Source organism: Malaclemys terrapin, chromosome 5, assembly GCF_027887155.1.
Source record: "Malaclemys terrapin pileata isolate rMalTer1 chromosome 5, rMalTer1.hap1, whole genome shotgun sequence".
In the NCBI taxonomy this organism is placed as follows: domain Eukaryota; kingdom Metazoa; phylum Chordata; order Testudines; family Emydidae; genus Malaclemys; species Malaclemys terrapin.
Window position 1 is genome coordinate 46,331,390 of NC_071509.1, and position 115,080 is coordinate 46,446,469.

Sequence of the window (115,080 nt, forward strand, 5' to 3'; positions counted from 1 at the left end):
TACACAAAGGACTTTAATTTGCAGTTCTGTGACCTTGGCTTCAGAATGAAATTTTGAACGCACACTCTGACATGACATAATACCAGAAAGTGGGTCTGGAATGTATTTTGCTCTACTTCTACATTCAAGTTCACTTCTAGAGAATAAAGATGCCAGGCAGTAGTAATCTGTCTCAAGTATTAGGAACAAGAGAGCTTTGTGGAATTTAGTTTATGCCACTTACACCTGTTACATTTCAGTATCTGTTGTAAAGGTTGATCATAAAAAGTTGTTGTGACAGTGCACTAGATATCTTCCCAAATTCATTCCATTGACTCATCTCGGGAAGGAAAATGTAAACTCCATTTGCTGACTTTGGTTGATAACTTTTTTTCTATTACTGTAGTGCCTCAAAGTCTCAGCTGAGAGCAGAATCGCATTATACTAGACAAAGTTTACGATCTAGATAGACAAGAAAGGGTGAAAAAATGGAAGGATTATTACTCCCACTTTGCACATGGAGAGCCAAGGTATGAGGCGATTAAGTGACTTGCCCAAAATCCTTGATGGAAACAAAACAAATCAAGAAATGTTTGGGTCACCAGTAATACAGCTGTGTGTGATGTCTGTCTCACAGTTACACCTAGTTCTGCTAAGTCTTTTCAGAACATCACAAAAGAGGCTGCTAGCGGATTATGCACCCCTCCTCTTTTTAATATTATTTTTTCAAAAGGAAACATAGCTACAGAGAGAACTGTTATATACATATCTCTGAGCCCTGTACAACTGTCACTGATTTTGAAAACTTCTTGCTAAGGATAATGCTATACTTCATGCAATAACAACTGTATTATATAGATATGCGGCCATGATATTCATCGTACAGAATAAATGTATTAAAATACTTTCTGGCCTATAATTTTCCTTATTCCTTGCTTCAGTGAGTATTTTCCCAGTTCTGCTGTTCTCATTGCTTCATGCTGCCACATATACAAAGAAGGTTATTGATGTAAGTATGGTGCAATATATTGCTCAGTTCTCTTTGGTGTAAAATGGCTTGTATCTAGGGGTTGTAAACACATTTCAAAGGGTTGCGATTATCCTCTCTTTCTTTATGGCTAGCTGGGAGAGTGGTTTTGACACGCTTTTGTGTTCCAATGTGGGGTCACAATATGGTAAAGTTGAGAACCAATCAATTTAATTTTTGCATAATAAATATAGTTGGATGGTCTAACCTCCTGACACACAGACACAATGTTTGTAGACAAGCCACTTCTTAGTTTGAGATGCTCATCTTGCTAGCCAGCTTGTTGATTCAATGCCAGTACTTTAGAATGTTAATCCTATTTAAGCTTTGTGCTCTCTCTTTTTCTCTCCAGTTACTATCCATATGGAAGCAAATGACTTCCACATTTGCCTGCTATGCAGAAATACTTGAGATATCTGACTGCATTGCAACAGATTATGGTGGGTTGCATCTGGACCCCCTTCTAGCTGCACTTAGACAAGTGCTGTTTCAGTAGGTGAAACAGCAAAGTGCTTAAAATGAAGTTGGAAAACAAAACAATATTTAAAGAAGTTGCTTCTCAGCCCCAAATCCTCACTATGTTGTTTTATTTATATAATACACACACTGTCCTTTGGAATCTTTTTTTTCTTTTAAATTAAATTTTCCATATGCTACGGGTACATATTTCGTTCTAGTGATCAGAATAAAGCTATTGGCCATTGCTATGGCATCTGTAACTGAAGTGAACAAAATCACATATTTTCTCCATCTGTCTTGTGGATAATGCTGGAAAGTGGAAGATGCTTACTTGCCTTTCATAGAAAGTGTTAGGATTAACTGTTTGGGAAGTATGTAAATTTGGGGTATTTTTCTGCAATGCTTCTCTTTTCTACAAAAACCCTGTATTTGAAGTATCCTTTAGAGGATCCCAGAATCTTATTAGTTTTTAAGTAACTAGGTGGGTCTCAAAAGTTGCTGAAATTAGGGTGGCTGACAGTCATTTGAATGTTTGAGTTAAAACTAGAGCAAGAACAGAACTGGACAATCTAACTGACTCTAACTATTATTTTCCCTTTCTAAAGGCAAGAGGTTTGAATAGTCTGCCTTTCCTGAGAAGTCTTTTAGAGAAACTAAATGCTAATCAACAAAATATTCTAAAATTCATTGCTTGCAATGAAATTTTCCTGATGCCAGCTACAGTTTTTATGCTTCTTAGGTAAGAATTACAGAAACATTTTCTAATCTATTGACTTCCATACTTGAACATTTCCTACCCAAGGCCTCAATCTTGCAGTTAGTTCTACGTGGGTAGAGGTGTGAAGCTCATTGCAGGATCTGTCCCTGACCTTGTTCATAGAGACAGATGCATTTAATTTCTTCTAGATAAAAATCTGACGGATTACTTAATTTCATTCTGCTAAATCAAAGTGAATTTTTGCCATTTTATCAGTGATCACAGAAATAGACTTGAAATGCCTGGTGTGTGTCTGTTTTTATGTGTGTTTTGTCTGAGTAACAGCAACTGAGATTTGACCGTACACTAATTTATTGGGTAGAGTTGAATAACTTTTTGGTCAGTGTAATGGAACACATGCCAGTGGTAAGGTAGCTGGGATTTTAGCTTTTAAAAACAAACAACTGGTGCTTTTATTTAAGTAGAGCACTCAAAAGTCTAAATAGGATCGGGACCTCACTGTGCTAGGAAATGTGACCAGAAGCAGTCATGGCCCCAGTCTGAAGAATTTAGGATTGAAAGTCTTGATGATTTATGATTGAAGGCCTATCTCCATGTGGTCCTGATCCTTCAGTGATCTCCCTGCATCTCTGTAGAGCCCCATTAACTTCAGTATAGAGACTACAAGCCTATCCATTAAAGTTGACTTCAGTGAGGCTCCATGCAGGCATAGAGGTCTATCCACACACTGGTCGTTCTGAGACTAGAGCCCTAGGCTGTCCCTTAACCTCTTTTTGTAGCAGGGACTATCGTTTATTCCTCGTTCGTGTAGTTCCTAACACAATGTGTGGCCTGAAGGTACTACTGTAATACAAATAGTAATGATCTGTGTTGTTTTGGCTTTGGAGCTCATAGCATGCAATTCATTTTAATGGGGACATTATTGGTGATAAACTGTGATACCTTTGTGATGGGTTTGATCACAGAAACCCCCCTTGGGACTGTTACCTGATGTGCTGAGATTACCTCTGAGCCCGTTTTTTCTGCCAGCTTGGGCCTCCAGAACCCTGCCTTGTCGAGCCAGACACATCAGTCTGCTCCAACACAGACCTAGGGTTTGAACCGCGTGCCCCAAAGCTGCAGACTTAACTGAAAACAGCTTAAGAAGTGCTCCTGTCTCTAGCACCCAGACACCCAGCTCCCAGTGGGATTCAAACCCCAAATAAATCAGTTTTACTCTATATAACGTTTATACAGGGTAAACTCCTAAATTGTCCGCCCTCTATAACACTGATAGCGAGATATGCACAGCTGTCTGCTCCCTTCAGGTATTAATTACATACTCTGGGTTAATTAATAAGCAAAAAGTGATTTTATTAAGTATAAAAAGTAGGATTTAAGTGGTTCCAAGTAATAACAGACAGAACAAAGTAAGTTACCAAACAAAATACGCAAGTCTAAGCCTAATACATTAAGAAACTGATTACAGATGAAATCTCACCCTCAGAGATGTTCCAATAAACTTCTTTCACAGACGGGACTCCTTCCTAGTCTGGGCCCAATCCTTTCCCCTGGTACAGTCCTTGTTCCAGCTCAGGTCGTAGCTAGGGGATTTCTCATGACTGGAACCTCCTTTGTTCTATTCCACCCCCTTATATAGCTTTGGCACAAGGCAGGAATCTTTTGTCTCTCTGGGTCCCCTCCCCTCCTCCTAAATGGAAAAGCCCCAGGTTTTAGATGGATTCCAGTACCAGGTGACATGTTCACATGTCCTGTGAGACCCCTGGCCTGACTCTTAGGAAGGCTTGCAAGTAAACCGAGCCATTTACAACCAATTGTCCTAGTTGATGGGAGCCATCAACATTTCAAACCACCATTAATGGCCCAGACTTTGCATAATTACAATAGGACCTCAGAGTTCTATTTCATACTGTAATTCTAGTTTCAGATACAAGAATGATACATTCATACAAATAGGATGAACACACTCAGTAGATTATAAGCTTTGTAATGATACCTTACAAGAGACCTTTTGCATGAAGCATATTCCAGTTACATTATATTCACATTCATTAGCATATTTTTATAAAATCATATGGAGTGCAACGTCACAACCTTAATCAGTTCATAGCATGTGCGTGCACAATGACTTGTAACAAATGACTAAATCAAGAGTCCAATAAATTCTTCAGTCAGCAAATTTAAAGTTGTCTCAAGATACAAGGCAGATGCACTAAGATCAAGTAAATCTTTGTTTGTATTTTTTAAACAAAACCCAAAGTCAAAACCAGTGATCCCACAGTGTAAACAATCTGTGCATAGTTTCATGATCTTTGGGATGTGAAATATTTGTAGGAGTGTTTAGCTAAGCAGGTAGAAGTTAAAAGCTAGCACTTCAGCATCCATTCCATGCCTCTCCTATTTTACTATCGGAGGGAAACAGTCTCTGAGCAACCATATACATTTTTTTTTAAATTTTGGCAGCATGCTTAGCTTTGGTGAAATATGACTAAATTTGTCATAGATATCAAATCAAGGACTCCCCCTCAGCCTGTACACAGAAAATGCATTTTCCATTCATCACCAGGTTCTAGCAGAAAAGGGGGGCTGGGGGGAATCTTCATGGACGTATATATTTCCTAGTCCACAGGTGGAAAATCTGGAAGGATTTCTTCCAACTCATTCTTCATGTATATATAACTTAGATTTTTGTTGTTCCTCTGGCTACATCAACCCTCCAGTTTGAGGAATTACCTCTTAAAGATGAGATTTAATTCTTTAGGAAGGGCATATTGGACTTTCTGAGATGTCCTCTGAAGAATTGTATCTATCAAATCTCATTCCTCAGTGTGGCAGGCTGAGGACACTTATGAAGTCAAATGAGAACTCATGACTACCTTTAGTGTTGCAAATGGTCTGTGTAGATCCTTTTCCATTGTGTGTTCCTTGAGGCTTTGTGAGCCAAAGAATGACCTATTAAAGAACTCTGTTCTATAAAATGTACAGGAAAATAAACTGTGCTATTATTATTTTATTTTATTATTATTTTTTAAGGATAGCTGCCTCTGAAAATTGCTGTTACTCAAAATATTATGCTGTAGTTGTAGAAAGTTAGACTTAAATTCAAGAGGGGAATGTGGCTTTTGCTGGAGAAGATGTATCTTAGGCAAGCTGGTCTTGGTGTAGAACATGATGAGCCTATCTAACTCTTAAGCAAAAAGGAAGGGAATGTGCTTAATATAGCTTGTCTTGGACATGGTACAGAGATAAGCAGTTGCTGTCTTTAGTCACAGTCATACAACATAGTGTTTGTCTAACTGATTAGGAAATCCTATTTTCAGATGCTGAAATTATTTTAAAAATAATTTGAGATCTGGTCTAAAAGTAACATTTAAAAACTTCTCATCTCCTTTTGGACCTCTTAAAATCAGTATAAAGCGTGCGCGCACACACACGCACAACCCCCCCCTTTTTTTAATGCATTTTTTTCCCCACTGTAGCTCAATTTATTTTACACTTCACATTTCCATAGTCCATGGGATAAAGATGCCTTTTAAATGTTTGAAGAAATCCAGTTTACTGAAAAATAGTCTTGCCTATAGTTCGCTATTTTCAGAGCTCTTAATGTAACAATATATGAGCGAGCTTTTCACAAATCAGACTGCATTGATATTGAGCTACACGTGGGGCAGATTATATTTTCCATCCAATGAAATTAAATCAGAATGCTCCTTTTCTTACCACTACATAAAACCCAGGGGGTATGACTACACAGCAATAAAACCCCCATGGCTGGCCTGGGCCTGTAAACTTGCTGTGTGGATGTCTGGGCTTGGATATCTACACAGCAAGTTTGCAGCCTGAGCCCCACAAGCCCAAGTCCACTGATGTGGGCCAGCCTTGAGTGTTTTATTGCAGTGTAAACATGTAGCATGTCTTGTATGAAATACTGTAGCAAAGAAATTAGTGCTGAACAAGTTGATGCAAAGTTTGTAAAATGTAGTAAACTTGTGTTGTCCCAGAACAGCCACTGCCAAACCCCATTAAGTATATATAGTATCTTGTATACAGTATTGACTTTTAAGCCTTAATATGCATTTTGACAGCATGCAGGGGTATTGTGAAGAATAGCATTCTGTGGAAAGGATTCAAAATGCCATGCTTAGTGTCTCAAGCAATTACTATAATTGAACATACAAATCAAGTATTTATGCATGTACCTCGCCAGTTGAATACCAGTTTGCAAGCACATACATGGAATTTCCTGTTCAAACTACACAGGCATTTGCATCCACTTCTGTGTTTGTCACATCTTGAAAATTGGGCACATAAAGCACTTTATAAATGGTAATTTTAATATGAGAGCAGTAATACTGCGTTTCTTTCGTTGTGTTTTTAAAATTTCAATTATGGTGTAGCATGTAGTTGTTGCTTTTTATTTTCTAACTTTCAGCCTTAGTGGATATGAATATGCTGGTGTTTCTAGATATCTTATTGCTTTTTTGTTTGTCAACTCTGGATTCTCAAACAAATGTGATCATCTGACTATCCTCAACATATAAAATATATGTAGTTGCCTTATTTCTAATTGCAAAACTTATTGAGTTTGTGATGACAAAACTCGGAACAATCTTTTTCCTTTCCTTTCAGTGGCCAGGGAAGTTTGCTTCAGCCTTTCATTTACTATAGATTTCTTACATTGCGTTATTCCTCCCGTAGAAATCCATATTGCCGGTAAGCATTACATTGATTTGAGAATTAATAATGTATTAAAACTTATGCACAATAGTATGCTAAAATGTTACATGCTAGAAATGTAATTCATATGTAACTGGGCTTAAAAAAAAAAAAACCCTAATTCAAAATTACATTTTCCAAACAGCACCATAAATGGGAGGTTGCTCTTCTCCCTCACTAAATTGTAGTTGGGAGCTTTTTGTGAAGTGAAGCTCCTCAGTTCCAGGACAGGTTTTGTTGCCACAGACTAGTTTGAGATCCAAAGCCTCAAAAGTACAGTATACTACAAGAAATCAATCATTCCATTTTACTATTCATGTCTTTCAACAGAAATCCAGGAAAGCATTTTAATCCTTGACATCTTAAAAAACCCTTTAAAGCAGTGCAGCATTATATTTGATTCATTTACTTAATTATATGTGCCCTGAAGAGATGAACTGGGATTTCGCTGGAACTTATAGGATATTCTGAATTGTTTCTGTTGTGAGAGTGTTGCCATGCAATCTTTTTTCCTGGAGGAGGGGAAGGGGTTCTAGAACATGGGTTCTCTCTTCCTTTCTTGGTGTCTCTTTGCTCTGTTGCTTGCACCTTCTACACCACCACCTCTCTCCCCTTGTAAAAACTATCATCTTTCTTTCATGGTGCTCCCTTTTTCTCTGAGGCTGCCTTTTAAGTTTGAAGTAGCTTGCAAAAGTGATTAAAAACCTGAAGAATTTCAGGAACAAGAATTCTCAGGTCCACACTGAACATTTATCTCTCACATAAAAGTATTACACTAAGTTGTTCTCGGATGCTTTCTAGCTACTTTGGGGATCTAAGGATACGTCTATACTTACTTCCTGGTACGGATGTAAGCGATCGATCTTCTGGGATCGATCCCAGAAGTGCTTGCCGTCGACGCCGGTACTCCAGCTCAGCGAGAGGAGTACGCGGCATTGACGGGGGAGCCTGCCTGCCGCGTCTGGACCCGCGGTAAGTTCGGACTAAGGTACTTCAAATTCAGCTACGTTAATAACGTAGCTGAATTTGCGTACCTTAGTCCGAAGTGGGGGGTTAGTGTGGACCAGGCCTAATATGAGATTCTTGAATAATTGAATTGAAGACTGTTTTGAGGTGTAATAACTGCTGATCAACACAGCTGTGATGTAAATATATTTCTGATTTTTTTTTTTATTATTATTCAGGACTCTTTTCACAGAGCTGAGGATTGTTGTTGAACACCTAATAATGAAGCCTTCATGCCCTCTTTTTGTAAGAAGACTGTGCCTCAATAGCATTTCCTTTATAAGCAGACTAGCACCAACAGTTGCATAATTAACTTTCAGAAATGTGTGTATGTATATATTGTGAACATTATGAGCAGCTGGCATTTCTGCTAATGGTTATAAATTCCAGTTTTTACACTGATCTCACTCTAGTTTGTATAAAATTGTCTATACATTTCCCTCTGAGATATTCAGTGCATTGTCTCACAAAGTTTCTAAGTTGTCCTAAGTTTCCAAGAAAATATTACTATGCTGTATTGCTAATTGGTGAAAGTATCTGTTTGCGTCTTAGCCAAAATTATTTTAAGGAAAAAATACCCAGTCATACAGAATGTTAAACAAGCAAAAAACCAAATGGTTAACAGAGAATTGTACCTGTTTTCCCCCCCATAAAATAGACCTACTGAAAGCAGATGTATATTTAAGAATTTTAGTCAATCCTAGCTGTATGCATAGCTACTATAAGATGTTACCACAGAATAACTTGTAGTCTGTTACAGATAGCAATTGGCATACGGACATATGCAGTACATTTTGGACAGTATTCTTTTCTGCACTCCAAATATACCCAGTACACCTAATTTGTTTAAATTCACGTAGTCAGTTCATGATTGCAAACATGGCCCATTTAGGAGGTAATCAAATGGATTAAAAAATCTCATGAACTGTGGTGGTTGATGTGACAGTTTTCTGGGGGCGAGTCTGTTTTTTAATGTCATTTAAAAGTGAACATGCCAATAAATCACCTAATGCCCTCATACTTTCACATCCTACATTTGGGAGAATTCTTAAAGATCTGCCCATATCAAACTCTCTGAACAGTGAGCTTGTGTTTCTATATGATGAATGTCTCTTTGTCACTATAGTGAAGTCACTGACCAGTAGGCTTCTGTATAAAACGAAGGTGCAGTGTTTTAACTTCTACCCACCCTCAAGTCATTGTGTAATGTAATAGTGCAAAAAATTATTATTGCAAATACAAGTGCTTTTGTGCCTAAATAAGGTGAGACTGCAACAATTCAGGCATGGCTACTTTTTAGAAAATATAGGTTAATCTGTAGCTAGTCCTAGACTAATTCTTTTCCCAGTTTCTAAGAACCCCACTGAGATGGAGAATTTACATAAAGGATTGCACCTGGTCAGACATCTATTGAAACAAATTACTGTAGAGAAAATTTGGCGTAAGTCAATCTGTTCCTATAATAACACTACTAAATATCTCGACTTCAGAAATGCATGTGAAATTGAGTGCTGATTACACATTCACCCAGCATACCTCATTATTGTAAAGGTATTATTTTTTCCAGGAATTACATTTGTCTGAATTTACCCAAATTTTAAGGAAACAGGCTAAGATGTTTGGGCGCGTAGGCATAGTATACAATTGATACTTTAGTTGCATAGAAGTTTAAATTTTATTCATTGAGCTTCTCCTTTATAATTCAGTGTCCTTTACTGCATGATCAGATCAGACCTTATACTAAATATTTGGAAAACTCTTGCTCCTTAAGTCAAAATATTTCCTTGTAATTATCTAGTTTCCTTACATATGTTGCTGATGTAATTTAGACTTGTCTGTCAGGAGCCATGCATTGTACATTTTTGCTCAACCTCCAGGTACTGATAAAAATGATGTTGTGAATAATTTTACTTGATTGCTCTGACCTTGGCTTTTTGAGCATAATTAGCTATTTATGGAACTATTACACACTGTGCAGAAGCAACTGCATGCTATACTCTGGTTCAGCTGCTCAGACTTGCAATCAGCCTCAATATCTGTGTCCTGTGATCTGAGTGTTTTTATAAAAACTAAAATTTCTACAGCAATAAAATGAATGTTAAAAAATAGTTTGCTAGTAGATGGCTTTTCAAGTTTATTTCCTCTGTGTAAAGTAACTGCAATATTCTGAGACGAGTCCTGAAGTTGAGCAGAGAGTGCAATTTGTGTGTGTGTGTGCTTTTCTCTACCTAGTCCCATTGCCACACTTGAATCTAACCTAAATGTTACACAGATCAGAGCCCTGACACCTCCTTACATCCACCTTTATTTTGGAACCACTTTTTTACTTATTCTAAGAAAGCAAGTTTTTAAGCTTTAGCACTGGTGTTCACAACCCTGGAGGGCAGCTTTCAAGAAAAATGTCAGTTTTTCTTTTAAATTTAAATTGCAGTGCATCTTTTGGACCCAAAAACTTGTAACCAGAAGAACAGAAATGTAAATCTGCTCTTGAGCCTAGCTATCTTTGTATGGCAGCATGCTGTGTCTAGGACACTGTTGAAAAGTTAACACGTTTATCATTCTTAAATGCCATGCACGTATGTGAGGCATGATTTGTCTCATTTACACCACTGACTTAAGAGGAATAACTCCTGATGTACACTTGAGTAAGTGAAAGGTGAATAAAGTCCTTCGCAGGGGTGGTGTAGCTGCGTTGGTCCCAGACTACAGGAGACGCAAGGTAATATCTTTTATGGGACCATCTTCTATTGGTGGAATCATAGAATATCAGGGTTGGAAGGGACCTCAGGTCATCTAGTCCAACTCCCCTGCTCAAAGCAAGACCAGTCCCCAGACAGATTTTTGCCCCAGATCCCTAAATGGTCCCCTCAAGGATTGAACTCACAACCCTGGGTTTAGCAGGCCAAGGCTCAAACCACTGAGCTATCCCTCCTCTGAGGTGTAAGCGTTTTCAGATCTTTGGTATTTAATTTGCATAAGTTCATTGAAACCTTCATCTCACATTGTTTTCTGTTGTCAGATTCTGAACCGGCTAGGGGCCCATATGCTAGTGACATTGTGCGTGATTCACCACTTTTTTACATGGGTGTGACTCACTTGATTTCAATGGAGTTATGCTGGTGTAAAACTGGAGTAAAACAGTGGATAACAGCACCTGTACCATATTCTGAACATGTGGGAGAATAGCTGGGTGAGTAAGTCTGCTATGAATAGTGAATTTGAAGCAGATGAAATGGCTAGAAAGAGCAGAACTAGCAGGCCTGAGGAAGGTATGATTCTTTCAAGATTTAACTGGGTTGGTTTGGTTCTACTTAATTTTTTTTTTTTTTTTGTGAGTAAACTATTAGAAATTGATTATAAAACTTTCCATATCTAGGATTTAGTTTGACTAATACCCCATGCTTTGTGGGAGGTTTCCTTATTACTCTGTCACAATATTACCCAGATTTAGCATAGAGCACAGAGATATGGCGGGACAAAACTGCAGTTCTGCCCTTTGCTTGAACAACCTAGTTAGTCAATGCTTTACAGTACTCACAGGACAGCTAAGTAGTGGGAATAGTTTTGACTCCTTATTTTGCTTGCAATCTACAAGCCAACACTTTCCAGCAAGCGTTCTTGATCCTTTGTCAATCCTCATAATACCTATTATCTGACAAACAGTGTTTTCCTACCATCACAAAAATAAGGTTACAAATTTTTGTTGAAAGTAATAAATTCATATGGCTGCATACAGAGGAGAGAACTGGTTGGGGAACATCAGATTACCTTTCTTTCAGTCCTCTTTAGATAAACCTAAACTAAAACTACATGACCAATTTGGAGAAGTCTCTGACATACAGTTGGGAAATGAGCAATGTCAGATTTTTTTAAAAAACAAAATAATAGGTGTCACACACACACACACACACACACACCCACCCACCCACCCTGTCTTCTTCCTCATCTCTATCCAGATTTCTTCTACTTGTATTCCTCTTTGTACTTTCAGCTGTATATGTATTGTCACTTCATTAGAAATGAAAAAATACCCTGCTGTTTATAAAGGGGAGTACTATACATTAAGATACTTTAAATTCTGTTCTTTAAGAATATTCTATTTTCAGTCACAATGTATTTTTCAATTTCTGTCCTAAACCTGTACTTCATATTGTTTTTGAGATGCTAAAGGTATTTTGTGATAACATGCATATGTGTATATATAATTGCTTATTAGTACTTATATTGTCCCCATTACTTAGTATCTGAATGTCTCACAATCTTTAATGCACAACACCCTATGAAGTAGGGAAGTACTATTCCCCTCTTACAGATGGGCAGCTGAGGAAGAGAGAGATTAAGTGACTTGCTCAAGGTCCCATAGGAAATCTGTGATGGAACAGGGAATTGAAGCCAGGTCTCCTGAGTCCCAGGCTTGTGGCCCAATAAGTGGAGCATACTTCCGTTCAGTAACAGAAATGATAGTTCTGTTCCTGTTCCAAAAAATACATTAAGGCTTGGATCCACAAGGTGGATCACCCCCAGCCCCTATGTTGGGGAGTGCTGGGCAGGTGGTGTGGTCTCAATGCCCCCAGGGCGGACGAACAGGCAGCATGGCACAGCCCCAGCCTCAGTCTTGTGCTCACCAGTCCCAACCTGCCTGCCCCTGCCAGCCTCTTGGCCACACCAGGAAGGGAGGGAACTGGAAGCAGGCAGGAGGGGACCTGGGGATGGAGCATGGGCGAGGCTATGCCAGGCTGTTTTCGGGAGGCACAGTCTTCCCCTGCCTATGGTACCCACCGCCCATGTGAGAGATGCTGAACCTCTGTTAAAATCTTGCTCCCTCTCAGGCAGACAGGGGAATTGAACCTGTGTGTCCCACATCCCAAGTGAGTGCTCTTGGACTAAAAGCAATGGACTAAAAGTTAGATGATAGGCACCCCCACACCATCTATATTTTGAATGGGACCCAATCTGGTAGGCAGCCTTTGAGCATGCTTACTGACTGGATTGTGCTCTGCATGTGAATTAGACATTCATCTGCTGCCTACAGTATTTCCCCTTGATTTGTGGATTGCTCTGGGGCATAGGCGGGAGATAGGCATCCAAATGCCCAGAGTGAGGGAGCAGTGTGTGTGCTCAGAAGCAGAAACATAGGCGCCTAGGGAACTTTTATCCTAAAAATGCATGTGCCGAGTGAGTAGTGCACCTACAGTGTTTGGCAGGAGTTTTGTGGATCACAGTGGAGCCTAAAAATGAGATTTAGGGCTTGCCTGTGCACTTCTCCAGTTTGGACTACAGGGGTGTGATTGGCAGCACTCACTGGCATGCTGTGCTGAAACCACCTTTCCAGCCCGTGTAGACACTGCTGGTGTGAACTAAAGGACGCCTAGTTCACATTATCTTGATCCTGTTTGAAAGTAGCACAAAAGGAAGCAGAAACTCCAATTCCTCAGCAGTCAGTGAGCAAGTGTAGCCAGCTCCTATGACTACTCCAATGCCCACAGAGCTGATGTAGAAAGTAAGGGAGAAGTGGCCATAGCATAGAGTGACTTTGAGACCATCTGCAAATTGGTGGAATTTAGAGCAGCTTGTTCTAAATTCCCCTGGGGCTATGGCTGGCACAGAGCTGGCTGGAAAAATGGAATCATAACTGCCTCCCTGACATCTCTCCCTCTTTGCTATTTCCAGTAGAATCAAAGTGCATCAGAGAATCTGATTCCATGAATACTGGTATGTGAGAGTATGAGACCATGCTGTTTTACTGTAATCACCTATACTGGCTCATTTTGAACAAAGGGGTGTACAGTATTTGTGGAGAGAGTACAACTATTGTGGAAATATTATATTGCAATAGTATCCTAACTGCTAGACATTTCCCAAAAACACAGGCAGAGACAGTCCCTATCCCGAAAAGCTTACAATCTAAAAAGTTTTCTTTTTAAGAACAGGACCTTGAACAATCATTTGCTATTTCATAAATACAATATCAATGTAATGAAATAAAGCTTCAAAAGCTTCTTTTATAGCGCATGCCAGCATTCCTTAGTAACTTTTCTGCAAAAGCTGGATCCATTTTTAATTGCAAATATTGTACAGGTAAGAGAGTTTCATTGCTCCCACCATCTATGCTATCCACTCTGTATACATTTCTAAAATAAATTGAAAAATTCATTGTTTTCCTGTATTCAAGGACTGAGGCACACAAATGCTAATGTAGGGCTCAGAGGGGAAATAACATTCTCCTGCATATTTGAGAAAATCTGAAGCTCTTTCAAGAAAATCTAATAAACATAATAATCACAGCCTGCTGACACTAAGGAAAAAAGACCTCATTCGCTCTTTCTTTTATGCAGCGATTTACTGGTCCCTACTGATTTCCAAATTGGATCACCGTAGTAAATTATCCATGCCAGTACCTGTGAAAGTAAGCACTGGGATCCATATTTGTTTTGTGTTCTGCTTAAATCAGCAAGAATGATAAATTTGATGGTATGAAATTGGAAATATCAAGGGCTTTCTTCAATGAATGAGCAAAATATCTCCACTTGTAATTTATTGTGACCCTCTTTCACTGTATGTGCTTTGTATGTCTAGTATTTATTTCAACACAAATTAAATTGCTCTCTCCTTCTATATTGTCACATCTGTGGTATTATTTGATGTAAAAATCAAATCGTGTAATAATTTTTTTCCTAGATTCAAAGCAATCTTACAATGTTTTGTTGCAAAGGAACACTTAGTACTAGAACTCAGGTTTCTTTTGAGTGTAGTTGAGTTACTAGTTGGAAACTTTACATATAAAATGTCCTCTTGTTTACCAAACAGTGCAAGATACATTACATCAGTTTCCAGTGTTGTTTTATTTAATGGTGGAAACGAAGAACTAAGTTCAAAATCTCAAATGTCAATAAAGACTTAAGGCTGGATCATCACCTTGAAGCTATGCTGATTTATCTCAGCTAAAGATTTAGGCTCCAATCCTGCACACACTTATGCACATGCTTAACCTTACTATCGTGAGTAGTCCTATTGATTTCAAGTTAAGTTTGCAGGATCAAGGTTCTGTTCTGTAAGTCTGTAAAGAGGTTGCTTTTTGGTGATTATTGCACAGTAATGAAATAAGGCCAAATACTGATAACTGTTTCCATGGGTTTAAATCTGGGGTAACACTGCTGAAATTAGTAAAGTTGCTTTGAATTTACACCAATATAACTGAGATCAAAATCTGCCCCATAACAAATATATCAACCAAATCTGATGTTAAATAATGTGACTGTGGACCAGATCCTGCTTATTTTATTCATGTGATAGATCTAGGCCCTGTTTTGGGACAAGAGCCAGCCTTAGCAGATTTACGGTGGGCTGCCAAACGATTTTTGGCTGCCACTCAATCTCTGCCCCCGGGCAAGTTGATTCTTTTCTATTGTAACATGTGACATATGATCACATTGCTAGCGTGCAGTACCGATCAAAGGATCTGGGGAACAGATAGCAAGATAATTCTTTGGGATAAAACCCAAACACAACTCACTTCATGTTTATATACAACCTGAGAGTGAGTGAGATAATTAGTTATCTTGTGAAGGGTTTGGGGACAGCATTATTAAAGAAAACTTCAGCAAAGGTCTATTTTGAAATAAACAGGGGTTAACTAGTGCCCCGCCACTGGAGAATGTTGTGTTCATTCTGGTAAATCTCAGCACATTGCTTCTGTATGCAACACATTCTACATAAAAGTGGATAGGCAAAGCTCTCACCAGCAGATTGTGAGATCACTCCACTGAGTAATTAAGTTAAAAATCATAAATGATAATAAAGACATAGGACCAGATCATTAACTAGTATAAATTGGCATTGACTTCTGGCCATCAGGAAGTTTAGACTTGAAATTAAACGAAGGTTTCTAACCATCAGAGGAGTGAAGTTCTGGAACAGCCTTCCAAGGGGAGTAGTGGGGGCAAAAGACATATCTGGCTTCAAGACTAAGCTTGATAAGTTTATGGAGGGGATGGTATAATGGGATAGCCTAATTTTGGCAATTAATTGATCTCTGACTACTAGCGGTAAATATGCCTAATGACCTGTGATGGGATGTTAGATGGGGTGTGATCTGAGTTACTACAGAGAATTCTTTCCTGGGTGTCTGGCTGGTGAGTCTTGCCCACATGCTCAGGGTTTAGCTGATTGCCATATTTGGGGTTGGGAAGGAATTTTCCTCCAGGGCAGATTGGCAGAGGCCCTGGGGTTTTTTCGCCTTCCACTGCAGCACAGGGCACAGGTCACTTGCTGGAGGATTCTCTGCACCTTGAAGTCTTTAAACCATGATTTGAGGACTTCAGTGGCTCAGACATAGGTTAGGGGTTTGTTGCGGGAGTGGGTGGGTGAGATTCTGTGGCCTGCGTTGTGCAGGAGGTCAGACTAGACTATTGGTCTCTTCTGACCTTAAAGTCTATGACTCTATGACTTCAGTTGCTCCAACTGCATTGCAATTAAAGCAATCTAGCAGTTTGCAAAAAGGGGAAGAGAAAGTTGAAAGAAGGAATAGGACACAAAGGAGGAATGAAGGAGGGGGAAGAGCAAGAAGGAAAAGGCAGAAAGACAAACAGCAACTTAAAAAAAAGTCTATATAATGTTAATAATAAGAGCTAAGGAGCTCCTTGGGCTTTCTGTGATTACACAACCCAAGCAAACTCCGCTCTTGTTTATGACATTACCTGAATCCTCTGGATAGCCTTAAAGTCTTTTAGCTGAAAATTACTTATAATTTATTCTATATTAAAGTGCCATTGGAGTAATATTTTTGGTGACTTTCACTTTGTACAAAACTGAGAGAGATTGATCTTGATCTGTTTAAAATGAAAACAGATTGTGGCCGTGGGGGGTTACTTGGCCCAGCCTACCATGGTGGAGGATGCTGCAGTGTGTGAGGACAGAGTTCTAGCTCATCCGCCATTGCTGCTGCTTGGCTGAGCCACTTGACTGGCTTTTGAAGTTTTTACCTTCCCTGTTTCTATCTGTTACTTTTGTATATTAGCAATTTAGGGAAAATACCATATTTGGATTTGTGCATGGGTGTTTCTTGCTGGTATTAAATTTTATACTACCTATAACCAAGCAGTTTAACAGTCTTGGGTTTGTATTTAATTTTTTTTCTGTCTTGAAAATCTTTTTACTTTATTCTGTTATTATCTTAATAAGGGGCACACTCCTCATTCTTGTAATTCTCATAATGCCTCCAAAGCAGAGAGAGAGGATGAAATCTATTGTGGCATCTAGGACTTTGATAGATAGCATAAGGAAAACATCCATTGTACTACACTCCCTGCCACGATCCCCTCTCGCTGTTATGGTCAAAGAGGCAGTTCAATTAAGGTCTAATTTGACACCCATTGAAATCAAGAAAAGTCTTTCCACTGACTCCAATGTATTTGGATCAGGCCCTTAGTGGACAAGATTTCTGTAACTACAGATCTTTGGCCCAGAGCTACAAAGCTGTTTAAACCCCAGACATCCCTGGTGAATGCTCTGACCACCGGACTAAAAGTTATAAGATGGACATCATCAAGTCTTTTTGTGGCCATTTTGTGTGGAGTGAGGGAGGCACCTAACTTATTCTTGCAAGAAACTACCTAGGTGCGTAAGCCGCCTGACTCCAGGAGATGGGTTCCCTATTAACGGATCACTATGCAGAGAAAGGTGCCTCCCTACAGCCCAGACTTTGGCACCTGATTCCATAAGGGGGCAGGGCTTAGCATACACCACTGTTGTCAACATCTCCCATTGGCTAGTCCCACCTAACATGTTGGCTTTTATTGACTGCATTTTAAGGCACCTATCTCTCCACATTCATTGTATAGGGATCTTAGATTCCTAATTCAGGTTTTGTGAATAGTAGTGTTGTTCCTGTAATTTTCTAGGCATCTAAAAGTTAGGCCCTGCGACACTCTATGTTGCAATACTTAAATTCCTTTGTGGATCTGGTCCTTGGTTTTCCGTTTTAACATGGAATCAAGCCCTGCTATCCTTGGCGGTCCTTTCTCAAGCATAATTCGCAATGTAATAGAAACTTCTGTATTCCTTAATATGCAACCCAGATTTTTAACATCTTACACAAACGGTAGTTTGAAGTAATGGCCTAGAACATTGTAATGCTTTAGTAGCATCAAAGAACTGAAGACCTCTGATGGTGGTGTAATGGGTCCAACTTTCACTTTCTCATCTCATATTGGAGAAGACATTTGCAATGATCTTTTACAATAATCAGTTTGCTCTCTGGTCAAGGTATGACTTGAACACAAAATTTTTAGTATCTAAAACTGACTTCATATCCCGAGATACAAGCTTAAAATAACTATTCAAGAACTATTATTTATGTTGAGCATCATGGTTGAAATCCTGGCCCTATTAAATGAAATGAGAATTTTGCCACTGACTTCAGTGGGATCAGGATTTCACCCTAGGACTATAGCTATATCTATGCAGAGCTCACACGGGAATTGCAGCAGCAGAGCATCAATATGAGAATTCCTCTCAGCATGGAGAAGTGTGCAGCCATCACCATGTGGAAGCTCATGAGTGGCTAGCCAGTTTGGTGTTGGTAAATAAAAGCTGTTGTCATGGAGACATGAGTGGCTATTGAGAGGGTACTGTCATAAAGCTTGGCAATGCGCAGGAGGTTACTGACAGCTTCGAACACCTGGCGTTTCCACATTGTATAGGGGCCACTGATGAGATCCTATTATCTATCCCACCACCACGCTTCAGAGTTCATCAGCAGAAAGGAATATTTTTCCATGAGCATGCAAAACCTGATTGAACTCCATTCTTGCAATAGCCACCAACTTGTCTGTGATGGTCCATCTTTTTTTGTTTCCTTCCTGCACCAAAATTATGAGTTCAAATATAGAAGAAGCAGAGACAGTAGGAAAATGAGAGTGGACTGTCCAGAGGTAACTTTTGCATTGCAGGAATGGCACATCAGAAAAAAATGTTTTAAAAACTGCCTCCTTCTCCTTTGGAATTTGAGTGAGACCCATCAGAGATTTCAAATGTTTGAATAATTCCTAGCCAGTCACATTCTTTCAGATATCTTTACACATAGGAGAATGCTTTCCCACAATCTAGGGAACTTTTTCTTGTCAACCTTGTTTTCCCCTTTTAAATTTTTATTACTGGACCCCCTGCCAACATAGTAATAAGTCATCTGAACATGAACGCACCAGTTTACACTCTAAATTATAGTGGAGAAAACCTATTCCACCTTTACTCTTCGTAGTTTACTCTAGTTTACAGCTAATTTAATGTTTAACTCCATTGCAGTACATCTGGTACTTAATGATACAGCATCTGTTGCAGTACTACGGATACCTTGGTATAGCAGTGATTGGGCTATTGGGAAGATGGGTGTTAATATCATTATTTCATCTAAGTATCTTAGTTCAGTCTGCCTTCATCATGCTTACAGGAATACTTAAATTGGCAACACCACTTGCAGGCAGTGAAAGAAGTTATGTGCCAGTGAAAATGCCCTTATTCAAAATCAAATTGGATATGCATAGTAATTCTCTTAAGTGTTCAACTGTGTTGTGGATTATCAGATACATTAATTATCCAACTCCATTGCCAAGTTTATTTTCTGATTAGAAGAACAGGAGTACTTGTGGCACCTTAGAGACTAACAAATTAGTTAAGGTGCCACAAGTACTCCTGTTCTTCTTTTTGCGGATACAGACTAACACGGCTGTTACTCTGAAACTTTTCTGATTAGATTCATGAGCATGGTCCCCACAGTGATGCAGACCAAGAGAAGTAAACCAAAGAATATTTGGCACAGTTATATAAATGAAAATCTAAGACATTTTGGAACTTCCTCAAAGTTGTCAAAAGGCTTGCATGAAAACATATAATCTGATTTCAGTGGGATTACTTAAATGCTTAAATTAAGTACATGTGTTTGCAGGAATGGGGCCTATTTTAAAATAAGACCAACAGAAGCAGGAGAGGGAACTCAGAGAGGGAAAAGGGTATGATGAGGGTGAGAACAATGTGATTATGCAATCAGTGGGGAGATTAGTGCATGCATCCTGAAAGTGAATTTTGTTTATATTCATTTGTTCATTTTATTAAAGCCATAGCTGTAACCTTAAAACAGTAAGTTTTGAGAGAGACTTCAAGCAGGAGAAGGTGGAGCTGTGGCAGAAAAGATCAATAAAACTTCTATGTACTTATTTTCAGTATTTAGTATGATAATTTAAGCAGATTTCAAACATTACAAAATTGATTAATTAATTGTTGCTGTTGGTTGTTGTTATTATTATTTGCAGCAGCATAGTCTGGCAGACAAAGATTGATCTAAGTAACAGGAACTCCTGACTTTGAATTCACTCTCTGGCACTGATTTGCTCTGTGGCAGTAGGCATGTGATATAAACTTGCTGCTTCAGGTTCCTGGACTATAAAATGGTAATATTATACTTACCTGCCATTCAGAAGATTAATTATTTAAGGTTGTGCATATCTCTGAATTATACTAAGTGTTACTGTTTGAATATTAAAATATGAAAAACCTACATTACATTAACATTGACAAAAACAAACGTGTCAGCCCTATTGTAACTAGTGACTGTAATACACCAGGATATAGCAGAGGACAATGCAATAAAAAAGCAATGCTATACCACTGAAAAAAGTGTTAGGGTATAAGCCTGGGTAACTTTAATTGTGAGAAAAGCGTAGTCACCTTATTGTCTTAATAGTTATAGAACTGAATTTATAATGAAAATGAGGGAAGCAGCCACTCCAGCTGCGTATTAGCGATTAATGACAGGGGCTCTGAGCCTGATCACACACGCATTTCTTTAAGTTTATGCACCTGATTAGTTCCATTGACATCAGTGGGGCAGCCCCCTTGGGAAATGTTATGCGCCTGGCAGATCCACGACCCCGTTATCGATGACAGACACACGAAAGAGCAGCCAGGCTGTGAACTGTTACTGGGCCTTTCCAAACCCTAACAAATTAAGCTTTTTTGGGGGGGCAAAGGGGTATGAGAGTATATTAGAGCAGGGTAAATTTCTACCCTCCGAACAAAACCCCTCGCGTTCGTCAATTAATTTTACGGTGCTGCGCGTAGTAGGTGGTCCCGGTGCCTTTCCCACGACCGAACAGCGAAGATTACCCAGCCCGGATTAGAACCTGGCACCTCCTCCTTCCCTAGGCAGCTGCGCTAATCAATGCGCCACCCAGTCAACCGGCCAAACAGCCTCTTCTTGGCATTCGAGGCGAGCGCGCCCCTCTTAGCGCTTGCGCGTTCACGAGGAAGGCGGCGTGCGTCTGTCCGGGGTCCGGCACCGTTTTACATCCGGGTCCCGCAACTCCTCCCTCTCCCGCCGCCGCTCTGGACGCTTCGGGGGCCACCCCCCCGCCGGCTGGCCGGCGCCGGGCGCTCCAATGAGAGCGGCTGCCTCTCCCTGCCTCGCGGAGCCAGGCGGCGCCGGCCGGAGCCCGAGTCCCGGCCCTGCGTGCGCGAGTCCGGCCAGCAGGCGAGGATGATGCCGGCTCTGGCCGCCCAGAGGCGGGGATGGCGCTGCCTCTACCGGCTGTACCTGCGGTGCCAGGCGGCGCAGCTCAGCCGGGTCTGCCACGGTGAGTGGGGGCTGGCGGGGAAGCAGGGCCCTCCAGCCCCCTTTCCCCGGCCGCTGCCCACCCTGCCCGGACCCACTGATGACACGGCTCTCCTAGGGCGCCTCCCCCCCCACCTTACCCCTCCCACACGGCCACGCTGCCAGACCCTCAGTGTAGCCTCCCCCTGTGATCTGGGCTCCCCGCAGTCCCCCCCCCCATACAGTGCCGCCCCAAAACCCCCCATATCTTATCCCATAGTCTATTTCCAAAATCCCCTTAAAACCTTCTGTCTCTCCCACTCCATGATCCATCATATTCCTACAATTTGCCAAAACCTGGTGCTCTTCAATTACACTCCCATATTCCCGTTTGTTCCTTATCCTCACCACTTCAATGCTCCTCTTACCAGCTCGGCGTCTCTCCAAGGTCCCATCATAATTCATATTTCATAGCCCTTAGCCTGTCTCACTTTTTGTCTGTCCACTGTGCTAAAGGGAGCACCCCCAATGTTTTCTCATCTTGACCTCTGTCATTTAAAAATTGCCTGTTTGCTGTGTTGCAAATAGCCTCTCCCACCTATTCCCTGTTGAAATTGACTGAAGTAATCAGTATGGGATGAGGCAAAAAGTGGACAATAAAAGTACTGGATAATAAACTGGAGGAAACAGTCCTGCACTGAATGTTACGGGGGATAAACTAATGTGACTTAAGAGGTCTTTTTTGTATCTGAACTTCTATGAAAAGGAAGTAGTTGAGTAAATTTCATGACGACTTCCTGTAGATCAGGTTCTTAATCATTGTGATGTCTAGGGCCACATTGGCAACTTGCGGAAACCCAATATTTTTAATAAAAATTCATTTATATATTTTCTTGTATGATGGGCAGAAGTTTCAGAAATTGCTTGTCCTTTGAGTTCACTAGCAATAAAAACCTGCAGCTGGTCAGTTTTATGATCATGTGGTAGTGGGAGAAGAGCTTGCTTGGGTATGCCTACATAGCATTTTAGGGCGATACTCCCAACCCTGGTCAATAGCGCTAATAGCCCTAGCTCTAAATATAGCACTTTGAACTAGTTAGTTTCTTGCTTTTGTAGAATCCATATAATTCTTTTCATATAGCTGTTTTCTCCAAAACACATGCTGTACTGCTGTTTTATATAAAAGCTGCCTAGGACTCTTGAGTAAACTTTCCAGTGTATATCACAGACCGTTTCTGAAAATAAACACAATAGTTTGAAGCAAGAATGTAATGGCTGAATTATTTTAGTCCATTATCAAGAGGTTTCCTCTTTGAATGTGAAATGTAGATACATTCAAAATACAGTTGGGTTTAAAAGCATGCATTTGTCAAGTACCATAAAGTGTTGTTTCTGTAATTTCTTAATTTATTAGACATGTGTTTAGCAGAGCATATTGAACTTTGGCATGGTATTTAAAGGGCTTTTGTTATCTGAATCACTTTGACATTAATGTAACTTGCATATATTTTGTGTACAGTACCTTTATATTCAGATGTGTCTGTTCTAGCTGTAGTGGAACATAATGTATGTAAAAGGCTGTAAGGAATTTTTATGGAGCGCATGCTTTTATCAAACAATCTCTATGATTGTGTTGTGAGATGACTTGTGTAATAATAATGTAGTCCTCTGTTTAATGTCCAGTTATATGCAATGCAAGTAAGATAAGCAGTACTTGATTTTATAAGTATTTCCCAAAGACACCACACCAGCTTTTTTTTTAAAGTAGGTGGTTGCATTTCAATGGTGGATGAAGTTATGTTTGCAGAGAAGATATATGCATTTTATGTGTCGATGCTTTGCTTGCTTATGTTGCTTAACAGAAGTTGGCTGCTAATGCTGATGGACCAGAACTGTGTTCAGTAAATTTGGTATACTGTGGGACAGTCTTTTAACACTAGCAATTGCCTGGTAAAAGTGGTGTCTCTGCAAACACAGAGAAAATGTTTGTGTGTAATATTTATGTATCACACTGTAAATCACACTTTAATTGTGGCTTATATGTTGTGGGTTGAGATATTACACCTGAATTGCAGACATCTATTACATATTTAGTCCATTAAAATATTTGTTTTTGGGTGTAGGGAGTGGAATTAAAGGACAAAACTGTTAGGATTATCTTGCTAATAGTTTTGCAGTGTATGCCATTGTCATTCTACTGTAATATCCTCTCTGACTGCCAAGTATTTTGGTCATTATAAAGATGGTTTTGTGCAGAGGGTGATTAAAATAGGGTTTATTCGAGCAGTAAGACAATCTTAAAGTAGCTTTCTGTTAGATAACTAAGAGACTCTCATGCAGTGTTTCAAAGGACTAGGATATGTGAGAAATTTAGCAAAACATATGAAAGTATATTTGTGTGTTAAAATGCTTGAGGAGAAGACAGGAGAAGCTTGGGAAATTGGTGAAAGGACTAGTTTTAGCTGTGTAGAGTTTATGAAATTCGAGCACACAGGTAAAATGGGCAAAAATATTTATTAAAAGCTAATTTCCATAACTAATCTTGGCAACTCCTATTGAAACACACTTTCTCTTTTCTTCTCAAACTGATATGTGTAAAACTTTTTTCTTCTCAGGGTGGCCAGGCTCAATGAAATGTGGAAGTCTCTCTCACATACTGCCATGCAGTCATCTACCAGTCCAATCACTGAGTCAAGTGAGAGTTTACACCTCTGATGGTCAGAAAAAAGGCCCTGTACCAGGTCCTGAAGGAGCTGTGCACAGACCTGGAACAGGTCTGTGTGCTTTACATTTGTTTCGTGAATGTATGGGATGTGGTTCTTACCTGTTTTATATTTAAAAGGAGCAGATATACTAGAGCATTTATTCAGCAAATGATTCTGTTAGTTTGCCTTGTGCAATTAAAAACAAATCACAGTGTAGAACTGCATGTATTATTATGCTACAGCTGCAGAATTTGGAAATAGTCAAACCTCCCTCCGTATATCAAGACTTCCAGTGAATGAGCATGGGTAAAAACTGAGATAGATTTCCTTTTTGTAAATATATGTTAAATGATAAATGTTGGGGAGAGACAGGATGGCTCAAGGGATAGATAATGGGATGCCTCTACAGTTTAGCAATCTGCCCCTGTTTAGTTACTTGTATACAATGAGTTGGTGCTAAAGATTGAATTGGCATAAAAATTGAACATGCTGATTAGTAGTAATTCCTTCCCCTCATGCTTGAGGCAAAATGGTGAGAAAGCTTAACCTGCTGTTTAAGCTGTAGATGTTCTGAGTATAGAGGATTTCACCCTGTAGAACTGTTAATCCGGCAATGTCCACAAGTACAAAATTATGTAACATTTAATATTGTGGAGAAGCCCACAGGCAACTTTTACTGTTGTGGAACTGGATGGCCCTGGAATTCCTACTGGAGAACTCTTCCCTACAGTTGCTTGAAGGTCTTATTTTTTTTCAGTCTTAAGCCAGATGTCTCATATTCCTGGTAGGACAGGAGCACTACCAATTCTGAGTACTTCTGTTCAAGCTGGTGACGGCACCAAAGCGCTTCACGAAAGTCGTCTCTGTGGGGGCGACCCAGATGAGGCACAATGGCCGCACCATCTTCCTGTATCTAGATGATTGGCTACTAATGAGTAGATCATGTCAGGAGGTCCAGTTGGTGATCCTTGTCTTATTGCACCTTCTGACATCACTGGGGGTCTGTGTAAACAGAGAAAATTCCACTTTGACTCCTACAAGGACTATAGATTTTTATCGGAGTGACCTAGAGTCATCCTCAGGAAAAGCCTACCTTCTTATAGGCTGATTTCAGGCTATTCATAGCCTGATAAATCAAGTCACCCTCAAATCTTGCACCACAATCAGGGTCTGCCTTTTCCTACTAGGCCATATGGCTGCGTGTACATACAAAACACTCAAGTATCAGAGGGGTAGCCGAGTTAGTCTGAATCTGTAAAAAGCAACAGAGGGTCCTGTGGCACCTTTAAGACTAACAGAAGTATTGGGAGCATAAGCTTTCGTGGGTAAGAACCTCACTTCTTCAGATACAAAACACTGTTTGCCAGACTCTGCATTTGCTACCTGTAGGCCTGGCTTCAGTTTGTTTATTCAACAGACAAGGACAACATGAATACCAGTGTAACAATCCCACCAAAAGTCAGAGCCTCTCTCGTTTGGTGGATGAAACTAGACCAGGTACAAGTGCGAGTTTCCTTTCTTCCACCCATCCCTGACACAATCCTAATCACGGATGCATCATTCATAATATGGGGACCACATATGGACAATCACACTACACATGCATGGTACGTGTTCCCCATGGGAGGCCAGATTGCATATAAATCTTCGGGAGATGAGGGCAGTTTTTCTAGCCTGCAACATATTTTACTCCCTCATAACCTCTCCCCACATCCAAATAATGTCGGTGACTGGGCTTTTTATGTAAACAAACAGGGTGGAGAAAAATCTCTTCCTCTGAGTATAAAGGAAGTGATTTACCTACCAGATGTGCAGAATACTCTGGCGGATTATCTCAGTAGGTACTTCTCCATAGACCATGAGTGGGAAATACACAATTCCCTCTTGACTGAAATCTTCACTGAGTGGATAACACCATCTTGGGACCTATTCTCCTCACAATCAAGCAAGAAATTCAACCTCTATTATTCCAGAGCATCATTAGGTTGAGACTCCAGGGATGATGCCCTTGTGTTATTCTGGATGGACCATCTGAGGCAGGGGTCGGCAACCTACGGCACGCGTGCCAAACACGGCACGCGAGCTGATTTTGAGTGGCACGCTGCCTGCCCGGTGAGAGGAGGAGGAGGAGGGGCAGAGGGGCCGGAAAGCACCACGCTGGCGGAAGAAGCGGAGGGGGAGGGAAGCTTGGCTGCTGCAGGACCAAGCTTCTGCCTCCTGCCCCGGCAGGGAGGAGTGGGGGGAGGGGGATCTTTTAACTCAGGACAAAGGATCTTTTAACTCAAGACAAAGGCAGGATCAGACATCCCAACCCAGACCTTAATCTCATGGCCTGGTAGTTGGATGGTCCTCAGATTTGGAATGTTCATGGTCTGAGGCCATCCACACTATCCTTAATAACAGCAGAAAAATGTCCACTAGAAAATGCTGTTTATCTAAATGGAGGTGTTTCTATACCTGGCCACAACGGAATCAGTTATCACCAGAATCAGCAGGTGTCCTTGTCATTTTAGATTATCTTCTATCCTTCAAAATGTCAGAGCTTTTTTTTAGTTTGCTGCCAGGTGGACTTTCAGCTGTCAATGCCTTTCATCCTCCAGTGGAAGGCCACTCTATCTTACTCACCCAATCACAATTCAATTCTTGAAAGGTCTCATTAGGACCTTCCTGTTGGTGATGAAACCCACACCACCATGGGACTTCAGCTTGGTGCTGTCAGTTCTTACCAGATCACCTTTTGAATCAATGGCCACATGCTCCATGTCACAGCTCTCCATGAAGGTTGCCATCACATTGGCTATGTGGGTGAGCAAACTGGGAGCACTCGTTTTAAACCTACAGTATGCCATATTTCATAGAGAAAAGATCTCCCTTCATCTCCGCCTGAAATTGATCCCCAAAGTTATTTTAGAGTTTCACATGAACCAGCCTCTTCGCTTACTGATATTCTGCCCAAAGCCGCCTCTTTCCAGCAAGAAAAAGAGGCTGCACTTCCTCCATTGCAAACGGATCTTGGCCTCTTCTCCGCAAAGAACAAAAGCAGTTAGGAAAACACGAAGACCATTTGTCACAATAGCGGAGCAATGGTGAGGGCATGTTATCAGCACAGAAACTCTCTAAGTGGATCTCTGGATACATATTTCTGTGTAATCAGTTGGCATGTATTTTCCCCCTGAATGGGGTGAGGGCCCACTCTGTGAGCACACAAAGAACCTCAATGGCATCTCTTTGAGAAGTACCAAGTACTTGATATTTGTAAGACCTCTACCTGGAGGTCCATCCATGTCTTTATGAAGCATTATGCTCTGGTCTAGGCTTCCTCAGCATCTGCAGCTGTGGGGACAGCAGTGTTAGACATCCATACCAACTGCATCCTCGTACCCTCCACTTATTTCAGTACTGCTTACCAATCAACCATGTGTGCAATATACATAGGGACCAGTGCTTGACGAAATGGAGGTTACTTACCTGTAATTGAGGTTCTTCGAGATGTGTAGTTCTTATTTATATTCCACTACCTGCCCTCCTTCCCTTCTGCTTCATATCCTGTCTGATTCACGGTAAGAAGGAACTGAGAGGCATCGGTCCACTCTGCCCTTTATGCCTTTAATTGCGAGAACGGGGAGAGCAACTGCTTATGTGCGGATCAACAGACGCTACTTGCTACAAATCTCCTGTCTCAGGCATGTGGAGCACATGTGTATTCACATGTGGAATACAGATAGGGACCACACATCTCCAAGAACCTCTAGTTACAAGTAAGTAATCTCAGTTTTTAGTGATTATGTCCTTAGGTAAGTCTGTCAACCTTTTTGAGCCTCCATTTCCCTATAAGTAAAAAATGGGATATTTTCCTACCTGACTGGGCATTCTGAAGATTAATTTATTAATGTTTAAAGGGCATCTCAACCTCTGTCCATCCAAAGATCAGCAGTTCTGAATTCTAATACTCCATTCTTTTCTTATTGGCTCATTGTGTTTTTTGTCAAGTCTCCAGAGCAGGGTAATATATTTTAAAAGGGTACTTAATGCTGTCTGAACAGTCAAATATAAATCTTGACATTTGATGTGTAATAATTTTTTTCCTATGAAAGTTTATGGCATAACCTTTCATTAAATAATGTCACTGAGCTACGTTTTTGAACAAGAAAAAAATTATCTGTACAATAGAAGGTGACTTCTGGCAAACTGGAAGTAAATATGCCAGACAATCTTGTCTGTGTATATGAAGAACGATAGTTTGTCAATGCCCATTCTTTTTAAGTATGATGAGAAATGAACAGCAAAGAGTATCTTATTTATTTTGAACCTTTTTTTTTTTAACATTGGTGTTCTTCAGGCTATCCAGAGAGCAGGTAACACTTTTCAACAGGAAGAAAAGGGCTGAGTTATTTTTAGGCTTTTCCAAACTCACTTGCTGCAAGATTAGTGCAAATACATTAGAAACTGTTTTGTGTGTTTTTTTTTTTTTTTTTTTTTTTTCTTACTGTTACCTCGGTCTTTCCAAAATAATATACTCAGACCATGTTAGACCTTCTTGGTAGTTCCTGTAATATCTAATGGCTACGTGCTTGACTTAAGAGTAGTTGTGTAGCCTTAGCTTCAAGAATATTTGACTTTTGAATAATTCAAATCAGATGTTAAGTCAGGAGCCTCTCATTAAGCAACATAGACCTACTTGAAGAATCCTTAAGGTCTTCTGAGTACTCCAAATTGCTTCAGTTTCAATAAAATTAGTTTTAATTTTGCTAATGACAGCAGATGTGTGGCAAACATCCAGTGCTAGAGTACTAACACAGCATTAGATCTGTTATTGGAATCATAAGGATTTTATTCTGATGATAGTGAGTTTAGATGATGATTTTCAAAATAAATATTCAGACATGCATTTGAACTATCTGATAGCTTGCATTTGGAATTTGAAATGTTAATATACTTCTGTTGTCCAGTTTCAACAGAAATTCATGACACAAGAAAATCTATGGATTTTGATTTTTCACAAGCTACTGTGTTCTTCAAAATCTTAGCTCTTTTGTTTAAAATGTTTCCAGGTCTTCAGGTGGTTTTTAATCTGTAAACCAAAGCATTTGTGATATTTTCTGCAGACAGAAAATATACAGTTTTAGACTTCATTATCTTACTAATGGGGTAGTAACTGCAAACCTCAATTCTTACTGCTTACAGGTAAAATTTTGCATCAAGTTTGTCCAGAACTATAAAGATGCAGCTGAAAACATTTTGATTCATGACCATTTTCGAATAGCTTACAATACAGTGAAAACCCTAACAACTTTGTTGAATATCAAATTTCAACTTTCAGTGTTTAAATTAATGTGTATTAATATTTATACATTATCTAATTCACATTATATGAGAGTATTCACAAATACAGTACAATGAGCTAAAAGTGGTCAATTTTTAATTCACATGATAGTAATATAACTTTATGCAATTTTCTGCTGGCCTGCTAACAATAGTCTTTTATTTTATTTAATTATAATTGTTTACATGTATCAGCAGTGAGGGTTTTTTTATTTTTTTACAGCACGGGATACCACCAGTGCAGGCCAAAAACCACTTTTATTGCAAGAGCCAATCCAAGTAAAAGGTAAACATGTATGTTATGTTGCAATGGTACAGTTGTTAGGCTGTGGTGTTTCCTTTTAAGGTATCTTTCCGACTTTAGAAGTTATGAGACTTGGAGGAAATCATCTTTGAACATTAGGAGGCCCATGAGTAAGTAGGAAGTGTGTAAGATAGTTTGTGTCTTGGGCTTACTTACATACACATTTGTGGAAAAACACTCACATATCAACTTTCCATTTGGTGTCTGTTTCTTTTAGAGAATGTCTTCTGAAAATAGTACTACTCAGAGATGGAGTGAATAATTAGAAATAGTGTTGCTGCCAAAAGTGTGGCTTTAACTACCACTTTAAGCTGATAAATCTATATATCAGCTGATGAACTATGATTTGTCTCCCTTCATCCAGTCTAGTATCTCAGCCTGTCTTTCATCTGTTCATGGATGTCCAGTCAACATCTTAAACTCAGCGTGGCCAAAACTGAGATTTTTGATCTCTTCCCCCACTCCTAGCCTCAAGCCCTCCTTTCTCCCCTTTCTCTTATCATGATGAAAAACATTTAAGAATGCTGCAGCTAAAACACCTTGGCTTGTCATTCTGACCGTGTCAGCCCCTTTCTTCCAGGGGTTCCCTTTTCACACTTGCTTCCTTGTCTTTAAGACCTGCCATAAGTTAACTTCAGCCTACCTAGCTAATATAACTTATTGTCATGTTGACTGCTGCCTTATCTCCACCAGTACTCCTAGTCATTGCTACTTACTGGTCATCTTCTTCCTTAACCACCTCTGTGCTTTTAACTACTCAGTACTTTATGCATGGGGAAAAACTCCCTGATAAAATCTGAATTGTTGTACTTTATATTCCTTTAAATCCTTTAAGACTTGCCTCTGCTCCAATACCTACAAAACTCAGGCTGCTGATCCTGGCTAGACAGGTGACACTCTGCCTGTTCCTCCTCTCTCCTCTTCTACTTCCTTACTCTAAGCCCAATTAACACTCACTTCTCCCCTCTTCCCCCATCTACAGTACATGTAATTAACAAAGCGGTTCATTTGCTTGTATGTTCTGTTCATATCCTCGAACCTTCATCAGTTTGGGCCTATTGTTGCTAAGGAAAGGTGTGTTTTGTATAAAGAGATAGCTAATTTACTGTAAAGCAAACAAACCCACAACTTTTTCCTAGTGAAAAAGGGTGAGGATTCCCTCTTTTGTATTTGTATGATGCTCAGCTCAATGGGGCTGTATAGGCCTTTAGGCACAATTGTATCCTAAATATTTACTATTACAAATAGTAATGAAATAACAAAGCGCTGAAAACGCTTAAAGGTTATATTTTAAAGAATTAAAAAAAATGTTTTTTATTACATTACTGTGGAAACTTAAAATTGACATTATTTTTCAAATTTGTCTTTTATTTTGAAATATTGAGTGGATACTTTGTGACCTTTTGCTAATCTATAACCCAAGATATTAAAGTTAATAAACTTTTTCAAGGGTTAGTTTAAAGAAAAAAAATTAAAGCATGCAAGAGCCATTTTCTCTATTTGACAATTGTTCTCTTCCATTGCACTGCCCAAGCAACTCTTTGGTAGTGTCCATTAGATCCAAAGAGATCGTGATGCAGCACATACTACTAGATGCTGAAATTTACTTTAAAACAGTGTTGTAGATTAAAAAACCCACTGGATGCCATAAATACACCAGAATTTTTGTAAATAAATGCTGAAATTTGTAATGCCTGTGGGTTACTTGGTGTCAGCTGAAACTTTTTGCTTCAAAGCTTCCAGAATTCAGACCAGAAAGAAGGCACACATGTTAACATTGAGGATAGTTAACCATTGGAACAAGTTAGCAAGAAATGTGGATTTTTAATCGCTTGAAGACTTTAAATCAGGACTAGATATCTTTCTAAAAGATATGCTGTAGCTCCAACAAAAGTTGTTGGCTTGATGCAGGAATTACAGGGTGAAGACTAAAGGCCTCTGTTATGGAGGAGGTCAGACTAGAATCCTAGAGGTCTCTTCTGGCCTTAATCTGTGAATTGTAAATTTTCAAAGATCTCTGTTCTCCTTTAATACACCTAATATCCTTATCAACTGTAACTATTCTTTAATGGCAACCTGCCTAACATATTAACAAAAGTAAACTGAATAGTGATTTTAAAATTAAAAATCACTGTAAGGATGTTGTACTTGGGTGACAAGCAGCCAAGAATGGCATAACTGAAAGTAAGATACATTTGCATTTAAAATTGTATATGTTCTCATGGTCTCCTGCTTGTGCATCAAATTCTAAAAAGATTATAGTAGAATCTCCTAGGTAGATGCTACATATAAACAAGGAATGTGTACTTTTAATTGTTCTACAGTCCACAAAGCAGAGTATGGCAATTTGGAGAGAGAGAACTCTGGAAAGTACTAGGTGGAGTATTTAAAAAATAAAAAAGCGGAGGGTACGGTCTGTTTCAGTTCTGGTTTAGTTCTGAAAAGATCAGTAGCAATAGCAAAATAATTAACTACTGAGATTAGAAAATAATTTGCTAAGTCTTTGGCCACCAGTGACTGAGTAGAATATGTTCATATCTGCTTTTTTTGTTGCCAGAATAGCAATTTTTATTATATTAAATGACAAAATTAAGTTAAATTACTCTGTTCTTAACAATGTTTATTTCCATTCTGTCCAGAAAATTAATTTTTCTATCAGAGTACCTTCCTCTTTTACTTCTCTTGTTAAACCTCTTTATCCCAGAATCCCTGGCAGGAAGGAAGAATTTACATGTCTCCATTTAAATGGGGTAAATTCACTATTTCCCATGATTTCACGGAGGGCTAAATTGTCTTTCAGAGCCTATACTATAGCATGCTCAATATGACTTTTAATTGCACTTAATAATACTTTTTTTTTTTTTTTTTTTTTTTTTTTAGTTAAAGCAGTTCTTAAAAAGAGAGAGTATGGACCAAAATACACACAAAATAATTTCATCACTGGTGTCAGAGCAATAAATGAGTTCTGTCTTAAATCCAGGTACAGTAGTTTAAGTGAGTTAAAGTATAATTGTCTATATATTTTTGACTTGTTTGTATGTGTTTCAGAAGTGAAGAATGGCTTAGCACTGTGGGACACTAATCCTGATTGAAATGTCTAGGCGCCACTCCAATGTACACAGTAAATTGTAGACTGACTGAGCTGACGCTTCATTTGAAAATGACTAAGCTTCAAGCTAATTGCAATCATGGTGGCTGATGGATTCAAACTCTTTCAAAGGGGCATTGTAATAGTTTAAAAAATATATATATATATATATATATATATATATATACATAAAAACAAAATTAACTTCATTTAAGTTCTCTTTCCAACACCGCTATCCTTCCTCTTCTCTAAAGTGCTGACTCTGCATGCCAAGAAGTGCAGATCCTATTAGTCACTGAAGAGACAATGCTGTCTCTAGAACAGCCAGCTTTTCATAGGGGGCACAGGCAACCTTGTAACAGTAGTTAAAAACCTTGCAAATCTCTAAAATATGAAAGCCCACTTAGAAGCCATAGGAAGCTTCATGTTAAACTTTACTTGAGAATTATATCTGTTTACATGTGCTTATTATTATATTATATAATATAATATAATTTATTATATAAATTAATCTATAGGCAGATTAATTTGAAAATATATTTGTTGGCTTTTACATAGAAAGTTCTGGACAGAAATAATAGGACCATAGGTTAGTTATTGTGATCAAACCAAATGATTTCCTATTTTTTATATATAAACATCTTCTGTAATCGAGTGTCTTGATTCAGATGGTGGAGGAAGTAACTAGGGGGACAGCCATCTTAAACTAGATTCTGACTAACAGGAAGGAATTAGTTGTGAATCTGAAGGTGGAAGGCAATTTGGGTGAAAGTGATCATGAACTAGAGTTCATGTCTCTAAGGAAAGGAAGGAGTGAGAGCAGCAGAATAAGGACAATGGACTTTTAAAATGCAGGCTTTAACAAACTCAGAGAACTAATAAGTAAGGTCCTATAGTAAGAAAATGTAAGGGGAATAAGCAGTTCAGAAAAGCTGGCAGTTTCTAGAAAAGACAATATTAAAGTACAAAGAAAACTATCGCAAAGCGAAGGAAAGATAGGAAGAATAGTAAGAGGCCAATTTGGTGGTATGAGGAGCTCTTTAATGACCTGAAAATCAAAAAGGAATATATAGAAAGTGGAATCATGGACCAATTCTTAACTGTGAGTACAAAAGTATAGCACAAGCATGTAGAAATCAGAGCAAAATCAGGCTAAGAAACAAAATGAGTTACAGCTAGCAAGGGGCACAAAAGGCATAAGGAGAGGTTCTATAAATACATTAGGAGCAAGAGAGAGACAAAGGAAAGCATAGGTCTACTACTTAAGTGAAGAAAGAGATCTGCTAATGGACTGCACCAAGAAGGCCGTGGTGTTGAATGCCTATTTTGCTTCGGTCTTCTCTAAAAAAGTTAATTGTGACCAGAATCTTAACATAGTTTATATTAACAAAAAGGGGGAAGGGAACACAAGCCAGAATAGGGAAAGAACAGGTTAGTTAATATTGGGTAAGTTAGATATATTCAGGTTGTCAGGGCTGGATGAAATGTATCTCCGGGTACTTCAGGAACTACCTGAAGCAATCTCAGAACTGTTAGCAATTATCTTTGAGAACTCATAGAGGACGTATGAGGTCCCAGAGGACTAGAGAAGGGAAAATGTAGTACCTACCCTTAAATAGGGGGAACAAAGAGGACCTGGGGAATTATAGACGAGTCAGCCTAACTTTAGTACCTGGAAAGATGCTGGAACAAATGATTACATAATCTGTTTTTATAAGCACCTAGAGGAGAATAGGTTGATAAGTAGTTCCAAATTTAGAAGCAAAGGAAGATTCCCAGTGTTGTCATTATCACAGAGATAAAGCGACTGCCATTTGCAGATGCAGGCAACCTCTCTCAGGTTTCAGTGCCAGGTGTCTGGAGAATGAAAATATGCTGAATGCAATCATCACTACATGAGTGTCATGGACACTCAACCTAAGCTTAATGCAATGGCAAACAGAGCAGCAGGTAAAGAGTATGAAAATGAAGACAACTATGCTAACATTAGATTCCGGTTTGTTGGAATTGAAAACATTCCTGTAATGAGATCCAGCCTGCAGAAACTTTTAGAAGTCAGTGGTACAAAAGCTCTGTCTATCAACAATTTCTTGTCTGGTTTGGAGAACTCTAGCTGGCTGTGTCATATCAAAGCTGTGTTGGATGCTGCTATCTTCTTAGCCAAAGCAATAGCAGTTGAAAATACAACTATGCTAGTTCATTGCTCTGATGGCTGGGACATGACTTCCCAAGTTTGTTCCCTTGGCTCGCTTGTTGGATTTGTTTTATAGAACAATATAAGGTGTCATGGTTTTGATAGAGATGGACTGGCTCTCTTTTGGACACATTTTCTGACAGGTGTGATCAATTGGATGGTGACCCAAAGGAAATCTCTCCAGTTTTCACTCAGTTTTTAGAAGGTGTGTGGCATCTCACAGAGCAGTTTCCACGAGCCTTTGAATACAATGAAGCTTTTCTCCTTTAGAGCCATGAACATGTCCATTCATGTCAGTTTGGAAACTTCCTTGGAAACTGCCAAAAAGAGCTAGAAGAACTAAAATTAAGAGAAAACTTATTCCTTATGGCCATTCCTTCTGGACGAACAGAAGAAGTATCTAAATTATCTATACAATCCAGATTTTTCCCAGAAACTTGCCCTCTTGGAGCCTAACACAGTGTCCTTCAATTTTAAGTTATGGAGAAATATGTATCATCAGTTTGACTGAACTATGAACTCCAGGCAATCTGTATTTAATTTCATCATGACCATGAATGAACAAAATAAACAACTGGAGAAAGACTTTAAAGAACTGGAAGCTAAAATGAAACTGAGAAACAGGCAACCAGAAGAACTCCTCACTAAGGAACCATTGCAGTCTGTCCATCCTGCTTCACCAGCACTTAACACTTCTTTGTGCTTTAAGAAGGAGCAGCCTCTGTTAACTGTGAATGACTCCATTCGAACTATAGAGGGCAGCAACACAGCAGACAATTGCTGCAGTGAATAAAAAGTAGTAGCCAATATGAATATGTCAAGAACAAATCATGCCAGAACCTAATTTCTTCCTTTGACAGGGTTACTGGCCTTGTGGATAGCAGTCAATATGATATCTTGATTTTTAGTAATGTTTTTGACATTGGCCCACATGACATTCTCATAAGCAAACTGAATTACTATAAAGTGCATAACTTGTTGAAAAGCCATACTCCAAGAGCAGTTATCAATGGTTTGCTGTCAAACTGTGAGAATGTATCTATTGGGGGTCCTGCAGGGCTCTCTTGGGTCAGGCACTATTCAGCATTTTTGTTCATGACTTGAATAATGGAGTGGACAGTATGCTTATAATATTTATGGAAGACTCCAAGCTGAGAGGAGTTGCAAGCACTTTGGTGGACAGGAGATTAGAATTCAAAAGGACCTTGACAAATTGGTCTGAAATTAAAAAGACAAAATTAAATAAAGATAGATGCAAAATACTACACGTTGGAAGGAAAAATCAAATGCAAAATGAGGAATAATTGGCTATGTAGTAGTACTGCAGAAAATAATTTGGAGTTATAGTGGATCACAAATAGTATATAATCCAGCAGTGTGATGCAATTATAAAAAAGGCAAATATCATTCTGGGATGTATTTAACAGGGGTCTCATATGTAAGGCACAGGAGGTAATTTGTTCTGATCTACTTGGCACTAGTGAGGCCTCAGCTGGAGTATTGTCCAGCTTTGGGTATCACACTTTAAGAATGATGTGGACAAATTGGAGAGAGCCCAGAGGAGAACAACAAAAATGATAAAATGTTTAGAAAACCTGACCTCTGAGGGAAGATTAAAAAAACTGGGCATCTGTTGTCTTGACAAAAGACAGCGGAGGGGACACCTGAGAAGTGTTCAGATATGTGAAGAAATGTTATAAAGAGCAGGGCCGGCTTTAGGGTGATTCAGCCGATTCCCTGGAATTGGGCCCCGAAACATCCCGAAGGAGCTGCCGCCAAAGTCCCGTCACTGTCTTCGGCGGCAGCTCAATCGCTGCCGCGGAGGAAGGACCCTCTGCCGAAGTGCTGCCGGAGGCACTGGCAGCCAATTGAGCTGCCACCGAAGTCCCAGCACTGTCGTCATCGGCAGCTCAATCGTTGCCACTGTCTTTGGCATTTCAGTGGAGGGTCCTTCCTCTGCGGCAGCGATTGAGCTGCCGCTTAAGACGGTGGCGGGACTTTGGCGGCAGCTCCTTCTAATTGGGCCCCGCAGTGCCTAGAGCCGGCCCTGATAAAGAGGATGGTGATCAGTTATTCTCCGGGTCCACTGAATGTAGGACAAGTAGTATTGGGTTTAATCTGCAGCAAGGGAGATTTAGATTAGCTATTAGGAAAAACTTTAAGGGTAGTTAAGTACTGGACTAGATTAGCAAGGGAGGTTGTGGAATCTCTGTCATTGGAGGCTTTTAAGAACAGGTTATCTGTCAGGGATGGTCTAGATATACTTGGTTTTCCTCAGTGTTGAGTACTGGATTTATATGATCTCTTGAGGTCCTTTCCAGCTCTACATTTCTGATTCTATAAAGTGTATTACAGTGGGGGGAGGGGGGGGAGAAAAAAAAATTGATAGCCAAACATAGCAAATACTTGCTCAGCCACAGTTTTTACATAGCTTTAGACCTGTGTTACTGAAAGAGGGGGAAATAGCCTGGGTATTGCGCATAATCCTTTAGGCTTTCTTAAAGTGATCCATGACCTGTAATTTTCATGTAGGTAGCCACCAGAGAGGAATAAGAGGGAGTATGGGTTAATTTATCATCCAAAGAATTTCCTCCTTTCAGTTGCTAAGGTATAACATTCCCATGTGTTAATATGGGCCCACAGTTTGGAGTTTGAGCCCAGGCAAATGCCATATGAGCGTCAAGAGCAATTTAAAGAACACTTTATACGGCTTGTATTGCCACTGGACTGTGTTTAAGTAAAAACCCTCAGCTTCCTGTCAATTTCTTTAAACTTGCCAAGTTAAGAAAAAATTTAGGGTAGATTTTTAAACATAATGATATAATCCTTTTAAGGATCAGTACATTTGATCTTTATATTGACTCCTTTATGTATAGTATGAACATGTTTTTTGTTGCAATAAACTGTTTCCATCCTTCAACAGTGATCTAGAACAGCTGAGGAAAATCAGACGACGAAGTCCCCATGATGATACTGAGGCTTTCACTGTATTTTTGAGATCAGATGTAGAGGCAAAGTAAGCTAATTAGTTTAAAAGGAAATTAGTTGGCAATTTAAGTAATTTAACTTTGGTTATATGAGAGAATGGTATAAGATATAATTTAAAAGGTTAATTTTATAATGGAAGGGGCAGTAATATTTTCCTTCTCTGTCTAAATGCATTTATATGTGCCCATTGTTGTAGTAACTCGGTACAGTATACAAAATTGAAGGGTCACATTGTATATATCCAAATTGAAATCTAACTCTCCCCCTACACTGTTTTATCATGTGAGATTAGTCTGGATGGATTTCTTCCAGAAGAAATATTGATAAGACATTATGCTACTCTGGTGTTAATGAAGGCTTGGGTTATGTCATCAAAAACTTGAAATTCAAAGCATTTTGTTTTGTAACATATAGTGTGTGGAAATCAAAAAGATTTCCAAATTATTTGTATTTTGTGCAGATCTCTAGAAGTTTGGGGAAGCCCAGAGGCTCTTGCTAGAGAGAGAAAACGGCGTAAAGAAGCAGAGATAGAATACAGAGAAAGTAAGTGTAGAGGGTTGTGTATTTTTTTTTTTTTTCTCAAATGTCTCCAAAATGCCTTATCAATCACTGTTAACTTCAACTTCATACTTCCCCGTGGGAGAATAACACATCATTCACTTCACCCTTGTATGGGTGTCCAACATATACATATGTTTTTGTTAAGGTTTTGTGGTATAGTGTGGCCATGAGAAATGTGTGTATTGTTAATGTACACATAGGGGGTATATGTGATGTGTTTAAATGAGTTAATCTTAACTGAATGTATCCTTGCTTTTATGGATTAATTTGTAGATATTGTTAAACAACCTGAATGGGTTTTGAGCAAAGCTTTTTTCTTTGTGAGAATTTACAAAAATATCAAAACCAGTTCAGGCTTTGCCTTTTATTTGTTTTATGCTATTTTAACTACTGATTCATGATACCTTATCTTTTGTAATTTTAGTCTAATGCTTTTAAAAGTATGTATTCTGATGATCCACTCTTTCCTTTAAATCAAAATTGTAGATTTTATTCATAATGTTACAACAAAACTCAATCATTTCAATATTTACAATAGATTCAATTTTTCTCTTGTTGGAAGCACTGGCCAATTAAAATTCTTGCAGAAGCAATATTAGTTGAGGTGATTGTTCCAGTTACGCAATTTTAAAATTAGAGGTCTGTTGTAGTTCATAAAAATAAGTTTACCATTGAAAAAACTGAAAGTAAAACAGGGCCTGATCCTGCAAACATATAGCACCTTTGTAACTTAATACATGTGTAGTCCCAATGGAAGGGAGGGGTACATGTCTGCAACTATTTGTAAAGATTGTAAGAATTGAAACTGTTTTTAAGGATTTGAGCCAAATATTGCAAAGTGGGAGCCTGAAAGATTAACAACTAGCAGAAGTTTCCAGATCTTAATGTGAAAGCAAAATTGAATAAAATAGCAGTGGTACCATGCTGTTATATGGGTGTACATTTACTGTATTAGAGCACTGTCCTTTTGAAGTGGGAATTGCCTATCAGGCTGACCAATATTGTCTCATTATTTCCTTGTATTCCCATCTGCACCAGTTTCTTCTCTCTTGTCTTGTACTTGGATCGTAAACTCTTTGGGACAGGAACCTCTTTTTGCTCCTTTTGTGTGCCTAGTGGAATGGGGTTCTGATCCATGACTAGGGCTCTTAGGTGCTATGGTAATGCAAATAATAATATTTGTGACAGAGCAGCAGTGTAGGAAAAAGGGTTCTGAAGTTGAGGGGGCTGAGGAAAGAATCTGGGGTGAGATCCTCACATAGGCTCTGACCCCTTTACTCCAGGTAAAAGGGCCAGAGCTGCATAAAGGGTCTCTAGAAGCCTAGATCTGGCTAGGGGATGAATCCTTCAGCACAGCAACTGTGGAAGACAGCTGTAAGGCTACCTTCCAAAGACCCTCTTGCAAACTCTGGCAAATGAGATGTCCGTAGTCAGGAGAGGTGTGTCGGGGCAGAGTCATAGCACAAAGAGCTGTGGAGATTGTGGGCAGCACTGGGACAGACTGTTGTTTAGACACATCCTCCCCAGGGCTCTCTGTGTTATGCCAGGAGCTATGGAATATCCCAGAGTTGGGAGGCTGAAAAGCTGGTTTAGAGCCACCATAGTTCCCTTCTCCCTGGCCTGTAGATTGTGTATGGCACCTCTTAGAGATGACCTACAGAATCTCACCCCTAAACTTAAATTATTTTTCAAGATGTTATGAGTCAATTTAGACACCTGTCAGTTTTTTGGTAAAGAAGATACTTTTCAGTTTCAATTCCAATGCTAAGTATTTACAATGTTATGCCTGGGTTCTGTTAAGAAACAGAGATCCTTTAAGAAATCTAAGTTTGACCAGATCTGCTTGTTTAATATAAATACATTTGTATGCAGTAGCAAACTTACCTGAGTTGTGTAAAGAAAAAAAATCTTGAAATCCTGAAATTATTTTCAGCTGCTAAGTGCAGCATGTAACTAGAGTTGTCTTATTGCAGATCTGTTTAGAAACCAAAAACTGTTAAAGGAATACAAAGATTTTCTTGGGGATACTAAGGTAAGAGATCATTTAAATTCCTTTGGTAAAATCATCATTAAGGTGTGTGTGATTGCTTACAGCATGTTTCTGAGAAAAAGAATGTGGGAAAAAATGTATAGGCAGCCTTACAAGATTTTGTTGAAAGTTATAAATGACCTGTAACACATCTGTTTTATATCATTCTGATTGTAATAGAATCTTAAATTTTTAAAATACTATTTAAATGGATTCTGATCTGTTCGTAGTATGGCCCATTTGCAAGAACTGGTTTGTGGATCTCCTCCTCTCCCAGATTTCTAATGACAATCTCATTGTGATTCCACCCCAGACTTGTGGCAACTTGCTGAATGTGTACAATACACAAAGTTAATTACATAAAGTCATATTGGTTGTTTTTTTCTATTTCATTTTCCCTCCATCTGTTTGAACAAATCTCCTCAGCCTGTTTTGGCTTTCTTGCTTCCCTCTCCCTAAGCAACCTAGTTGAGAGAGCTCCTAACTCCAATCCTGCTGGGTGATACCTAACACTTCTTTCTGTTGGACTCTGGTTCCTCTCCTCACTCTGTTTGTGGTTGCAGTGGCCCCTGGTGGAGGCTGCAGTGCTTGCTTAACCTCCTTTACAGCTATTCCTGCACTGTCTATTGAGCTGAAAAGGGAATTGTCAGTATCATGTGAATAATCAAGAGCTCCACAGACCACAGTTTGAGAACTTCTGCACGAAAACTAGGTATCTTAGTTATGCATGAGACCAAACTGTAAATCTAGTGAGCTGTCCATGATAAATTACTGGATTATGCAGAGCAATACTTCAACTGTTAACAGGAATTCTCGTACTACATGATATTGTAGGTGTTGTATGTGGTGTACAGTAGACTACTGATAGTCCCTTCATAAACCCAGGATTTAGCTATATTACTACTTCATTGTTCAGTTTAGCAATTTATTTTAGCATTCTCTCATTTCTGTATTTAGCCACGCTCCAGCACAGCCGGTATGTTGCTCAAAGGACCAGGAAAGGTGGTGATGGTTGCTATTTGCATGTAAGTTTGGAAAAGTAAATGTTTTGTAAATGCAAGAGTAAAAAATTATATATCCTAGAAATGGAAATAGTCTGTATTTTTGAGTTACAGATCCTAGTGTTCTCTGCAATTCTGCAGCTATGAAATTTGCTGAAGAGCCCACCATTGCCGCAGCAATGTGACCCAGAAAACAATCTTTATTTAAAAGAAATTATGGGCAAAATTTTTTAAAATGGGTGCCTAAAATTAGGTTCCAAGTCCATATTTAGGCATTTAGTTAAATAATAGGCATAACTTTCCAAAGTGCTGAGAATCCAGCAGCTCTCATTGAAGGTACTTATAACCTAATAATAAAGCAAACCTGAAAAGCAGCTAAAACATTAGTTTCACTCCCCTTTCTCTGTAATATAATAAAACAAACTACAGCAGTTAGGTTTCATTAAGATTTAATTACCTTTAGGAGATGCTACAGTACAGCTTTAGTGTTCTGTGGAGTATTATAAATGTAAAAAAAACCCGCTTATCGAAGTAAGTGCAGTATCCTTTGTTTTTAAAAACATTACTTTCCACTGTACATAATCTGTAATGGATCACCCTGTCGATAGTAAGAATTAGCAACATTCTTCTCTCTAGTTTAGTCTGTAGACTCAGATCTTAGTTGAAATTAATAGATTTATTTGCATGTCTTGAAAACATAGGTTAGGCTCCTTTTAGGAGTACATTTCTCTATATTTAGACATCAGAAAAACTTGTTCCTTCTTTGATCAAAGAAAGGCTAGTCTTTCAAAGCTGGTCAGCTAGACAATTAATAGTTAAAACTGCAACCAAAATTCTTGAAGGTGAATGGCATAGGCAAACACTTTTTATAGCTCGTGCCCTTTCCTGCTCTTATATGATGTATAAAGAGAGCTTCATGTATTTTCAAACAAGATTTTGTTTTTTGTAAACTTTAAAAATGTCAAAAGTTTGACTTTTCTGCTTTTGCTGGAGAGATTTCTTAAGGACCCCATCAGTAGAAGGGGAGGAGTGTTGAATTTTTCACAAAGATGATTTCTTCCTCAAGTATTTGTCAGGAGTTTGAGTTAAGTGAAACAAACAAAAACCCTACCTTTAAATAAACCTGATTTGAAAACTATCACTAGTTTTTCACTGAGTTTACCCACAAGAAAAGGAAGTGAAGACTGAATAAAACTTTTTAGAGGAGCACAGTGAATCTTTTAAATAGATTCACTTCATTTTTCTAAAAAGTATGGCTATTTCCTGAGATCCAATGGAAGGTAATAAATGAGCAAAATAGCAGGAACTATTAAGAAAATAGTAATTTATAACCCCAAAAGAAAAAGCTGCAACTTGATGGGAAATATCCCTGAATTTGTTTACAGCTCCTTCTGCTTTTTGTTGAGGAAAAAAAGGATCAGGAAAGTAACTTCACTGAAAATTGCCCTTTCCATTATTCAAGAGATTCTATTATTAATCACTGAGTCTCGAGTTTGCTCTGTTAAATAAATGTACAATAACCATGACTGTATGTGTATACGGGGGGGAAAGAGCGGCCTATATTCTGCTCCCTTCCTTTTTCTTTCCTGTACCAGAGATTCCTTTACAAATTTGGCCCTCCTCCTTGGAATTGAGCACAGCCATGATCATGGCACTGTTTCTTCCCTGCACTCATGACCTCAAAAGGACCCCTCTGCAGATTAGAGGTCTGCAGTAGGGTGGAAGGGATGGATACCTGCCAGGCAGGGGCAGTTGATAGGGCTACATGCATCCTTCCTTCTCCAGCCCTGCAGAGAATCTCTGAGAAGATAATTGAGTAACAGGCTCTTATCTCTTATGTGGTGCTCTTTCAGGGCAATATGAGAGCTGGGAGCTGAGGAGCCGCTTCAATCTGGGGCACCAGTAGGAGAGGAGGGAACACTGCAGCTGCCTGTTCCATGGCACCAGCCAGAGCAGCAGCTGCCCTGCACTGCCCGGCTCCCGCTTCCCGCTTCCTGCCTCTGACCTGGGCAGGGAGAGAAGATGAGAAGGAGGTGTGGAGCTGCCTTGCTGTTTTGCTGCAGTTTTGGGGGGAGGGCAATGCCCTCCATGTCCCCAACTCTGCCCATGGGCTCAGGGCTTCTGCCCCACAGGGAGCACCAGGGCTTGGGATCGGGGCTTCAGCCCTGCGCCTCCTGGCTTCAGCCCCGTGGGGGGCACCAGGGGGCCACAGACCCCTGGTTGAGAACCACTGGTTTAGATTTAGAAAAGTAAAACAAATTTATTCTATCAAAAGAGATGTTTTAAATGAGTTCAAGTATAAGAGATAGATAGAAAAGGTTACAAACAAAAGTTAAATCACTTTCTACTGGCTAAGACATAACTTAATAAGCTACAGTCTTTGTTTAAGGTAGTTTCCTCACCAGTCTTCCTTTTCCAGCAATGGCTGGCTGGCTCTTAGTCAGGATCCCCACAGAGCCCAAGATGCTGGTTTTTCTTAACTCCTCAGGTGAAGGATAACTTAAGGGTTCTCTGCTGCTGTCTGTATAGTCCAGTAAACCTTTAAAAGTCTCTCTCTCAAAGTTCATTGACCCTGTCTCAAAAGGTAGGAAGATTTCCTAGGGGTGCAGTCTTCCTCCTCCCTCCACCCCCTTGAGATTGTTAAATGATTACAGCCCTGCAAATCTGCAGCTATCCGCAGACCATGTTTGCAGATTGGATGCGGTTACAAATTTTGTATGTGTGCAGGGCTCTATAAATGATTACTTTTCCCCCACTTGCCCTCCCGGTGGCTTTGTTTGCCTGGCATGCAAATGTTCTTTTCTTTGTCTTTGGTCACATCTTTCTCAGTTTACATGGGAGACGCATTCAGACAGCTGGAACCACATTCCTTTGGAAAAACCCTGTTGATCAGATCCCTCTGACATGCATGGTTTAAATATTCTTGCATGATGTATGTATGATAAATGAGTTATTAGTTTTCCAGTGACATATTACATGACATCTAGGGATGTAAATACCGTTTAAAAAGTTAACTGTTTAAATTATTAAAAATATTTTGTTTAAATGATTAACCGATTAAGCGTCCGGGGCTGCTCTCGCCGGCCGGCACAGCTGTTAATGGTTAAGGTGGGTTAACCAGTAAGACTTATGCTTACCGGTTAACATTTTACATCCCTAATGGCATCTTTGAAATACAGATTATAACAATGATGAGTTGGGGTACACTGAATTGGTCAGGTCAGCTGAAACTCACTGTTAGAGACCAAGGAGCGCCTTTCCTTCTGGCATAAGGATGCTCTTGGGGTTACAATGGCTCCTTAGTCTACTTGTGCTTTGTCATGCAGTTCTTTAATTAATAGCTCTCTGAATCTCCCTCCTCCATGTTTTCTGTTTCTAACCCAGACGGCACAATAATACCTAGATCTTATGTAGGTCTTTTGACAAGTGGATCTCAAAGCATTTTGCATTTGAGGAAAAGGTTTAGCCATTCTGTTGGGTTCTGACATCTCAAATTTGGATGCAGATTTTTGCACAGTCCTCAAGTGTATTGTGTTCCCACAGACAACGCAAATCTGGAATTTGGAGGAGTGCAGTAAAATGTCATTAATCCTGGTGGGACTCTCCTGTGTATTCTTAGAAGGCAGGAATCCCACAGCTTTATTACATCTTCAGATAAACCAATTGTCTCCTTTTTTCTTTAAGTGCAAAAAATTACATTGTTACAAGAAGTCAGGAAAATGTGGTCATGATTCCTACAGCAATTTGTTTGCACTGCTCATTAGTGCTAAAACTGTGTTGCACTATGGATAGGAAGAACAGCTTTGTAAGTAAACAAAGGACTGGGAGCCAGGAGAACTTAATTATTTTCACTGTTGCTACAGGTTTCCTCTGTGACTCTGGGTTATTTATTAATCTGTTTTCCCATCTGTAAAATGTGGAATAATACTTCCTTAATCTGTGGGCTGTTGAGACTAAATTAATGTTTGTAAAACATATTGAAATCCTTGAATGAAAAGCACTATACAAGAAAATTTATTTAGCATTTAAATAACAAGATTATAGGCACCTTAGGAATTCCTTAGATAAGGCCTTAAAATTATCATTATATTCAGTAATATGCACAATTCTGTATGTGTCCAAGAGGCAGATTTATGGATGTAGAAGGAAATATAATATTCAATGTCTTGGTTTTTGTTTGTTAAAAAAGCACAACTATAGCATTCCATTAACTTTTTTGTTTATAAAGGATTAAAAAGCCCACATGGCAGTGTCCTTTTGAGAGTTCCAATTTTGAACATTTTTCATTACCAGTGATTTAAGAAGTTGTAACGCTAGAAGGGACTATTATAACCCTCTAGTCTGATTGACTGTATAACACGCAGCATAGAATTTCACCCAGTGTCTCCAATAGCTAGTGGGTGAACTAAATAATATGTTTTAGAAAGAAACTTATATTTTAGAAATACACTTGCCAATGATTATACTACTATTTATTATTAAGAGCTGCACTCTGGTCCATAGAAGACACAAATATCAACATGGTGCATGCCCTAGAGAGTTTGTAATCTAGAAAACATGTTTAGAAAGACATAGCACAGTGGGACACTCAAAGGGGAGGCGTTCATTTAATTTTTTTCTTCCTAATGTAATGATTGTTTCTCCTCCAACCACCCCTTTGTATCTTGGAAGGAACTTAAGTGAAACGAGACTGGGAGGTTACAGCTGGCACACTGCAATTGAAGGGGGGCTTTATACAAGAAGGCACAAAAATCTAAGTGGGAGAAAGAAAGAGAGATTGCTGAGGCGTGTGCCATTGTGCCAAGGATGGATTAAAACAGTGGTTTTCAAACTGTGGGTTGCGACTCAGTACTGGGTCGCGGAACGTAAGGCACCGGGTCGCGGCAGCTCTGGTCAGCACTGCCGACCTGGCCATTAAAAGTCCCGTTGGTGCTGCTGCTCGGCTAAGGCAGGCTAGTTCCTACCTGTTTTGACACCATGCTGTGCCCTGGAAGCGGCCAGCAGCAGGTCTGGCTCCTAAGCAGGGGGGCCACAGGGCTCTGTGTGCTGATCCTGCCCCGAGCACCGGCTCCCGGCCAGTGGGAGCGGAGGGTGGTGGTGCCTGTGGGCAAGAGCTGAGTGGAGCTGCTTGCACGCCTCTACCTAAAAGCTGGACCTGCTGCTGGCTGCTTCCGGGGTGCAGCATGATCCGCGGTGCCAGGACAGGCAGGAAGCCTGCCTTATCACCCCCGCTGCGCCGTTGACTGGGAGCCGCCCGAGGTAAGCCCGAGCCCCAATCCCCTGTCCCAGCCCTGAGCTCCCCCTAAACCCAGAGCCCCCCTGCACCCCAAACCCCTAATCCCTGGTCCCACCCCGCAGCCCTCACTCCTGCACCCCAACCCTCTGCCCCAGCCCTGAGCCCCTCCCAAACCCCTCATCCCCAGCTCAGTTGGGTCACGGGCATCAACAGTTTTCTTCAACTGGGTTGCCAGAAAAAAAGTTTGAAAACCACTGGACTAAAAGGTCTGACATGTTTACAAATTGGGAAGGAGTTGTGCAGTGTCTTGAAGGTGAGGGCAAAAAGATTGCAACTTTCAAAAGAATAGCTTATGATATGCAATTACTTTAAAAAAAAAATCCTGTTTTCCAAAAATCCTAACTGTATATCCCTATATACTCCACTTAATTGAAATTTTTTTTAATCTAGTAAATATTGCAGAAGACGTACACATTCACTGTATGTACTAATCACTGATAAATTGACTTTTGGTGAAATTTAGTTTCCTTAGTTGCTGATGGCCACATATGGTTGAACAAAATATCTGTGATTTCACTGTGATGATTTAAAATACTGAATGTTAATTTTCATATAATAATGCTAATTCAGCTTTCTTCTCTCCCCAATCTTAGAAATGGGTTGAATTTTTTCTTTAAACTACTCGCGTGGGTTTACACGGGTTCTGCAAGCATGTTTTCAGAAGCTATACATTCTTTAGCAGACACTTGCAACCAGGTGAGTAGTGCTTCCGTTGCCCCTGTTTAAGTTAAAGTGATTGTAGTTAGCTTCCAAGGAGGAACGCAGACCCTTGAAACAGTTGTGTTGGTAGCAGATAGGAAGATTGCTCTCAATTTAGAAATCAAGTGGCTGTCTCCTGGTGATGATTGATTAGGGTGAAAAACTACAGGGCACATGACAAGTAGAAGCAAAGTAGCACATTGTGTTTAGTTTTGTGAGGCGAGTTGGAATGTCAGAATACTGCTCTGAGAAGCTTTCTTGGAGCATGTTTTGTAAAATAACGCTACAAAGTTGGGGAGAGAGAGAGAGAGAGAGAGGCTGGAGACCAAAAATTGAGCCTTCAAGTTCTCTCTGGCTTTTAGTTTACATTGATGATGTTAATTTGTCATTTCCATTTTTAGAATTAGCATAGCCACAGACTGGCTCTAAGCTGTTGCATATTGCAGTGGTTTTGCCTCTTTTTTAACATTTTAGTGGATGTTTTTGTATTCATTTCTGTGGTTTGCATGCTTTTCATTTGAAAGTAAAATAGCAGGTAACACTTCAGTAAGAATAGCTTTGGATTTCAACAAGTTCAGCAGCCATTTTAACAGTGCCAAGGCTGATCAGTTTAAGAATTTACTTACCTAGACTGTTGTCACATCTGGGAGAACATGCCTTCAAGTGTCAGTTAACTTATTACTAAATAATTCCTGCCTTGCAAAGCAAGGCATTCATATTAGAGACGGTAACATGCTGTTATGACTAATCCATGATAAGGGCACATTTGTTTATAGTATGGGCATGCGATTTTTGTAGTACGTGAATATATGTTTTAGATGCAATATAAATGTGAATTCATTTAAAGAAGAAAGGATAACTAAATAGTTTCTGTCAAGCTGCATGGTGATTTAGGCATAACCTTGTCAGAGAATGATGGGGGCATATAGCAAGCTGCCCTGGTTTGGTGATCCTTCCAGGAACAATGTGAGTTCTGAGTACAACATTATCATTACTTTACTTCGCACTTTTACTCAGAACCTAAGGGTCTCTCCTTATATTGCTGTAGCCAACTTGTCTCTTAATATTATCCTGTTTTGATGTACATAATTTGGTACACAATTAATAGCAGAATTATTATTTAACAAATTCATACTGACACTCTAGCCTAAAACCTTGGAAATGGAAAGAAACTGGAGATTCTGTAGCTATCTTGTTTCTGATTAGTGAAGTTTGGACTAATACTTCTGCTGGTGTTTCAGGTTTTGTTTATATTTCAGATATGTAGAAGTATTACTCTTCCTTTCTAAATTAATAATTTCCCATACCATTGACCACGTATCCGGAAAGGTGGTATGGTTCAGTGGAGAAGATACAGGGTAGGACTCAGGAGACCTGGGTTCTATTCCTGGCTCTGCCACTGACCTGCTGGGTGGCCACGGGCAAGTTGCTTCTCTTCTCTGTTCCTCTATCTGTACAGGTGAGGCTCCTCAGCTGTGACAGACAGTCCACCTAGGACAGTGGTTCTCAACCTGGGGGTAGGCAGAGGTCTTCAGGGGGCACATCAACTCCTCTAAATATTTGCCTAGTTTTACAACAGGCTTCATAAAAAGCATGAGCAAAGTCAATACAAACTAAAATTTCATACCGATGATGACTTGTTTATACTGCTCTATATACACTGAAATATAAGTACAATATTTATATTCCAATTGATTTATTTTAGGATGATACTTTTAAAAATTGCTTTCTTTCTCATTTTTATCATAATAGTGTGCTGTGACACTCTTTTTTGTATTTTTGTGTCTGATTTTTGTAAGCAAGTAGTTTTTAACTTAGGTGACATTGAGGGTATGCAAGACAAATCAGACTCCTGAAAGAGGTACATAACAGTAGTCTGGAAAGGTTTAGAGCCACTGACCTAGGAAAAGGAAAACTCCGATTTCAAACCGAAGTAGTCAGGCCTGGCCAGCTAGTTTGTAAAAGTGTTTTACTAATCACACATGCTTAGGGCCATATCAAATTCATGGTCCATTTTGGTCAGTTTCAAGGCTGAGGTTTTAAAATTAGTCAGTTTCATGTTTTCAGATGTTTAAATCTGAAATTTCGTGGTGTTGTAGCCATGATGGTCCTGATCCAAAAGGTGGTCAGGGTTAGGGGGTCACAAAGCTATTGTAGGGGAGTCTGGGATTGCCACCCTTAATTCTCCCCTGCTGCTGGCAGGGGTGCTGTCTTCAGAGCTGGACAGCCAGCGAGGAAGGCTACTGGCTGGGTCCCAGCTCTAAAGTTAGCGCCATGTCAGCAGCAGCATGGAAGTGAGGGTTGCAGGGTATTGAGGGGGTGGGTTATACCATATATCCGGTTTTCCTGGCAATCTGTTGCCCAAGTGTGGGACTGACAGCTGGAGCTGCAGCTGCTGCGCGAGCGGGTGGGGTGACAGCTGGAGCTGTGGAGCTTCCTGCAGCCAAGGAAGGTTCCTGGAGGTGGGTCTGACCCACCCAGGGAGCAGCCCCTGCAGGGGGAGAGGAAGTCTCATCCCTTCCGATCCCCAGTTCGGACTAGCAGCTGGAGCCCTGCACAGAGTAGAAGCCCCTGGCTGGGCGCCAGATTTCACAGGGGAGATCAGATTTCACAGTCTGACACATTTTTCACAGCCATGAATTTGGTAGAACCTATAGAGAATGCTCTATAGGTCAGCTTGCTGACCCTGACTAATGGGGAAAGGCAAAGAAGTTTCCTCCTTATACCTTAGCCTGTTTTTTTCCCCTTTGGTCTAAGTCACATCACATTTCACTTCTTGACTCCTTTTCCCATTTACATGGGGTTAGAGGTGCCCACAGTTCTTTGCCACTCCTTGTGGCATGGGTTTGTAGGTCTTGGAGTTCAAGTTCTTTTCTCTTCTCTTCATACTTCTCTGTTAAGAGAAGTATGAAGAGAAAAGATAGTCAGTCTTCCATGTCCTTTGTTGCTATCGTTGTCTTCCCATGCTTTTTTGCTGGTCATTCTTTTCCCATTTTTATCACATGTCCAGCCTACCTCAAACTTGTGCTCTTCAGCCTATCTTCCCCCTAGTTGTCTAAGTAATAAAGTAAAATTACATTTTAAAAAAAAGTTAAAAGAATGTTAAGGATGAAACATTAAGCACTCAAAAGTTAGGAAATACTAGAATTAAGGATGCTGATAATTTGGCCACTTTGTGTTATAAAAGTCTTGTCCGGCATCACATAGGAAGATCCAGGAATAGAATCCGGTTCTCTAGTGGCTGAGTTTAATGCCTTAAACACGAGAGGCAACCTTCTGCCTCACTCATTGTCCATCTTGCACAATGAATATTAGTAGAACAAAGGATGTGATAATGTAATTGAAGGCTGTATCATAATGCATACATATTAAGGGGGGCCAAATCAAGGATACCTGGGTAACCATAGTTCTGGTATTTTCCATCTTTTAATTGTCTGACTTTGGAACATTAATGCTTTTCAATGTAATATTTCAAATGTAGTTTGCTAGGTTTTTTTAAAAGCAAGCAGAAATAAAGGAATTGTATCATATGGAACAATACTGACCTCCTTCATGGATCATCAGCAGGATTTATGAATTCAGGATGCTCAGATCCGCATCATAGATCTCTACGACTCTTGCTAAAAGAATAACTGATAGCAGTAGAAGGCTGTTATCCGCAATGTGGATCAGTCACCAGATGGGTGTATGACAAATTTGCCTTTCTTACCCAGCTAGTTGCTAGATAGCAGAGGAGTGTTAGGAATCGGGTGTCTTGGATTCTATTACTGGATCTGGATGGGAGAGTGGCTAGTACAGGGGTGGGCAAACTATGGCCTGCGGGGCTTTGGATCCGGGCTGCGGGATTACCCGCCATGGGGCCCCTCGCTGCTCTGCAGAAGCGGCCGGCACCACTTCCCTGCGGCCCCTGGGTGGGGCGGCAGAGGGCTCTGTGTGTTCTCCAGGCACTGCCCTCCCCCCCCCCCAGCTCCCATTGGCCGGGAACAAGGAACCGTGGCCAATAGGAGCTTCTGGGGAGGTACCTGGTGGCGTGGCAAGGGCAGCGCTTGCGGAGCCCTCCGCATCTCCTCCCCCCCCCAGGGGGCCGCAGCACTTCCTGGAGTGGTGCTTGGCCTGTGATAGGTCTGCTGCCACCCCGGAGCCGCTTTAGATAAGCGGTGCTGGGCCAGAGCCCGAACCCCTCCTGCACCCCACCCCCCAACTCCCTGCCCTAAGCCTGCACACCCCCACATACCCCAGATTAATCGTCCTTTTATGCTGCTACTCTGATGTGCAGGGGCCGGAAAAGGGGCAGAGTAGCTCCAGGGAGAATTCTTCCAGTGTAGAAGCAGTATAGAACTGGTGTGTATGCCTCCTCTACATTGTGCCCCTTGCAGCCCCACTTGTAGGGACATTTCAGAGACTTGTGTTAATTATGGGAGAAGTGACCGGAACCCTCTGACAATTCTGGTCTATACTGCAGAGAAGTCTGTGGGTAACCTATGATGTGAGGTTGCCATAAATTATTAGAGCAGCCTAGAGAGTCTTCTCTAACTGACTCTGAAGGCCACACAGGCTCTGAGACTAGCCAAAAATTAGTGATGCAAAAAGTGTCTTAAAATAATCTTTGCTACTGATCTGCTCAGGTTGTGCCTTGTGTGTGGCATTTCTGTGGAGAGGTGCAGCATAGAATCTTCCCCCTCGGCTGTATTTCCAGTTCTGCCAGAAGTGACCTTGTGCAGCCTTTCATGTACTCCATCTGTAAAATGGGAATGATACTACCAGTTCTGCTTCTTAATATTTAAAGACATGTATGGAAATAGCCTTAAAGACGACTTTACAGTCAAAGTAGATCCATTTTAAGGCCAAACAAATTTGACAGTTTGCCTTTAATGGTATTGTTTACCAATGTATATGCAGGAGAGCATTTCTAATTTTAATTGGGAAATTATCAAGAAAAGTTAAATATTTATCCCATTGGAGAGGAGTCTTTTTTGTTCAAGTATTTATATGTGAGTTGTATATATGGATAAAGCATACTGTGGTTCAAATCCAGCAAAGATATAGCATGTGCTTAAACACCCATTAATGTGATTAAGGGCATGTCTACACTTACTGGGGATTGACGCTGCAGCGATCGATGCACCGGGGGTTGATGTAGTGGGTCTAGTGAAGACCTGCTAAATCAACTGCAGATCGCTCTCCTGTCGACTCCAGTCCTCCATCGGAACGAGAAACGTAAGGTAAGTCGACAGGAGTGTGTCTCATGCAACCCAGCGTAGCGTAGACATTGCGGTACGTCAACCTAAGCTATTCACGTAGCTGGAGTTTCGTAACTTATCCCCATAATGTAGACAAGGCCTAAGATTACTCATGTGCTTAAGGTTAAGCACATACCTAAATCTTTGCAGTAGCAGGGCCTGGAGTTATAAAAGACTGCGCCATCTGATTGAATCCATTCTAAACTAACTATCAGAAAAGTATCAACTCAGACAATCAGTTTTTTCAAGATGTAGGCACACACAGTATATTTTTATTTTTTACAATTTGGTGACTTGTTGCAACTAAATGTATACTTAAGAAGTTGAAATGTAAATGTAGGCTATTTTAATTTTAGTTTGCCTTAAACTTAATGGAGATGAGTATACTAATTGCTATAGTTTATGCATAAACTTCTGTTTGGACAGTTTTTTTTTTTTTTTTTTTTAAATTAAACAGCCTTTGTTTCCTGATTATACCCAAGTGGAGAATGCTACAAAAATATTTATACTATTATATTAAACATGTTCTTAACTTCTGTTTAAATTGTTGCTTTTAAACTTCTTGCAGCTAGAACTAACCAGATTTAGGGGAGTTAGTTTTGGATAACATTGTCCTGTCTGGGAGTGGATGTTTTGTGTGAAGTTACTATAATTTGAGCTAATGTGTTTTTGTTTCTAATGCTACATGAAAGAAAACAGCAAGTTGGATCTAATTTTATTTAATCATATTCTTTCAAGTTAGAACTAGTCTTAATGTTTTTAAAACTTCCTACAGATGTGTTTTTCCTTTGTGTTATGCAGGCTTTGCTAGCATTGGGCATCAGTCAGTCTGCAAGGACACCAGACCCTAGTCATCCGTAAGGCCATTGTCTTTATTGAATTTATCTTGTGGAATAAATAATTGCGTTTCAATAATTATATATGGGCTTAAAATCTTTTATTTCTTGTGTGCAACCCTGTTTTTATTTAAAGGATCTGTTGTTTCTGAATAGGAGATGAACCATAGTTTTTCTTTTTTGTTCCACCATATTAATCCAGACAACTTGAATTATTTTAAGTAAAATGGTGGTACTCGTATGTATATCCAATGTTTTCATTTTTTCTAAACTAAAATGAATAACTTCCAGTTTTACAGTAGAAATAATAAGAAAAATGTGGGTTCCTACCAAATTTCAAGAGTTCTAAATGGTCATAAGTTGGCATGTTTTGACATTGTAAGCTACGAAACTTGTATTTCATTTTCATTGCTATTAGGAAGATACATTTTTATGGGCCCTACCACCTTTTCCACTAGATAGCTGTACAGTATGCTCGGGAGCCAAAAAATCTTACCGCGTTATAGGTGAAACCGTGTTACATTGAACTTGCTTTGACTGCCAGAGTGTGCAGCCCCGCCTCCCTGGAGCACTACTTTACCGCGTTATAGCTGAATTCGTGTTATATCGGGTCGCATTATATCAGGGTAGAGGTGTACTTCTGATTTTTTCCTGCATGGATGGCAGGATTTGGGCAATAGTAATGAGACTGCCTTTCCCTCTTCCCAAAAGACACTATTTTTAGGAAGGAAACCCTTTGTTGAGATGGTAACAAGAAGTTCTTGCTATAAACACACTAGTTTTAATTTTTATACTAATAAGGGATTTAAGGTTATGTTCTTACTGCTTTGTAAATTTTAAAGTAGTCTTACTGATATACTGTGGTTCCAACCTAAATTTCAGGGTTTTTTCACCTCTGAGGGCCATCTAGTTACCCTCCTGGATAGTAGTTAAAATGTTCTGTCTTGTTTGGGTTCACGAAGTCAGGCAAGCTTTTCTTCTATTAAAAATCTGAGGTAGCTTCAACTAAGGGCATGGCTACACTTGCTAGCTAGAGCGCATTAAAGCAGCCCTGGGCGCCCTAGTTCACTACCCATCCACACTGGCAAGGCATGTAGAGCGCTCTGACTCCAGGGCTAGAGCGCTCCTGGTACTCCACCTCAGCGAGAAGATTAACACTTGGTGCACCTTGGCTGAAACACCTGGGCGTCAGTGTGAATGAGGTGTTGCATTACTGCACTCTAATCAGCCTCTGGAAACGTTCCATAATCCCCTTAAGTCAAGTGGCCACTCTTGTTATTGTTTTGGAATCGCTGCAGGAATGTGGATATGTCCTTTGAAAGCTCAGTTTCTGACAGCAGCCGTTACTGTGGAATGGTGTGTGAGAGAGAGAGAGAGAGAGAGAGGCGGGGGGGGGGGGGAGGGAGGGGTCTGCTGCTGTCTGAATTTACAAGACAGCATGCTGACATGCTCTCAGCCCCCCAAAAACCCACTCTCTCTCCCCCCAACATACACACAACACACTCCCTGTCACACTCCACCCCACAGCACAATTTGAAAAGCACGTTGCAGCCACTTGCATGCTGGGATAGCTACCACAATGCACTGCTCTCTGTGGCCGTTGCAAGAGCTGCTAATGTGGCCACGCCTGTGCGCTTGCAGCTGTCAGTGTGGACAGATTGCAGCACTTTCCCTACTGCGCTTACGAAGGCTGTTTTAACTCAAAGCGGTCTACATCTGCAAGTGTAGCCATGCCCTAAGGCTTCCGATTTATGTTTGTTTACCAGATTCAGCCTTCTCAGAATAGGATCTTTTTTTTATCAGGGTCTCCTTCCCTTCTCAGTCTTCCCCTTTCCCTCAAATTATGCCTTTCACCTGCACCATCATCTCTTTTTTGCAATGCTGCTAATCAGGAGTGGCATTTAACACACTGATGTATTATTAAGATGCCATTTTAATTTTACCAAAAATATTTAAACCTGCAAACATTGGGGATTTGCAGTCAGCTGAACTATTAAGTTTTATGCTATTAATTTAAAGGAAATGAAATTTGTAGACTGACTGCACATGAAGATTTCAATTAGAAGCAGCATTGCAAGGCAGTGTATATATTAGCCCATTCATTAAACACCTGAATGAATAAAAAAAATTCATTTCATTAATATAGCCATGGTACATAATATTAAAGTAATACAACTAAATCTAAATAGCCTGTGTGGAGAAGGGATTAGAAAAAATCTAAATTAAATACATCTATGTTGTTTTATATATATTTTTAAGAAACTGGATGTCCTTTTCCATCAGTATTTTCTTGGATTAGATTTGATTTTAGCAACTATATTTTAATTAGCTATCAGGAGCTCTAGTTTATCATTTATCATCAAGCATCTGAATATATTTTTAAAGCAGGCATTTTTTTCCTAAACCACTTTTTGTTTTTACACAGGTATGGCTTCACAAATATGCGCTATATTGCCTCCCTAATTAGTGGGGTCGGCATTTTCATGATGGGTGCAGGACTTTCCTGGTATCATGGAATCATAGGTTTACTTCATCCTCAGCCCATGGAATCTCTTCTTTGGGTAAGTCCAATCTTTTTCTATTTGGTTTTTAAACTATGGGTGGTGGGGATGGTTTAATGTAATGAAACCTCAGTATCTGAAATACCTAGACACCCTGAAACAAAAAAGTTTGAATCCTAGTAGGGTTAACCAAGCCGTCTGAGGTAGTATGTAGGGTGGAACTCCGTGTATCTGCGTGAGGTTATTTAAACCAATTTTCTCTCTGCTTTGCGTTGACACTGATACTTTAGTCCGTTTTTTAAGAATATGGGGTTGTCCTGGTGTCCTTAGCCAAAAATTTCCCTCTCTCTCCTTATACTGGGTAGTGCATTATAATTTGGTTGGTGGTTCAGTCTTCTGTCTGCCACCTAGAGATGGCTGCATTGCAGTTGTAGGTAAAGTGATTCTTGTATGTAAAGTTCTTATGGAGGTTCTATATAAATGTGAAACTGTATACATTCAAAATAAAATACTAGTTTTTTTATACTTACAGGCTTATTGTATCTTAGCAGGATCGCTGGTGTCTGAAGGAGGTATGCAGTATCATGAAATATTTGTGTTGCTTTATTCTTAAGCTGATAATGCAGGCTCAGCAATCTGTGGTGATAGTTTATTAAGCTTTTGCTTACAGAACTGCAAAGTTTTGAGCTCTGTTATTCGCAATTGCATTGATGTTTGATATCCAGGAAAACTTTTTCATTGCTTTTAATTTACTTGTGTGTTCTATTTAATCTTCTGCTTCAGGCAAAGGAAGGAAACTAATATTAGACTAAAAGGTGTAAAAAACTAGGGTGATGTCATGCTAGGAGTCTACTACAGGCCACCTAACCAAGCGGAAGAGGTGGATGAGGCTTTTTTTAAACAACTAACAAAATCATCCAAAGCCCAAGATTTGGTGGTTATGGGGGACTTCAACTATCCAGATATATGTTGGGAAAATAACACAGTGGGGCACAGACTATCCAATAAGTTCTTGGACTGCATTGCAGACAACTTTTTATTTCAGAAGGTTGAAAAAGCTACTGGGGGGAAGCTGTTCTAGATTTGATTTTAACAAATAGGGAGGAATTCGTTGAGAATTTGAAAGTGGAAGGCAGCTTGGGTGAAAGTGATCATGAAATCATAGAGTTCACAATTCTAAGGGAGGGTAGAAGGGAGTACAGCAAAATAGAGACAATGGATTTCAGGAAGGTGGATTTTAGTAAGCTCAGAGAGCTGATAGGTAAGGTCCCATGGGAATCAAGACTGAGGGGTCAAGTATCAGAGGGGTAGCCGTGTTAGTCTGAATCTGTAAAAAGCAACAGAGGGTCCTGTGGCACCTTTGAGACTAACAGAAGTACTGGGAGCATAAGCTTTCGTTACCCACGAAAGCTTATGCTCCCAGTACTTCTGTTAGTCTCAAAGGTGCCACAAGACTGAGGGGAAAAACAACTGAGGAAAGTTGGCAATTTTTCAAAGGGACACTATTAAGGGCCCAAAAGCAAGCTATTCTGCTGGGTAGGAAAGATAGAAAATGTGGCAAAAGACCACCTTGGCTTAACCACGAGATCTTGCATGATCTAAAAAATAAAAAGGAGCCATATAAAAAATGGAAACTAGGACAAATTACAAAGGATGAATATAGGCAAACAACACAGGAATGCAGGGGCAAGATTAGAAAGGCAAAGGCACAAAATGAGCTCAAACTAGTTATAGGAATAAAGGGAAACAAGAAGACTTTTTATCAATACATTAGAAGCAAGAGGAAGACCAAGGACAGGGTAGGCCCACTGCTCAGTGAGGAGGAAGAAACAGTAACAGGAAACTTGGAAATGGCAGAGATGCTTAATGACTTCTTTGTTTCCGTCTTCACCGAGAAGTCTGAAGGAATGCCTAACATAGTGAATACTAATGGGAAGGGGGTAGGTTTAGAAGCTAAAATAAAAAAAAGAACAAGTTAAAAATCACTTAGAAAAGTTAGATGCCTGCAAGTCACCAGGTAAAGAACAAATCATGTCAAACCAATCTGATAGCTTTCTTTGATAGGATAAGGAGTATTGTGGGTGAGGGAGAAGCGGTGGATGTGGTATACCTAGACTTTAGTAAGGCATTTGATACGGTCTTGCATGATATTCTTATCAATAAACTAGGCAAATACAACTTAGCTGGGGCTACTATAAGGTGGGTGCATAACTGGCTGGATAACCGTACTCAGAGGGTAGTTATTAATGGTTCCCAATCCTGCTAGAAAGGTATAACAAGTGGGGTTCCGCAGGGGTCTGTTTTGGTACCGGCTCTGTTCAATATCTTCATCAGTGACTTAGATATTGGCATAGAAAGTACACTTATTAAGTTTGCAGATGATACCAAACTGGGAGGGATTGCAACTGCTTTGGAGGATAGGGTCATAATTCAAAATGATCTGGACAAATTGGAGAAATGGTCTGAGGTAAACAGGATGAAGTTTAATAAAGACAAATGCAAAGTGCTCCACTTAGGAAGGAACAATCAGTTTCACACATACAGAATGGGAAGAGACTGTCTAGGAAAGAGTACGGCAGAAAGGGATCTAGGGGTTATAGTGGACCACAAGCTAAATAGGAGTCGACAGTGTTGCAAAAAAAGCAAACATGATACTGGGATGCATTAACAGGGGTGTTGTGAGCGAGACACGAGAAGTCATTCTTCCGCTCTGCTCTGCTCTGGTTAGGCCTCACCTGGAGTATTGTATCCAGTTCTGGGCACCGCATTTCAAGAAAGATGTGGAGAAATTGGAGAGGGTCCAGAGAAGAGCAACAAGAATGATTAAAGGTCTAGAGAACATGATCTATGAAGGAAGGCTGAAAGAATTGGGTTTGTTTAGTTTGGAAAAGAGAAGACTGAGAGGGGACATGATAGCAGTTTTCAGGTATCTAAAAGGGTGTCATAAGGAGAAGGGAGTAAACTTGTTCATCTTAGCCTCTAAGGATAGAACAAGAAGCAGTGGGCATAAACTGCAGCAAGGGAGGTTTAGGGTGGACATTAGGAAAAAGTTCTTAACTGTCAGGGTGATTAAACACTGGAATAAATTGCCTAGAGAAGTTGTGGAATCTCCATCTCTGGAGATATTTAAGAGTAGGTTAGATAAATATCTATCAGGGATGGTCTAGACAGTATTTGGTCTTGCCATGAGGGCAGGGGACTGGACTCAATGACCTCTCGAGGTCCCTTCTAGTCCTAGAATCTATGAATCATGTGGTGTGTGTATATTCTAGATCTATATTCATCTTATAGGATGTGAACAATACATATAAGAATGTCTGGCACATAATCTGAAAGAGTGTGCAGCAAGCCTTTTGCCATTATGTCACGGTAGTATTCATCAGTGGGTTGGCTTGTATGTAGAGAAGAGTGCATGGGTAGGGCTTCTCTTTATGAATTGCCACTGCTCACAATACTGATTGTCACCAGGAAAGTTTTTTGGCCATCACATGTAATTGTATATTGATGTTTTGTTTAATAGAACTATTGTTTGGGGGTATTATATGCTGTGTAGATGCAAGATTAGAATTCTTGAAATATTTATACTTTCTCACATTTGAAATTCAGAATATTACAATTTTCTTTGTATTTGTAGGAAGAAGTTATTGTACTCTGTATGTGTAAAACTTGTTTATCCCTCTACTTTATGGGTCTGATCTACTAAAGAAATTTGTTGCTGGTATGGTTGGTAGGAGCACTGTAATTAGTTTGCTATGATATGAGCAAGAGTTTCTCGCCCCCCCTTCCTATAGTAGAAAGTTGGTCACTTTGCCTCTAACCATTTTCAGCAACAATATTACTTTTATTTCAGCTACCCTTCTTGTTGCTATAAATGAAATTCGAAGGAGCTCCCGGGCCAAGGGTCTGTCATTTTATCAATATGGTATGTTTCTTTATATCAATATGGTATGTGTCATTATTTAAAAGAGGATTTATTACCTGAATTTGCATACAAATAAGAACAGTGTAATTAGCTGTTTCTCTTGTTTTACATGAGTCTTATGATTATGAATGCTAGTAACAAGTATATTTTACAAATTGGGTGAAAACCTATTGCCTTATTTAATACTACTTAGACACTTGAGTACTAAAGTTGTTGCATTTTGCAGAATAAATTTCCCATTAGTTTTACACATCTTCTGGACTAGTTTCCGTAATTGGTGTACACTGTGTTACATGCTTCAGAGTGGTAGCCGTGTTAGTCTGCATCCCCATCCTTTGATGTATTTATATCTGCTCCTGTATTTTTCACTCCATGCATCTGATGAAATGGGTTCTAGCCCACGAAAGCTTATGCCCAAATAAATTTGTTAGTCTCTGAGGTGCCACAAGGACTCCTCCTTGTTCTTACTGTTATATGTATTTATGAACACTTACAGAAGAGTTTACTTATAAAGTATAGGTTTTTATATATGTATAAATTTATCATCTTTTACATTATTAGAATTAGAACTGTTTACAAAACTCTGTGAATGATGTAACAAAGCTAAGATTTCAACATTAGTGTAATTTTTATTAAATATTCAGTCAGGCTGAGTCGTGATCCCAGTACAAATGTGGTGTTGTTGGAGGATGCTGCAGCAGTTTTGGGTGTGACGTTAGCTGCTACTTGCATGGGTCTGACTTCTTTAACAGGTAAAACTCAATCTTAAATTGAGGCTGACTTGATTTGAGAGAATATCCTTGTGTTTTGTATGCATGGTATGACTATACCTTTTGACTCCCTTTGTTAATTGCTTTAAATGTATGAATTTTTTTCCTTTGGATTATGGGACTCTCCTCATCTCCCAATTCTACAAAGTCAGTTGATAAGAAAAGAAAAATTTCACTTTTGACATCAACCATTTTAAATGTTTTAATCCGTTAATTAGTTATTTATAAACTACACTATTGTATGATATATGACTGGTGTTTGATAACTAAGGCTTCGATTTTTGTCATGGATATTTTTAGTAAAAGTCAGGGACAGGTCACAGCTTCTGTGTTTTTTTGTTTGTTGTCTGTGACTATGACTTTTACTAAATACATTCCTGACAAAATGGGGAAGGAGGAGGGTCCAGCACCCTGTCCCTCCCCCGCCAGCAGCAGCTGGGAGCTGCAGAGTCCCCATTGCCTCTGGAGCTGGAACGGAGGGCGGGGGGTCGTCCCACCCCGCTGCTGGTGGGGGAGTTGTGGGTAGGGTTACCATACGTCCGGATTTTCCCGGACATGTCCGGCTTTTTGGGCTTCAAATCCCCGTCCGGGGGGGAAATCCCAAAAAGCCGGATATGTCCAGGAAAATCGGGCCATGCGGTGCTGGGCCGGGCCGGGCCATGCGGTGCTGGGCCGGGCCGGGCCATGCGGTGCTGGGCCGGGCCGGGCCATGCGGTGCTGGGCCGGGCCGGGGGGCGGCACCCCAGGGCCCGAGCCGACCCAGGCTGGAGACGCCGGGGGGGGCCAGACTGGGCCGCACCTCCTCCTCCCACCCACCCCCTTACCTGCTTCAGGCTTCCCGCAAATCAAATGTTCGCGGGAAGCAGGGGAGGGGGCGGAGTTGGGGCGGGGACTTTGGGGAAGGGATGGAGTTGAGGTGGGGGCGTGGGCGGGGCTGGGGGCGGGGCCGGGGCCCTGTGGAGTGTCCTCTTTTTGGACACTCAAAATATGGTAACCCTAGTTGTGGGGGACCCCTTCCAGCAGCAGCTGAGCAGTTCCAGGGTCCCTCTGCCATGGCTAGAGGCGTCTGGGAGCTGTGGGGAGGGCAGCTGCTTGGCTGCTGAGCAGCTCTGGGATCCTTCTGCCTGTGGCGGGGGGAGGGGACCGTCTGCTTGCGGTGGCAGAGCAGCTGCAGTGGGGGGCCCTACCAGCAATGGCAGTTGGGGCACACAGGAGTCTCTGCCGGCGGCCGGTCAGTTGTGGGGATCGCCCGCAGAGGCTAGGCTGCTACAGGGGTCCCCCACTGCTGGCTTCAGTAGATGTTACTGAGCATGCTTAGTTCATGTGAACATGCTCAATATACCCTAAGTAGCACATTCAGTCAGCAGTTTTTTCACACTACAGGGCGTCTGGTCAGCTGTGGGGGGCCTCCAGTGTCACAGAAGTTGCAGAAGTCACGGAATCCATGACTTCTGCCACCCCCGTGACTTAATTGTAGCCTTAATGATAGTACTACGTAAGATTCAGTTTATAATCTTGGAGGCACCACTCTGCATACATGCATCCTGCAATAATGCTGTTTGTCTCTTTGACATTCAATTACATTTCATATTGCTTTAAAAAAGCTTGCATTAAAATCTGTCAGAACTGATGAATCTGAGTGATTTTCTAGCAGTATATTTTAATGAAAATCTCTCTGCCCCTTTGCAGATCTTTTGGAAGCAGCTTTTACTGTGGGGAGCTTCCACAGTTGTATATTACTCTCTAATCTGATTTCAAGTATATTGAGTTGAAGATATTTGAAATTAGGAGATATTTGAATGCCTTTTTTCAAACCCCTGTTATTGTTGAGATTATAGCTTGAAACAATTCTAATAATGCTATTGAAGGATCATATGGATTGGCCTTCCTATTCTGAAGACATGAGGGCTTGAGTCATTCACTCTTACTCACTCCAGTAGTTGCATTGAAGCCAATGGGACTACTTGCAGATTTTAAAGTTTGTATGATGGGTCATTTCCTTTTAACTGGATTCAAGTTAACCCAAGTTGTAGTTGAATCTTTTTATGAAAATAGAATCTATCATAGTCAAATATGTAAATCACTTTCTCTCTTGTCTGGTTACATAAACTCATATCCTGGGAAGCCGCGCACAGCCTTGTTACTGGGCTGTGCACTGTTTTACTCTGCATGAAGGGAAGGTTTAGGGAGGAAATCCTATTCCCGTCTCCCAGGGTGTAGCTTTGAAGTTATGACTTTAGCCCCAAAGATATATGGTAGCCCAAATACTCCCCATCTGCCAAAGTAGATGAGGAAAACAGAATGATCTGTTTAAGGCCTGGTCTACACTAGGCGTTTATGTCGAAGTTAGCGCCGTTACATCGAATTAACCCTGCACCCGTCCACACCGCGAAGGTATTTAGTTCGACATAGAGGTCTCTTTAATTCGACTTCTGTACTCCTCCCCGACGAGGGGAGTAGCGCTAAATTCGACATGGCCATGTCGAATTAGGCTAGGTGTGGATGGAAATCGACGCTAATAGCTCCGGGAGCTATCCCACAGTGCACCACTCTGTTGACGCTCTGGACAGCAGTACGAGCTCGGATGCTCTGAACTGCCACACAGGAAAAGCCCCGGGAAAACTTGAATTTGAATTCCTTTTCCTGTCTGGCCAGTTTGAATCTCATTTCCTGTCTGGACATCGTGGCGAGCTCAGCAGCACTGGCAACGATGCAGAGCTCTCCAGCAGTGATGGCCGTGCAATCTCAGAATAGAAAGAGGGCCCCAGCATGGACTGATCGGGAAGTCTTGGATCTCATCGCTGTGTGGGGCGATGAGTCCGTGCTTTCCGAGCTGCGATCCAAAAGACGGAATGCAAAGATCTACGAGAAGATCTCTAAAGACATGGCAGAGAGAGGATACAGCCGGGATGTAACGCAGTGCCGCGTGAAAATCAAGGAGCTGAGACAAGGCTACCAGAAGACCAAAGAGGCAAACGGACGCTCCGGATCCCATCCCCAGACATCCCGTTTCTACGAGGCACTGCATTCCATCCTCGGTGCGGCCGCCACCACTACCCCACCAGTGACCGTGGACTCTGAGGATGGGATAGTGTCCACGGCTGGATCCTCGGACATGTTAGCGGACGGGGAAGATGAGGAAGGAGATGAGGACGAGGAGGCAGTCGACAGCGCTCACAACGCTGATTTCCCCGACAGCCAGGATCTCTTCATCACCCTTACAGAGATCCCCTACCAACCCTCCCCAGCCGTTACCCCGGACACAGAATCTGGGGAAGGATCAGCCAGTAAGTGTTGTAAAAATCTAAACATTTATTTGTAACAGAACAGGAATATTAACAATTTAAAAAATGGGTTTCTCATGATTAGTTTGATTAGCTTAATGGTTCAGTCATGGGCAGTGCAACTATTGAAAAAAAATCTAGCAATGTCCGGTTTTGCATGATTGTCCTGCCCAAGCCGCTCTACTGGTTAGTCACTGCTACAGCAGCTACAGTAAAATGCGGTCTATATGTCCGGGGATGGAGCAGAAATCCTCCTGTGACATCTCGAGGAAGCTCTCCTGGAGGTAATTGGAAATCCGCTGCATTAGGTTCTTGGGGAGAGCGGCCTTATTGGGTCCTCCGTAGTAGGACACGTTGCCACGCCACGAGACAAGCAAGTACTCTGGAATCATTGCTCTGCACAGCATGGCGGCATACGGCCCTGGTCTTTGGAGGCTTTCCCGGAGCATTCGCTCTTTCTCGCTGTCAGAGATCCTCATGAGGGTGATGTCGCTCATGATGACCTGCTTTGAATGAGGTAGGGGAATGTTAGTGTTGGGACTGCTTTGCCGTTCCTTTACAGAACTGTAACCGCTGGTTTGCAGCCACGCGGTGGAGGCGGGAGAGGGGCAGCCGAAAGGGATCGTTCCCGGGGACAGCCGCGAGGGTGTGGGACAGGAGCAGACTTCCTGCTTGCCGAATTGCTGGCAGCAGGGACCGACATTGATTTCAATGTGAAATGAGGCCATTGCTAATATTAAAGTTTTAAGCTGCCACAAGTCTACGGCTTACCATGTCTGCCTGCAACAGAAATTCCGTTCTCCTGAGAGGCTTCTCAAATGTGCTGTAGAAGACCCCAGGCACTGAATGCGAAGGCCGAGAATTCGACCTTGTGCTGAGTGCGCATGTGATAGGTGCTGTGCATGGTCTTGTTCACAGAGAAAGACTATGTTCTTTGTTCACAACTACATTTATCTTTCTGAGGAATTCACTCCCTTTTTCCCATTCCCACAGCCCCATCTGCGACTGTCTCACAACCTAGCCTGTCATCACACTCCCAGAGGCTAGCGCGGATTAGGCATAAGAAGAAGAGGACACGGGAGGACATGTTCTCGGAGCTTATAGCCTGCTCCAGAGCCCAGGCAGCACAGCAGACCCAGTGGCGGGAGAACTTGACCCGAATGCACTAAGCCAACATGGATCGGGAGGAGAGGTGGCGTCAGGAAGACCAGCAGGCGACTCAAACCCTGCTTGGACTAATGAGGGAGCAAACGGACACGCTCCGGCGCCTTGTGGATGTTCTGCAGGAACGGAGGCAGGAGGACAGAGCCCCGCTGCAGTCCATCTCTAACCGCCCTCCCCCGCCACCAAGTCCCATACTCCCCTCACCCAAAGTGCACAGAAGGAGAGGCGGCAGAGTCCCTGCTAACTCTCACTCCACCCCTGCAGAGAGCTCGAGCAGCAGAAGGCTCTCATTCCCCAAAATTTGACAAGTTCTTTCCTTCCCGCCTGACACAAGCCCCCGTCCAAGTTTCACTTTCCCAGTTCCATGTTTGGTTGATAATAAAAAATACGTTTGTTAACTACTGTTTCCATCATGTTCTTTTGCAGGAGGGGGGGATAGGGGGTTGGTAATTCGACAGGACAGTCACCTTTGGCAGGGTATATAGTCGGGGGCAGGCACAGCAGCAGGGCACATACATAGTGCAGTGATGCAGTGACTAGTTACCCTGGTTAGTCTGGGAGGTTGTTTTCATGTTATGTGGTGGGGGGTGGGTTGCTCTGTGACTTTGTGGCAGGGGAGGGCAGTTACAGATCTTAAGCGGCGGTCCTTAGGCAGGATCACAGAGCCACACAGCAGGGGATCTGTAACCGTCCTCCCCCTGCCACAAAGTCACATAGACCCCCCCATACACACAGTCCCTATCAGGAGGGGTGACAGGCTCCGTTGAAACAACCATCCCACCGCAGCGGAGCCTGTCAATCCTTGAGTTTAGAAGCTGCATTCGCGCCACTACAGTACACCTGCTCCGCACCACAGTCTGCGTCCCAGTTTTAAAAAATTCCCACGAATACAGTATTAAAGAAAACGGTGTGCTTTAACAAAGTAGAACTATTTTTATTTTGAAACGTGTGTTGGAAGTGGGGTGAAGGGGGTATGTAACTGGATAGGATAGTCAACATTAACTGGGTAAAGAAACGGGGGCAGGTTTAGCTTCTCAATACACAAACTTTAAAGTCACAGGTTACCCTGCTCACTCAGGAACTTTGCTTTCAAAGCCTCCCGGATGCACAGCGCTTCCCGCTGGTCTCTTCTAATCGCCCGGCTGTCTGGCTGTGAGTAATCAGCAGCCAGGCTATTTTCCTCAACCTCCCACCCCGCCATAAAGGTCTCCCCCTTGCTCTCACAGAGATTGTGGAGCACACAGCAAGCTGCAATAACAATGGGGATATTGGTTTCGCTGAGATCACAGCGAGTCAGTAAGCTTCTCCATCTCCCCTTGAGACGTCCAAAAGCACACTCCACCACCATTCTGCACTTGCTCAGCCGGTAGTTGAAGAGTTCTTTTTCAGTGTCCAGGGCGCCAGTATAGGGCTTCATGAGCCAGGGCATTAGCGGGTAGGCTGGGTCCCCGAGGATGACTATAGGCATCTCCACATCCCCAAGAGTTATTTTGTGGTCCGGGAAGTAAATACCTTGCTGCAGCCGTCTAAACAGACCAGAGTTCCTGAAAACACGAGCGTCATGAACCTTGCCCGGCCATCCCACGTAGATGTTGGTAAAACGTCCCCTGTGGTCCACCAGTGCTTGCAGCACCATGGAAAAGTATCCCTTTCTGTTAATGTACTGGCTGGCCTGGTGTTCCGGTGCCAGGATAGGGATGTGAGTTCCATCTATGGCCCCACCGCAGTTTGGGAATCCCATCGCTGCGAAGCCATCTATGATGGCCTCCATGTTTCCCAGGGTCACTACCTTTGGCAGCAGTACATCAACGATTGCCTTGGCTACTTGCATCACAACAACCCCCACGGTAGATTTGCCCACCCCAAACTGGTTCGCGACTGACGGGTAGCTGTCTGGCGTTGCAAGCTTCCACAGGGCTATGGCCACTCGCTTCTGGACAGTCAGGGCTGCTCGCATCCGGGTGTCATTGCGCTTCAGGGCAGGGGACAGCAACTCACAAAGTTCCAGGAAAGTTCCCTTCCGCATGCGAAAGTTTCGCAGCCACTGGGATTCATCCCAGACCTGCAGCACTATGCGGTCCCACCACTCAGTGCTTGTTTCCCGTGCCCAGAATCTCCTTTCCACGGCATCAACATGACCCATTGCCACCGTGATGTTCTCGGCGCTGGGTCCCCTGCTTTCTGAGAGGTCTGTGCTACTCTCAGACTTCAGGCCATCACCGCGTTGACGTAGCCTCCTCGCCTGACTTTTCTGCATCTGCCTCAGGGAAAGGTGTATGATAAGTTGCGAGGCGTTGAGAGCGGCCACAACTGCAGTGATGGTTGCAGCAGGCTCCATGCTCGCAGTGCTGTGGCGTCCGCGCTGTCACTGACTAGAAAAGTGCGCGAACTGATTTCCCGCCGGCGCTTTCAGGGAGGGAGGGCGGGAGTGATGGACGGATGACGACAGTTACCCAAAAGCACCCTGGACACATTTTTTTTACCCAGAAGGCATTTGCGGCTCCACCCAGAATTCCAATGGGCAGCGGGGACTCCGGGAACTGTGGGATAGCTGACCACAGTGCACCACTTCCAATGTCGACGCTTTCCCCGTTAGTGTGGACTCACAAAGTCGAATTACTGTCCTTAGTGTGGACACACACGTTCGACTTTGCAATATCGATTCCAAAAATTTGATTTAAGTAAAATCGAACTACTCTCGTAGTGTAGACAAGGCCTAACAGATTTTGTGGCCCCACATAAGGGCTTCTGAATGAAGCTGTTAAGGAGTGTGTGCATTCTCTGCATTGTAGCTCTTGCTTCCCCACCATGCAAGAATCAGAGAGACTTGATAACTGTGAGATGAGGGTTATTTGCCTGTTAAAGGGTGTTGGTTTTTTGGAATTGACTTAGTAAGAATTGGATAAACATGGCACCTTTCTTTATAGGTCTTCACTAATTACTTGCCTCACAGCTTTATTTGCTTTACTTCATCTTTGACTCCTCTATAAAATGTTTTGTGATACTTTGCATATTTTTACATTGTATCCTAAATATAATATTGCAGACAGAAAAATGAATATAAATAAATGTATAACGTGCCCATTATGTAAGTACTGTAATGCATTCCAGGATGGATTTCTGCTACTGTCCTGTTTTATAGTATTACTTGCATGTTTTAAGGCAAATAAGAGAGATTCCTGTTTTTATAAAAAGATTGAGTAATGTTTTTCTCCTTCTTCTCCACCAAACTGATGGATCTTACTGCTAACTTGATATTTGTTCTTTTGAAGGCTTTACTCGTCACATAGCACAGAAAGTGGGTCAAGATTTTGCTTATGCTGATGGTATTTTTACTTGCATGATGCCCATGCCCGGGAATCTGAGCACCTAACAAAATAGTCTACAAATTCATAAGTCATAAAAGAGGGAGGGGTGGGACATGGGGCTTCCAGGACCTGGGACAGGAAATATTTTACTTTAAATCTTCTATTTTCTTTATTCAGTTTTATTTTCTTAACCAGAAATAGACAGGGTTCCCAATACATACTCTAAAGAAACAGTAATTCCTGTGTAGAGATAATGTATTGTCTGCTTTTCAGTATTACAAAGGTTTTGTTTTTATACTTTTAGAAGTATTCTGTTAAATTAATTTCAACTTTTGACTGTGTGTAGGCAACCCTTACTATGACAGCCTGGGATCGCTAGGTGTGGGAACTTTGTTGGGAGTTGTATCAGCTTTTCTCATCTACACCAACACAGAAGCATTGCTGGGACGATCCATTAATCCTGAGCAATTACAGCGACTTACTGAGTTACTGGAGAGTGACCCTGTCGTTAGGTAAGATGAAGATCTTCATGATATAAAAGTCTCTTATCAAGCAGATCAAAAAAGCAGGAAACTAGTATTTGTCCGAGGGAAAATAGTTCAAGGGCATTTTAAGCCAAATTAAGTAATTGGAAACAAAGGAGCAGAGATACCTCTCTTGCATTGATTTTTCAGCCTGAATATGGCAGGATCAGGGTTTTGACAGAAACTTGGTTTGGTTTCCTGTGCTAAAAATTTTATTGACTGAATTGACAAACAAGAGAATTCAAGCTTAGCTGAAATAAAGCCTTCAAATGTGTTTTGTGGTGCACTATACTATTAACTACAGCAGTTGGCACAAGAATTTTGAGCGAAAGGGACACAAATAAAATTAGTCACGTACTGTAAAGTCATATTTCCTTGCTCTTTCAGTATCTATCTTAAAATTCTGGTACTTTAATCCCTTTAATTTTTAATAAAATAGGAGCTGACCCTTGCTTTCAATATCCTTTACCCATGGCTATTTTTTCTCTGTGTATTAGTAGCTGGAATATTTATGGTGTTCATCTTTATGTATTACTGTCAGTTTTGGTCAACAAAAATAGATGAGTCAGTTTCAATTTCAAGTACTCCTGTAGTACAGTGCTGTATCATTTGGGTTGCAAACAACAAATTTGAATAATATGCCCCGGGAAGGTTGCTGTAATCACAGAGCAGTGGTTTTCAACCTTTTTTCATTTGTGGACCCCTAAAAAATTTCCCTAAAAAGACCCCATTGGAAACCTTAATCATAGTCTGTGGACCCCCAGGAGTGTGCAGACCACAGGTTGAAAACCACTGTCAGAGAGATCTGGGAACCCTACTTACAACACCTCTCCCCCTGTCTAAGGTCCTGTCTGAAAATTCAAACATCAGGTACTAACTCTGTAAAACATTTGTTAACCACACATTAATATGAGTGGTGGAAGATGTTTTAACAGTACAGTTAAAAATCAGTTGTGTGACAGTTACAGAGCTAGCAGCACCTTTGACCCCTTTCTGGTCTCTGAGTGTACCCTCCCCACATTAAATATTAAACCTCTTGGCTTTACCTGTCCTGATATGGAATCCTGCAATTTCCCCCACACTTAGAGTGGGTCTCTGTGAGCCAATTGTGATTTCTCAGCAGGTCTCACGGAGCTCAGCACCTCTAAGTCTTACCTTTGGGAGCTGTAGCTAGTGGTTAATATGATGAAAAGAGAGGTTTCTTAAAACAAAGTATTGTTTAATCTTATCGGTAAGAACACCGCAAAGCATAGGAGAAAAAGGATTTTAGCACAATAAACAGTCCACACCTTTATCTTTCTTCCCCAAGACCAGGGCCAGCTCCAGGCACCAGCCTACTAAGCATGTGCTTGGGGCGGCACCTGGAGGGGGGCGGCGCTCACCCGGGGAGCGTGGGGCCGCGGCCGGGCTCGCCGCCCTCCCCCTGGCGCTCTGGCCGGCCGGGGAGAGCGGGGCCCCGGCCAGGCTCAGCACCCTCCCCTGCCGTGCTCCCCGCTGGGGGGCGGCGGGAGGCTTTTTTGCCTGGGGCAGCAAAAAAGCCAGAGCCAGCCCTGCCCAAGACTTACTATCCCCTGGAAGTTTAGGAGGGCTTGACTGCTTCAGACACCCTTCACAGGGCCAGTCTGTCTCTCTGTTAGCTTATTCTTCTGCGAACAGCTCACTGGCAACTGCCTCACCTTCTTCTCTCTCTCTTCCTCCTCCTCCTCCTCTCCCCCCTTGTAATTACTCAGAGTTCTATGCCAGAAGGGACCATTAGATAATCTAGTCTGACTGCCTGTCTATGGGGGGAGGGATAGCTCAGTGGTTTGAGCATTGGCCTGCTAAACCCAGGGTTGTGAGTTCAATCCTTGAGGGGGCCACTTAGGGATCTGGGGCAAAATCAGTACTTGGTCACTGCTAGTGAAGGCAGGGGGCTGGACTTGATGACCTTTCAAGGTTCCTTCCAGTTCTAGGAGATAGGATATCTCCATTAATTTATTATTTTTATTTATTTATTTATCCTAGTGGCTCCTACAGTGAGCCAAATAATTTATTTGACTAATAATGTATCTCCCAGAAAGGCATTCAGTCTCAATTTGAAGACTTCAAGAGAATCTACCCCTTCTCTTGGTACAGTAGTTAATTACCCTCACTGTTTGTTTGTTTGTTTTTAAAGGTGCCTAATTTCTAATATGAATTTGTCTGGTTTCAGCTTCCAGCCCTTTAATACTCAGTATTTTCCTCCCCGTAAAGGTGCTTATACACTGTAATCAAGCTACCAACTCTCCATCTTCATCTTGGTTGAGCTCTTTAGGTCTCTCACTGTAAGGTATTTTCTCCAGCCCTCAAATTGTTTTTGTGCATCCTCTATCTACTTGAGGCCCTCATCATCCTTTTTAAAATGTTGACACCACAACTGTCTGCAGTATTCCAGTATCGGTCTCGCCAGTGTCACAGGCAGAGGTAAAATCACCTCCCTACTAGTACTTGCTATTCCCTGTTTATACATCCAAATATTGCATTAGCCCTTTTTGCTGCAGCATCACACTGAGAGCTCATGTTGAGTTGCTTGTCCACTATGACCCCTAAGTCATGTTCAGAGTCACTGCTTTCCATGGTACAGACCCCCATTCTGTAGGTATGGTCTGTGTTACTTGTTCCTAGATTTATAGCTTTGCAGCGGGCTGTATTAAAATGTGTTTTGTTTGAATGGGCTCAGGTTACCAAGCAGTCCAGATCACTCTGTATGAATGCCCTGTCCTCAACATTATTTACCACTTATTTATTTAATCAGAATGTCATGTGGTACTAAGTCAAACACTTTATAAAAGTCTAAGCATTGTACATCTGTGCAGTTACCTTTATCACCCAAACTGTTAATCTCTTCAGAGAATGAAATCAGGTATTTTTTTACAAGATTTATGTTTCATAAAACCACGTTGAATGGTGTTAATTATATTCTTAGCCTTTAATTCTTTATCAGTCGAATCCTGTATCAGCTTTTTTATTATATTTCCTGGGATTAATGTCAGACACATCAGCATATAGTTGTGTTACCCCATTTGTCTTTTTGAATATTGACACAACATTAGTACTTTTCTTGTCTTCTGGAATTTCCCCAGTATTCCAAGTCTTATTATAAATTAACATCAGTGGGCCAGAGATCTCTTCAGCCAACTCTTTTGAGAAATTTGAATGCAAGTCATTTGGGCCTGCTGACTTATAAATATTTATACTAAAGGATTTTATCTAACATAATTCTCTGTTACTAATTGCCTGGAAAGCACTTTCACATCCTCATGATTTGAGTACAATAACTTGCTATCTTCTAAATATAAAACAAAAATATTTATTGAATTCTGCCTTTTCTGCATCATCAACAGTTTTATCGTCTCCATCAATACGTTCCTAATACTTTAAAATCTCATTGTCCTTAGCCCTGTTGACCATGGGTTTGTCCCTGATGTTTTCAGCTTCCCTTATCAATTTTCTGCACTTCATAACTTCTGATTTATATTGATTGCTGTCTCTTTTCCCCCCTTTGCCATTTGTTATATATTGAGTTTTTTATTTCTAATTGCGTCCTTCACTTTGCCACTGAACCAGATGGACTTGAGCGAAAGGTGGACTCTTTTCTGATTGTGGAATCATGGCTTTTTGGTCCATATAATAAACTCTTCTTAAAAAAGTTCTCATCAATTTTGCTTATAATCTTCTTCATCTTTGGGAAATTAGCCCTTTTGAAACACTAAGTGTGTGTGTGTATGTATGTATATATATAAAAAAAACCACACACTTCCGGCTGGGACTGTTCTCTGTCCATATTTAATGTAATCAGGTCATGTTCACCAGTCTCTAGGCAACCACCAGCTTCCAGTCCAGTGATGAATTTTTATCCATCACAGTGAGGTCCAAAAAAGTTACCTCATGGGCACAATACCTTTTGTGTTAGAAAATTATCTGGCATTTTTAGAAACTCTAATGTTGGTATTACTGACATGAGTTGTCCAGTATACATCTTCCAAATAAATTTTCCATAACAGTGTTTTTCTTTCCACACCTTAAACAAGTGTTTAAGGAATAACTCATCCTGTTCTCTACTTTGATTCTGTGACACAGACTTTAATTAGCATGTTGATCCATGTGCATTCAAAATTCTGCACTTTTGGGTTATCGGTAACTATAATACAGTGATGGTGTTGCTAATGTAGAGTACCCATCCCAAAACACCTCTTTTATCTACTCTGTCTCGTCTGAACAAGTTATAACCAGTGATTTTAGCATTCCTGTTAATGAATTGCCCCACCAGGTTTCAGTAAAGCTAGTTTTATCGAATTCCTTCTCATCAGTGAACCTTTCCAATTCTTCTTCCTTGTTACCCAGACTCCCAGCATTGGTATATACACAGCTGAAAAATTATTTCTTTTTGCATTATTCATCACATCAATTCAATTTGTTCATGAAATGTCCAGTTTGAGTTTGTATCACCTTTATTCCCTGGTATTCAACATCCTCCTGTCTGCTCCAGCTTGTGTCCTTTTGATCTATTAGTACTCAGCTTTAGCAAAACAGCTGCAACTTTGGTCAGATCTTGGAATTAGCAGTTTCATAGTTAATAGTGCAGATATTGTTTTGTAAATCCTGATCTATTTACCAAGATGTGTTTTATCTGGAATCATTGTGTTGCTTTCCTGTTAAGCTTGCTGTTAAACTAGCCCCCCCAAAAGCACACAATGAACATTCTAATATAGTTGTACAGTAAACTATGTCCAGTCGCATTCAGTATTAATAAATTAATACAGATCAGCTCCCACATCCGTCACAGTTTTCTCATAGGTATGCCACTTCTAAAATTAGCTTTTCTGTTAAATAAAGTTATTTCTAGTGGGGCAGCCTTCAGGTGTGAGGGGAGACTTGTTTTTATAACTGCTTATAAAGTTGTTGACAACTTTGCCAGTGGGATTTTGGTAGTTTCAAGGCCAATTTGCGAGAGATCTAAATAATTAGTGTAAAATATTTAGAGCTTGTTGGGAACTTTCTGTGAATTGTTTACTGACATAAAATTTTTTTTTTACAATTAAAGTTTTTTTCCCCTGGGAAAATGTTTAAATTTGCCAAAATTTTCAATTTTCAGTCAGGAAAATCTAAGTTAAATATTTCCTTTTGGGACAATTTGACCTTATTGAATTTTTTTTTTTTTAAACTGATGAAACATTTTAAATTTTTAAAAATAAAAGCATAACAAACCAAACAAAAATCAACCTATGTGAACTGCAGTTCTGGCTCTCATTCTCTCCTATGTTTTGGGGCTCCTGGGAGGGCTACATGTGTCATTAGGCAAAGCACTGATTTCTGCCTGAGTTGTAAGGTCTATCGCAGAAGTTACATGACTCTAGGTACATTATGATCATTGTTAATATGTCAGTACAAGTGCATGTGTTCCAAACCTCATGTTCAACCACATGGGCTGTGCCATTCTAAAATTCCATCACTGTATAAACAAAGACAGAGACATTGTTTTGGACACTTTTTCATGGAGTTATAAGCTTGTGACAAGTTGTAACGTGCACAGTATGCTTGGGTCAATGCGCCTATCAAGAAAGCAGACCAAGCTTGGTATTATGATCCTAACGAAGGCTCAGATGGGAACTTACTAAAATTAGTTTTGAGCATGCCTTGAGTAGAGCATACGGAGCTCAGCTACCAACTTCTTTCACTAGAGTAATGCATACCACATAATAAAATCTTTAAATATTTGGATCCTCGTGTCCCTGGAGCTTTAGATTCTTGGCTCCATTTCTGAAGCAAAGATAATGCAGTATGGTTGCACTTCTCCAGCTGGGACCTCTCAACTGCCATAAAGTCGGTAGCGCCTTCTCCTCCACAAATTTCCCTCCTACCCTTGCCGTGTAGCCTGTCTGCTTGATGTGGGGACAGGACAGAGCTCAACTAATAGCAACTTTCATCTGGTGTATGGCCTTAACAAGATTATAGTCCCCTGTGGTAAATTAGAGTAGGTATGTCGTGGGTGGGGGAGAGCTTGAAAATCTACGAGTAAGCAGGTCCCTGATGGATGGGGGACACTTATTCCTGCATCAAATATAACTTGGCACAGGGGAGAATCTGTCCTTTATTCTCCAAAAGTGAAGATGTTTTAAGTGGTAGCAGTCAAGGAGAGGAAGTGATTATCTGCTATTGCTGTTCATTGAAGACCTAAGTTGTCATAGATCACTACTTCTTCTTCGAGTGCTTGTTCATGTTGATTCCAATCAGGTGTGCGTGTGCGCGCATGTGCACAATGGCTGAAAGATTTTTCCCGTAACAGCATCCGTTGGGTTGGCCTGGGCGCCCCCTGGAGTCGTGCCTTCATGGCAGGCGCCTAATATAGAGCCCTGCCAACCCGCCACCCCTTCAGTTCCTTCTTACCGCCAGTGACGGTGGCTGGAACTTCCCTTGGCTCTTGCTCAGCAAGTTTTCTTCTCTATTCCATGTATATAGTTAGTTAGTTGTTAGTAGTACTCCAGTTAATAGTTAGTCTAGTTAGTAGTTGGGGGTTTTCCCCCACTCCGGACGCAGTGCTGTGGCATATCGCGGTCCCCAGGCTTTAAGAACTGCGTGGCTTGCGCCAAGCACATGCCGAAGAGTGACCTGCACTCGTTGTGTCTTTGGTGCCTGTGGGAGACCCATCAGAAAGATCATTGTAAGATCTGCCATGAGTTCCGACCGAGAACACTTAAAGAAAGGGAACAGCGGCTGAAGGTGATCCTCCTGGAGGCAGCCTTACGCCCCCACTCCGATCCGGGCTCGAGAGACCTGACCCCTACGGCGGCATCCTCGACACAGAGTGCCCTGGCGACTTCGGCGCCAAGGGAGGACTCCTCCAGGGACGCTTGGCACCGCCACGGCTCTTCATGGGGCCCATCTGATAGTAGGCACCACTCCCACTCGCGGATACCGCAAAAGAAGAAAAGCCCCAGGCAGGCCACTCCTCAGCATCTCCTTCCGGGGCCATGTCGACTCCTGTCCAGGTGAGGCAGTCGAGTCCACTCCCACCTTGATCACTGGTGCCTATGCAGCAGCTTCAGCTCCTGTCCACGCTGGAAGCTGCTAGAGATCTCCTCCACCTGACGGCACCGTTCTTGCCTGCCAGGGAGGAACCCTCAGCACTGATGGAGCCCCGTCCTCTGGTGCATTCTAAGGGAAAGCCGGCTATGATGTCGAGGCGCTCCCCTTCGCTGCCTACACGCTCCGACAAAGAGCCTTCCTACTCCCCGAGCTCTTGACTTTTGAGGCACTGAGGATCGGCTCCTCCGTGGTCTTCAGTGTCTGAGACCTCTGAGTCGGAGCCCGACTTCCATCGCTCAAGTAGGAGCAGAAGCCGTAGAGCGAGGTAGGGCAGAGACAGAAGGGAGCAGCAGGCATGGTCTCCGCAGTGGCAGAACCCACCTCAGTGGCCCTTTGGTCTCCCTGGTCTTATCACCAGGGCCAAGGAGGACCCCAGGGCCCACGCTCAGCGATGTCTTCAGTGGCCTCTGCCACTTTCGTGCCGCCTTCCGTTGCGCATCCTCCCCCGGTGCCTACGGTCCCAATGCCTTTGCCTCCGGCACCATGCTCTGCTCTGACTTTGGCACCGACCTTAATGACGTCGACACACCCGTCTCCCATGCCTGCACCGTTGTCGATGTCGACCTCGATGCAGGCACCTACGGCCCCGGTGCTGATGTCGGCACTGGGCCCCCTGACACCGGCGGCTCCTGTGAGCGTGTCGATGCAGCTACCTCCAGAGAGACTGATGCTGACGCCGACGTTGGGTACAACGCCTATGGTCCTGGCACTGTCATTGGCACCACCTCCTCCAACGCTGCCCCGGGAGTCACGTGACCCGTCCGGGGCAGACAGTAGGGAGCTTCCACTACCTGCACACTCTTCCTCCTCGCCGGACGAAGTGTTGGCAGGGATGACCGTAGCTCCTGCATTAGAGCATAAGAGTCCTACAGCAGTTGCTATGCAGGGCTGCCCAAGATCTGGGCATCAAAGCCGAGGAGGTCATAGAGGACACGGATCCCATGGTGGACATCCTAGCACCCTTGGGGCCTGCACGGGTAGCGTTACCCCTCATAAAGACGGTGATGGACACCACGAAGACCTTATGGCAGACACTGGCATCCCTGCCACCCACTGCCAAACATAATCAGCAGCGGTATTTTGTCCCCTCCAGAGACTTTGAGCATCTCTACTCCCATCTGCTTCCAGATTCGCTGGTCATCGATGCGACTAACCAGCAGGAGAGACAAGGTTTCCAAGTCTTCTCGAGTCTTCACCAAGTGCATGGCAGTTGTCGCCACCTTTCTACGGAGACACCAGGTCGAGGTGTTCCCGTACCTCGATGATTGGCTGGTCAAAGGCCGATCCAGGGCTCAAGTGGAAGCTCAGGTGGCATTCATCAGACACCTTCGAGAATCTGGGCCTGCTACTGAACGAGGCGAAATAGACTCTGTCCCCCATCAGAGGATATAGTTCATAGGGGTGGTTCTGGACTCAACCCAGGCCAAAGCGTTCCTCCCACGGGCGAGATTCCAGGCCCACAACACCATGATACAGGGACTCAGGAAGTTCCCCACCACCACTGCGAGAAATTGTCTCAAACTTCTCGGCCACATGGCAGACTGTACGTGCATGCTTCGGCACGCCAGACTCCGACTTCGACCGCTTCAGTTGTGGCTTGCGTCAGTGTACAGACCTGCCAGGGACAGCGTGGACAGGATTGTGACCCTGCCTTGCCCCATCCTCAACTTGCTCCTGTGCTGGACGGACGCTCAGCAGGTGTGTTCAGGAGTCCCCTTTGCTGTCCCACAACCATCCCTAACGCTAGTGACGGATGCATCAGATTTGGGGTGGGGAGCTCATCTGGAGGACCACAGGACTCAGGGCCTCTGGTCAGACAGATCGCAGTCTTCATATCAATGTCAGGGAGCTCAGGGCGGTGCACCTAGCATGACTGTCATTCTGCCCATATCTAGCAGGTCGACGCGTATCGGTCATGATGGACAATATGACCGCAATGTTCTATATCAACTAATGAGGGTGCACGCTCCTCTCCCCTGTGCCAGGAAACCCTCCAGTTATGGGACTTTTGTATAGAGCACTTAGTCGACCTGCAGGCATCGTACCTTCCAGGGTTCCAGAACGAGCTGGCGGACCGCCTCAGCACGACTTTTCACAGGCACGAGTGGTCCCTTTGCCCAGATGTCACAGCTTCGCTCTTCCAGACGTGGGGTTGTCTACGGTCGACCTCTTTGCCACGCAACATAACAGGAAGTGTCAGCAGTTCTGCTTCTTCCAGAATCACAGTCCGGGCTCCACAGCAGAAGCGTTCCTCCTCCACTCGGGGGGACCACTTCTGTACACCTTCCCACCCATAGCGCTCGTCCACAAGGTCCTGCTCAAGATCCGCAGAGACCGGGCTCGGGTCATTCTCCTAGCACCAGCCTGGCCCCACCAGCATTGGTACACGTCTCTCCTAGATATGTCCGTGGGAGCCCTGATTACCTTGCCGCTCTTCCCGGACCTTCTCACACAGGATCACGGCTCCAGCACCCGAACCTCCAGTCGCTGCATCTTGCAGCATGGAGGCTCCATGGCTGAATCTGTTCGAGCTCTCCTGTTCAGAACAAGTCAGACAGGTTGTCTTAGGCAGTAGGAAACCCTCCACTAGGGCCACGTACCTGGCCAAGTGGAAGAGATTTTTCAATCTGGTCAGCTCAGCGCGACTTTCCCCCGGTGCTGGCCTCAGTGCCCCAGATCTTGGATTACCTTTTCCACCTAAAGCAGGAAGGTCTCTTTGTCTTTTATAAGAGTACACCTGGCTGCCATCTCTGCTTTCCATCCGGGGGTACAGGGCCGATCGGTTTTCACTAACCCCCTGGTTGGTCGCTTCCTGAAGGGCCTCGACAGGTTGTACCCGCACATCCGCCAACTGGTTTCTGTTTGGGACCTTAACTTGGTCCTCTCTAGGCTCATGGGGCACCCCTTTGTGCCTCTAGGAACATGCTCCCTGCTCTACCTTTCCTACAAGGTTGCGTTCCTGGTGGCGATAACGTCAGCCTGGAGGGTGTCTGAGCTTAGGGGTCTAATGTCCAAGCCGCCCCACATCATGGATTTTTAAGGACAAGGTTCAGCTTAGGCCCATCCGGCCTTCCTCCCGAAGATGGTATCGCAGTTCCACATCAACCAGGACATTTTCCTCCCGATTTTCTACCCCAAGCCTCGTGAGTAGCAGGGAGCAGTGGCTACACACTCTTGATGTCCGCAGAGCACTGGCCTTTTACATCGAGAGGACGAAACCATTCAGGAAGTCGGTACAGCTCTTTGTCACAGTAGCGGATAGGATGAAGGGTCAGCCTGTTTTGACACAGTGCATTTCATCATGGATTGTGGCCTGCATTACCGAGTGCTGCAGTCTAGCAGGAATTACAGCGCCCCCCACCCCCTCCCATAACGGCGCACTCTACAAGGGCGCAAGCTTCATCAACAGCTTTCCTGGCTCAAGTCCCCACCCAGGAAATCTGCAGGGCAGTGACGTGGTCATCAGTACACACTTTCGCCGCACACTATGCAATTACTAGGCAGGCCAGAGATGATGCGGCTTTGGTAGAGCAGTAGTTCAGTCAGTGGACAACTCCGACCCCAACTCCTAGTTTTGCTTGGGAGTCACCTGATTAGAATTGACATGAACAAGCACTCAAAGAAAAAACGGTTCCTCACCTTCTCGTAACTGTTGTTCTTTGAGATGTGTTGTTCATATCCATTCCAATATCCATCCTCCTACCCCTCTATCGGAGTAGCTGTTAAGAAGGAACTGAAGGGGTGGTGGGTCGACAGGGCTATATATTAGGTGCCATGAAGGCGTGACTCCAGGGAGCACCCAGGCCGACCTGACGGATGCTGCTAAGGGAAAAATCTTTCAGACATTGTGCACGTTCTGACACCTGATTGGAATGGACATGAATAACACATCTCGAAGAACAACAGTTATGAGAAGGTGAGTAACCGTTTTTTCTTCCCCCAACCAGTTTGTCATATTTTTAAAATACGTGCATGTATGAGTTTCTAACTTGCTCTAAAGGGACTGGTGATTGAGCCACTAGGATCACTTAAGTTCCAGGACAGGAGCAAACGCTACTCCTGAAGGAATACTGCGTCAAAAAATTAAAAATTCTACACACAATATTTTAAAATTCTGCATATTTTATTTGTCAACATAACACACTATTATAATTACACCATTTTCAATTATTTGCTGACAAGTATTTTGAAATAAATTACTAAAATAATTGAAAATGGTGTAATTATAATACTGTGTTATGGTGTTATTTTGACAAATAAAATTTGCAGAATTTTTAATTTTTTGGCACAATTTTTAATTGCTGTTGTAGAATTCCCTCAAGAGTACCAGAGTTCTGTGTGGCGCAATCTGGGTGTGGGCAGCTCAGTGGGGTTGGGGGTGGGGAGGAATCTGGATCCATAGGGGGGCTCATTGGGGGTGTTCTGGGTGCAGGGGGGAATTGGATCTGCAGGGGAGTCTAAATGAAGGTGATTAGGGCTCAGTGGGGGAGGTGAGGTGGGGGGCAGGGTGCAGTTGGTTGGAGCTCAGTGGGGGGCTTCTAATGCAGGGGGTAAAGCTTGGGAGGGGTTGGAAGGGGGCTTGATGGAGGGGTTCTGGATGCAAGGGGCTCCCAATGTGGTGGGGTTGGGGTGGGGAGCTTCTGAGTGCGGGGATGTGTGTCCAGATGCATGGGGGTTGGGCGGACAGGGGGAGCAGCTCCATGTACAGTGACCCACTGCCCTCATAGGTGAGGAGTGATGGGGCCAGGAAGTGGGGGGCAGGATCACTGTATGGGAGCTGCTCTCCCTGTCCGCCCAACCCCCATGCATCTACCCCCACCCCTCCGACGTTTCTGGGGGTTGATCTGACCCAGCCCCAGCTGTTCCATGCAGGGGACGGGGAACTCCGTTGTCGTCGTCGTCGTCCTCCCCATCCAGCCGGGCATCCCCAGACCTCCTGTCCCCCCCCCTCCAGGGAGGAGTGAACAAGCACTGGTGCAGCTTTTCTTTGCTTCCCCACAAAAACTATTTTTCTGCGGGAAAGCAAAGAGACTCTGTGGGGGGACATGTTTCTGCATGCATGCAGTGGTGCAGAAACCCTCCAAAAGTAAAAAAAACACAACTCCCTTGCTGTAGTAGATAACTTGGAGCTTTCACTTTGAACATAGCTCTAGGAGTGGTTATCTATGAACTTATCTGTAATTACCATTCTCTGATAGGAAATTTTCTGGTCTCTACAGTTATCTGTTAACCACAAAGGGAAAAAATAAACTAGCCACCAGGTCAGATTCGAATGCTCCTGTAATCAGTTCTCAGCCATTTTATCCCTCTCACAAATGACTTGATGCACTGTTGCAGGCTCAGCGGTCATATTTGTAAAACTTGATAGATTTAAACTGTATTTAAACCAGTACTAAACATAGGAATATGTAGTAATGAGAATTTGATTTGAAAATATTCAGAGGCTCTAATGCGGGGAAAAAAGGGAACAGTGCCCCTACATAATTAAAAAATCTTTGAACTGTGACAATTTATAGTGAATACCAGAATTCAGATCAGCTAATTGTTTTGCTTTACATTTTTCCACATTTCCAAAAATTATCTATTTCAGAGCAATTCATGATGTTAAAGCCACAGACATGGGATTGAGCAAAGTGAGATTCAAGGCAGAAGTAGACTTTGATGGACGGGTTGTGACTCGTTCTTACCTGGAAAAGCAAGACATTGAACAGCTGCTACAAGTATGTTTAATAAAGCAATATTGTTACTTCCAGCATTTTTTTCTTTCCCATTATCAAGCATATTAAAAGAAAAATTTGCAAGTAGATAGGGTATATTGTTTTGCATTTATATAGCTCCTCATCCTGAAGGATCCCAGATGGCCTTACATATTTAACACATTGATACAAAGTATACACAGAGATCATACCATCAGTCTCCACCTCTGGGCTCAAATAGCAGTAGTGTATAGCAACACTACAAAACCTTCGTAGCACAAGAAGTGTAAAAAAAAAAAAAAAAAAAATCTTGGTCAAATTACAAGGCTAATTTTAAATAATCAGGATATTGCCCAACATTCACAAGTTGTTGTTCTGCCTAGATTTTCCAGTATGGTTCCCAGCTCCTTACTCTGAAATGCTTTTTCTAAGAACTACCCTGATTCAGAGGAAGACCAGGGAGATTAAGCGAGGCCAAGCTCACCCTGTGACAATGCCAGCACCACTTCTGCAACACACTGGGATTTTCTCTGGAAATTTCTCATCCAAAAACTGATCATTGTAGGTCTCGCAAACGAAGCAGGTTCAGATCAGAACCAGAGGTGGCATGCTTTCAAGTCTGGTTTATGATCGTAGAGCACATTATTTCTCTCCTTCCACTTGATTTTTAGAGACCAACATATGTTTTTATTGATATTGCAGGAAACGTTTAACTTGACTTAAATAGACTTCTTGCTTTGTATCCAAGGAGTACTGTTGATCTTATACTGTGCTATGTCTATATTAGTGATGCAATATTTGTGTCTTAAATGTACTGCAGCCTTATTGCCTATGGCTGTGATGTTACAAGTTAAGAAGCATCTAGCCAGCTCTGTCCTTGGATATGAGACAGCCAAGAAAAACTCATGTTAGTACTGGGATACCATCTATAGTTCTTATGCATCTGTTAGCTTGGGTTTTATTATTTGGTGAAAAATTCCTCTCTCTATAGAAGAGGTCTGCCTAGTACTTCTATAGAGAGCGTTGCATCCTGTTTTCCTTAACCTCTTTCCTTCTGTTTGGTACACTGTTGGCTTCTCCTAGCCTCAGTTCACAGCTGTTTTACTTGGCTCTTTCTGGGGGCGAAGGATGAGTATTTCCTGCAGGCTGCATAGTGAATCTTTAGGTATTACTACATTTACTTTGCTACCTGCGATGCGATACATTATACAGCTACCACTAAAGTTACACATTTTTAAATCAGCAGGTCTGGATAACTTGCATCCAAGAGTTTTAAAAGTGCTGGCCGAGGTGCTTGCTGGGACCATTAATATGAATTTTCAATAAGTCTTGGAACACCGTGGAAGTTCTAGAAGAAATGTGCCAATATTTAAAAGGGGTAAATGGGACAACCAGGCTAATTATAGGCCTGTCAATCTGACATTGATCCCAAACAAAATAATGGAACAGCTGATATGGGACTTTAATTAATCAAGAATGAAAGGAGGCGAATATCATGGTTAATCAACATGGTTTTATGGAAAACAGATCCAGTCAAACTAACTTATTACTTCTTTGAGTAAGATTACAAGTTGGGTTGATAAAGGTAAAAGTGACGATATAATTTATTTAGACTTCTGTTGGGAGTTGACTTGGCATTTTGATTAAAAATCTTGAACTATTAAAAAATTAACATAGTACATATTAAAAGTATTAAAAACTGTCTGATAGGTCTCAGTGTAATTGTAAATGGGGAACTATCTTCAAGTTGGTATGTTTCTAGTGGACTACTTCAGGGATTGGTTCTTGGCCCTGTGCTCTTTAACATTTTTATCAGTGACATGGCAGAAAATAAAATAATCACTGATGACACTTAGGTTGGGGGATTGGTAAATAACAAAGAGGATGGGTCACTGATACAGAATTATCTGGATTGCTTGATAAGCTGTGTGCAAGCAAATAAATATGTATTTTAATACACCCAAATGTGAACTTAGGAACAATGTAAATCATACTTGCAGGATGGGAGACACTAGTCTGGGAAACAATGATTGAAAAAGACTTGGAGTCATGGTGCATAATCAGCTGAATGTGAGCTCCGAGTGGAATGCTGTGGCCAAAAGGGCTAATGCAATGGTGGGCAAACTATGGCCCACGGGCCACATCCAGCCCGCCAGCCGATTTAATCCGGCCCTAGAGTTCCAGCTGCTCCATGCATGCGCGCTGCGGCTCCCTGCAGCTTCCGTAAGTAGCGGCATGTCCCCCCTCCAGCTCCTACGTTTAAGGGCAGCCAGGGGGCTCCGTGTGCCGCCCCCACCCCAAGCGCCACCCCTGCAGCTCCCATTGGCCAGGAACTGTGGCCAATAGCTGCAGGGGCAGCACCTGTGCATGGGGCAGCATGACAAGCTGCCTGCCCGCGCTTCCGCGTGGGAGCTGGAGGGGGGACATGCCGCTCCTTCTAGGAGCTGCCCGGAGCCTGCACCCCTGAGCCCCTCCTGCATCCCTTGGTCCCAGCCTGGAGCACCCTCCTGCACCCCAAACTTCTCATCCCCAGCCCCATTCCAGAGCCTGCACCCCAGCCGGAGCCCTCACACTTCCCCCACCCCCCCATGTCCTGCCCCAGCCTGGAGCCCCCTCCCACACCCTGAACTCCTCATTTCTGGCTCCACCCCAGAGCCCTTGCTCCCCCGTGCCCCAACCCCCTGCCCCAGCCCTGATCCCCCCTTGCCTTCCAAACCCCTTGGTCCCAGCCTGGAGCATCCTCCTGCACCCCAAATCCCTCATCCCCAGCCCTACCCCAGAGCCCTTACCTCCAGCCAGAGCCCTCACCACACCGCAACCCTATGCTGAAGCCCCCTCCTGCACCCTGAATGCCTCATTTTTGGCCCCACCCTAGAGCCTGAACCCCCAGCCAGAGCCCGAACCCCCTCCCACACCCCACCCCCAATTTTGCAAGCATTCATGGCCCGCCATACAATTTCCATACCCAGATGTGACCCTCGGGCCAAAAAAGTTTGCCCACCCCTGGGCTAATGCAATCCTTGGATGTATAAACAGGGGAATGTACAATAAGAGTAAGGAGGTTATACTACTGCTATATTTGGCACTGGTGTGACCACTACTGGAATGTGTGGCAAGTTTTGGTGTGCATAAATCAAGAAGGGATGTTGATAAATTGAAGAGGGTTCAGAGAAGAGTCACAAGAATGATGAAAGGATTGGAGAACCTGGCTTCTGTGTTTGAGCTCCTAGAGTAGTCTGTCTACTTTAGCTTAACAGAGAAATGGCTAAGTCTTGATCACAGTTTATAAATACCTACGTGGAGAATGAGCTCTTCAGTCTAGCAGACAAGAGTATCGCAAGATCCAGTGGCTGGAAGTTGAAGGTAGACAAATTCAGACTGGAAATAAGGTGTAAATTTTTAACAGTGAAAGTAAACAACCATTTGAACAATTTACCAAGGGTTGTGGTGGATTCTCCATCAGTGTCCATTTTTAAATCAAGAATGGATGTTTTTCTAAAAGACCTGCTATAATTCAAACAGGGAAGATGTTGGGTAAGTTCTGTAGCCTGTGTTATGCAAAAGGTGGTCCGTTCTGGCCTTATGTTTTTGAGAGAGAATGATTGGAGAGAACAAGAAGAGAGAAGCTGCACTGTCTTGTTAGGAGAAAACTGAGACGTTTACCAACTTTTTGAAGAGATGACTTTTTGAAAAGACAAAGTGCAGTTCTTTAAACCTAGTTTGTGAATAAAGGAAAAAGTGAAAATGTGTATGTACATATTGCAGGTTTATTGCCAGCCCATCTTCCTCCCCATCTATATTTTACTTTCTTCATGTCCTTCGTCCTCACTGCCCTGAAAAGTCAGGAATAATAAAGAAGCCCAGCCTTTTCCAGTTCCTTGGCAAATGGTTGCCCATTAGGCAACATGAAAATGTTTAAAAATTGACAGTTGCTTGTTTTTCTTTTTGTTTTGTTTTTTTACCTTCCCCTCCAACCTCTCAAATTTCTTTTCTTGCCAGGAAATTCAGCAGGTGAAAACTCTTGAGGAATTAGAAGCCTTCATGCTTAAACATGGAGAGAATATCATTGACACACTGGGAGCTGAAGTAGACCGGCTTGAAAAGGAGCTAAAGGTAATATTCAGTTGGTTAAAATAATTAATCAATCTGAATGCTCCTATTTTGCTGATATTTAGCTTTGTACCTTTAAGAAAAGCAGGGACAAACTTCAGTTAAGTTTCACTGAACAAATCTGACCTTGAAAACAAGTATTTGTCTTGCCCTGGGTCTGCTTGACATGTATGGCTTGTATGGTGGTTTGTTTTGTCTCTGTCAAAGTCACTTGCCTTTCTAAGATCATTACTACTTATTGATTACAACTCCCATGGAATATTACCTGTTTGTGTTCTCTGAAAAATGGCACAGTTGTCTCAAAATGTCATTTATAGGCCCTTGAACTCTACATCAGCTGTAATGAGAAGCAACTTTTAAATGGTTTTTAACCATCCACTTAATGTTGTGTCAAAAGTGATGTAATTGCATATGAAGAGGGGTCCACTTACTTTACCTCTTATTTTTTGTTTTGCTCTTTGCAAAACAATATCTCTCATTGCGACTACTGCTCTACCATGTGACACAACTTTAATAGAGACACAAACAAGCAACCATCCTTTTTTCAGTTTAGGATTTAAAGATCTCTTTCAATTGTAACAGCAAAGGCGTGTCATCCTTGTTACATTGTGGCTACTAAAACTTTACCTGAGAAGTTATGGTGGGTAGGTGTGGCATGCTTTTATTTTGGTTTAGTTTGTGGTCTGTCCATTATACCAAACCATAACTTTATAAATGGATAGATTCATCATAAGGGCCTTTGCCTTTCTGATTTCAAATTCTAGAATGGTGTTATTGGGCTGGACAGAGATCTAGTCAGACAGTTGTGTTGTGACTCTGGTTTTGTATTGATAGTTTATGTGCTGATGTGTGATCTCACCTAGTTTTAGCAGATGCTGGGAATTCCTGAAAGTATAAGTGGATTGGAGAGTTCTGGGAAGCAGCAGATGTTCAACATTCGGTTCTGTTTTTGCAGTCTGGTTTTCTTGCTTTACATTCTGTTACATCTCACAATCTGGGAAAATGCTGGTGCTGGGAAGAACAGAGTTGTCTGTTCCTCCTAGGATGAAAAGGTGGACAGGGTATCTGTTTTATGTCCTTGGTGACTAAGCAGCAGAAGGAATAATATGTACAAATAAATCATATGTGTCTGCATGAAATAAATGGGGAAGCTGTTTATATTACAAATTTATGAAAAGCCCCAAAGGGAATTTCTAATACAGAACATATCCATTTCGTAAGGTATGATTTTTTTTAAAAATGTTTTTCCTTTCTGCTGAAGAATTTATTTTCCTGCTTTTGCAGTAGTTAAGCATTTCCTTTGTCTGAAGATGTGAGGCATTTGGGCAGACAAATATATCCACAGACATAAGTAAATTCCATGGTATTTTCCAAGGGGAGCACAGAGTCATGATCATAACCATAGTGTGCCAGATAAATGTTGTGCCTTTGTGACTGCCTTTTCCCTTTATCAGAAGGTGCTGTTCAAGAGCATGTTCTAGTGTGTGTAGGATTTTTGAGAAACATTCTAAGTAATTTTAGTTTTATCTTCCCAGAGTGGTGCTATTGAAAATCAAAATCAGTGTTTTGACTATAGTTGGATTTGCTTGCCAGCCCTCAGAGATTTTTGAACAGCAGGCTCAATTAAGAATAATAAATTTCAAAACATTAATCCTATTTTCAGTGTATATAGGGATTTCAATAATTGTGTTGCTATTGAAAAAGCTTTACCTAATTTAAAGTCACCTGTAGAAATGTTGGTGAAGCAAGTCACTTGAAGCAAACATCACCTGTTATGCAAACCACATAATATTTTCACAGTGTCTGAAGTTGTATATTTCCTTAATAGAAACTTGGTCAGTATATTAGGTCTTACAAGTCATTTTAATAGCATAGATCAGTTCTTTTCATGCACTTTTGGCATTCAGGAAAGCGTCTCTTCTATGTAGAATGTTACTTTTTTAAAAAAATTTTTCATTTGGACATTTTTACCTTTAACCAATTACGTTTTTTAAATCATGAGCTGCTTCATACTTTTGAAAGCATTAGAACTAATTTAGCTATGAAGTTATCCCCATTCTAGTACACGCTGATAAATATTCCTTGGTGGACAAATTCTTTAGCCCTACCTAAAGCATGGGTTAAATGTATTAGTTAGTCTTCGTTTTAAAACAATTGCTATGTTACCACGATTAGGGATTTGTTATCCTGTTGCCAACGTTGTGGCAGATCTTGTCGTCAGCATCAGTGTGATACATTTGATTGTCTGTTTATTAATAAAATTTTTTTTTTGTTTCAGCAACGCAATCCTGATGTTCGACATGTAGATTTGGAAATATTGTAGATTTGACAGAAAAAATCCTTGGAGTACTCTCTTTTGGAAACAAGTTTGCACAGAGATGGAACAGCTATTGAAACTGCAGTCACTTCAATACCATACCTCATTTACTTCATGCTGTAGGCTTCCTGAACTGTTGTTACTGAGTCAGTTTCCAAAACAGCTTTAGATTCAGAGTCAACAACTTTGTATAGAAGATCAGTTCAACAAAAGCTACTTAGCATAATTTCTACATGAGACTGTTGGAGGTGAATTTATTTGGGAATTGGAACTTAAATCTTTTAGTTTCTATAAGGCAAATGTTAATGCCTGAAAATACACAGAAGATACTTTCCCCATTTCAATTTTTTGTCAACTTGCACATCAGTTTGCACTCATTTAACTACTTCCTTCTAGAAGTCATTGGAGGTATTTGCAAGATACAGATGTTTAATGCTAGAACAGGCTTTGTTTCATTTGTTCTACCTGCCAATCTTGAACCAGTTGTTATATTCTAGCTATATGGTCTCTTTTTTTCCTCTGAGATCAGTTCCTCCAAAAAGAACAGCCCTTTTCTCGAGTGTCATGATTTGGAAACTTGCTTCTGCCAGTGTTGCAACAAATCAGTCTTTTGAATGCAGTTGGCTTTGGGCTTGGCCTAGAGTACGTTGAGTTACTGCGCAGGATGTAGAAACCTCAACAAACTTTTTTTTATAGAGTATCTTGGCCTATGCCTTGTGTTTAGGTTTTTTCTCTTCAGATTTTTTCCCACCCATATGCCTTTTTGTTGCTTTAACTTGCTAATGTTGGAGGATATAACATGGAGAATGATTTACTTAGTAGTTTTCTGTTATTTTTCATTTGGCTTTTTATATTTTTAAGAAGCAATATTCTGCGAATGATCTTTGCTAGCAAAAGCAAGAGGTGTGTAGAAGTTTTAACATATTCTAGAAATATTTATAATTAAACAGATGTGAAGATAATACTAATTTATTTACACAGGCACTACTTGTATGAATCTGAATTGTAGATAGCTTTTTGGGTGTTTTTCAGAAAAACCTTTTTGTGTGGGGGAAGTAAAACAATTGTGCTGAAATGTGTCATGGCTGTCAGTAATCCCAAAAGTGAGTGCATAGAATTTACGTGTTTGAAATGCGCAATTCTAGTGTTTTACAAAATGGGTTTCTAGAATAAGGCTTTCTGCAATAAGTATCTAAGTCATAGCAGACTCTGTAAGAAATAATCTTTTAATAAAGGCTAAGTGAGTACAAATAATGCAAATCTAGTAATTGAAATATTAATGGAATAATTACCGATAAATCTTTCTCCAGGAAAAATCCTTTATGCACTTTAAAACGTTTCAGTAACATGAAAATTGCTCATGGGAGAGAGGTGGCAATAAGAGCATCTTGATGATTCTGTTGCTGAGTAGTCCAGTGACTGACATACTGAGGGCAGAAATGTTGATAGGGAACACAAGTCATCAAAATCAATTTGTTAAGATTAAATCATATGCAGTGCAGCAAATAATAATAGTGGAGACCAAAATGTCAGGATTTGATTAAATGCTTTGTAATAGTATTTTTTTAAATGTAAAATGTCATTTGCCAGTGAATTATGAGAATTTAAAATAGCATGCCTTTTGACAATTGCAAAACACTGCATGCTGTGCATTTTAAATAAAATGACATTCCAAAGTTGAGTTTTTAGAGATGAGGCTTTATGTACTGTAATGTATGTAATGGATGACTTTGTTACATAGTTGGGAATGAAGGGTCTGTTAGTACCCTTGCCTATAATTCCTATTCTTTCTCTTCTCATCAGTCATTTGTTTATAACCTATTAGTGCTTAATCTAAAGGGAAGACTTGATTTTTATCAGGCTGTCTCCCACTGTAGTACTAATTAGATTTGTAGTATACACTTAAGACTGATAATTAGAAATGTGTTTAATAAAAAGTGATATTTTTAAAGTTAATTGCACATATTTGTAAAATGTTACAACTTTGTGGGTAGTTTCCCAAATAACTAATGAGGGACACTTTGGCACATTCTACATGGTTTACTTTTGAGTCTTTTCTGCGAGTCTGCTTCTCCATATCCCAGCATGCACTCTGCTGATGACGTAATCATCCAGGAAGAGCACTGGAATTTGACTCTGATTAATGCAAATCCTATTTATCTTCTCTTCTCTCTCTCCCCAACTCTCTCCCATAAAGCACTATAAAATACTGTTACTGAAGAAAAACAAAAATTGTAAAAACCTGGAAGGGAGGGGCAAGGATCTGAACATTGCCTCTGGCCGTTACTCTTCAGTGGTGTATGATATATCACAAGTGACATGTATGCTGGACCATCATGAATGGGAGTCAGTAATCTATAAGGGGAGTTTGTATATTGTGTTCCTGAAACATCCCCAAAGATTAGTAAATATTAGAAATGTACTGAAATGTTCCCTTATCTAGTTTATAGAGAAACTTAAGCACATCATCTTAAGGTGCATACTACTCTGAAAAATGTTTGTGTAAAAAATGGTACTTTTTCAATCATGGCTGCTCCCTGCATGTATTCTGATTCATATCTGCCTACTTCAGTGACAAAAGTAGGATTGTATTGCTTTTTATTGTCTTTGCAGTACTATGAAAAAGTGATCTGGATTCTGTTGCTTCTGTCTTCAACAAGATTGACTAAGTTCCAATTGGTTACATCTTTGCAATCCCTTTGGAGGCTGTAGGTTTGCACAGGCCTCATTAAGAACCTAATTTTATTTGCAAAGCCAGTTTCGTTGGTGGCAATGCATGAGGAAAGACCCCAGTTTGGTTCTGAGAGCCCAGCATGGGTTTTCATGGCTTGCATTCAGTTAAAACATCTTCTACATTGAGCACGACTGATAACAGAAATTGGCATAATAAACTTGGTACCCCATTTTTAGTCACTTTGAGAAGGGAATCACACTTTAAAGTGGCAGCAATTTAAAATATATGTGCAGATTGCTGTTAATATTTTTTAGTGAAAACTGTTACTCAGATTTAAGCTACAGTATTTTCATGGTCTAAAGAACGGGTTGAACGGGGTCCAGGATTTGGTTTAGCCTCGTTACAGTATTCTGGACGGAAGCTTTTTGCGATAGTTTCTGTGGTAGGATATTTTGGATTAAAGTAAACTTGCCAAGTACTGAGGAATTGGGTGCTTTCTTCATGAACTAGAGATGTGATACCTTAATATGTCCCTTAATATTATCTCTGATTTGAAAGAGTGGTAAAATCAATGGAGCAAGGACTCAGTTAAAATTAAAATGTTTATTCTAGGATTTTTTTCACTAAATTTTTCTCTGTTGTATCTTAAAGCCATGGAATATATTTATTTTTAGAGATTCTGTTGCCCTTACAGCCTTTATTTTGCAAAACAGGATTCAGAAAACTCTACCCATTTATTCTGTGGGAAATACATTCTCATTAGTTGCATGATATTTCATAATTCAATCTGGACAACATTAAGGTAATGCTGATTGACAGAAAAGATATATTTTGAGGAAAGAGTCTAACCGCTGAGGGGGTCACAGTTTTAAGGTCTCATTAGATTCCTCTTTTTTTCTTGGACTTCTATGTAGACTTCCTGTAGACTTTCTTCTGATGCTGGACATGAGATTGTATCCTTTCCCCTTCAGATGGGACCTTCACTATGGTTATCTATAGTTATCTCAAGGTTAGGGACTAGTCCAACAAAGCTCTACTTGGGGCTAATCTTGAAGGCTATCCAGAAACTTCAGCTGGTGCAGTATGTGTGCTGCGCTTGACAGTTGAGTAGGGCAGATTGGCAGGAGTATATTGTACTTGTGCGCTGAACTTCAGATTGACTCCCAGTTCACAATGGAATTTAATTCAAGATGCTGGTCACTATCTGTTAAGCCCTAAATGGTGTAAGCCTCAGTTGTCTGATACTGTTCCACCTGGGCTCAGCATAAACTCTTCAGCTTTTTCTGTCGCAAGGGTTAAGGTCACAGGACCTCGACGTTCTCAGTGGTTGTCCACCTCTTTAATACTCTCGCATGCTAGAAAAGTATGTGGACTACATTCACATTTGGAATGTGACTTAGATTAGCTTTCTGCTAACTGAAGGTCTGGACTCTCCTGACATTTTATCCTACTAGCAAGTTTGGTTCTGGTTTTTGAGAGAAAATATGATAAATCTAATCTTTTTGAAGTGTGGCAAGACGTACTGTGATGGGTGCATCAAATCCACAAGTCCCCAAAATAGAGGATATTATCTTTGCATATGGCAGAAAGTTTGTCATTTATTTGAAATCTCATTTAAATTATCCTGTTCATTCATAATTTGGATTGAGGCAACTTTACAACAAATGGATCCACGGAAATTTATTGAGATGACTTTGGGTTTGACAGAAAAATCTTTCTTGTGATAACTTATTCTTATGGCAGTCAAGCCTAGCAGAATAGAATGATCAATATTGGAGAATTCTGATACCTGTGGTAAAGCTAAAAATGGCCTATAATTGCCCAAAAGTTTATATTGCTGAGGTGAATTTAAAATGAAAACATCATTCTGTACCTTTATTGCTATGTACTATGTTTTTGTGTTTTCTATGTTTGTACTTTCTGGGTGTTGAGAAACCAACAGGTGAATTGAAAAGATACTGAAAGATTTTCCAGAAAGGGAGGAATGCACCATCATCTTTTAAATAGATTATTTTCCCATTGTTTAGTGAGGCAAATAGATATTTAATAGTTTAGGCTGTGTCACATACTAAAATAGTGAACTGATATTCTTTTTCCATCTATGGGTTAGAAGAAAGAGAGGACGACTGACTTGCAAGCAGAATAATCTTGTTTTCAAAAAACATGCTGTTGAGGAAAAGTGTGCTCCTCGTGTTGAATAGTTATATGGACTGTAGAAACTACAGTAAAACAGACTGTGTTTGAAGAAAAGGAATGGATGACTTATCAAGATAAGCAGTAATGTGAAAAAATATTGAAACAAAGAAAAAATAGGATGTGTGGAACTTGAGAAGTGGAAAAAATGAACATCAAATTGATCTAATAGAAAATGAGAAGAAATAAGGTAAAGATTATAGTTTGGAAAAAATAGACAATAAGATATTATCTGACAAGGATACAGAATGCAATATAGTTAATATCTGGATGCTAAGCGAAAGAGACTGTTCTGAAACATTTTTATTTCTTTAAAATAATAATTGGGTGAAACAGATACTTTTTTCAGTCTCACTGGAAAGGTTTATATGGTGAAAACTGTCTTAGGTGACCAATCTAAGGGACTGACCATTTGTTTCTTGACTGAGGTGACCAAATGAAAGTGGCACAGATTATTATTTCAAAAGTTTGAGGTAGAGTAGTATAAGACAAATTGTCTAAGGTGGTGTCTCATACAGGTTTAATTATTTAGCAGCGAGGGAAGGAAAATTCTGGGTCCTACTGATAAGTATGATGGAATAATCTCCTAGTGTGTAAATATCCTTCTCTCAAAGCTGTTGGCAAGCTGTTTAAGACCTAGAGGACAGTGAGCTGTAGGAAGGGATATTAGTGTTGGCACTGCACTGAGGAAACTTGAGGATTTATTTTTCAACAAGATCGATTCAGAGCACACTTAACTATAAGCATAAACACTGAATAAAACACTGGTATTATGTGATTTGGCCACCTAAATCATGTAACCCAGTCCAATAAAAGGAATTTGGAATGAACTGAAGGACGTTTTAAAAAAAAGGACACCTTACAGTAACAAAACTGAAGCACCATCTTGTGGACAGATTAAAAGCAGTTATCTCCCATTAGCAAGAAATACATAGCGTTCCAAAGATCACTGCATTATATTGTGGAGACACCAATATTTAATAGAATGACTGGAAGAAATTCCAATCCTTAACTTTTCAGGTTGTCTAAACTTCTGTGGACAAAGTGAAGTGCCCAGGTACATAACTTTTTGCAAATCCCTTTAAGCCATTAATTATACTAAGGGTATGTCTACACTACCCGCCAGATCGGCGGGCAGTGATCGATCCAGTGGGGATCGATTTATTGTGTCTAGTCTAGATGCGATAAATCGACACATACCCCAGCCCTCTCCCACTAACTGTACTCCAGCACCACGAGAGGCGCAAGCAGAGTTGATGGGGTAGCGGCAGCAGTCGACTCACCGCGGTGAAGACATCACGGTAAGTTGATCTAAGTACGTCGACTTCAGCTACGTTATTCACGTAGCTGAAGTTGTGTAACTTAGATCGATCCTCCCCCCTAGTGTAGACCAGGGCTAAGTGTCATGTTCAAGGATTTGACAATTACTTTAATAACATGAAGAGGAAAAAGCTAGTTGAGGGGGGAAAATCTTGTTTGTAGCAAGTACAGCGGCAGTTTTCCAGGCTACACTCTGTGCACTTTTGAGGGCAGTTTCTTTCTCTAACACTGCTCAAAACCACCAAGATCCATTCAAGTAGAGGCTCTTATTCCCTGTTTAAAGTTTTGTACTGATAAAGCGTATGGACAAAATTCTGTATTTCTAGTATTTGTTAACAAAATTGTTATGAGGCAGTAGAGTTAAGGAAAGAGTCTACTTGATTAAAATAGTGAGACATAGTTCCATACTCTCATCTGACCTAAGACAAAGTTGATTTTCTAATCCAAATTTAAAGTGGATTTATTAAAGAAAGATTTTATTTTAGGATAAAAACAACTGTTTCAAATCTTAGAGCAGAAGAAAACATGTTTCCTAGTGTGGTAGAAAATAAATGTAACTATAGTGTGAAAGGCGATTATGCAAAAATTTGGTTTATTGAAGTGGAAATGTGCTATATTGAATATGAAAATACATTTCTGTTTAATCATTGCCAACACTGCAACAAATCTGAAAGCCATCACTTTGAACCTCTTCACCTATGTGTCTGGAAGAGATTTTGCTATTGAGAACCTCAAAATCGGTATCTTATGTTTCTCCATGTAACCACATCAGTCTTTCAAACAAATGTATGTCCCCGCTATTCTGAAGCTTTCTTGTGATGCTTTTTATTTTGCTATATTTCAGTTACTTTAAGTCGCGGAATCATGCGGACTGAGAGGCATAGGCATATTAATATTTATCTCTGCATATGTATTTTATTTTGTACGCTTAACATTGGTTCATATTGTATCTTGTAAAAATCTCTGGATACTGTCATTATTCTTCAGTAAAAATGTTAAATAAATCACAGATGACAAAGATGGTATGTTCTGCTTTAGTTTGAACAGAGCAATTTACATTTACTTTTCGAAGATAAAACAGATGAGAACATTAGTTTCAGGCAGATACCAAGCAGGTTTGGACAGTTTTGCTGGCCGTTCTGAGTACAGAGTAGCATTTTGCATATTACAGTAATTTGGGGATTCAGAATGTCTGAATGGTTGGACACAACCTCTTCTAAAAATAACTGGAATCTTTACGAACACCCACACTATCTATATTTAGTATGTTGTCATTTGAAAAATAGTTTTAAAAAGTGGTCACAATAATTTGGCAGCTTTTTGTTCATAGAAAGTAAATTCTTCAATTCTGACCACTCCCTCAATCCTGGCCCTCTCCCTCCCCTAACACCATGAGGTGCCTCCCGCAAAGCAGAGCATTCAGACTCCCTGCATGGGCCAAATCCATGTTGGTTCCCTCCTTGACATGAACTCCCAGTGTGAATCATCTCTATATCCTGGTTCCGGATTTGAGGGTTAGGTCAAAAACATCTAGTGGGGAGAAAGGTTGCATTTGAGTATACAAGCAAGTGAATGGGGGTTCCCAGAGGCTGAGCTCAATTGTCTCCATACAATAATACTTATTTGACAAGTGGCTGGAAACTAATTCCCCAGCACAGCTGTCCCAAGCCCTTAGGAAAAAGCTAGGTATCGTCCACCTGGAAATCAGCTAGTTGAGTAAGGATTAATAAACCCTGTTCATCAGACAAATATCTTCTTTCAATCTGTTACGTTGGCAGTCATGAGATTGATTTTCCTTAAAATGTTTTTTTTCTTTAATCCTGCCTTTGAAGAACAAAGGGGGGCGGGTCTTGGGCAGCCCAGAATTTAATAGCTTTCTCCCTTCTAGGTAACAGGATGAGCAAGAAGAGGGAGGGGGTTTTGTTTAATCCCTTTCTCTCTGATACCTTGTATGAAGAGACTGACTGGAGGGGCATCAAGCTACTGGAAAAACAATTGTTGAAGTGCCACGGAGGGAGAGTGGGACCTTCAGAAGAGCCAGGGCTAGGAGGCCAAGGAAGGGGGCCTGGAGTGCATTGGGAGCATGGAGAGAGTTACCACCCTAACGTTTCATTTCAATACTTACCATACTGGGGAAAAGGTAAGCATGAGCAGGCGTAATATTGAGACCTAACTGACTTGCACAAACCCATTGAGAGTTGGAGAAAAGTCAAGAAGTAAACTGATAAACAGTCCAGCTAGAAGCAGAGAAGAATCAAGGAGGTGTTTAACCCCATTATCTGCTAGTGAACAGGGGATTTTGAGAGGGGGAGAAGGAGATCCCCCCCCCCCCCTCGCTGAATGAACAAGGTGCGAGTACTAACCTTGGGGTGAGTGAGTTTGTCTGTTTGTGTTTTTCTTTCTCTTTCAGGTTATTTCAGTTACTGGGTCAGTTGAGATTGTGTCTGGGGACTGCTTGAGCCTTTGTTCCCTGGTTCATCCTTGATCATCTTTGATCAGCCTTGTGATCACCCTTCCTCTGTGTGATTAACGAGGGGTAGGGCTGACCTAGGAGGGAAGGCCTTAAAAGCCAGGGGCTAAGCAACCAAGGGGAGCTAGCAAACAAGGGAGTTTGAGAGGGAATTTGTGGGAGGGAGTTGTAATATAGTCGCTATGGTTAGGAAGGACCGCATCACCAGTGCCAACACTGCTCCTGTCTCCTCCACCTGCGCCTCTATTCAGACAGACAGAACCTGGATGCCTCTACCTAGATCCTGGTGTGGATTTGCAAAGACTGTGGCCTGCATTTCCCACTCACAGAAAGCCAGGCTGGGGGGACCATCCAGTGCGAAAGGTGCCTGTCGGTGGAAAAGATGGGGATCAATATGAAAATTGAAAGGTGGATAAGGAACTGGTTAAAGGGGAGACTACAACGGGTCATACTGAAAGGTGAGCTGTCAGGCTAGAAGGAGTTACTAGTGGAGTTCCTCAGGGATTGGTTTTGGGACCAATCTTATTTAATCTTTTTATTACTGACCTTAGCACAAAAAGTAGGAATGTGCTAATAAAGTTTGCAGATGACACAAAGCTGGGAGGTATTGCCAATACAGAGAGGGCCTGGGATATCCTATAGGAAGATCTGGATGACCTTGTAAACTGGAGTAATAGTAATAGGATAAAATTTAATAGTGAAAAGTGCAAGGTCATGCATTTAGGGATTAATAACAAGAATTTTTGTTACTTCCAAGTGATGTGTCCCCAGTTTATAACAGAGGAGGAGAAGGACCTCGGAGTATTGGTTGATCACAGGATGGCTATGAGCCGTCAGTGTGATATGGCTGTGAAAAAAGCTAATGCAGTCTTGGGATGCATCAGGCGAGGTATTTCCAGTAGAGATAAGGAGGTGTTAGTACCATTATACAAGGCACTGGTGAGACCTCATCTGGAATACTGTGCAGTTCTGGTCTCCTATGTTTAAGAAGGATGAATTCAAACTGGAACAAGTACAGAGAAGAGCTACTAGGATGATCCGAGGAATGGAAAACCTGCCTTATGAAAGGAGACTCAGAGCTCGGCTTGTTTAGCCTAACCAAAAGAAGGCTGAGGGGGGATATGATTGCTCTCTCTAAATATATCAGAGGGATAAATACCAGGGAGGGAAGAGGAATTATTTAAGCTCAGTACCAATGTGGTCACAGGAACAAATGGATATAAACTAGCCATCAGGAAGGATTGATCAGTTTTTATTCTACCCTTCCCCTTAAATACCAATTTTTCTCTTCGAAGGCTAAATTATCCTCAGATTTTTAGTCTTATTTTAATTTTTTCTCTGGATTTTTCACTCTGCTACACCTTTACGATTTGGTGAGTTCCACTGGCCACAGTAGTCTGAATAAGAACCTATCATCAATGCATATGTCATAATTTTGGTGATATGTTCTATTCCTTTCTGATACACCAACATATAGCGCTGAACATACGTTTTTAGTAAATACTAAGCACCTATATTTCCATACAGCTTCAAGGCATTGGGCAAGCTTAATAATGACTTCATCACACTCTATACATTCAGTCTTTCATCTGATTTTATTGTGTCATTAGAATGAAAGCTGTTTGAGGCAGGGATCCACCACTCTACAGTACTCTGGAAGTTTGCAGCATGATGTAAATTATTTACATTTGTCTTGCTTCAATAATCTGGACAGATATCTTCAGAGTCAGGCAAGAAGTGAGAAACTATTGGCAAATATTTTATCTGCAAACTTTCATAGTGTGTACAGGGTGTATTTGTGAACATTTTCTCAGCTCTGTAAGCAGAGCAAATGGGGGGGGGGGAGAAGTCAGATAATTTATTTGCAAAATATGAGCATTGTTGTTCAGTTGTTCTCTGAATTTCGATCCCCACTGTTGAACTATCCATAGATTCTATTCCAGACATTTTTTCCTCACATGATTCTATGAGTTCAGAGGTTCTCTAGTTTTAATTGCCATCTCTGAATTTCCACTTGGTGACCACTCCTAAATCATTTTAATTAAACAGTGCTGCTCCCTGGATTAGTCCTGAAGACCCCTGACTTAACCTTTCTCCAGGAGCTGCTGATTGTTTCCTATTTCTTAACAATTTTATTCCAGGGTAAGTAGTTGCATCTATTTTCCTTAATATTTTATGAGGGACCTTAGCAAAAGCTTTTTGAAAATCCAGGTAAATGCTCCCTTTTATTTGCTTTTAATTAACTTTTTGAAAAACACATTAGAGAGGCATGATTTTTGCTTCACAGAAACCATTACTGTTTGACCCCTATCAAGTTATACTTACACAAGAGTTGTAGTAATCTATTTTTAATTAGACTCGCTACCACTTTCCCAGGTGCTGAGATGATGCTTATCGGCTTCTGCTTCCCAGAATCTTCCTTAAGTCCTTTTTATTGGGTTTGGGGGCAGCAGGGAAGAGAATACACTAGCCAAGATTTTTAAAAATGGGAGCCTGTTAGGCAAAATCCATATTTGGGCACACAAAAAAAATCATTTTTCAGAAATGCTCAGTGCCTAGCCACTCCCATTGACTTAAATCAGAGCACTTAATTAGGTATGTAAATATCGATTTAGAAGTGAGATTTTCCAAGCAGTCCTGGGGATTTAAACACACTAACTCTACTGTGTGTGAAACCCAAACACAAGTAAGTGTCTGTTGTGTGCATGGTAAGTATATATACATACAATCCCTGCCCAGAAAAGTATCTTCCTTATGTTTACAAAGCACCTAGACCATGTTGGGTGTTAATAATGGAGTTAAATGCTTTTAGAATTACTTGCACTTCTTTTAAACCAGACTTGCAAAATCATCATGAAAACTCACTTGTGTAAGCACCATTTGATTTGTCCTCCTTTCCCATAATGATGATGAAAATAATTATTTAGAATGTGATTCTACAGACCTGGGATGATGTGAGTACGAGTTTGCAAGTTTGGGATCCTTATTTGCCCATCAAAATGGTGTGTCCCAGTTGAATGGGCTTTGATGGCTTTTATTTTTTTTTTTAAATAAATAACTCCACCCCACTTTGAGAGAAACTCTTCCACGCTGTGTGCCCCTAACACCTCTCTCCTGCCCTTCTCATTAGAAACAGTCTATCCCAGATGGCTTTTTTTCAAATCCCTAATGTTTTAATACAACTACATTCACTGCTGAGAACTCTCGAAAACACATAACCACACAGGGCCCTTAGCTCTTTGGGCCTTGGTTTTGAAGGCTTCAGCTATAGCTGTCCTTTCACTTTTAGCCAGTTTGGTGGTTTTATCTTCCTATTTTAGTGAGTGCCTCTGTTCTTTGCTCCTCAATCATTCTGAATGGTACACTAAATAAAGGAAGCTAGACAAGAAAACAATTGCCATTACACGCATGTGTCATTAAAACAAGCTAGTATCCTTTTCTATTGGTACATATGAACTACCTGCTGGGTAAGCCCCAATATAAACAATTTTGGCTGGAACAGAAGTCTCTAATGTTAAATACTTCTCAACAAGCTCTAATTTTTGGACAGCTTCCAGGAGAAAACCAAGGAATCTTCTGCATCTCCAACACTTACCTATATCTTTAATGTTTATTTTGAACATACCGGTTGGAGTCTAATGCATGTCAAAACCAACTTTCTGGAAAATTAGAGACAAAGATCCACAGGGATTTGTTTTGTTATGCCCAGTTTTTTTCTGTTTGTTCAAGAGCCCCCCTAAATTCTGATCCATTTATGTTGAAGTGCCTCTGAGTGTCCAGGGTTGCTATTACCCTGGGGTGCTGGAACAATTTGTATAGAGTGGGTGCTGAGAGCCATTGAACCAAACTGTAAACCCTATATATGATGGAAACCACTTCAAGCCAGGGGTGCTGCCACACCCCCAGCACCCTGAGTTCCAGCACCTATGCTATTACCTTCAATTTAGATATTACAGTGCAGCTCCAAATTTGACTTTTTGGAAGCCAAAGTTTTCCTTGAACTTCTCAATGTCTTAAAAACAATTAGCTGGGATAGAAATTGAATACCATTTTCTATCCATAGCTTCCATCACCAGCTTGAGTGACCTCAGTGCCTCATGAGTTTGGTGGAGAGGTGGGGAATGATTACCTTCAGTATGCTATTTATTTAATCTGTAAAAATCCTTGTGTGACTGTGAAGAAGGCTGTCAAGCAGCACAACTCATATGATGAGGAGTAAGACACCCTAGTTTTTGTGTTCACTGATTGAATGAAACTTTTGAATAGACAAGGTCGGTGAAGTAATATCTCTTATTGGATCAACTTCTGTTGGTGAAAGAGACAAGCTTTTAAAATTAAATTAATGGAGATATCCCATCTCCTAGAACTGGAAGGGACCTTGAAAGGTCATCGAGTCCAGCCCCTGTCTTCACTAGCAGAACCAAGTACTGATTTAGCCCCAGATCCCTAAGTGGCCCCCTCAAGGATTGAACTTACAACCCTGGGTTTAGCAGGCTACTGCTCAAACCACTGAGCTATCCCTCTCCCTTTTGAGCTACACAGAGCTCTTCTGGTCTGGGAAAGGTACTTGTCACAGCTAAATACGAGGTGGAACAGATAGTTTAGCATAAAGAGTTAACACACATTCTAAGGGACCATTCAAGGTGAAGTGGCCTATTAACACCCCTGCAGTCATAGGGCATAAAGATGGATTAGTGGGTTACAGATTGTTGTAATAAGCCATAAATCCAATGTCTTTATAAGGGCCCTGCTTTTTAATGTCTTGCAAAGTTAAGAATTTAAGCTTCCAGGATCATCCTTTGAAAGTGTTGTGCAGGTTTCCTTTTGAAGATGAGGACTCAGAGGGCAGACATGCAGTGATTGTTTTGTGAAAAGTGTTCGCTCATGGGTGATATGGTGGTGGTGTTTTATCCTTTTTCTGTGTGAGTTCATTAGAGAGCCTAGTGATTGTCTGGTTTCACCCACGTAGTTGTTACTGGGGGCTTGGCTACACTTGCAGCTGTACAGCACTGTGAGGTAAACCTGTCTTCGTACAGCTGAGTAGGGAAAGCGCTGCAGTCTGTCCACACTGACAGCTGCCAGCGCAGTGGCATGGCCACACTTGGAACATTTGCAGCTGTGTTGGGAGTGGTGCATTATGGGCAGCTATCCCAGCATTCATGTGGCTGCAATGTGCTTTTCAAAATGGGGTGGGTGGGATGGAGTGTGATAGGGAGTGTGTGGGGGGGAGAAAGAGTGCTTTTTGGAGTGTGTCAGCTCTCTATTTTGCAAGTTCTGAACTCCCGGCCCCCTGCTCATTCATTCACTCACTCAAAGCAAACAATTTGCTTTTTCTCTGTGGTACGAGCTTTGAAACCGGCACTTCCGCATTCCTGCAGCCGGTCACAACAATGGAGAGGATTGGCATCTCTTCCCATTCTGGCACTGTGGCTTGTGGGAGGGGGACGGGAAGTACGGGGCATTCTGGGTCCTGTCCCAATGACCCGTGATGCATTGCTTCACATTCCAGCAATCCGTCTGCTTCTGTCCATTTTTGGTGCCATCTTTCAACGTTTTTTGTGCTGCGCGCTCTGTCTTCCCTTTTTGGTCTGCGGGAATGGAGCCCGAACTGCTGAGGAATATGCTGACAAGTCTCTTGCCAGCACGTCACGTTTGGCAGTCGAGTTACTCCTTAACATCCAAACTGGCAGTGAGGACTCCGATGATGATATCTACTCGAGTAACGCATATGACATGAGATTGCTTATGGAACACTGCTTTTGGGCTCGGGAAACAAGCACTGAGTGGTGGGATCACATCGTCCTGCAAGTCTGGGATGATGAGCAGTGGCTGCAGAACTTTTGGATGAGAGAAGCCACTTTCATGGGACTGTGTGAGGAACTCGCCCCCACCCTGTGGCGCAAGGACACGAGATTGAGAGCTTCCCTGATGGTGGAGAAGCGGGTGGCTATTGCAATCTGGAAGCTGGCACCTCCAGACAGCTACCGATCGGTCGCTAACCAGTGTGGAGTGGGAAAGTCTACCGCTGGAATTGTGTTGATGCAAGTTTGCAGGGCCATTAATCGCATCCTGCTCAGAAGAACAATGACTCTGGGTAACGTGCATGACATTGTGGCTGGCTTTGCACAAATGGGTTTCCCTAACTGCGGAGAGGCAATAGATGGGACGCATATTCCAATTCTGGCACCAACCCACCTAGCCTCAGAGTACATTAATCAGAAGGAGTATTTCTCTACGGTTCTCCGGGCGCTTGTGGATCACCGTGGGCGTTTCATTGACATTAATGCAGGCTGGTCCGGAAAGGTGCATGACACATGCATCTTTTGGAACACTGGCCTGTTCAGGAAGCTGCAAGGGGGAACTTTCTTCCCAGACCAGAAGATCACCATCGGGGAAGTTGAAATGGCCACTGTGATCCTTGGAGACTCCGCTTACTCTTTAATGCCGTGGCTCATGAAACCCTGCACAGGGAGCCTTGACAGCATCAAGGAGCGGTTCAACAACAGGCTGAGCCGGTGCAGAATGACTGTGGAGTGTGCTTTTGGCCGTTTAAAGGGCCGCTGGCACTCTTTGTATGGGAAGCTGGACTTGGCCGATGACAGCATCCCCATGGTTATATCCGCGTGCTGTACTCTCCATAACATTTGTGAAGTGAAGGGTGAAAGATTCACTCAGGCATGGAACTCAGAGGTTCAACACTGGGAGGCTGAATATGAACAGCCAGAGAGCAGGGCTATTAGAGGGGCCCAGCACGGGGCTACAAGGATTTAGGGATGTCTTGAGGGAGTAATTTGAGGCTGAAAGCTACTAGTAATGTTTGGTGCCCTGCACGGGAGTGAAGTGCTGTGGTTCCAATGTTAGTAGGAATCTGTGTTTGCTATGCTGACTTGCAGTGCCTGTTGCTTTCCTGGGCTAAGGTATCTTTTACTTTATGCAATAATAAAGAATGTTTTCAAAGCCAAAAAATCCATTTATTGAAAAGAAAATTCATTTTTTGAAAAGAAACACAACTGCTTGGGAAACAGAAAGGGCAAGGTGTGGGGTTGGGAACAGTACAATCACAGATTTGGGTATGTCCTGTTATACTCAGCCTTCCTGTCTGGAGTGCTGTGCAATGAGTGCTGCACTTCAGGATGGCTATATTGCATGGTGATGGGGGTTGAGTGTCGTGGGTAAGGGTCATAGTTTTCAAGGCTGGGTTGTGAAGCTACAGGTGTTGGAGGCAACTGGTGGCAGTAAGAACCCAGATGTTGGGGAAAGTGGGTTTGAGGTGACATGGGGGCACAAGGGAAAAAGTTTTGGGACAAGAGCTTCGGGGAGGGGGGCGCGGGCACGGTAGTGCTCAGTCTGCATGGCTACGAGCGCCTGGAGAGAGTCCGCTTGGTGCTCCATGATGCTTATCAGCCGCTCCATGCTTTGCTGCCAGAGCCCCGCGCTTTTGTGCGGGCGCTCCTCACTCTGCTGGCGGATTCTCCTTTCAGTCTCCCTCCACTCCTGCACTTTTAGATTCTCATTAAGTGACTGCTGCATTACTTCATGCAGCATGTCGTCTTTGCTTCTACGTGGTCTTTTCCCAAGTCTTTGCAGCCTCTCGGCCAGTGATGAGATGGACGGCTGAGATCTCAAGGTTGCATCTGTAAAGGCAAAATGCAACACTTAGCAGAGGCAGCATTGTTCACACCAGACAGAGCAATGATTCCCCTGTACTTAAGGAGGGCAAGCACAGTCTACACAGTCTTCCGCCCTGGCCCATATATAACTTGCCTGTGTGCGACAATGGTCCCCCCGCCTCTCACAGCACAGTGGCTCGGACATGTTAGCCTGACTGGGACAAGGACCATAGTGGCTCTCCCAAGAAACCTGCGCAAACGGGTTGCCCAAGTTCTGGATGAGACCTTTGAAGAGATCACTGAGGCTGATTACCGTGATGAGAGAGCACATCAATGCCCTATTCTGCATCTAGGCATGCATGCAGCCCTAACCCTCCTCGCCCAAAGAGCCTGCACAGAATAACTTCCTTCCCAAAATAAAAGCTGCTTACTGGGAACCTCCTCTGGTGTTTGTCCTTCCCCAAGCACCAGCCGCCGCGACTGGCTACCTTCCTCCTGGCTTGAGAACAGCTCCTGGCTGCATGCATCTAGGGATTCCGGGGTGTCTTCCTCCGCCTCAGCACCCTCACTCCTGCTTTGCTCCTCTTCCTGCCTTGTTGAACTGGGCTCTGAAGTGTCCGTGGTGGTACTCGGAGTGGAGGTGTCCAACTCTTTGTAGAAACGGCAGGTCGCGGGGGCAGCACTGGAGCGGTGGTTTGCCTCACAGGCTTTGTGGTAGGCATTCCGCAGCTCCTGCACTGCAATGCATCCTGGTCATGGCCCCTTTCCATCATATCCCTTGATATCTGCCTGAAGGTATCGTAATTCCTACGGCTGGAACGCAGCTGGGACTGGACAACTTCCTCCCCCCAAACACTGATGAGGTCCAGCACCTTGCCATTGCTCCATACTGGAGATCGCCTGGCGCATGGAGGCATGGTGACCTTGAAAGTTTCACTGACATCACTCCTTGCCTGGCTGAGCAAACAGGAAGGGGATTTTCAAAATTCCCAGAGAATTTAAAGGGCGGGTCAGGCAATTGGTCACATGAGGACAGGGCAGTAGAGTTCAAAGTGATGACCAGAGTGGCTAGAACAGGCATTGTGGGATACTTCTAGAGGCCGATCAGAGCGCATTAACAGACCAGGGCGTCCACACTTGTGCAGCGGCACTCCAGCAGGGGCGCATCAGACATTATTCCACTCGTCAAGGTGGAGTACCAGGAGCGTTCTAGCTGCGGAGTCAGAGCGCTCTACGAGCCTTGCAAATGTGGACGCGTCATGAGTTAGAGCACACTGGGCTGCTTTAGTGCATTCTAACTTGTAAATGTAGCCAAGCCCTAAGAATTTAGAGCCAATTTGTGCTACGTGGTGTATAAACAAATAACAAAAATTAGTTACTGCCGCCAAGAGCTCACATTCTACATATTATAGGCAACATATAATAGATGAATAAACTGACAAATTGGGGTGAGCAGTAAAGAGATGAAGGGATTGTCGGATAAGGAAATAGGATGACAAAGTAACAGTAGAGACAGGTAAGAGTAGAGGCCCAGTTGTCTCTGTAGTGATTGCCAGCCTAAATAATGCCAAACAGTGCTGTTTTGTAGAACTCCCAGCAAAGGTAGGTTTTAAGGAGAGATTTGGAACAGGGTAAGGTGATGATTTTGCGAATTCTTTCAAAGCATAAGGGGCAGAATAGAGAAAAGGTTCTTGAAATTGGCCCTACAAACACTGAACTCTAAAGGCTTTTGTGTGAGAATATCTAAGGTGTGGTGTCCAGCACCAAGAGCGGGACAGAGCTTAGATGTTTCCATCTTAGGGCTTGTCTATACTACAAAATTGTTGACTTTACCTAATTCAACCTCAAGCCTGCATTTTAATTAAGTCGATTGTGCATGGCCACACCATGCTCATTGTCTCGATGGAGTGCATCCTGATTAGCAGTGACTGCATCAATGCACAAAGCATTGCATCGTGGGTAGCTATCCCAAAGTGCAGCTTGCCGCAGTGTGTTTTGGGAAATTTGTGCAATGCCTCATAGGAGCAAAACATTGTCGCAGGGGAGAATGGGAACATTGCGTCGGCATCCCATCATGCACTGTGCTCCCTCCCTCATATCAATGGCAAACAACCCAGTGGTTTTTGCGCCTTAAAACTGCCATGCATATGCCATAACCCCAGAAGCATGGAGCTGCTCCGTTGTGCACTCTTGCTGTGAGCATCTCAAACACCTCGTGCTTTCTCCTGCAGTATTTCCAGAGCTCAAGTAGGGTCCGCTGCATGGAACATAGCGATGTCCTGCAAGCAGCCCTGCTGCAAGCCATTGAAAAAAACAATTCACAGTTGCTGCTGGCAGTCACAGAGCAGCTGCACTCTGAGCGCTGTTTCTGGTCCCATGAAACAAGCACTGACTGGTGGGACCACATCATTTTGCAGGTATGGGATGACAAGCAGTGGCTGCAGAACTTTTGAATGCGGAAGGCCACCTTCCAGGAACTTTGGAAAGCTTTCCCCTGTCCTGCAGTTTAGCAACACAAAAATGAGAGCTGCTCTGACAGTGGAAGCGAGTGGCGATCGCTATTTGGAAGCTTGCAACGCCAGACAGTTACCGGTCAGTGGGGAATCAATTTGGAGTAGATAAATCAACCGAGGGAGCTGCTGTGCTCCAAGTGTGCAGGACCATTAATCGATTTCTGCTACGAAGGGTAGTGAGTGCGGGAAATGTGCAGGACATAGTGGATGGTTTTGCCACAATGGGGTTCCCTAATTGCGGTGGGGCACGCATATCCCCATCTTGGCACCAGACCACTGTGCCAAAGAGTACATAAACCAAAAGGGATACCTTTCAATGGTGTTGCAAATGCTGGTGGATCACAGAGGGCATTTCACTGACATCCATGCAGGATGGTTGGGAAAGGTTCATGATGCGTGCATCTTTAGGAACTCATGTCTGTTCAAAAAGCTGCAATCTGGGCCTTCCTTTCCAGATCTCAAAATGAACAAGTAACGATGTTGAGATGCCTATAGTTATCCTGGGGGACCCAGCCTACCTCTTACTCCCATGGCTCATGAAGCCATACACCGGCCATCTGGACAGCAGTAAGGAATGGTTCAACTATAGGCTCAGCAAATGGAGAATGGTGGTTGAATGTGCCTTCGGTCATTTAAAAGGGTGCTGGAGAAGTTTACTAACAAGGTTGGACCTAAGGCCTGGTCCACACTAACCCCCCACTTCAAACTAAGATACGCAACTTCAGCTACGTGAATCTATGCCTACATCTATAGGCAGATGTAGTTTCTCTGGAGACATGAACTCTCTTCACGTGAATAACGTAGCTGGAGTCGAAGTATCTTAGTTCGAACTTACCGTGGGTCCATACATGGCAGGCAGGCTCCCCCGTCGACTCCGCATACTCCTCTCGCGGAGCTGGAGTACCGGCGTCGACGGTGAGCACTTCCGGGATCGATTTATCGCATCTAGACAAGACACGATAAATCGATCCCAGAAGATCGATTGCTTACCACGGGACCCGGAGTAAGTATAGACAGACGTACCCTTAGTGAAGAGAAAATCCCCATGATTACAGCTGCCTGTTGTGTGCTCCATAATATCTGTGGGGGGAAAAAAAGGGGGGAAATTTTTTTGCAGGGGTGGGCAGTTGAGACAGATTGCATAGCAGCCATTTTTGAGCAGCCAGACACCAGGGCAATAAGAAGAGCACAGCAAGGGGCGCTGCATATCTGCGAGGCTTTGAAAAGCCATTTCAAACAATGAGTCTCAGTAATGTGAGCTGCTTGTCTGCATTGTGCTTTCCCAAACCTTCACCTAGTTTGTATCACTGTCCCTGTAAAGCCAACCCCTTGCCCAAGCCCACTGCTTCTACTCAATAAAGAACATTTATTTCTTGAATCCATTTACTTTATTTAACAAACATAAGTAAAGAGGGAGAATGGGGGGGGGGGAGAGAGAATGATAACCTTGCGGAAAAGGGATTGTAAAGTTGGAATGGAAGAAACATTTTCAGCTGTGTAACATAACACCTCATTCTAGACCATCAAAGGTCTGTGAATGGGCGCCTTCAGTTCCTTGTACCCTCCCCCTGAATTAAGTGAAAGGGATAATGGACTTTTTGCCCATGCCTCATGGAACGCTTTGGGGAGGGTGATTCTGTGCCAGGCGATGCTGGCTAGCTGTCTACCAGGGTCTGCAGAGGGACTCTACCCTCCTGCTTCTGTTCCTGCAGTTCAACCAGACACCTCAACATGTCTGCTTGGTCTCATAATCTGAAACATCTCATCCTGCACTGCACGCTTTCGCTCATTGGAAGCTTTCCTGCTCTCCATGTCTAACTTCTCAGACAGTGAAATCCTCCACGCTCTCAGCTCTGTGTCAGCTCTCCCAGAGTCGTTCATTATCTCGGTGAACATGTCCTCCCGCATTCTCTTTCTCCTCCTCCTAATCAGTGAAAGTCTGCTTTCAGGTGTTGACATGTCAAAGGACACATTTCCAGCTGTCAGTCATGGAAAAAAATAAAGGCGCCATTGTACATGAATAAAATATTTCCATAGGAAGGCCGTTTTCATAAAAAAAAAAAAAACCAAACTGCTTATTACACTAGGTGCAAGCCATAACATAATCAGAATCCGTAACCGTTCACTGTGCTGTTTGCTGCTCCAGCCATGGTGAGTACCCCCCCTCACTCCCTTGAGACATGGGTGACCTCACTTTTACTCAGGGCCGGCTCCAGCATTTCTGCTGCCCCAAGCAAAAAAAAAAAAAAAAGCCGCGGCAGGTCCTTCGCTCCTAGAAGGAGTGAGGGACCTGCTGCCCCAGAATTGCCACAGATGCCGCCCCTCTCCCTTAGCCACCCCAAGCACCTGCTTGTTAAGCTGGTGCCTGGAGCCGGCCCTGCTTTTACTGAAGTTTATGGCAGGTTCATGTCGGGAGCAGAGGTAGCTAGTCGAATAATGGCCCTTCCCCCTAGCAGTACGGGAAGCTGTTTACGAACAGGGAAAGGGGTGGGAACGTTTTCACTCCCAAATTGCAGAATCTCTCGTGGGGCCTCAGTCCCCTATCAGTCACTTAAACTATCTGCTAACCCATGCTGAGCACAGTAAAGGCACATTAGCGGCTGCGTGGTTTGGCGATCTGGAACGTGGGAGGGATGGGGTGGGTCTACATGCTTCTTTTTTTTTTTTTTTTTCTTGTAAGAGCACTTTTAATGAGAACTTCCCCCATTTCCCCTAGGTGACCCCATTTGATATCAGTCTCCTGAGGGTAACAGAGGTGGAAAGGAAGGAGATGCTGCAAGCGTCTGGGTATAGACCCGGTCCTTATGTTGCTATGCTGTGTACCACAATGATGACAGCAGAATTAATTCAGGAGTTGCATGGCAAATTGTTCTACCATGGTGGAAGAAATAAGACTGCCCTGACCAGAAACCTTTTGCAAAGGATTGCAGAGTACCTCCATGAAACTTTCCTAGAGATATAGCATGGGAATCCTCCATGGATCCCAGTCCACATAGTCTTTTCCAGGAGCCACCGTCTGCGTAGCTGGAGCGGCCTCTTGTAAGCAGAGAACCATAGCACCTTGCTTTTTCTTCACAATAAACATACAATATCACTGAATGTGTGTGCCCACTAAAGTTTAACTAGACTTTGATTGTAATTGTATACTCACCAGAGGTCCCTTTCCCAGCATCACGGTTGGCCACTGTGATGTCCTGCGATCCAAAGGACTCCAGAATTAAAAATATTTCCTGGCTCTGGGGGGGGAGTAGATCCATCGCTCACCTGTCTCACATTCTCCTTCTCCTCCTCTTCCTCATCCACCATATCATCCTCTTTGTTGTCACTAGACTCACACACCTGTGAGGTGTCCACATTGCTTGTGGGGGTACTGGTAGGGTTACCCCCAAGAATTGCATGCAGCTCGTTGTAGAACTGGCATGTGTAGCACCAGAACGACTGTTTATCTCCCTTGCCTTCTGGTACGCTTGGCGAAGTTCTTTTATTTTTACACAGCACTGCTGTGTCCCTCATGTAGTCCTTCTCCCCCATTCCACGAGTGATCTTTGCATAGATGTCAGCGTTTCTTCTGCTGGATTGGAGCTCTGCCTGCGTGCAGTCTCCATGATCAGCTGTGCTCAAGCTGGCATGCTCCCAATGCTGGTCAAACAGGAAATGGGAAATCAAAAATTCCTGGGCCTTTAACAGGGGAGGGGCTGTTTCCTTTGTACCTGGCGGCAGTCCAGCAGAGTTGAGAATGATCTCCAGAGCGGTCACAGATGACCATTGTGGAACACTGCCTGGAAGCCAATTAAGTCGAATTACACAACGCTGCATCTGCACTACCTTGCAGTCGACCCATGAAAATTGAATTAAGTGCTACGCCTCTCACAGAGGTGGATTACAGAAGTTGACATTCGAGGCAATTTAGGTCGGCGTAAAGGATCCGGTAGTGTAGACACATACGTTAACAGGTCGACTTAAGGCAGCTTCCTTCGACGTAAGTTTTTATTGTAGGCCAGGCCTTAGATGGAGCTAAGTTAGGGCATTGTGATATGTCTGGGTACCACTGAGAGTTGTTTCTGGGAGGAAGGCATTGCAATGTATTCTAATACTGGGAAACAGAAATTCCTCTTATCTATAGGCAGATGTAGTTTCTCTGTAGACATGAACTCTCTTCACTTCCCCTCCACTAAAAATTTTTAAACATGAGGCATCACGTTTTCACGTAGGCACTCATGGAAACTTTATCCAAGCTCTAACTTCAAAAATAAGGAATATGGCTAGAGAGAGGAAAGGGGGTATGCACATAAAGGAAGTGGGGATAAAAATTACACTTAAATATTTTACCAAGGGTCAATGATAAATCTGCCTGTTTGTTCAGTTCTCCAGATACCTCCATCTCCTGCTTCACACAGTATCTTTTGATCATATCAGTCATTTCAAAACCACTATTGTGTGAATGCATTTTAAGACCATTTAAAGTCCCAAGAGGCAAAAAGAAACAGTCTACACTTCCAGCTAACCAAGGGTAGGTGTGTGTGTGTGTAGGGGGGTGTCCATGACCAATGGGCTTAGATTGCCTCATTTAACAGTTAACTATTCCCCATTTGTGTGTTTTTTCTTTTCTTTCTACTTCCTCTGTTCCATTATAAGCTAAATTGTTTGCTATTTTGGGGCATGGACTCTTTCCAATAGGTGTTTGTACAGTGCCTGCTACAATAAGGTCTTAGGTGCTACCATAATACAAATAATATCCATCTGCTGAAAAATAGGATTTGTGATTGTCCATATTTTGTTCTTTCTAGATACAGCTCATAGGTTTGGATGAAGACAGGTAAAACAATGCCTGTATACCAATGCAAGGAGTACGGGGAACCAGAAGGAGGAACTGGAAGTCATGGTACATGAAAAAAAATTATGACTTAATTAGCATTAGAGACTTGGTGGGACAACTCCCATGACTGGAGTACCAGCATTGAGGGATATAACTTATTCCGGAAGGATAGATATGGGAAAAAAGTAGGATGCATTGTGCTGTATGTCAAGAATGCATGCACTTAGAAGTTCCAAGAGGAAGTAAGCAGCAGACCTACTGTGAGTCTCTGGGTGAGGATAAGAAGGGAACAGAATAGTAGCGGTTAGGTGGAGATCTGTTATAGACCACCAAACAAGAAGAGGAAGTGGGTGAGGCATTCTACAAACAGGTAACAATATTAGTTAACACAGTTGAGCTAGTATTAATGGGGTTTTTTAACTTCCCTGATATCTGTTGGAAGACTATTACAGACTGCCTAGGGAGGTCATAAAAGCTCCTTTGCTGGAGGTTTAAAAAAGGAGGCTGGATAGCCATCTGTCTTTGATGGTTTAGACTCAACACATTCTGCATCTTGGCTGGGGGTTAGACTGGATGATCCTTGCAGTCCCTTCTAACTCTATGGTTCTATGATCTAGGGACTAAGGCCTTGGCTTGGATACCAGCAGCAGAGTCTCATCAGCATAAAGTGCAGATGTATGTTTCTGCTTTCCCCTTTCAATTCCGTGGAAACCGTAATGGCCTCATCTTACTTCAGCAAATGGTTTCACAGCTATATAAAGTAATCACACCCACACACCACCTATGTTAAAAGAAAATTAAGGGTGCAAAGTCAAGCACTCACCAGTTAGGAAATGTCAGGCTTAAGGTTACCTAACTGGTGAGTCCTTGACTTTACAACACTGATGTTAAGTTTTTTGGTGTGTATAAAAAGCAAAATGAAGACAGAAATTCCCTTATGTAGCATTGTATTGACACCGACATGGGTCATCAGCAGAGCTGGAACCTTTAGCTCCGCTGCACAGACTCTTTCACTTGAGCCAATAGAGTAACTCACAGCAGTAGTAGGTTGTCATCCTCTTTGTGGACCAGCACTAGAGGCAGATGAGACAGACTTTAGCAGTGGGTTGCACAGATATTTGCTGAAAGCAGAGGGGGAATGGTGAGACTCTGGAATCTTGAATTCCATTCCAGGCTTTGGAGGGGAATGTGATCTAGTGGGAACAGACTTTTCTGCTTTCCTAAGCCTTTTCTCCCTCCTTCCCCATCACCTCCAACCTATCACTGCCCTAGTTCTGTCTGTTCCTCAGCCCTGGCTCCTCAACCAATCCCATGCTCCTTGCCTGCCTGGTCCCAATCTGTTGCTCTTCTCTTCCAAGTCCCAATCTCTTTATTTAGCCAATCCTAGTCTCCCCCTCTTTGCTCTTTATCTGAGTCCCAATCTCCCATCCCATGCCCAGTTTCTCCTCCTCCCCACACAAGTTCATCTCCTTGCCCAAGTGCCTAGCTAATCCCAGTGCCCTACTCACAGTTCCTCATCTGATCTCGCTCTCATTGTCCCCCTTACTGGCTCCCCTTCCTTGGCTCCCTCTCTGGGCTCCTCATCCCATCTCAATCCTACCCCAATCCCATCTCTGGCTCCTTGTTCCAGTCTCTCTGCCCAGTCAGTCCTACTTCTTCCCCTGCATCCCAGCTCCTTCTCAGTTCTTTGTCTTCCACCTCCCCCTCATTGATTCCTAGCCCCAGTGCTTGTCTACACAGCGTGGCAATGGGCACTAGAGGGGTATGATTTCTAAAGCACACCAATGTGTTGCACACTAACTGGCTCATGTCGACCCTACTAGCACATGCTAAAAATTCCCCAGTGTGCGTTGGTGTAGTGCAGTCTTCTTGTCCACCAGTTCCAGTCTGCAGCACAAAGCTCCTCATTCAATCTGTTTTCTCCCCAACCAAATAGCTTCCAGTCCCATTTTCTCTCCTCTGCCCCCAGTCTCATTCTTACCAGACTCCATGTCCCAATCTACTCTTTTCTCTCTCTCCATCCAGCTTCTGTCCTCCCTTTATTAAACTCACAAGGCTTCCTCCTCCACACACTGCCTGGATGCCAGCAGGGGGGCACCGAGAGCACAGGAAGGACAGGCTCCCTGTTCCAGGGGCCTGCCTCACCCCAGCCTGTAGCTACAATTCCAGAGAAAATCTTTGAGCCCCTCTAGCTCTGGTCTGGAAGAAGCATGCTCAGTCACTCTGTGGTGATAGTGCAGGTAGAATTTGTGAGCGGATGGCGTATGTCCAATCACTTTTTATGTGGATGGCACATGCACAGTCCAGTCACTCTTAGGAGCTCTGAGGGAATGGTGCATGCATGTGGAGTCTGGTCAGCATTAGGAAATCAGAGAGGCTTGAGCATAGGAGGGAAGGGCAAAATCTGGAGGTTTAGCTGCTAAACATTGAAGATGTTGCTACTGAGCATGTCTGAACTAGCTTATAACTTGGCCAAAAGCCTTAGAACAGCCAAATTTGGGCAGACTTTCATGGGAACAGCAAAAAATACATCTCTGATACAAATCCCCTGCCAGATTTTAAGAGCTTGTCCCAAAGCACGGGGCTGCAAGAGCTGTTCAAAGAAAAGGTTGCCAGATTTTTTTAACATGGGCAAAATAATGTATTCCCCCCCCCCCCTCTGAAATGGCTGAACTATGTTAGCTGAAAATTTCCAAATTCAGCCTTAAGTAGGCACTTGGCATGGAAAATTTCAGCCCAAGCTCTTAAAGCTTGGCAAAATTATAAGAAACTAAAAATGTGGTGCTACAATGGGAAGTTGTTTGGCAATCTTAATAATAAGCAGTGTTCCCAGCCTCGTCTATAACGGTGCAGGTCTGTTCCCCTTCTCACCCCCAGTTCAATAGAAATGTTTTGATATGTGACCATTTGTTGTCATCAAGGCAGTAACTCCCTTACAGAAAGTAAATTATGCTGTGATTTTCAAAGGCACATAAGGAGTGACGCACCCAATTTCCGCAGAACATAAATGGAACTTGGGCTCCTTCCTATGAAAA

At 42.1% G+C, this 115,080-nt stretch overlaps 2 protein-coding genes and 1 pseudogene across 2 annotated transcripts in view; all 3 read left to right on the forward strand.

Annotated features, from left to right (window-relative positions):
- Nucleotides 1-10,012, forward strand: part of TMEM33 (transmembrane protein 33) — a 13,809-nt gene extending 3,797 nt beyond the window's left edge. Inside the window, exons 5-8 of the mRNA XM_054029513.1 lie at nt 921-988; nt 2,071-2,204; nt 6,813-6,896; nt 8,084-10,012. Of these exons, the coding sequence (XP_053885488.1) occupies nt 921-988; nt 2,071-2,204; nt 6,813-6,896; nt 8,084-8,213 (416 nt within the window). The 3' untranslated portion in view covers nt 8,214-10,012. The remainder of the gene's footprint in view (nt 1-920; nt 989-2,070; nt 2,205-6,812; nt 6,897-8,083) is intronic.
- Nucleotides 10,013-21,260: 11,248 nt separating this feature from the next.
- Nucleotides 21,261-90,130, forward strand: SLC30A9 (solute carrier family 30 member 9). The gene is made up of 18 exons (XM_054028836.1): nt 21,261-21,529; nt 24,102-24,260; nt 29,737-29,799; nt 32,698-32,797; nt 38,023-38,115; nt 38,548-38,630; nt 40,622-40,680; nt 41,635-41,702; nt 47,568-47,670; nt 53,715-53,770; nt 56,175-56,310; nt 56,783-56,822; nt 60,101-60,172; nt 60,817-60,924; nt 69,045-69,210; nt 81,917-82,046; nt 86,022-86,135; nt 88,411-90,130. Exons 1-18 carry the CDS (start codon nt 21,433-21,435, stop codon nt 88,453-88,455), a joined length of 1,692 nt encoding a protein of 563 aa, XP_053884811.1. The 5' UTR covers nt 21,261-21,432; the 3' UTR covers nt 88,456-90,130.
- Nucleotides 33,006-35,892, forward strand: LOC128837640 (myotubularin-related protein 6-like; annotated as a pseudogene).
- Nucleotides 90,131-115,080: the final 24,950 nt, after the last annotated feature.

What these genes read in the sequence shown, in the direction of transcription:
- SLC30A9 (XM_054028836.1), top strand. Translation starts at nt 21,433, where the DNA reads ATGATGCCGGCTCTGGCCGCCCAGAGGCGGGGATGGCGCTGCCTCTAC. An exon ending in AGATCAGATGTAGAGGCAAA is followed by an intron (nt 38,116 to 38,547) that starts GTAAGCTAATTA and finishes TATTTTGTGCAG; the next exon opens with ATCTCTAGAAGTTTGGGGAA. An exon ending in GGCTTGAAAAGGAGCTAAAG is followed by an intron (nt 86,136 to 88,410) that starts GTAATATTCAGT and finishes TTTTTGTTTCAG; the next exon opens with CAACGCAATCCTGATGTTCG.